General features: G+C 37.6%; 2 protein-coding genes and 3 long non-coding RNA genes across 15 annotated transcripts; 4 read left to right on the top strand and 1 right to left on the bottom strand.

Moving 5' to 3' along the window:
• The first annotated feature begins 6675 nt into the window (after window positions 1-6675).
• On the top strand, window positions 6676-26130 carry LOC116714739 (uncharacterized). The gene is made up of 3 exons (XR_004338118.1): window positions 6676-6687; window positions 9951-9956; window positions 25996-26130. It is a non-coding gene; the product is annotated as an uncharacterized LOC116714739 (long non-coding RNA).
• A 3059-nt stretch (window positions 26131-29189) lies between these two features.
• LOC116714202 (LIM and calponin homology domains-containing protein 1) lies at window positions 29190-101430 on the top strand. 11 transcript variants are annotated; one of them, XM_032554591.1, is made up of 26 exons: window positions 29190-29502; window positions 54428-54498; window positions 58266-58335; window positions 64359-64465; window positions 70196-70226; window positions 73223-73333; window positions 74488-74686; window positions 78770-79028; window positions 86159-86285; window positions 86412-86569; window positions 87370-87844; window positions 90436-90702; window positions 91143-91248; window positions 91365-91462; window positions 91546-91630; window positions 92144-92218; window positions 93298-93326; window positions 94267-94380; window positions 95733-95825; window positions 95988-96152; window positions 96644-96738; window positions 97142-97297; window positions 97722-97814; window positions 98319-98427; window positions 99013-99115; window positions 99638-101430. In XM_032554591.1, the coding sequence occupies exons 1-26, from the start codon at window positions 29401-29403 to the stop codon at window positions 99661-99663; spliced, it is 3324 nt and encodes a 1107-aa protein (XP_032410482.1). In that variant the 5' UTR covers window positions 29190-29400; the 3' UTR covers window positions 99664-101430. The 11 variants fall into 11 exon arrangements, with proteins under 11 accessions (XP_032410482.1, XP_032410481.1, XP_032410485.1 ...); XM_032554590.1 differs by having other exon boundaries at window positions 91525-91630; XM_032554594.1 differs by lacking the exon at window positions 92144-92218.
• A 1141-nt stretch (window positions 101431-102571) lies between these two features.
• phox2bb (paired like homeobox 2Bb) lies at window positions 102572-105987 on the bottom strand. The gene is made up of 3 exons (XM_032554602.1): window positions 105232-105987; window positions 104404-104591; window positions 102572-104150 (listed from the first exon to the last, which is right to left on the bottom strand). Exons 1-3 carry the CDS (start codon window positions 105470-105472, stop codon window positions 103722-103724), a joined length of 858 nt encoding a protein of 285 aa, XP_032410493.1. The 5' UTR covers window positions 105473-105987; the 3' UTR covers window positions 102572-103721.
• On the top strand, window positions 105347-113820 carry LOC116714204 (uncharacterized). The gene is made up of 2 exons (XR_004338022.1): window positions 105347-105448; window positions 110852-113820. It is a non-coding gene; the product is annotated as an uncharacterized LOC116714204 (long non-coding RNA).
• A 2421-nt stretch (window positions 113821-116241) lies between these two features.
• Window positions 116242-135738, top strand: LOC116713957 (uncharacterized). The gene is made up of 4 exons (XR_004337960.1): window positions 116242-118473; window positions 123693-124131; window positions 125067-125221; window positions 135540-135738. It is a non-coding gene; the product is annotated as an uncharacterized LOC116713957 (long non-coding RNA).
• The last annotated feature ends 8441 nt before the right edge of the window (window positions 135739-144179 follow it).

Below are 144179 nucleotides of genomic sequence, written 5' to 3'. Positions count from 1 at the left end.
TTATTTTCACCCTTCAACAAGCTGCAAAATTCTGGGAAATACGTGAAGGATTTATTTGTGTGAAATTTTCGGGCTTGCAAAATTAAAGTTGAACAAAATCCTGTGAGAGAAATGAACATAAATGTGCAGTAGAAGCTCACCAGGTGATTTATGTGTCTTTACGGAACTGGGGGAAAGCACCTCCTCCCAAAACTGCTACCTTTGACCCTGAGCCAGGATTTTACGCGTTATCTTGTCAGGATCCCTGGGAAGCTTTAATACCGTCTTCTGTAGCGTAAATTTTAATGGCAGATGTTTATAGAAGGGAATGTCTTCTTTCTATTCAGCTGGTTTGATGAAATTCAGGTGGTGGAAGCTAACAGCATACGGAAACCCCATTAGAGAGCTTTTAAACTTGATTTGTCTATATGCTATACAAGTACTTTATCACTAGAAAATAGAATCCAAATCTGAATGGATTAGGATGTTTACTGTGGTTTGAGCCTGCAGATGTAGAGGCGAACTCAGAAAAGTGGTCTGACGGGAAAAAAATAAACAGGGTTTCCTTGAAACTGTGTCTGTAATGTGTTTTTAGGTCATTAGTGGTACTTGGAGCACAGTAAAGGTTGAAGGAAATGTTTGTGTCTACACGCAAACAACATGTCGATGCTTAGAAAAACACTGAACATGTTTTTCCCTTTCCAAAGAGTGTCGGATTTTGTGAGCACATTCCTTTGTCATCAACTTACTTTTATATTTATGTTCATTTTGTTGTAATTATGCACAATCTCATAAAAGAAGGAATACTTTTTATTAGATTTTGCATCCTAATAATGTCCGTTTGTGGTTCTTCTGCTGCAGCGGCAGTCAGTGTGGTCCTCTGCTGATGTAGCCCATCTGCTTCAAGGTTTGACATTTTGTTTTAGAAATAGCTTCCTGCATACCTTAGTTAAAACAAGAGCTAATGTAGGAAGGACCAGTCTGCCCATTATTCTCTGAACTCTGACATCAACATGGCATTTCCCTCCACACACCTGCTACTTGTTGGATATTTTCTCCTGTCAGATCATTCTCTGTAAACCTGAGATATGATTGTGTGTGAAAATCTCAGTAGATCAGGAGTTTCTAAAATACTTACACCAGCTAATCTGGCACTAACAGTTATTCCAGTTCTTTGTCTTTCTCTTGGTCAGTTTGAGCTTCAACAAGTTATCCACACCACATCTAGATACCTAAATGAACTAAGTTGCTGCCGTGTGATTGGCTTATTGGTTGCTTATGACAACAAGAAATTCAAAATATGTGCTTGATAAAGTAACCACAAGTGCATATACTGTATAATAGTTACACTGATATTGACCAAACAATTATAGATACACCAACACCTATTAACATCATTCTACTAGCTCAAGAACAATGTCAATGAAAATAATACACATTGACAGCCCTGGGGACATATCAGTTTGACTTTTTGACATTGTTGAAAGAGATTTAAAGATTCTAGTGTCTTTTTAGATGATCAATAAATCTGTTCCATTTCTTAGTACCCTAGATGAGAACCAAGAAAAGATTTGAATGAGAAATTTCTATTCACCGTTGAGCAAAGGCGTACAATTTTAAACAAAGCTCAATATTTTGTATTTGGTGAATTTATTATGCCTATGATGCTGTTATGATCATCAACCTTAGTGACAGGACTTTTATGATACAATCACGATTTTAAAAAGTACAAAATACTAGTGATTGTTTTCTGTTTCTTGAAAGAAAGCAGCTAGATTTTAAATTGGGGAATACATTCTTATCCAGTGACAAAAATATTGCTTGGTGAAATTCAAGAGCTTCACATCTGATGTATGCTGCTTTCAGAGTTACCATTGAGAATCTGTTCATTCATTCATTCATTCATTCATTCATTCATTCATGCTTATGGGTCCCTTTCCATTTTCTCTCATCACAAGTAATGTTTTACTTGTGTTGAGTTGCTGATAGTCACTGAGGGGATTTTAATCCAAAGAAGGAATTTCAGTAAGAATTTTCCATTTGATTTGAATGTAGGTAGAAAAAATTATATTTTTACATCTCTGTTGAATGGATGAACTGTCCTGATTGTGTTTAGTATTTCTAAGAGGATAATATAGGTTTCTTTAAGAACAAGGGTGGAAAAAACAGAACATCACCTGAATAATTTGTATATTTCTAATTAAATATGGAGCATTTAGTTATAAAAAAATAAAAAGCTTTCATTTCAATAAAAGAAATCAACTTTTAATTCAAATAATCAAATTTTAATGTATGGCTGCAGACTCAACATAAATGTTACTTTTCTCTCTGGCTCATTAATGATAAAATGTAATGTCTAGATCACAAAGCTTTTGTGATGTTTTTTGCAATTAACGCACTGTAATCTCAGATGCTGCCCTTGGGAGTCCAATATGCATATGATAAATATTTAAATCCTGCAGTCAACAATCAGCTTGGGAGAGGCAGATTTAGGTAGGAGTTATTTAGCCCATGTCACTCGCCATGAATCTTTTAAATGTGAACCTGCTTACTCCCTCCAAACTAAGCAGGGATCATAAAATGTGTAGATGTGCTTCAGCATACCCGAGCACAATATGTGCTCAGTGAAGGCTAGACAACTTATTTCTGTAGCACTATTCATACACAGTCATTCAAAGGGCTTTGCAGCAAAATAAAGGAATAGTCACACAGAAAATCACTACAAAAACACAAAATACTAACAAAGACAATATTTTAAGGGACAGTATTATTTCATTTTTGAGCTTTACATTATGTTATGATGTTATTCCCTCATCAAAAACATAAACATAGAATTGCCTTGATTCTTTCATGCATGGTTGAGTAATCCTTGAATTTCCCATGGCAACCATTCACCTGTGCAAAACTCTTGGACGGGCTGAGCGCTGCCTGTTTTTTGTTTTTTTTTTATCTTTGGTACTTTGTCTTTTAGTTTTTATACTTGCTGCAACATCAATTGCCCAATTTGGGATCCGAATAAATCTGAATCTGAATCTGAAAGTTCCTCCTCAGAGGTTACATTTTCCAAGCTTCCAAGCTTCTGCCTTACAGATCACCTGTCCCCCACTCAACTCCTTCAGGCTAGCCAGCAGCAATTAGCAAACAGCAAAACATTCTGGTAAATCTTTGGATGGATGTTATATCACTGCTTACCAGACTGGTAAACATAGGTCAATGGACATTTGCAATACTAATACCTAAAGAAAAAATTTATTACATCTTTATTAGTTGTTTTAATTGCAAAATTGACATGAGCGAGTCAGTTATTGAATGACTTTATTGGTCTGCAACATGGCATAGCAAATCATTTTTACACACTTTCAGTTCCAAAATATTCATGAACAACCTTTATCTGCTCACGATGCGCATTTGAGGTTATGGTGACTAAAGCAGTTTCTTTTTTATTTTTAGTAAGTAATAAAAGTCATATGAAACTTAATTTTGTACCTGACAAAAAATAAAGTCATGCAAGTATTATGGTGGAGTATAATTTCTTTTTTGATTACAATAGTTAAACTTAATTAGGCTAAAACAATACACAATGATAATATTGTTTTATTTATAACTTGAAATATGAGGATTAGATCTTGCCTGATTGTACAAAATAATCTAGCGACCTAGTCCACCAAAGAACCAGTGCATTCAGGCAGTCATGTGTATGCATGTGTGTGTTTATCATTCTGTCCCAGTGGGGCTCGTCCTCCAGGCTGCTGCTGCAAATAACCTTGTATTTTTAGTTAGCCCAGCCTGCTTGAATGAACAACGACTGCAATCTGAATCTTTGAAAAGCACAGTTCATAACATTCCTCATCAATATTCTTTCTCACTATTACTTGACCTAAATTTTACCATCTTAAATTATGTACTCTAAAAATACTTAAAGAATACAAATATTTTGCTTACAGAATTTTGCTTAAAATATGTGTGTCTTTCTCTGGATTGATTTAACACAACGGGTTCATATGAACAAACACACTGAGTTAGGCTTTCAATACCCAAATATGGAATAAAGTATATGATGTTCTATATTTATCCTACCACAGGCTGCATTATAAAATAACATCCAATAATAAAATAAAGATATTATCTTGTGTTTTATTTAATCTTATTAGTAGCAGTTTTTCCTTTGTATCTAAACCAAATGAGCTAAACAGAGAGAGCATTTGACTGCAGATACCGTCTTTTAACTTCCCTTCCAACCAACACGTGGAGCATAAGCTTGACGTTACTTGTTTGGGTTGTTGTGGAGGAACTGCAGGGAGACTTAGAAAATCTGAATAACAAACTGTATTCTTTGAATAACATTTTGTCAGCTACATTACTTTAGTGTAGCTGAACTCCATTTGTTTCTAATAACGGTACATAAAATAAAGTGCAAGAACTAATCATCAAAACACCCCTGTCTAAAAAAGGAATGTGCAAAACATGAACTGAATATGTAAGGAAAAACAAGACTTTTGCAATAACTACTTGACTAGCTAATTTAAAGTATTAGTGTGACATTTGTTTTTAGAAGTAGGAGGGCATCTGAATAACTGCTGTTTAGAACTGCAGCATTGCATCTTACTTGACTTGGATGATATATTTACTGCACAACTATATAATTTGCAGTTAACATTCTTGTCTAAAGAACTTATTCTAAACAGTGCACAATCACTGGCAGTCTGAGCTCCACTAGAGAGTGCTTTTCAGTCATTTAGTAGGGTTCCAGTTTGTAGGGTCTTCAAGTTAACACATTCAGACTCAGTTCTTCTGACGCTCTCCAACTTACTGGATAAATTATTATGAGTGTTCACTTTATCAAATTGAATCTGGAGATTTTGGTTTTACTACTTTCCTTTTTATTGGTTATGGTTTCATTTATTGAAAGGACAGTTTAGTGTTCCATACATAAGATCAGCAATTTTTGGCACCTTTAAAATAAATGCTCTCTTCTCTTTTTTTGGTCATGCCAATATAATAAGCATATTTTAGAAGTAAAAGTGGTTAAAATGATAACATGTGTCTACTCCGTTTTAATTTTTCATGTTAAATGTTCATATGATGTTTGTCTTCTATAGATTTCACACTTCCCTTTACAAGAGAGTACTTACAATAAACTGCAACCTATGCACTGAAAACTGCCAGACATCAAGAATTTGATCATGCAGTAGCAATCTCCCTGACTTCCATAAGAGACAAATCGCAAAAATCTTTAAATAAAATATTTACAACCCTTGTGATGTAACTGAAAAGTTTGTTTTCCCACAGGTCCTGCAGAATAAGCTCTGTTTTTCAGTTTTGTGCATGACTTTGTACGGCTTCAGGTTATTATGTTTGGTTCAATAAAACACAACCATGCAAGAGTAAAATACTTCAAAAATGATCTTAGTAGACAGAAAATGATGCCAAGCAGCCTGACTGCTGAGGGCGTGGAGGTATACTTGGAAAAAGTTTCAGTTTTATGCTGACATTAACTGAGGTTGGGCTGAAATTAAGGCATCTACAGTTTCAAACGGACACGGATCACACACGCAACATGCTCCAAATGATTCACCCAGTCAGTTTTATTCTCACTTCCTGCTTGGTTTGCTTACTGCCTATTTCATTTCAAAGGGACAAAACCAGGAAGCCAATTTGAGCATGGAGCAACACCATCTACTTGCTGTAAATAATTTCTCCACCTGATAGTTGGACAGACGTGGATGATATCATATATATATATATATATATATATATATATATATATATATATATATATATATATATATATATATATATATATTCCTTTATTTAATCAGATAAACCCCGTTGAGATCTAGATCTCATTTTCAAGAGGGACCTGAGCAAAAAATTTGCAATAACAACCTGGTTACAAGATAAAAACAATTAATACATATGCACAAGTATACATCTGGTGTGATGCAGTGAGGGGTCGTAGGAGGTTGTTTTCTGTGCAAATACATCTTCTGTAAGTTAGAAGAGAGTCCTGCATGTCAATATTCCAATGATGTTTTAGTAAAACATTATCAGAAAGACACAGACTCATCTTCCCTGGAGTTTTCCGGTGTCCAGATATGATTCATGGTCGCTTTATTGTCACTGTGGCTCTCATTGTTTACCAAACGAGTACAAAAGCACAGCATGAGGCCGGATGCACGCTCAAAAGACATGAAAAGAAGTCAGAACTGACTGTGCAGTGAATGCCATTATCTATGGTTTGAATATTGAGACACACCAAGGCACAACACGGCATCAACAGGACCGTGTTGTGTGTTTTAGCATGCTGTGAGCTGGCTTTTAACACATTTCCAAGGGCAGCTTCTGAAATGTGCTGGAGGAGCCCAGAGATGGTGCACAATATTCTCCATAGGCCTTCAGCTTATGTTCTTTTCTCAGTCACAGGAGAGAGACACAAGAAAAGAAACAGTGGGACAGTGAAATTGGCATGACCTTAAAAACTCCCCACAGACTCAAACTTCCATATGAGCCCAGTGTTGTTTCTGTACACCGTCAGCGGGTATTCTCTTTGGTTATTGACACTTTATTTAGAGGGGAAAAAAGGTTTAAAAGAGATTTTTTTAAAAAGTGGATATAGATCTATTTGCAAATATATTCATGCCATTTGAACATTTACAAATTTGATTATATTCTGACCTGAATAATACAATCAATCAGGTTGTTGGTTTGGTCTGGGACTGGGTGGACTGGGTGAGCTGGACTAAACCAACTTGGTTTGGTCCATAAACAGAGGGACAAAGATTTGAGTTATTCTTAATACAACATACTGTAAGTTTGCAAGTAAAAAAAGGTTGTAATAGGAGATAATAAAACTTATATAAATTTGTCATGCTACAAGGGGTGACCAGATTTTTTTGAGTTGGAAAAATGGGAGAGCAAAAGCTTTTATGCTCCTTCACCTAGAAGCTACATTTGCTCTATTGTTCAGGTACTTCTGCCCTTGCACCAATTTATCTTGAAATACCAGTACAAGCTAGAAGTTTATATTTGAAACTTGACAAAATGTAGAAACTCTTCAGGAGAATTACAATTTTTGCAAGATGCTCTAAATGTATGTCTGACTTTTCAAGCATTGCTCTGCTTTAGAAATGTATGTCCAAACTAAAGAAAAATTTAAAAATGAGTATAATATGATAATAATATTTACATTTTGGAAAAACTGCTACATTCATAGAATAAAAAAACAGTCTCATTCTTTGGAAGTGGAACATGCAAAAATGAGGGATGTCTTTTAAACTTTATCATAGAACTTTGTAGAGATTCATAGACTGGAAGACTAATCCTGGTGTTAAGCTCTTTATGTTCCAACAAAGATGCTAGTTTTATAATTAACAGACTACGGGAGATATGGCTTGCTCTGTTTAATATTCAGTTTTCCTGCAGCTAATTCCAGTTGTCATAGTAACGCATCCTGCTTCATGGTTTGAGTAGTTCAGGAGAAGGTCATCTGTAAAAAATAGATGTAATAAACAGTGTTTAAAGAAATGTAGATACGTCTTATACTTCAACACAGTCAGAAATGATAACATGTGAGCTGACAAGCCAAAAAGTTAAAAGCTGAGGAAGACTGCTTGTCAGTAAAAATGATCAGATCTTGTAAAATGCATCTTAGTCGTAGACTCAGACCTCAGTGTGTTCTATCCAACTGTTTACAGCCTCTGGTGTCATGTTAATATTGATTTTTACTTTGTCTTTGCAGGACTTGCATAAAGGTAATCAGAGCATACTTTCATCCTAAGAGACCTAAAATGTATGTAAATGTGTATACTAGAAACTCTGGCCTGTCACTTTGGATAATATGAGTTACAATAACATATAATTTCACTTTGGAATTAATAAAATATTTTTGAATTTGATTTTAAAACACGTAGTTTTCCTACATTCTGGTGAAGCATGTGGCATTTGATTTAGTTATGAATTACTCTAAAGGGAAATATAAATATTTTTCTTCCATATTGTAATTTATGTTGTAACCCTGCAGGTGTTTCCTGCCTGAGCAAGAGGCTGTTAGCTGCCACTCATTCCTGTATATTATGAGAAACAGCTTCCACAAAAATAGGATAATTCATTGCTGCTTACAATATTGTATTCAATGCTTCTCCTAAATTATTACTGAAGGTAATATTTTATTTAATACATGAAGACAACAAGGACTTCTATTTTTCAAGGTTCTGTATAATGGTTTAGAAAGTTTCCTGGCCTGTCAAATATGCAGTGCATGAGGAAAGTATTCACAGCACTTCACTTTTTCCATATTTGGTTACCTTACAGCCTTATCCCAAACTGTAATTTCCTCAAACTTCTATATGCTGGTCTTTTGCAGAATTATTAAAAATCGAAGAAAAAAAACACATTTACATAAGTATTCACATTATTCTGTAGGAGCATTTGTGTGTAGACTTTAAAGAAAAAGATTAATTTAATACAATTTGGAAAAAGGCTGCAACGGAACAAAATATGGAAAAAGTGAAGCATTGTGAATTACGGATGCAGTGTGTACTGTTTACATATTCAAAGTTTCATCTTGGTCATCAGTGCCTGTCCTATTCTAAATATAAGACAGACACTTACATTTTAGGTTTGCTTGGCAGAAAAGACTCAGTCTCACATTAGTTGATTGTTTCAGGCAGTAATATAACGGGGGATTTGTTTCTTTTGCAGTCATGGATAAAATTAAGCACACAATCAATATGAGGTCTGGACTTTGGCTGAGGCAAGCATCGCCTTTATTCTTTTCTTTTACAGCCATTTGGCAGTAGACCTACTGGTTTGCTATAGATCATTGTCCTACTAATGGCTGATTTTGGTTTGACTCCATAATATTTGTTAATTCTTGTTGAACTTTGTAACTTGATAGTTGTCTGGCCCTATAACTGCAAAACAAGCTCATATCATTATGCCTCTGTCATCTTATTTTTTTTATTTGTTTATGCTGATATGCTTTGTTTGATTACTTCAATATGCTTGTTCTCATCTGCCTGTAGGATGTTGAATAAAATGTCTTGTAATTTACACAAAAGCAATTTGACAGTCATTCTGCCATAGTTTTTTTCATATTTCTTCAGTCTTTTTCCATTTCTCCACTCATAAACTTAAACATTTAACATCAGATGGAGTTTGTGGGTATTATACAGATTGAGCATTTCAGCTTGTGATGAACTTAATGGGCTATGTTGCTTTGAAATTGGCAGAGGTCTTAAACATTTTCCACTTGAAGAAAACACTTTCTCAGGGCAGAGTGATAAACTTCAGGTTGTTTGAACATAAATCTACAATCCTTCCTTGATTGATAACCATTGATTATAACTTCTCAAAGATCACTACTGACATTGACATTATGTTAACACACATGGAGTATATATGAGCTAGACTTATAAACTTCTAAAATTCAAGCTTGTGGAAAAAGCTATATATGAGTTTGATCAATCAATCAGGCCCATTTGATTAGTTGTGCTGGGCTGTTACTCTCCTAGAATCCTATAAACACTCTAAGGGTGAACCTTGCTTTGTCACTGTAATGTAAAATCTGTGCAATTTATGATGCTATGAAGAGTACTTCCTTGAAAAAGAAAAGAGCAAAAGAAGGTATTTGAAGATACAAAAATAGATGATAAATAAGTGACCTTTAAAGCAAGGGAAAATAGCTGAAATTAAAAGTACTTTTACAAAATAAAAATAAAAAATTCAACAGTCATGGAAAAGAACACATTTGTCATTTTGCAGAAGGTTTAATCCATCAAGTGGTTATTAAGGAAAAATAAATATGGCAGTCATCAATCTGACAGAATCTGTGGGGGGAGCAAATGATTAGGGTTATGGAAAATAGAACATCCAATCTCAAAGACTTGGAACAGATAAACAATAATAAATTGTTAAAATGCTCATGGAAAAAAATGTAAAAAGCTGAAATGCCAACAAAGCTTTTTCCATAGATTTTTGTAAAGAGTATTAATAATTTCTAACTCGCTGTTGTTAAGATCTAAAATATTTTTTCCACAATTGTTTCTCTTTTGATATTGTTTTAGTATCTCTTGAGAATTACCTTTCATTTCCTTTCAGAAACAAAGAGGAAATGAGGATTTTAAATAATTTTGTGCATTTGAAGCTCAAGAATTTATGAGTTTGCTAGCATTTTAAACCTGTTTAAACATAAATAAAAGCTTTTTTTCCTTCCTTTTATATTGAATTATGCAGATGTTTGGATCTCAATGGTACATTGAGATTTAGTACCAACTGTGGTCTCCTTCATCTCTGCATCACTGTGCACTCTGGACAGCTTTATATAGAGTACAACTCAGTCATTGATATGAGTTTATTTATAAAACTAACTGGGGTATCTCTCCTTCTTATGCATCCTGTCTTATCAAGGAAAGTGGAAATTACAATCTTAGGTCTATGGATGTTCTGCAATTTGTTGACCCCAAAGTACGAACTCAACTGTGCAAGAAAATTCTTAGATTTTCAGCATCTCATATCTGGAAAAACTTGCAATCTTAGCTTCAATTTCACACCTGCATTACATTTCATGAGCTTAAAAATATAGCAATATCATTTTTACAGCGTGCATATTTTTCCTCTGAGCAAATTGTAATTAGTGCTGCAGTCTTTGCCAGGTCTCACTTGTAAAAGGGATATCTGATCCCAGTGGGACTAAACTGATTAAATGAAGCTTAAATACATATTTATAATGTCAAAATTACCAGCAATAAAATTATGATAGATTCAAAGATAAATTTATGTTGTCTTTTGTTATTTCTGTCAGCTGCAAACTTTCTTATCTTTCACTAAACTCGTGGGTAGGAAACTTATTAAAAGCAACCAGCAGATAGAGCTGCAAAAACAAAGAGCGTTTCCAGTGCTGGTCAACATTAACGCCATTAATGCTGCCCCCACGTTCATCATTATCCCAGAGCAATCTAAAGCTCAATAAAATGCAAATCAAAATTACGGCTGTTCTCACATCAGAAGATTTATACCTTAAAGTGCATCAATCAGTGGGATTCACTGAGATAGAAGGTTATGTTGAAAGAGTGTACAGTAATGGAATACGAAATAGGCAACATTAAATTATATCTGTGCTGCATACAGTTTGATATCAGGTGTTTTAATCAGCTCAGAAGGCTGAATGTGATGGGGGTTTGCTCATATTTAACTTGATTTAATGTAGAACCAGTCTAATTTTTACTCATTAGGAAGGGAATTTATTTCCTTCTCGCATATTCCTCAATAGGAAACAACAAGGGAAGCGCTGACAGCATTTAAGAGCCAATTATTTTCCAAGAATACCATTTAATGAGGATATGGAGAGACTGTTTTTTATGTGTCTCCTTGGGTGTTTATTTTGATTCACCCTGGTGTTGAACTGGGGCTTTTACAAGCACACAACCAATAACCTCAACAACCCCTCTTACAGAGAAATTTTCCCCTGCCTCCTGTGCTTTTTTACACTCACATTTTAATCCAATTCATTACTTTACGAGCCCTCACTACACTCAGCTGTCAGAGGAGACAAAAACCTTACCAAATATGGATGCATTTTTGTTCCCTTGGATCTGTGCTGCCCTCCCCTGGGGGTAATACACCCCCATCTCTCTCTGCACGCACATGCACTGACACCCTCCACCCCTTCATCCCCAACCCATTTAAAAGGGTGAAAAAATGGGGCCGCTTATTGTGTCACCTCTTCCATGGGAGGAAATGGCATTCTGGAAAAATGAAACTGAATGCACCCACAGCTTTTGAAAAAGGTAATTCTCAGTCAAAGGCAATTGGAGATTTACACTAAAATATTTAGAACAGATTCATTAATATTTGAAGTAAACAAGAGTATGGATGGTGGATGAATTTATTTAAATGTAATTTTTGGGGGGTACATTTTTTTACTGTTTTGTAGATACTTTATTTTTCTGTACTTTAGTGCCATCCATCAGTTATTGTACAGTCAATCAGAGGTTGGGTCTTTATTTGTTTAGATTAAACCATTACTTGAATAATTTCAAGTTTCTTCAAACATAATATTTAATATAAATGACACATAATATGAAAAGTTTAGGACCAAGCATAGGACCTTTTACGCCAAAGGTAATATTCACCAATAATATTAGCAGTTGACAACATTGTTGCACTTCAGACATTGTATGACTGTAATTCAGTTTTAATTTTCAATATGTACATCACCAGTTTAACTTGACCTTTGTGATTTACATATTTATTCAGCTAAGTTACATCAGTATTTGGACTGGTCATTATAGTGACAAACTGAAAAGTCAGAGGAGATTAATTTATTTATAAAATGATATACTTAATATGACAGAAAGCTTGAAATAAACAACCCATGTCAATCTGAAAGCAGCATTTGTTTATTTATTTTTTTTACAAAAAGCTTTCTTAACAGTCCTGTCAGTCAGAGTTATTCTGTTCTTTCAGATGTTATTTTTCTGCTGCTACACTGCTACCAATTACCCAGCATGAGTGATGGGCGGCAGTCCAGGGAGCATGGGCATACAGCGGGTCACCGGTGCTGGGGTCTCAATTAACACACACAACCACATATGGGATCAGGCACTGCCCTTATCTCGTATTTATAGAATAACACAGAGACAAACAGTGCATTGTCAAGAGGCAGGACCCTCAAGGTCAGCTGTTGCTACTGCCCGATGTTTGTAGCCAGAGCACAGAGACGAATGTTCAGCTGAGAGCGTCTGCTTGTCTGATTGTTAGGTTTCTTTATTTAGCCGGAAAGCCAACTTGTATTTATTAATTTAAACATGCTGAGCTTGAAATATGTTCTCTTGATAGGGTGCTGGTTATTTAGTCTCTTTTTCATTCTTTAGTCTCCTATTTTTGGCTGTTTCTTCCTTGACTTTTACAGGTACAAATATACGTCCCATGAATACAGGATCTTTCTTACTATTTATGTATCAGTCTACATAAAGAAACATGGTGTTATGACAATAATAAATGTAGGTCTGGTTTGTTCCCAGGTCATAATCTGCCATTTTTCATGAGTTAGTTAGCTTAATTTACTGTGCAATGCTCCAACCAATTTGAGTAAACAACCAGTATTGTTTTTACTGTTTGAAGGAATATGAGACTTTATCTTATGAGCAATCCCCTCCTCCTCACAGGCTTCAGCATAATGAGCTTCTGCCTTTAAAAAATTACAAATGATAACTCATATGCTAATGGCCGTGGCATTTTTGTCTTGCTTCATTATGGAGATTTAATGCAGACAGAGGAGCTTTCAAATCACTTTTTAGGACAACTGAAGCGCAATCAAAGCTTGCATTAGGAGGGTTCGTGAGGTGACTCTTTGTGGGATTCAATTTGCATCTTAAATCTAACAACTGTAACTGCACAAAACACACAGCGTGCATGCAGATTGGTCTAATTAGAGTGTATCCTGTCCTCCTGAGCGTCCGCATATTTTAACGGTGCCTGCACTTGTCAGAAATAGCTCCACAACATATGATAATGTGTGACGATGAAACCAGTATGAAAAACAAGGTCATGCCCTACATTTTACTCATGAAGGTAGAGTACCATGTGATTCTCAATACAGAGCAACTAATAAACAATCCACTACACAACGAGCAGCAACTAGAGGCTCATAGCTACCATGGTATACACTCATATCTGATGTAGGTGCATGGAGGCGCCCAGTTATAGCAGCAACCTCTGCTAAAAAGGTCAGTGTGAGCATCGGTCAGGGCTGTTTTATTAAACACAGAAAGGCTGAACTATCACACAAAACCACAGTAACTCAAATGCAAAATTATTTTTTGTTACTGTCACTTTTAGCTATAAAACACTTACAGAAAGAAGTAATTACAAATAAATAATTACCCATAGTGTCAGTAAATGTTGTGTTTTATATCCTGTTACTACAGATCAGGCTGCAAACTTTGATGATACAGTATATGTTTAGCCTTTCACAACATTTGACCTACACTTTTTGATTGGCATTTACTAATAACAAATTTGAAGTTGAAAGCCTCTAACAATACAATAAAAAAATCATTTTTGTATGTCTATATCTACTTGATTAAAGAGAAGACTGAAAATGGCAGTATTATGATCTTTTACTTTGTGGGACACAAAATACGTAGAAAATCTATTCTGTCTTTAACTTCTGTTGGCAGGTCTGACTTTTCAAAAAAGAAGACAAAGCATTTTCTTGATGAAATGCATCAGGAGGGGAATTATTTTAATTCACAAAAACAAAGAACTGGACAAATGATTAAAATCTTAATAAATTAGGGTGTGTTCCAGAAAGGAGGCTTAACTAGAACTTGCTTAGCCGTAGTTCTTGTGTTGCTACCATTAGAAACCAGTTCTTGTACAAATAAACAGTCTTTTTTTCTGGCATCTGTTCTGTGCTGGAGACAAACTGCTTTCACCTGGAGCTAGAGGTGCGCCTATAGAGCAGAACAGTCAATCAAAAAGTTGTGACTCAAATGTGTCTGAAACTCTGAAGTTAGCTGTGTTCTGTTTAACTTAGGATGAAAAACTGTAAGTAATTGTAATTGTAAAAGAGCAGTTTCAACTATTGGGAAAAAATATCATTGGAACAACATGAACTACAGTTTCTTCCTATTTGTTTTGACAGGGTTTGAATAGATGAATCCACTGCATTCAGCTGTGCTCAAAGCCAATATTTACTTCTGAATCCATGAACGCCATGTAGACTAGGTTCTTAAAAATTTTTATTTCCAATCACATTGGTGAAAATTAATGCTTTTAACTTGTCTTGTTTCTAGGCTGCTTCTACTGCAGGTGATATTTGGCCAAATGCTTGCAGGGATAATGCAATAAATATGATTTTTGCAACAAAAAATGCTGTCTCCATTCACCACAGTCATTTTCATTCTTGGAATGAAACAGAGGGAGTTAAAGTTTAATTGGATGTGATGTTTGTAGATGTATGACGTGTCTCTTAGGTCATGGAAAGCTAAACTGGTTCCAGATAAGAACTGGAAATATAGAGAACAAACTGAACTTTGAGTTGAAGAAGCTGAGTTTAAAGTTTCAGAAAGGCTTACGTCATTAAATTCACTAATCTTAAAGAAACTAAATTTAGAGTGTGTTCAGAGGCCTAACTAATCATCACCACAATACTAATTTATATTTATTTACCATGGCAACGAGTACCAAAAGTCATTAAACAATAGAAGGAGCAGGTTCTCCTTCAGTCTTTTAAAGAAGATTTGGTCATATAACAGGCAGGAGCAGGAAGAGAGAGCAGATTCATGGTGACTTTGAATACATTGCTGCTCTAATTTAACACTTATCCATATTTACAATTTAAGTTAGAGTCTAGATCAATCAAAATCAATCAAATTTTATTTGTACATCACATTTCAGCAGCAAGGCATTTCAAAGTGCTTTACATCATATCAAACACAGAAACACAAAGTCATCAAGTGGTAGATGGTGTCTTGAATAAATTCTATTTCCTTAGATGTAATGCAAAGCAAAAATGGGCCATTAACAAATATAGAAATGAAGTCTATATACATAACACATAATTCACAATTTTAATGCAGTTAATATTTGTTCCAAGCTTATACAAACATAAAGTCCATGGTGAATTGTTGTGTGTGGACATTGTATGTAAATAGCAGAGTCTATTGTCACATTTACATCCTCTCACATTTAGAGGTTCGGCAAAATTAGTTCAAAGGATGACTATTCCCAGTCATAACGAATGCTTTAATGATTTATGATAGTTGGAAATATATCAGGTGTAACTTATGGGTTTATGTTTAAACCTAAGTGTCCTGAAATTTCCTTTGTTGTGTTTTGTGCTGAGGACTAACGGACAGCTTCACCCCAAATTTATTCACTATGCTTTGCAACCTACTGTTACATTTGCATCATGTGCTTCTGTGTTATTCCATCAAAGAACATCAATAAATCTGTGTGGGTTCAGTAAACAGTGCAACACTTTGATTATTGTTATATGGAACACCTGGGGACTCGGGGAGCTCCTCAGTTATTAAAAGCTTCACTACAAACTAACCTCTCTGCTCTCTTGCACAGGCCTGCTGACACTTTGTTTTATTTATTTTACTTGCAAATTACTCTTACATATACATTCCCTACACAGGCAGACCAATGATTTAACTGACTTTTACATCTCATATTAGGAACTTTGACTTATGCGTTATTTTGTTCTTACTTTTCAGCAAGGTCATTAAATACAAACATAAAGGTGAACTGTTGTGTGTGGACATTATGTGTTAGTAGCAGAATCTATTTCTGTTGTACATTTTTCCATAAATCTGTAGTTTGTTCAGATCTCACTTTGTTAATTTCAAAACTACCGCCCTTTTCCAACTGAGCTGTCACAGAGTTTGGCTTTAATGTAAAACTCGGTCTTGAATGTGCTGCAATAAATCCAAAGATGGTCTGACCAGTTTGTGTCATGATGGGGCACCCAGTCCTAGAAACATTTGCAACTATTATGAATATGAAAAATCTTTTTGCCTGTGGAAGAATGATTACCAAATTGTTTGGAATTGGCTTTCAACTCTTCTTGGAGTGAAAAACAGCAGAACATTTTCTCATAAGATCTGCTCAGAGTTTAATAGTACTAAATATTTTAGATTTTTCTTATGCTAACATTTTATTTTTTGTCTATTTTTCTGTAGTTTATTTATGTTGGTAATTGATTGACAATTTATCCTCCCAGTCCCTGTCCCTCTGGTTCTCAATTCCCCTGCCCCTTACAACCGGGGGATCGGAGTGTCAACAGTGCCCATTACAAACCATCTTGATACCAACCCAACCCCATAGCCCCCCTTGCAAATCCTCTACATTTTCTGCTTCCTCTACGTGTTTATGGTGTTTAAGAAGTCAGATTTATGTCTTGCATTTTGTGAGATCAGGTTCTGAAAAGGTTCAAAGCTATTTCATAGTAGCAACAATAGCTCTGTGGGAAATGATAGGAACCTACCTGATAAAGCTTTTGCTCTAGGCCAAGAATTTTCTTTTTTCTTTTTTTTTATTTTTTGTTCATTTTGTTAATTTCAGTAATTTTTGGCCCAATATATTAATCCATTTATCTATAACTGCTTGTTCATGCAGAGTTTTGGGGTGAAAAGACGGGTATACCCTGGACAGGTCTAACCTGGAGAGTCCTTAGATGAAAAAGGAGAACTCCATGCAGAAATATGCTGGTAACACAAGAAAAGAGGTGAATTTGCATGTGATCTTCAGAAATTTGCATTTGTTGCTGCCCTGCAGAGGGTTACTTTTCTCAGTAAAATGCTTAATGCTTCAGATCACCCCCATTGAAAATTTGAGCCACAAATACACAATCACAGACAATTCAACAACCCTGAACTCATATCAATAAACAAAAGCCTGGAAGAGAGCCAGCAGCTCCATTGTGTGAGATTTGATCATCTGTGACCCAAACCATTCTGTTTCCTAATGAAAAGTGCATTTGGACACGAAGGAATTCAGCCTCCCTTCCCATGTTAGCCTCTAAGCTAGCACTTTACACGAGGGAGTAAAGGAATACTTGTTCTCAGATAAAATGAAAACGACCACGGCAATGCATCACATTAGATATTCACAGCAACCATTAGCAGGCAGGCTGAAGGGAGTCTCAGCTGAAATTAGACCCCAGTAAAAAGGCTGGACAGAGGAAATCTCCAGAGATCTGGAAGTGAGTTCATGCCAGCAGGGATTCATAGAAATTGCCTTCATTCCAGTGTGCTGATCAGAAATAAAAAAATAATACAATTTAAATTTCATATTGTGCCATGGTGCTCCAGCTCTGGTGAAAACCTTCTTGATCACATGCTACTTTTTTCTGCTTCAAGGCCTAATATATATATGGCTGCTTCAACAGTAATAGACTCATGGGAAATAAACTCTGTGACTCCATCGCTGTTTCTGCTTCACCGATGGCAGTTTGTTGGAATTACTCTCAATTTTGAAAGAAGGTCATTATGGCCTGCTCTTTTGGGGCAATGCTGGAACATCTGTGGTTTTATTTTCTGGGTATTTTCTTTGCCATGTGCCACATTTAGAGAAATCAGCACTCCCATTATATGGTAACTGCACACTGTTGACTTCACTGCTCTGTTGTAAACCTCAACATTGCTGGAACCTGCCAGTAAACAAACTCACACAGAACTTTTTAGTAATGTCCTTTGAAACAATTTCAGTTACTTTGTTTTGATCAATCAGCCAATCGTAGCCTCATACTGCAGAATTTCCGTCTGCGCCCTGTGGCTTAAATGGACGCCAATTTAAAATGTGTTTATGAGTTACAACTGTTGCAGTTTAGAAATTAGAGCTGACTCCAACATTTACAGTGACCAGAACATCAAAGGCTGCTCATATTTACATTTCTGTGAAACTGAAAAATTAAGAGTGATTTACCTAAAGTGTAATATGGAAAAGTGCCTCATAAACAAATCGACAGGAAAACCCGGAATTGAAAAAACTAAATACTCATCTTAATCAAACTAAATTTACTAATGATTTAATGAAAAAGACAACTACACAAGCAAACTTAACCAAAGCTGCTACATTAAAAATCTGAGCAAAATTGACTCAAATCTTAGATTCTTCAAGAGTTTAAATTAAAAGATTAGTAGTAATATGAGGGAGGGAAATGAAGGTGAAAACTGGGATTCAAACATTTAATCCAAAACTCAATTTGACTTTTTCAAGTATTTTTGGACAATTATTTCATGAACAAATTTCAGTAATAAACAGCCATTGTGGCTGAATAATAATCAGAGCAGTAGTGTAATGCTGGCCAAAACATCTAAGACAAAAAATACTTTTGGACAAAAGAATCTATTGTTTTAAGCTATTATTTTAAAAATAATTATTATTATTTATATTCAACAAGGAAAGAGATCCCTTTAAACAGTAAACTAGGCATGCAATATTTTAATTTGACATAATTTGACAAATTATCATATTTCTTGCAGGAAGAAGATGTGTAAAATATTGTGCCATCAAAATTTCAAAAGTGTTGGTACAAAATGCATCTAGTATGCATTTTTTTAAATAATAAAATATGTTTTCATTATTAGCAGTAAGAGTAGTATGTGGGTTACTCTTTCCTTAAAAACACTTGCTGTATTTAGCCAAGTTTAATAAGTAAGTTAAAAGCAGACTTGGCTACTTTTTAATAAAAGTAACTAGATAGATGTGGTCATAGTTAAAGAGAAAGCAAAAAATTGTAGTTATGAGAAAATAAATACTTTGCGTTGTACCTAATAGTTTCCACTGTAACAAGATTTTAATTTGTTAGCAATAACATTGCTCTGTGCTGGTTGCTAGATTAATATCGTTGTTGAACTACAGTCAGATGCTGCATTTATGGCAGAGCTTACATAGAAAACACCTTTGAAGGAAATGAATCAATTTGGTTTATTTTAACATGTCAAGAAAGAACAAAGTGAAATGATTTGGAGGAATGTAGTTATTGTAGGTGAAATGTCAAATTTAACATGTTCTGTGCATTACATCTCATTATTATTATCTTATTAATGTGTGAACAAAAATAGATTTCACAGGAGCCACTGAAATTGGGTTTTGAATACATAATTTTAACTCTCATTAACAGCAGTTCAAATGCTTAATATTACGCTTCACATTTTCACTAAGGACTGCTTCATTATTGTAGTTTAAATTCTTCACCTCTTTTTATTGTGTGATAATAATTGCTGTTTTTGTCGTTTTAAAAATGGCTGCATCTCCCCACAATTTCCACAATCAGCTCAAACTTTTCAGTGGCCATTCATCTTTTTTCTTGGCTAACTTATTGATCATTGAACTCACATTTCTCCAACTATCTCAACTTTTGGGGTGCATTATGTGTTCAAATCGATATGCCTTCACTCGACTTTAAAAGGTTGATGATGCTGAAACACAATTGATCCATTAATAAAACATTCAGGTTCAGTCTCTAGTAAACAGAAGAATGAACACTCAGGTACATGCATTGATTGGCCTACAAGCTCACACACTGAGTACAAGCACCCAATCTGCCTCTGCTTGAATAATACATCAAAGGTCAATAATAATAAGATGTTTGGTCAATAAAGATTTTATTGGACCAATTGAACTTGTTCCATCTTTTTATTTAGAATATTATTTCTCCATTTTTTCCCCATCTACCTTATTTTTTTTTTTAATGAATTGTTCTTTTCTAACACCAAAATATTTTCACTTTGTTTTTCAATTATAGAAAAAAACAATGGCTTTACTGCAATGTTGACTCAATATGTTGTCACGTTGTCCAATGTCCAAATATCCCCCAGTTTAAACAAAAGGTAGAAAAGCAGTTGTCAGAAACCACATATTCCTGACAACACAGGAGTTCTTCAAGGATATGTGTTTGGTACACTTTTGTACTCTCTGTGTACACCTACAACTTTGTGGCCACTCATGGTTCTAACACTATTGTTAAGTGATGCTGGACATTTTTACAAGCCAAAATGAAATAGAATGCATGGATTAGGTAAAGAGCCTGGTGTCATGATATCAGGAGAAAATGCCTCCAGCTGAACATCTAGAGAGTTAAGCGGTAAGCAACAGCAAGACTGAAAGCCTCTAAACATCAGTGGTTCTCCACTGGAAAAGTGAAGAGTTAGAGCAAGTTTTTGGTAACTTAATTACTATCTTTGTCTTGTTTTAACCCCTTAACTGTCACCCCCCAAATGCTTACTTGTCAGTCAAAGGGTCCATGAGGACAGTGATGTCCTCATGATAGTTAATTAAATACTTTTGCATTTAGACATTTAACAATTAGTAATTAGTGTTTATTCAGCATGGTTTTAGGGACAATATACAGTTTTTAATGTGTAAAACATACTACATTGAAAAACTTGCATGTTAAATAATATTAAATAGAGACAATTTTAGTGAATATGTCTGAATGCTGAAAAACAACATTTTTGCTTTTCTAATCTGAAATGATGCCGAGATGTGGAAAGGAAGCACATCTTTCTTCTCTTTGAGAACAAAAATCTCAAGTATGGGAGGTCTTTTAAACCTGATGCAGGGAGAGTACATTCTGAGAGGCTTTAGCCCTCTTAAGACACCCCATGGTGGGAGGTTTCTCTCAATCTTCTCTCTCTCCACGGGGTAGGAGGAGTGTGTACGGATGCATATCTGTGTGCTGTTTGTGTGTAGGTTGAAGTCTGGGTTAGAGGAGGGTGGTAGTGTCTCTTCACTCTCTTAGATCCTTCCAAGGATTAAGAAGGAACCTCAGTGATTTAATTTTTCAACAGAAAGAGGTCAAACTGATCTTTTGAATCTTACTTTGGATTAAATGAAACTCTACTCTTTTTTTTTGCCTAAGAAAGTTCTCCAAGTTGTGTTCCACAGCAACAAAAAAAAAACATTGCTTGAATAAATGTTTTTCAGCCTGTAGAGTATTTTTAAAACATTTGACATTTAGTGACCAGTGGGTTTTACTTTTAATTATTTCAAATTGAAAATAGGGTTTGTGAATGCAGGTGGGAGACTCTCTGAAATTAAATACCTTGATATGTTATAGGAAAAGAAAGGTTCATTAAGGTGTAATTGAGTCGTCATGGTGCTCCCTAATGCAAGAAAACTACAATAAACTTTTAATTAAAAATTACAGGGACTTTTCAGAGAGCAGCAGACACATATGTCATTAAGCAAAAACAATATTGTGAAAAAGAGAGATTAAAGGTAAACACAGAACTGTTGCACCACCTTGAAAAAAGTGAAGCATGGTTTATATCTGTGCTGGTGTGATGAGCAGGACTAAACTACCACAGGATATCACAGCTACCAAATATAGAAGACTGATGGATCAACAGCAGCCTCCATTCCAGCTGATGAAATATTAGCATCAGGCTTTATTTTTCTGACTGAAACTAAACATGGTTTTAATATACAAATAACTTTAGAGTAACCAAGTGTTCTAGCAGCTACTATACATGCAGTGACAGTAGAAAGTTTATATACACTCATGAATGTGATCAGCTTTGGCTTTCAGGGCTTAACACCTTTCATGAAAACAGAAACAAGAATTGTCTGACCAGTAGAATGTTTTCAAAGCTGTACATTTCAACTTATGTTTGATTTAGATGTCCCTTAGGAAAGTTTTTATTTTTCTGGAGATGGTATCCTTACTGCTAGATTGACTTTATTTAGTCAGCGTTGCATCTACTATTGCAGGCTGTTTTAGCTAACAACGTGCAAATGACATAATTCTGACTGTTGGCAGTGATGATTGGTGTCATTTAAACTGGTTGATATTTTGGCACTGATCCGGCTTTTAAACAACGTCCGAATATTATTTTATTTGGGTTCAATTCCAGAAGCTCAATGATAGTCTTTATTTATCCTCATACAACTTCTGATGTGTATGTTGTTTTTTATTTCCAGTTTTTGATTATAGTTTGATTTAAATGAAACTTAAATACAACTAGATTCTCCAGAAAGAAAGTCATCCCAATCATACATCATAACTAGTTTTGAAAAGGAGAAGACAAGGTTGTGGAATAGCCTCTACAATATACCACACCAAAATTCCCCACCAATAACTATACTGAAAATTTGAAGAGTTTTCAAAAGCATAGCCGTAACAGACATATATGAGTTCTCCCCATTCTCTCAAGAGTAGTGTTGAAATATCCAGCCAGAGTTACTTTACCAGAAAAAATGGTCAGTTTGTCACCAGCAGCCTATGTGTAGCAGCATAACTACAGAACCAAAATGGAAGTTTTAAGCCTAGTCTTAAAAGTAAACAAAGTGACTTATGGACAAAAACTGGGCACTTCTTCATTAGAGGAGCCTTATAACTAAAAGATCTGTCTCCCAACTCCTTTTAGAAACTAGACCACCAACAAACTTGCAGTCTAACAGCAAAGTGCTCTGTTAGGGAAATATGGAACAATCACATTTCTGATATGAGCTGGAGTTTAATGATTTTTAAGGCCTAAGTAGTGTATGGCATGATAGTTCCAATCAAGAGTCCAATGAAGTGGGTTACATGGAAGTAACACCCACACATATCAACAAGCTGTTTCATAGCTGTTTACTGTGGAGTACATGCATAGAGGTTGCTATTCCTGTAGTTTTTTTGTTTTTTGGGGGGGGGGGAATCAACCAAGGAAACAAGCACAGTACAAGTGAGCATAGCAATCTCTGCCCAACTTTCAAAGTTTCCATAAAAGTTTCTGTCTTGTAGAGAATTTATCCCTCAGCCAGAACTTCCTGGCAGAGCACAGTGGGGTGTTTGGGGTGAGAAGGCTGAGCCTTTGTGCAGAGAGTTCAAGGACAGGAGAGCATAACCCTTTTACAAGTTTGATTTATAATTGCGATTGAAAGCTGTGTTTACATCCGTTCTGCAGTCTCTACAGCAAACACTGCAGTTCACAGCCTGCTAAAAGAGAAGCCAGAAAATTGAAGCCATTAAAAATGTATCTTTTTATGCTGCGTGAAGGTGGAGGAAGGGCCGAAGGTTGGCATGGTCACAAAGCATGGTGTTTACATCTGGCTGTACAGCGGTGTGTACAGTAATACTCTCACAGAAGGCTAAGGAAATGTTAAATCACTTCTGACAGCTGAGAAATTCCTCCCATCTCTGCTCTGAGACTGCTGTAAGAAGTTCAGAGACTTTCTTTGATGAGAGGCTGCAGGCTAATGAGTAATCACTTGGTGGAGACATGATTATTGTGCTGTGAGTGTTTTTAAATGCCTGCTTGTAAAAACAAACCATTACGTATTTGTTCATCAATTTGTCACAGCTAAATAGAATAAACAAGCACACTAAATGAAAGTCAATCCACCTTTTCTGTTAGTATACAAGGTGAATGCAAGCAGAAATTAGCTACTTCATTAATAATATGTTATTATTTACAAAGTCAAATACAGCTTAAATGCATCATAAACTTCTACTAATACCACATCTTTGTGATTGCATCAAAAGCATAACATTAATGAACATGCACATTCTTAATGTGAACATATCCAAATGGAAAGTATAGCTAAACTTATAGGCTGCATGTTGGAGAGTGTATGGCATGACATGGAGTTAGCATGTTCTTCCTGCGAGTGCGTGGGTTATCTCTGGGTACTCTGGCTTCCTCCCACTGTCCAAAAACATGATGTCAGGTACTTTGCCTTTCGCCCATTTACCACTGGAGATACGCACCAGCCTCCCCACAATTGTACAAGAACTAGTGGGTGTAGATAACAGATGGATGGATGTATTATCACGTAAATGCAGAGATAATCATGTGCTCTGTCTGAGTTTACCTTTTTGTCTTAATTGTCTTTAATTTGAGTAAGACATGTCAGAACATGCATAACTGTAACTTTAGCATAAACCATACCAGAAGCCAGAAATATCCTAAGTTTATGCCTGTATTTTCTGGATTTTTTTTTAACTTAGCAAGTTTAAATAAGCGGCTGGAGGTTCATGAAGAGACTACTAGTAATGATGCATCAAAGACTTGTTTTATTGAGGCATCCAAAGTAATTGGTGTCTGATTTTATGAGATATTTTCCAGTTTTCTGTGTATAGAAATGTTTGCATTCTCAGTGCTGCATTTTTTCCGATCTTTCTATCAGATCTTTCATGTTAAATGGAATAAACAGGGTAAATTTGTACACTTTCTACATTTTATTTGGAAGCATTTGAGCATATCATGTACAAAGTTTTTTTGTTGTTTTTTTTTCTTTCTTTTTTTTAATCAGAAGGACTCTTTCCAGTCTTAGTTGAAAACCTCTGGAAAGAGATTTTGCAATGTGAGAAATTTCTCTCTAGTTATGTGCTTTTATTTAAAACATCCTAACAGTAAACACCATCATAAGCCTAATTTAGAACCTCCTCTGTGGGAAAACAACATGGATGTGTTTTAAATATCTAAGAGGGAATGAAAATAATGAATGCAAAGAGTGCCATCTAGTGTACCATGATATATTATTATTATTTTCCATTCATATGAGTCTCAATAATATATCTTGCATCTACCTAATCATCAGTATTTATTTCAGAGCTGTCCTACTCATTATAATCATACAGTACATTGAAAATGTAACATCACATCCACATTTTAATAGCAGCACATATTTTCCTAGTTTCCTGGTTGTCTCCCTAAGAGTTATTGGTTGAACCTGAAACATTTTATTGGGCATAAAAACCAATTTTGTAGACAAAATGCACAACTTTTGAATACGAATGGGTGAACCATGCTTTGTGGTAAATGAACAACATTGTACTGATTTTAAATATTAACACAATTAACATCTAAAAAATGTTCTCCTGGTTTACTTTTATGTTAGAATAAAAAAGAATGTGCATCAGATTTGTCAATATGTAGTTCATGTCTGTTATAAAACAAATTTTCCTTTTGGATACAGATTTTTTTATTTAAATTTAAAATTAACTTATATTTCCCTTTTTTGCTCTTTTTAAAAATTATTCTAAGAAAATCATTCAGATCGTTTTCTTCTTCGTCTTCTTCTATCGTATTTATGGAAAAATAGTTTGTAAAAAGACTAAAATTAAGCAAAATGACGAAATAAGCAGCATTCTGTTGGTCAAATTGCAGTTTTTCTCCGCATTCACATAAGAAAGGAAGAGAAACCGTCATTGTTTATGGCAGGGGTGCCCAAAGTCGGACCTCAAGGATCCGGCATCCTGCGTGTTTTAGTTCTCTCCCTGGTTTAACGCACCTGGATCAAATGGTGGCCTAAAAAGAATACTGACATGCTGAAAAGGTTGTTGGTACTACCAGTGAGAGAACTTAAACGTGGAGGATGCCGGCCCTCGAGGACCGACTTTGGGCACCCCTGGTTTAAGGTATCCAGGATGCAGAATCCATAGAAACGGAAGAGAAGGAGGAAGACTTCCTGCTGTCTCTTTTTCTGTACTGCTGCATATTTCCACAAGATGTCAGCAGAGATCCGCAACATCTTACTAACTAAAACCGGATTCTTTCCTGTGGAGTAATGAAGCCTGCGACAGACTGTCTACCTGTCCAGGGTGAACCCGCCTCTCGCCCGGAACGTCAGCCGGAGATAGGCAGCAGCACCCCTCCAGACCCCTCTAAGAGACAAGGGTGTACAGAAAATGGATGGATGGATGGATGGATGGAGGGATGGATGGATGGATGGATGGATCCTCAACTGTGACCAGATCCTGCTGTACTTCTGTAATTCAGAGCAGAGCAAAGAACTATATTACAAACGATGTTTTTGTCTCAGTTATATAAGAACACGGACACTTTAAAAAAAATAGACAAGTTTCCCTTGTTTCTTTCTATCTATCTATCTATCTATCTATCTATCTATCTATCTATCTATCTATCTATCTATCTATCTATCTATCTATCTATCTATCTATCTATCTATCTATCTATCTATCTATCTATCTATCTATCTATCTATCTATTAAGGGAGAGTTGTAGGCTTATTATCAAGCTGGTTCATGTTGGAATTAGTCAATATTCATAATTTACATCTTTAAAATATAGCACTATGAGGACACAATTGAAACACCCTGAAACAAGAAGTGTTAAAGATTCCTTATGTACTGGGTAACTGATTATCCATCCTTGCAGGGTCACAGGTGTCAGTGGGGGAGAGGTATGGTTCTCCCTGGACAGGTCAACAGTCCATCACAGGGCAGCATAAATGCACAGGAAAAATAACCACTCACACACACCTGAAGACCAACTAGTCATGAGTTTTGGCCCGTGGGAAGCGGCCGGAGGCAACCCACACATACACAGGGAAAACATGCAAACTACATGTAGAAACACCTCACTCTGGAATTTGAACCAAGGACTTTCTTGCTTGCATATTATTTAAGATTTTTTAAAATGATGTCACCAGAAAGACAAAAGTATGGTTATGTGTGAATTCTCATATTTTAAAGACTAAAATAGAAAAGAAATAAAATAAATAAAGAACCTAATTACAAAACAGGCCACTCCTATGGAAAGTTGGTCTAGCACATGTTAAAATAAAATAAAATTTTATACATATATATATATAATTTTTCTACTATATATATATATATATATATATATATATATATATATATATAGCTTCCTAACTATAACCAACCTCTTTGACTCCTTCCAGTCTGGTTTTCGTGCTCACCACAGCACAGAGACCGCCCTCATAAAAGTGTTCAATGACATCCATATAAATACGGACTGTGGCAGAACCACAGTGCTGGTTCTGTTGGACCTCAGTGCAGCTTTTGACACTGTTGACCATGACATATTACTGAATCGACTGGAGAGTTGGGTCGGACTCTCCGGTCCAGTGCTTAACTGGTTTGAATCCTACATAAAGAACAGGGATTTCTTTGTTTCAATTGAAAACTTTTCATCAAAGAGGTCAAAGGTCACATGTGGGGTACCCCAAGGTTCAATCCTTTTATTCAATATTTATATGCTCCCACTAGCTCAGGTTATAACAGGAAATAATATTAGCTACCATAACTATACAGATGACACACAGCTCTACATTACGATGTCACCAGGTGACTCAGAGCCCATCCAATCACTAAACAGATGCTTAGAACAGATAAATGTGTGGATGTGCCAAAACTTTCTCCAGTTGAACAGAAACAAAACTGAAGTTATTATTTTTGGACCTACAGAGGAACGATCTAGAGTCAATGCACAGCTTCAGTTATTACAACTGAAAACCAGCGATCAGGCCCGAAACCTGGGAGTAGTGATGGACTCTGACCTGAACCTCCAGAGCCACATAAAGACAGTTACAAAGTCGGCCTTCTATCACCTGAAGAACATTTCCAGGATTAAAGGACTAATGTCTCAGCAAGATCTAGAGAAACTCATCCATGCGTTCATCTTCAGTCGTATTGATTATTGCAACAGCGTCTTCACAGGTCTGTCCAACAAATCAATCAAACAGCTGCAGCTGATCCAGAATGCTGCTGCTCGCGTTCTCACTAACACCAGGAAGATAGAGCACATAACACCAGTTTTAAAGTCCCTCCACTGGCTCCCTGTAGCTCAAAGAATAGACTTTAAAATACTGTTAGTTTATAAATCACTGAACGGCTTAGCACCACAATACATTAAAGATCTGCTGTTGTTGTATGAACCCTCCAGACCTCTCAGGTCTTCCAGTTCTGGTTCTGCTCTGCATCCCCAGAACCAGAACCAAACGAGGAGAAGCAGCTTTCAGCATCTATGCACCACAAATTTGGAACAAACTTCCAGAAAACTGTAAAACAGCTGAAACACTGACTTCTTTTAAATCTCAACTAAAAACCCACCTGTTTAGAATTGTATTTGAAATGTAATCAATTACAAATTTATGGATGGAACTTGACTTAATGCTTTGTTTTGATTATTGATTCTATATTGCATTGTGTTTCTGTGTTTGTAATGATGTAAAGCACTTTGAAATGCCTTGCTGCTGAAATGTGCTATACAAATAAAATTTGATTGATTGATATATATATATATATATATATATATATATATATAGTAGCAAAATATGCAAAAGCTCATTACAAATAGATGCATTGCACTGTATTCTATTTATGTGTATTGCAGTATGTAATTGGAAGAGTTAGATATTTTTATACACAAATCTTTCTTTTCAAACTATTTAGGCAATAAATGTGGATCATTGTGTCAATTCTCTTACTTAATTGTAAATGTCAGGATTGAAACCTTTGCTCTAAATCAGTGAGATCCCTCCTGTGCTTTTTGCCCCACATGTGAAAGTGGGTGTGTGATCCCTAGCGTGCTGCTGCCCTCATTGGCTGCCGGTGGAGCGGCGCTGCTGTGTGTATTTTGGACCGTTGGAGCGATACTGCGGTGTGCGAGTCTTAAACTACCATCAAGTGAACGGAAAACAGCAACATTAAAACCGGAAGTTAGTCTTTACAAAAATAAGAGCACGCATTAAAGCCTCTGACGAACAAGCGAAGCGAAAACTTCCCCTCCCAACTTCGCTAACTGTTTTAAAATGTCTCCAAATGCTACAAAAGTGAACTAAAATGTTGTAAGTGTGGAGAGTTTTAGCTCTGTTTTTCATCCTTCTGCTGATCCAATATATTTTCAAGGAGTCTGTCTGCAAGCTACCTTTATTGTGACAGGCTTCAAGCCTCAGTTCTGTAGATAAATACGTGCAACTTGACGCTGCAAACACTCTAGCAGGAGCGACTCTGTGGAGTGCACAAACTGGTTCGTTTGCCTGGCCGCCGGTGCTGCTGCTGCTGCTGCTGCTGCTGCTGGAACATCTACAGCGACAACGGAGGGAAACTGGAACACTGACGCGGCTCTTCACTCATTTCGGAGGAATATCGCGGCTTTTGCACCTTTTCTGTAAGGCGTTCATACTTAAAGAGAAGAGCCAAGTCCTTCGTCCATGGCCAGTCCGGTTACAGACCTTGGACAGTCTCATCAGCATCAACCTGTGCCGGAGTCGGCCGCCGACTCTGCGTTTCTGGAGGCTCAGAAATGGATCGAGGTGAGTTCAAAAACTCGAGTGCTGAATCACCTCATCAGAACCTGCTTCCTTTAAGCGCAGGTGTTTGTTGATATAGCATGGCCTTTATGTAGCCTCCTGTTTAAAGTGCACTTTATTTTATTGTTTCTTCACCTGTTGAAATAAGAAATACATTTCCCAAAAAATACTATGCAGGTTCATTGTAGCTGCATGCATCATCTAAATCCTAACTTTTACCCTTTAAACATAACCTGAATATAACACTAATCGTAAAGGAACAGTTTCAGTTATTTTGTCCAGGCCCTCCTCAAATTTGCAGAACGGGCTTGCTGTTGTACAGTGGCTGTTTAAAGTGACCCGGTGCGTGTTTGGCTGAAAACAATGAATGCATCATGTGGAATGGATTTTTGCCCCATTGCAGGCCCAGTCAACAATAATCACACACAAGCGAGGTTTTGTTCAGGGAGAATTTCAATCATGACACTTGTCAGTCTCCATTTCGTTTAAGTTTGTCATCATCCTGCTTTCAGCTGACTGACAACTGCTTCATGATTTTCACTTTACTTATTTTTTTATAATTAAAATGGAAACATTTTGATTTGGAATAGTGGAGATCTCCTTACCCTGTGGCATAAAATGTTTGACTGTCTTGGATTGTACCTGATGTTCATCTGTTCATTTTTTTTAGCTATTAATGCACATGCCAAGGGAAAATCTATGGCTTGTTGCTAGAATGCCATTTTTTCTGATCATTTCTGGCTTTCTTGAAGGTCTGATCAGCCAATTCTGATTTTAACAGATTCCAGTTATTTTAAGGAATAAAACATATAATTGTGACAAATGATCCCCAAGTTTCTTAAAAGATGTAATAGTTATGAATCCAACAGAAAAAAAATAAATAAAAAATTACAAGCTTATCCCCAAATGCAATAAAGCATATGTCCCCTTCACTGTTGGCTGCCTGGTGCATCTCTATTCCATATTTCTAATATTGATATTTTTATACTCTCACAACACACCATGTTATCTGCATTAAAAAGACACAGATAAAAGTGTCAGGCGCCTTTGTAGGCCTATTTAGCAGCTCCAAACTCCTCAGAGGGCCATGTCACATCTTTAAAAAGCCACCACTGACCTAGAATTCATGAGGCTGAGAGCAGATCAGTGGAAGTGAACTGAAACTGCATTTTTGTTGTTCTCCTCTCAGCTTTCTCCCTTGGGATCTGACTTCATTATCCCCACACACCAGTTGACAGTCACTCATTCCTGACTGAATCTAAGCACAAAGTTTCAGTCAACATCCAGTAATATACCAACTGCTGCACCAGTATAATGTCAGCACCTGATGCAAGAGGTTATGCCAGCAGTTTCCCCAGTTTGAGATTTATTGTCAAAGACAAATCAAACAATAGAAAACAGTTGAGTCTGGCATGTTTGGATGTGTATCTTCTCAGCAGTTCGTTGAGGATGAAGCTAACTTTCGTTTTATGAAAGGTGTTTTGCTCACAGTTTCAATTTTTGCTCAAATGGTGCAGACTTGACTAAGGAAGACATGCACAATTACTTCCTAAAGCCATTTTGGAGTTAGTTCATGCCAAACATAATTAGGCTGACTTCTTTTTTCCCCTTACATGGGTCACCTTTTACTTATTTTGTTTTGGCAGGTGAAAATAATTTAAAACCTGCCATTTATCATCTAACCACACAGACCCCTGCATCTGCTTTCAAAGCCAGATTCATGCCTCGCTGTTTGCCTGTCCTGGTGGTCTCACCATGGTTAAATCTTGAGCTAATTCAATGCTTCAGCTGTGGGTTGTGCGTCAATTGAAGTAAAGCTGTGGCAGTCAAAGGGCTTGTCATGAACTACCGGGATGCATCTTGCGAGGATTAGATGCAAAAGTAATTTTTCACAGATGTTTGATGAACTCAATGATGAGAGGTTGACACAAACTTTATTTTTGTAGCAAAATTATTACAGTTCCTCTAAAATTACAAACAACCAGTGGTGGATATTGCCAACTCAAAAGTTACTTTAGAGAAATCTAAGCATGATTAACATTTTCTCACATAGTGAGAAAAACACTGCCAATGGAGACATGCCCTTATTGGCTAGAAATGAACCAGACATTAATTGGCTAGAGTGAGACTTAACCATTGATAAAGGGGTTTGAATGCAGCCTTGCTCCAACACACCTGAATCAAGCTGTTATTCAGCTCTGCAGAGGCCCGGTAATGAGCCATTCATTCCATAGATGGAAGAACTGAATTTGGGCATCCCTAATACATAGGATAAGAATAAAGAAGTTAAGCTCTTTCAGTGACTTTATACTGGAAATACAGACAAACTTAAACCTAGAATCGCTTGACCAGTTCTAACTTCCATGGATGGGGCACATTGTGATTGCAAAATTATAACCAGAGCAATTTTAAAACTTGTTCTTGGTCTGTTGTGGTCAGTAGCTATCAAACATGGTCCAAAGCAGGAGCAGTGAACAGGCGACAGGGCCATGGGTGACTGAGCCTTACTAATGAAGGAGTGAAGACTGGTCTGTGGTCCAGTCCAGGAGTTGAACTACTATGGCTGAATTTACTGAGGTGTTACACAGTGCATTACATTTGGACCTGCATAGCTAAAGGCCAGTCAAAGAGCCTATGCTGACTCTTGTTCACCGCAGAAAACCCTAATAATGGGCGCGTGAACACCAAAACTGCACCAGGAAGCAGTGGAGGGACGGCTTGGTCTCACTAAATACATTTTCTTTTAAACTTGTTTGATGGCTAGGTGCCTTGTTTACTTGGGAACAAATGGGACCATGAAAGGATACACCATGGGAAGATGACAAGAAAGTAGAGACACTGTGATGCTTTGGCCAATCTTGGGCTGGGAAACCCTGGACATCTGCCATCCATGTGGGTGTTATTTTGACACTTCCCACCATCAAGTATTGTTGCATACTGCGTACACCCTTGGAAACAGTACTCCCTAATGGCTGTGACCTCTTTAAGAGCAATAATACTCCCTGCTACAAAGCAAGAATAGTTCAGGAATAGTATAAGCAGCACAACAATAAATATGAGGCATTAACTTGGAGTTGAAGTTCCCACAATCCCAATGAGTCTTGCAACTTACATGACATGACGGTTCTGCTAACATGTTGGCGCTGAAAACTAAGCGCACCTTCTGGGGCCTGGTGGAGTCCTTGTGTCAAAGGTTCAGGGGTGTCTTTTTAGCAAAGGGGTAGCTAACACATTATTAGACAGATGGTCATAATGTAATGAAAATGTTATGTTTGAAAATAATAATTATCGTGTTGAAATGACAAACTAGTCATGTAAAATATTCCTCAGCTACAACTGCCAGACAAAAGGCATCCAGCAGCATTCTTTGGAACAATCCAGAACTGCAGTGAAGCATTGACACCTGCAATTATTAAGTCTTTGATGGGTGCTTCTTCACACTCTCAACCCTCTCTAATGATGGTGCTTAAGTTCCTCTGAACTTCAGAGGAGTCTGGCTGGCCCTTTGATGAGAGCAGAAGCCCCCAGTTGGTTAGGTTGAATGATTTGTGTCGAACAGCCATGGGGCGTTTTGCTTGAACAGAAACCTGATGAAACTGCCTTATTTGTCTTCTTTTCTCTGAAGCATCTCAGTAGTTTGATGAATTGGCTTTTCTCTAACTGGTAGTTTAGGACAGTTCTGCCTCTAACAGAATCATGTGAAATTATAACAAATGACAGGTTGTGTAATTTCAACAGTTGTATAGTTTTGCCTGAGCTGAAGACAAATTTATTGCAAAACAGGCAGCTAGAATTATTAGAAACAAATTAGAACAAGCAAAAATGCAAATTATGTAACCTTATCTAATCCAAAACCTATACTGAACTGAAGCCCCAGAAATCAAGCCATTTTTTTTACTGGCAGCTTGATTACTGTTGGTACTTTTAGGTTTAAGCTGAAAAATTTTGTTCAAAATTTGATTACTCAGTCTGTTAATTTTGTTTGTTCAAATAGCTTTCAAACATGAGTTTGAGTGATTACAAAGTGAAATGATTTTAGTCGTAATGCAGGATCAGCAAGGTGAAAACTGTCTGGATTAGTTTGTTTGTTGGCTCTGTGCTCTAACACATTCTAGTCTAAACAAGGTTTCTTGGCACAATGTTTTTTTCTCCTGAGCATGTGTGAGCGTGTTGGGTGTCCCTTTTCTTACCAAGTAAAAACACATCTGGAAATTTTGGAATAATATAAAGATGCCTGAATGGAAAAGTGAATGGAGAAGTCTCGACATGCCAATGTCTCAGATCTCAGCAGACAGGTCAGGCATATTACAGAGATTCTCTTCAATGTTTATATTACCATGTATACTATATTTAGACTTACTGCTAGCATAAACCCAATTATGACATACACTGATGGGGGGAAAAAAGGTTGAATATGAAAATAAGATGTGTACATTTTTCTAGTCTTGGATTATACATCTATGCATTTTTATTGCCCTGTTACAGGATTTCATGTCACCTGTTTAAACTCCAATTTGCTGCTTCCTGATCCATGCCTTTGGCTAAATAATTGTTGCTCTTTGTTAATGGATTTTGATCCAGTCTTTTGTTTTGGATCAGGTTGCTTGTTTCTGTCACAGGATCTGGCAACAGCTCTGGCACAGTCTGTGCAAAACAGGATGAGTGCTGGCAAAAAGAGCACATCCTTCTGGAGCAAAGGGGAAACCTGAATAACTCTCAGTATGATGATGGATGTGCATATAAATAATCAACTTCTGCTAACACCATAATCTAAAGTGGATTAGGTGAACTCACTACTTGACATTTGCATGCTTTCAAGCAACTCATATCCACTAAAGATTTCTAAACATATTCTTCTTTTAAAAACTATTCAAAATTATGCTTAGATATTTTTGTCCGATTTGCTTTTAGGAGCATTTTTATTTTCTCTACACTTCTAAAACGCTCTTTAAAATTCTTAGTGAATTTTAAAGAATTCTTATAAAAAGTTTTATCTACACTCACCACTGATTGAACCATCAAAACCTCAAAAATTTGACCTTTTTTCAATCAGTGAATGTACTAAACTAAACACTACCAGGCTGCAAGTCAAAGCTTTACAGAAACTGGAAATTGGCCTTAAAATTTCAATCACTGCATCTTTAGTAATTGTTTTTTATTTAACTGAAATTCTCTGAGGGCTTTGTGAAAGACACCATTTAAGGTCTTTATTTTTTTTAAGTTAAACATTTTTCTAGTGGAATAAATTAAAGGAATTCACCATTACTTTTTTTCTATGGAAAAGAAGAGGAGCCCAGATGGAGGGATGTCAGAGAAGGCGGACCATGATGCATGGTTGTTTACCAAGGCTGCCGTCCACACTGTGTTTAGTCTTCGTTGTTGACTCACACAAACTGTTCCCTGTGAGATGTAAAAGAATGCAGATATTTTACTGGTCAGCTTGATAAGGTACTTTTTATGTTCAAGTGTACACTTCAGTAACATTTTTAATTCATTATAATTAACCGGCTCTTGAGCTGTAATTAGAGTTCTTTGTTGTTCAGGATGTTGTTTCTTTGAGCAGAGGTCAGTCTCGAAAAGCATAAAGTCTTGAACATATTTATTTGGTTTGTTTATGAACTTATGTAAACAAAAATCTTGCAATCTACTTTAACATAAGATTTTCACCAATTTGCCCTCATTGTTGTAGTTAGTTAAATGATTTATTTCAGTTTAACAAACATCTGTAATTACTCTGTCTGTGTTTAGTTACGACCTGCTGCATGATATCATTTGCAGTTTAGGTTCTTTGTAATTTCATCCTACAGAATGGACCGTAATGTTAAGGGTTGAGCTTTCTTGGCAGTTGCCGTTGGAGTACTTGGGCTGCATTGCTATGACTACAATCTGTTGAAGAATGTAATTTTAGAAGGAAGTGTCGGTCTGAGAAGGATTTAGGCCACTTGAAGGATGTTCCATTCATCACTTAGTGCTCTTATGAGGTTTAGACCCAGGATGTACAAAAGACATCCCTATCTTTACTACCATGATTTATGAAATCAGGGTGTGCATAGCTTTTGTGCTCGCTAAAGTATTTAATCATCCATTTTTAGTGTTTTTTAATGCTGTTGTTGTTTAAGGTAGCACTTTCTTATTTTCAGAACTGCAATGTTTGATTTAAAATCAGATTAAAGAAAAACTGTGTAGAATTCCAACATTTGAAACATAAGATTTAAGAACAAAATTCCAAATGTTTAGTCTGTCAGTAGTGTCATTTTTCCAATGATAACAGAGAGCAAAGGGCAGGAATTTGCATCTTTGAGTCTACATTAACACAAACCAGACATGGACTCTGTTGAAGACCTGAGCTAGCAGTTAATTATTGTCATTTCCTAAAATGTGGTTCTTTAAGCAGCTATAAAGCATCATGGAATTTGAGAAAATTAACTCAAGAATTGTTAGTTTAAATTTTTCTTCCAATGCATAATGTTTATTCTAACCCTAACCCTAACCCTACCCCTGACTTATAATAATGTAGTGTGAGCTGAAGGGTTGGTCATTGGAGAAATGTGATTTTTTTTTTTGTCTTAAGTGTTGTGCAGCTCAAATAAACCTGTGAAAGTTACAGATGAAAGTTAATTCTGTGACGATCACTGAGTCACAGATGCAAATTCCTGCCCTCCACTCATTAAGAATCTGTCAATCTTTTCAAGTTGTGTTGCAAATAACTGCTGTGTTGACACAGTTGAATTAGTGAAAATGGTACCACTGAGGAAACGTGTTTGAAAGATATTATCAACTTTTAACTGCAAGTACTAAACCAGATCTTGTGTTAGAACTCCTTTTACACTGGTTGTAAAAGACAGAATTAAGAACCACTGGCAGAGAGCCACTTGGTGTAGCATTATTTCTTCTTTAGAAACCGTTTCCTTCTAAATTTATGTACTGGAACACAGTGCAGGGAGATTTACTGGTTAGACATAACATTATGACCACTCACAGATAGTCATTTGCACTGATTATCTTTCTGGCAACTATATCCTGTGATATATTAGGCAGCAAGTGGACATTTTCCTCCAGAGTTGATCTGTTAGAAGCAGGAAAAAAATCTGCAATTGTAATGATTTCCGCAAGTTTGATCAGGGCAAAATTATGATAGTAGTTTGTAGCTTGAGCTACACCCTTTTTATTTTTAATTGTAGATTTCAACACAAATTACGTACATCGAATGGTTTGTTCCATGGTTAGCCTTATGTTGTTGAGGGTTTTGGTTTGTCCTCGTCTGTAAGGAGAATCACTTTCTTTAATTGTCTGCTTTTGTTTTGTGGCTTTTTGCTCCTGTGAAGCGTCTGAGTGCAAGTTTGAAATCAACATTTGCAAATATTCTCACTCAGCTCACAAATCAAATGCAAATTAATGTTTGACCTTTTCACCCCTTTCATTTGACTTCTTTTTGGTAGTTTATGGGAACCAGTAAAACTGCTCTTTCCAGGCCTTGTTTAGCTTATGAAAAATGGGGTCACATGTACATGTTAGTCATATTTATCACTTCTTAAATTGATCAAAACAGCAGATTTAAATTTCTTTCTGTAAGTAATTTAATAATTTAACATTTTAAATCAAAGGTAAAGATCTCTTGGCCTCATCGTGTTAGATGCAAACAAATGAATGCTTTTTATGTATGTCAGTCTATTTCAGTGGATTAAATGCTTCTGAATAAAGTGCAAAACTGAAATTAGTTGTGCAGTATGATTTTAGATTTATGTGAAAATATTACTTTGAATGCATTTTTAATAATGCTTATCTAGCTCATGTTGATTCAGTGACATTTTAATGGCAGTAATTGGTAAACCAGTGAAGCATTGCCTCATTTTAAAAGTTGGTAAGGATGACGTTTGTTCTACCTGTAGCTGATTTGTTTAGTGATGTGTTCTCGAGGAGCCTCCAGATAAAGCAGTGAATTGAATGGTTGCTGTTCATGTTCAGTAGAAGCAATGTGGATGTTTTAAAGCTCTATCTGTCTGACAGAAGGATGATGTTCATGTGAAACAGGAAGGTTGATCTTTTCTGGTGACATCTACAGGTTCTTCATTTCACAACCAAATTTATTTAAATGAGGTGGTTGCTGGACTTGGTGACAACAGCGTTACTCAGTTATTCTCATTCTCATCACAACTTAGACAACAGTATTTTGTTTAAGTTGTGTATTTTGACAGTATTGACCACATTAGACGTCACATTTTGTAAGGATGTTTAAAAAGCCTTAATATTTTATTGATTCCAGTAGCGATCGAAGTGGCAAAAAATAGAAGGCTAAGAAAATTTGTCTTTAATAAGATGACAAGTGGCACAATTCCTCTTAAAATATCTATTAAATAAATAAAACTAAACATTTTTGTTTTATGTATATCTTCCTTTTTATATTTGTCAGACTTTCTGTGGCATTTTAGTAATCCAGTATTTTGGGTGATGAACAGAGGATGGCACATGACGCACACTTTTCTTTCAGCCATCTGGAACTTTTTCTTATTATATTTTTCTACTCAATTCAAATACAAATCTGGTGGAATCTACCGATTTTTCTCTCTTTACACTCCAGATGTCTGAAGCTAAATCTTTGCGTACTTGTATCAGGTTTCTGTTATGGCAGATTGATTTTCCTCCTAATTCTCTCCTTGATGCCACCAAGGCATGACCAAATTAAAAAAGTAAAAAAGAAAGAAGATCAATTCAAATTTTAAATGCCTGTGAAGAACACAACCCACCCAGCATGTCATCTGCTCACTGTTTCTCTTTGTGTCTGTGGGTACGCCTCAGAGTGTGTGTCTCCTGCCTGATGTCTGAAGTCTGTCTGTGACAAGGTGAACAGAGTCATCTTGTTCAACTGCTGTGTGTGTGTGTGTGTGTGTGTTCATGCTCTGAAAGAGAAAGCTTTCAACAAGAAAGATTAAAGCAGGGTAGCATTCAAACTGTGTTGCAGCACTCACACATGCACACGCACACACAGTGCTGTGTTAAAGAGAGGCAGCCGGCCGTGTGCCAGGCTGCACAGTCATTCTCTGCAGGAAAGCTGTTGGGTAGGGTTGTTACTTAGCATGCTTAGAGGTAAATCTAATAAAAGGGTCACCCTGAGAATAAACTGATAGGCGACAGCACATAAAGTGCCTTAGTGTTAGGCTTTGATCTTTTAAGCCTAAAAACATTGAAAAAAAAAGCCTTCTGAAAATAGCTATTAATACAAGAGGGACATTTTGGCTTTTTTATTACTTATTTATTAAATAAGTAGCCACATGGCAATGTCAAAATCCTCGATGAATTAAACAGGAAGTGCTTTTATTTTGAAGAACCCAAAGTGCTTTGGCAATGAAGCTATCTAAACAGAGATAGAATAAAGAAGCAAGTTAAGTTTTGAAATTATCCACATTAATTTAATGGTGATTTCAGTTTGTGGTGATTTTTATATTGCTACAGCAGGCATACGGGTTGTTATAATTAACAACCCGTGGAAGCTTAATTAACTTCAGATCTGTAACATTCCTAGTTAACAAGTCAAATGCAACTTTAAACAAAAGAATATGCACATCTCTGACAGGCGTGGTCTGTGGTTGACAACTTTAAATAAAAACACCAACTCTGAAGTTGCCATTAACTCCTTTTACTAGCTTGTACTGTTAAGAAGTATTACAGGAAGTCCTAAGGAAGCGCATAATAACAACTATAACAGCTGCATTATAGTTGTTATAACTATAGAGAGAATCATTTACTTCTCCTTCTCCCATGAAATTGGACAAGAAAATATTTGTTCATTAGTCATGAAATGACTCGTTAGAACAGGGGTGCCCAAGGGCCGGCATCCTGCCTGTTTTAGTTTTCTCCCTGGTTTGACGCACCTGGATCAAATGATGGCTCCTTAGAAGGCCTAAGAAGAACACTGACATGCTGAAAAGGTTGTTGGTACTACCAGGGAGAGAACTAAAACATGCAGGGTGCCGGCCTTTGAGGACCGACTTTGGGCACCACTGGTTTAGAAGGTGAGCCTAAGTCAGCTTTAAATTCGATGTTATGGTGGCTCCATTATGTTCATTGCTAAGGTCTGCTATTATGTAAATGCATGTAGTACAAGAACATGTTTAAGCATTCATAAAATAGAATTAGCATTAACAATGACAATATTTTCACTGGATATTGCAGGAGAGACTCACACTAGCTGAACACATTAAAAGTTACATACTGCAGTTAAGACATTAACTCCTCATGCCTTTACACCAAAACCTCACTTCAAAAATACAGAACCAACTCCTTATTAATGACTTTCACAGGTTTTAAGTACAGTTAGTATTATGTAAATATGCTTTTTTACCTGAAACCTAAATCGGCTTGCTTCTTTGTTTTCACCAGTGCCAAAAGTTGGTTGAAATTCGACCTGCTTGAGTTACAGCAGGTCGAAAATGACTTGAACTCAAGTCATTTTTTAGGCTTTAGTGGGAACACAAAAGCTAAGGAACAAGAAAAACCTAATTTATCTGTCTTTGTAAATGGAATTGGAGAAATCACCACTATTCTCTTAAAGGAAAACAAAGCTGATTAAAAGCAGTTTTATAGTAAAGCTATTCATGCCTTCTTCTTGTTATTTACTGGCTTTCTTACTTTTGACAGGAAAAGTAGAGCCTCTGGAGCTGTTTTGAGTTGTTCCTTTGAACACACTACAGAGGAAAAGTGTTTACGTTCTAGTTGAACGCCCAGCTTCTATTTAATTAAACAGGAGCCACAAATCAACAGTGAGCCAGAAATATGTGCAGGTTACACAAGCCATGTTGCTCTACGTCACTTGTCTTGTAATCTGCCAAAACTATTGATTGTCCTCATTTACAAGCAGGGTGGTCACATTGCCTGCCTCTGATTTAATTCAGGATTTATGCATTCCTGTATGGACTCTGACATTTTGTATACAGGTCAGTTTAGAAACCATAATTAAACCTTTGCAAATGTGCAACAACTCTTGTAGTTGTTATGAAAAGATTTTATGCAGATGTACCCTTGCTATTAGCTTAAAGTCATTGCATTAGGTGTTATTCTGAAACCTTCCTCTATCCTGAGGTGTATGAAGCTTTTAACAGCAGATAAATGGGACCTTTTGAGGGAAAAGGCAGTGACTGATGTTTCATCACCATCCAGGGGATGTTTCTAATTAGGTCATGCAGGATGAGCTGGTTTTTTAGTTTTCTAAGCCGGCGCTCTGGGGAGCTGGACTCTTTCTGACTGCCGAGGGAGTAAGTGAAACTTGACTGACAGTCATAAAGCTGTAATGTGAGAATTGTTTAAGAAACACAGCAGCTTTTGTCAGAATATTGGCTGTATTACAAGTGAGTGAAAAAAGCAGAAACATAACATGTCTCTTGTGGTTACAGATCTTGAAAATCTATCCTTCCCACCCATTCCCTGAATACATTTCAGATTGTTGTTGTTATACAACTGTAACAACAATCTTGGCAAAAGTTGAAAGTGACAGGCTAGTGATAGAAGTTCAGAGGGGTTAGTTAAAACCTAGAGATCTCAAAAACTGAACATTTGGAGTTGTTATAAAAATGGTTTATATTAAGTACTTTGGTGTTTTATTTCGAGTTAAATAATCAGGTCATTTACATGACTCTGGAGAACTTGACTGCATGCTGAGGAGGTAATTCAGCTATTAGCTTCAGGTGTGTTGGATCATTGACACACTTTAATGCTGCAGGAAAACAGCCTTTGATGATTTGAGGGCCCCTGTCTTTTCCCGACTTGAAAGCTCTATGCAGACTCTCCATGCCTCCTTCTCTGTTTTTAGTACTTTTCCATGACAGAGTTATAGCACCACTTGCAGGCCTGGAATAGTTACAACAGCATTAAAGCTCGTTTTCATTGTCTTCGTGTAGAAGTCTTTTCTTTTACAGATTGTATGTTCAGAGAAATCTTGTAGGAACAACATAAATAATGGGTATTTTAGGGACAACGGTTTTCATCCAGATCAGTCTTTTCTGTTTGTTGGTTGTTGAAACTAAAAGCTAAAGTAGCAGGCCGTCTTTTTGAATCGGATAGGTTTAGATGACTCAGGTTTGCCATGAATGGAAGCTTTTTGAACTGAGTGGGATTGCTTTCATTGTTGTTCACACAGTGTGTCATACACATTACTCTGTGCCCACTGGGTCTAACATTCCTACAACCCCCTAGTCCTCATCCCATTCAGACACCAGCGCACACACATGCACTCTCACACATGAATACTGGCTTCGCCCCATTAACAATGTGTGCAGCCATCAGACTCTGGGAAGTGACACAACCGTACCAACACTTGCCTGAACTTCCCTGCATGATGACAAAATATACATACACTTGTTTTATATTAATGCAGGCAGATGGTATCTCTTATCAAAGGATCAGATGAAAGAAAGTTTTATCTGATCCTTTTTCACTTTATCTTGAAATGGCATAAATAATATTATACCAAAATAAAAACATCCATGCATCTGTGTCATGAATGAAAAAGAGGAGAAAGAGGTTTAAACTTTACTATAATATTTGCCAGATATGCACTTCCTGCTTTCATGTTTTGTTTTGGTAAGGACATGAAGGATTTACAAAATGCATCGTGTTTACTGTCTTTGCTGACCAATTTGACTATAATGAAGAAATGTAAACAAATGTAGAATTTTACACAGTGAACACTGTCAAATTTAGATTTTTGCCAATATTCACGTTTCACAAGCAATATGTCCATTCTTTATTGAAAATACTATTTTCTTTTCTATCTCACTGTACATGCATTTTAATGCTGGAATTTTTCCCACATTTGACTTATTTTCCACATTTAAGTAGTTCTTGCTCTCCTTTTTAATATGTGTCTGTGCATAAAATCAGTCAAAACCGTGCAGCCAACCAGCACTGGATTTGATCAGGTCTATATCTAGTTTGTATCTTTATAATCCGGCTTTAAATAAGCTTAAAGAAGAAGTCAGTATCAGGTTGTTGTAACAGAAGTGGATCTATATTTCCGTTTTTAAAATCTATGAAGCTACTAATGCTCTGATAATATCTTCTTTTCTGATCTTTAAAGTTGCTTCATTGTACATTGAATTCAGATTTGCTGCTTGAAAGGTTTTTCTGCACTCAGGTATGCGTAAGCTCCATTAAAAGTGAAGAGGATAAAAGCTTCTTTTAAAAGGCAGAAGTATGACTTGGACAGTAGAAGTCCTGTTCTCTGGAACTGCAGAAGGTCAGGCTGTGTGGAGCGGCAGCAGCAGGCAGAGGTCTCCTCAGGCTCCTTCAGAGCTGGTTCACTGCCAGCCCTGCAATTTAGGAAGCTTGTATGTTGAATACTGGCAGCAGTTTAACTTTGGCAGACCATTTAACATTTCACATTGATGGACTAAATGCTGTCTAAAGGTGCTCTATTTTGTTCTTTCTTTGGTTTTTCCTTGATATCATCTGCATAAACTAGTACTTAATCACAGCAGATAAGAATATTAAAAGAGTAGGCCTTGAGTAGCAGTAATGATGAGTAATAATGAGGCCATATAACACAAACCTATCAATCATTCAAGGGAATAGAGGCCCAAGTTATAAATCAGTATTACATCTAGATTCAAAAGACAAGTTAGAAAAATGTGTTTTGAAGTTACAGTTTATTAGAAACTTCTCAGCATCCTTGTGTCATGTCTTTGCCAGCAGCCATTTTTTGCATTCATGAACATGCATATACAAATTACTCTTTTGAATCACCATATAAGTGTGGAGAAACTATTTTGTATTAGCCAAACTCTGATTTGATAGTTTTTCTACATTTTAATCAAGACAAAGAATACTTGGGTATAAACCTGAAAATTGTTTCTTTTCTAACATGCTAATATGTTATTGATTCTGAATACATCCATTAATTTGCCTTTAAGCAGACTCAAGTAAGATAGGTGAATATTAGCTTATGTGTACTTGAAAACAAAGTCCAAAATGTGAAACTGCTCTAAGTAACGGCCCTAAAAAACAAAGCTTGCTCAGAAATTGCTAATGGCATTTTCATTAATACCAGATATTTAAAGCATGAGGCTTCTTTATTATATTACATAATTTTGAGAAAGGCTGTCAACAAAAGACTGTCAACGAAATACGAACAGGGGACATTTTGTTTAATAGTTGTACATTTGAGGGCTATCATCCTCATCCACTTCTGGAGTTTTAGATAATCACTAATCCTGACTGTTAATCTTAGCCCAAATTAAAACCCCAACAACATTATGCTGTATCACTAAAACTGTCACATGCCCAACAAATACCACGTTGCCAACATCTCCCGAAACGCAGAGGCAAACAAAAGGGCAATAAATATTGTTGATTAATGTCAGTCCTGTTTTATTTATCAGACCGGTACTGAACATGTTTAGCATTGGTCGGTACCGATATTAATGCCATTATATTGTGCATCCCTAGAAATGCATTTGAGAAACAAGTTTTGTTTGTTCATTGAGTTAAGCTGTTACCTGAAATGCATAAAACCTTAAATGTCTACACACAGCAACAGGTTTTTTTTTTTTTATTTGTATTTTTTTTTTTACCCCTCCAGGGGGCCTTTTGTGGGCTCTAGTGTCCCTTATGTGATAGTGGGGTGACAGGAAACAGGGAAGGAGAGGGGGGAAGACAAGCGGCAAATGTCGTCGGGTCCGGGAGTCGAACCCGCGACGGCCGCGTCGAGGACTCAAGGCCTCCAAATACGGGTCGCGCTACGCCCTACGCCACCACGGCACGCCCCACAGCAACAGTTTTTGTTGGCACTCTCAAGAAACCTGAGAATACCTAGAACTCATTAATGTTCTAAGCTTTGTAGCAATGTAAACGATTCATCTCTATTGTCTGAAATGGTTATATCGTATTTTGACTGCAGTTATCTTCTGAAAAGCTTACAAAGTGATAACTCAACACAAAACAGACTATTCAGTGCATGTAAACTGTTGTTTGTCTGAAATATTTAGGCTTAACATTCCAAAGCTTGAATGTGTTTTTAGGAATGCTCAGTCCTGTTAAATTCATTGTGTTGACGAAACCAAGTTGTAGACTTTTTAATGTTGATTTCTACTGGACAGAATTGCCTTAAATGTCCAAATTAGATTAAAATCTGTTGTAATAACCTGAATAATGCCCTGTTTTGATGTTGCTGTTGACAGAGAATGTCAGTGAAACTCCTGATAAGACCTGCTGAGGACAAAGTTTTGCGAGGATATGAAGAAAGAGCATGTAAGAACATGCAGACGGGGAAGAAAAGAATTTTTTCATGCTGACAGATTAGGGGGCTTGATTTGTTTTGACTTGTGTACGGACCTGGCTCTCTGAAATTGACAGTATAGAAAGGAATTTCATTTCTGTCATTTTTTTCTGATGTTTTTAATAAACATCCAGGATCTGTTGCCAGGATACTGTTGTGAGCATTGTGCCACTTGTGAATAAACTCCAAATCCAACTTTTAATACCAAGGAAGAAATTTCAAGTCAACACATTTTTACTACAATTACTCTATTCTGAGCCTGGATCATTCCCAGGTTCCTAGTGTAGCTTAAAAATACAAGACGAAGAAGTGAGAGCAAGAGACAAAAACAACAGAGTAGGCAAGTTATTTGAAATTGCATATAGACTCAGTATTTTCATCACTTGATCAAGGTTTAAAACCAAATATGGGTTTAAATATGAGCTCCTTATCATGTTCTTTCAGCAAATTGCTTCCACACCCTAATGATCGCCTGGTGGCAAAGGCAAAGTGTTTTTTTTTTTGTTTTGTTTTTACACCTCTGAATGTGGCAGAGGGACAAAAACAAGGCCTGTTGCAACACTCTGTCGCTGTAGAGATTGGTCATACTAAGACAGTCATTTTAAAGTTCTTAAAGATCCTGAATTGACAGAAAAGTCAAGTGAACCTGAAAACATTCACATGCACTTCATAAATCCAACAGTCTATCTGTGAAGACTCAGGCTGATCCTGAGCCCAAAGAAGACGCCTACTGATGCTGACTGTGTCAATTACTGTTGGACCATGTCTGCAATAGAAGGGCTTAAAGAAAAAAAAAGCTCCTCTCAAAGTGAAACCCGACTGTTTCAGGCATTTATCAAAAGTTGGAAGAAAGTTTATTTTCTGACAAAAAAAAAAAAAAAAAAATGGTCAATGTCATGATGGCCTCTGACGATATTAACATGGCAGATCAAACGGGAGATGTTTCTAAGCAGCACAGTAGCAGAGGTTGATCTGGGAGCATTTTCCTTCAAAAGAACAGTAGACCCTCAGGTTATGCACGACTCGGTGGTAATATTGCAGCAATTACCGTCTTGACTATAGGTATTTGTCTATACAACAAGACAACCATGCAGGTCATCCAGGAAAATAACGTCTCTCTTTTGAATCATCCTGCATGTTCACTTTTGCAGATGGATGGCTAGGGAGGTTTTAAAAACTGGTTGTCATGTCGTGACCATAGCTGTCCTTGATGATGATGATAGTTTCACCATATGGAGCAACACTCCCATATGTCTACTGGAAAAGATTGCAACACTCAGGTGATGTGATGAGCAACTGTAAATCCAAGTATTTTACACAATATCTTTGTAGTCACCTACTGCGTAAAGGCAATTACAGCAATTGTCACTCAAGCCAATTTGGAAACTGTTGGGATTAAAACCCAGCTCAGCCATATATTTGTTCTAGGCTAACCCACGACTAGGCCTTCATTAAACAGGTTAATACTGCCAATGAGCTGTGGACCAGGTCAACATGAGGGTGCCCTCTTGTCTGTCAGAGTTTGACTACACTCCTTGTGTGACCACTGGGTAGATGTTGTTTTGTGCGTCAGGAAAACTGTAGCTGGCAGGATATTGGAGACTAGGGGAAGCACATTGAAAAGCCCAGCTGCTTAAGTAGCTTAGCTCAAAGAACCAGTGTCGACATCAAGAATCTTTGTTTCCTATCCGGGTTCTTGGAGAGCTTGTCTCTAAAATCCTGTCGGGTATGAGAGAAATGCTGAAGTTGTGCTTTTCTGTGGACTCCATGAGTTGGTCAGTGTGTATTTCTTACATTGTTGCATCTGCTTACTGTCTTTTTAAGGAGCAAGGTGAACATCTGGTTCATGTTAAAATAGTAATAAAAGTATAACTATTGCAGTGGTTCTAGTAAAGGTGTTAATGCACTGGAATGAAAATTAGAGAACCCAACTGAGACTGCCAACTGTCATGAAATCATGATAAATAAATGAGAAGTTGTGATTTTTTTTTATAATAAAAATCAACAAAAAGAGCAAAAATAAAGTTTTTATACCACTGCTTAAAATACCTAATATGCACATTTGTTTGTCTGCCACTTTGCTTTCTGAAGTAACATTTACAATCGGACTAAAGTTAGCTATTCCTTTCTTTGATATATTAATGTCTTTTTTTCATTACCAGAAAAATTCCCAAATAGGTTTATACACTTTCTTTAGCAAGGAAAAGATAGACTTCCCAAGTTTAGTCAGAATAAACGGCTGACTGACAGTTTGCACTGGTTTTTCACATTTTGTCAATTAAAATTACAGTGGAACGGGTTCTAGCGGGTTTTCCTGGAGGATTGCTCTGTATTTACCTCCATCCATCTTCTAGAGGTGTACATTAAAATCATGGCTCAGTTGGTATTCGGATTCTAAAGTCACAGCAGTAAACAAAGAATTCTTGTCATTTTTTAAAATTATATTTTATTATGGTATAAAACAGTGTTCCAGTCTTCAGGGACCTCTACATGTTTTAGGCATTTCCTTTCTCCCACACACCTGACCTGAATAAGTGGGTGATTAAGAGGCTTCTGCAGCACTTGATGACATACAGAGCAGGTCATGCAATCACTTCAATCAGATGTTCTGGAACAGAGACACAACTAAAATATGCAAGGCAGCAACCCCCGATGACTGGAATTGAGAAACTCTGATCTAAAACTTAAAAATGTGAAAAGTATAGAACTGACTGGAGAAGTCATTGAAGTTTTTTTTCCAATGAATATAGACGTATGAGCAGGTGTACCCACTGCCTGGATAGATAGACACATAGCTAGATAGATTATACAATAATATAACAACTTGAAAACAAAATGTTTTAAATCAAACTGTGCCCATATTTGAGAATGAACGTTGTTTAAATCTGTTTGGAGTTGCGTTGGTATTTTGACAACCTAGAACACCAATTGTACCTGAACTCTCCACAGCAGCTGTTGGGAAAATCCCTGTTCATCAAGGGGATTCCTCCCACTTGCATTTTAGAATATGTACAGAGTTTAGGCTTATTGGATACTACAGAAAGTATTTTGGTCATCAACTTATTTTTCTCCAGTACCAGTGACCTTTACTTTCCACCTGAACTTTTTTCAAGTGAGTAATTCAGTCCAGAGCAAGCTTATTGCTTTTAGAAAAAGGATTCAGCTCACTTTTTCCCTTTATATTGCAGTATGAGAAACTTAATGTTCCCAACTAGAATTTAGTGATAGCTAGGCATCCTCCCTGCTTTGTTTTTGTTATCACTTTCTAAAGTGGGACTACAAAATGTTGCATTCTGTTCAGGTAGAAAGCAAATCTGTAATCATTTGCATACCAGACTGACAGGATAGTACCAGCTATTTTTGGTATGAATACATAAATAGCTGGTAGGCCCTGACCATCTACCATTTTGGATTTTATTCGATAAATCACTACGTTTGACACAACAGATAGCTTTCAGAATTTTTGCAAATAGCTATCTGAAAAATTGGTGGGTATTAAAAATGAGTTGTGATTCACAAGCGGAAAACAAGGTTGGTCCTCTGTAATAATTTATCAAAATTCTCCCTGGCAACTGCCTGCCTAATCTCAAACCAGGAAGCCCCTCCTTTGTCCTTTATGCCCCAAGATGTCAATCCACGGGGGTAAAATGTTGGAAGGAAAGGTGGTAGCAGAGAACGGCACCAATGGAGACTTGGAGTGGAGTTAATCCACAACAAAAACATTGTTCCACCTTCGAAATCAGGATGTAAACGGGACAGAAAGGCTGGAAAGCTGACATTTAGCTGAGGGCTAGTCCATGTCAGTCACAGGAAATTTGTCTTGTTCAATCACCGGAGCTTATCAAAAGTAAAAGAGAAGGAAAGGGATAAAAAAAGGAGCTGGGTTTTGGAATTCAGGCAATTTAAGCTCCAAGGAAAACAGATTTGTAAGAGGGAGCAGCCTCTTCTGATGAAATGCCAGGTTTTTGCTATCGATGTATGTTATAGGTCTTTAAGTAAAAGCCAGTTCTTATTTCACAAAGTTAGAAACTCCATTTTAATTTAAATTTACTGCTGGGCTGTTGTTTCTGAATGCCCACACTGTTCTTACCCACAGCCTACTAGCTACATAACACCAGTGAGTGAGACGGAGGACAAATGGCACAGTCTAGCATGGGAGTGTGTGGTAGACATGTTAAGTCTTCAAGGACTACATGTGATAAAAATCACAAGCAATAAAACATGAGCCTGTTTTTTTATGTTCATATAGAACAGTGTTATAACATTGCTTGAATCTACATGCAGAAACTGCAAATTATCTGCAGTTTTATTTAAAAAATCTTGAAGTTAAGTTCAGAACCTACGTTTGGAAATGTCTTCCTGGCTCCAAGTGATGTTTCCTTAAACATCGGAGAGTAAAACTGAGTTAAGCGTCCATGGGGTCTCTATATTTTCTCCTTATATTGAAAATCTAATCAGTATGTTCCTTTTGACAGATGGACTCATCTCCAGAGACAGATGTGTGACACCAAAAACACCATAAGAAAACATTTTCCTGCAGTTTGTCGCTGATCACAGACCAGTGGTCACAGAACTCTGGAGGCCAGAATATGCCTGACCATATGCCTGACCATTACTTTATTATTATGTGGTGATAATTTTATTGCTGATTATAACTGTGTTTGAATATTTATTTTTACTGCAAACGTCTGCTGACAACTGAACCGTAAATACAGCAATGAAATCAGTGTGTGTTGCTGAGTAGGAGAAATTCATGACTAATCGGGGCTTGTGTAAGGTTTCCCACGCCAGCTGACTCTCACAGGATTCACTGTGTGCCTGGGAACATTTGTGCTTTTCTGGTAAAAATGAGACGGTGACAGCAGAAAGATGAATTTGTTTGTGTTTCTTAATACATGAAAGCAAGTTGATGTTTTTGAAGCAGAAATAAATGTACTTTTTGTTCTCCAAAATACAGAACAGATTTCAGTGTTGCTGTAAACTTTTTTTATGGGGTGTAAACTCCTAGATAACAAAACTTTTATTGAGCCTTTCTGTTCTTAATAACCCTAAAAAAATTCTTTCATTTACAGAAGCGTTCAGCGTGTACACATTCCTATTAAAATGTGATGTTCTCTAATGCCTGTCAGCATTTAATAGTGCAGCCTTGGTCTTGCCATCTTTTGATGGTCTAGCTTCGGACTCAACCAGATTTGTACTCTGTCTTGTCCACATCTGTGGAAATTCTCCACATAACAATAATGGCTGCTGCTTGCTTGGCATGATTGGCACATTCTAATTTATCCGTTAATCCTTTAGAAAAGTATTTTATAACTGTTCCCACACATTTTTTTATGTTGTCTTATGTTAGAAAATTATGTAATACTTTGTAGCTGGATACCGAATGATTAATTTAGATCTTTTCTTTTGATGATGATTGTTTTTCTTGCACTTCATGGTGGTCTTTCAAGATGAGAGCTGATATAATCCATTAAAACAGGAGCTCTTTAAGGCAGGTTAGACCTAAATTCTCTTCTGTCATCAAGTAGGTTTAGATGCATCAGAATTCATTGTCTTCCTCTGGGATTAGTCTGTCACAGCCCAGTGATGATTCCACTATCTAATACTATGGTGATTACATTAGATAAACCTCTCATACATGTGATGATCCCTGTATCCCAGTTCACCTTTGTTCACTTTCTCTGGCCTGAGGAGTGAGCCTTTATTTGGACTCAGCGTGTCTCACGGTTTCAGAAGTTCACATGCTGCCTTTAAAGTCATCCATCTTGTATCCTGCCTAAAAGAAAACATGCTGACAAAAATGGCTGTATTGAATGATTAAGTACTTGCTTTATGTGTGGTCCATTGGGGGTCTATTAATTTTTTGCGAGTCACTGTGTGTGTGAACGTTCATCTTCAACAATCTGTACAGAAGAAGCTGGTGATTTTAGTACCAAAATAATTCAGCAGGCATAATCAGAAAATCTCTGGCAACTCGAGAAAACCTTGGAGTAAGAAAAAATTTACAAGTAATTTTGCCTTACAGACACACATTTTATATTTTCAGTAGTGGTTGTAAAAGCTGGTAGGAGACTGTTTTCTCAGGGAGAACCCAGCAAGAGTTAATTTTAACCTGAAATGTACTGTTTCTACTCACTGACTCCAGTTGTCTTTGAGGTCTGTTCTGCTGACTTCAGGCACTTTATTAGGCACAACTTTTCAATTGTTGCTCAACAACCAGTCACATGACAGCAATACATTTAGGCATCTAGGTAACTTGGTAAAGTATAAACTGAGCATGAGATTGGGAAAGGGAGGAATTTAAATGACTTGAAGTCATTAAAGAAGTCATTAAAAACCACTGATCAACTGTGATTTTCATCCATACTTGTCTATTAGATTAACAGTATAACCCCTAAAAAGAGAAAGTATGCAATGAGTGGCAGTTGGACAAAAAAGTCTGATTCAACCAGATAACCATTTATTAAAACCAATAATGAGTGGCATACTTTCAGTGTACAGATGTGATTTAGTTAAATTTAGTCATGCTAACCTTAAAACTAAACCAAAAATCAAATCTCAAACCATTTTAAGCAAGAAGATTACCTTTGTAAAGATGTTTCTGGTTGAATATGTAGACAACTCAGTCCAGGACCTCGACTCACCAATTTCTCATTGCCCTTCCCTTTTCAGATGGTAGAAATCTGAGGACTCCATTGCTTCCATGAAGGACCCCCACAGGGGTGGCAGTGGTGACAGCTTGAGAAAAGGTCCAGATGACTGATTGTAGGCAGATACCACTCCTGACCTGTGGCTGAACTCATTGGAAGTCTAAGTGTTGAGTGGGTCCCCTCTAACGCTCCGTCACAGGGACCACTCATGCAGACCCTCTGATCTGACTCGATGATGCTTGTGAATATGTAACATATTTATATTTAGTTCTGTGCCACAAAATGTTTCTGGTAATGAAAGCAATAGAAAGTTTGTTTCTGGAATAAAACACTGGATGTCTCTTATCATAAAGTCAGAGAGCTGTTGTATTTCACCCCTCTGCTCATTTTATCAGCTTTGTGTCCCACGTTAGCAGGCTGGACTCCCTTGTCTTTGTTTTGTTTCTTAGAATCAGAAGCTTTCACAGTTCCAGCTCTTGCCAAGATGAATTAACAAGATTATTGGCTGCTGGCCAGAGGATGTGTTTATGTGCGTTCTGTGACTTGTGCGTGCTTTGTTGGATTATGCAATACACTTAACTTGTTGGGCTTTAAAGCAGAATGCTTTCGACTTCAAAGCAGGCATGTGGATTCAGAGCAGGCATGGTGCGAGAAACCAGGCCTGTGGGGTTGAGAGCGTGTTTCTGTTTATGTTTAACAGCCTTTAGGCTTAGAGTGTCAGATCTGCAAAAGGCCTAGCCTTGAAGTAACTAGTGTTTTCATTCCCCATGTCAAGGAATCCCAGCCATTCTGAATGCTTATTGGTGTCTAATTTGGTTTAGGTAGCTGTAAAGTTCTGGGTTTCTCAGGTTACTTCTGTGTGTTTTCATTGAATGGTCGTCATAATCAAAGGAATGTACTGTAGTAATCTGTTTCAGACTGGGAGCGAGCACTGGGACAGTCATGAACTCTGTGGCTATTCAACAGAAAACTCTTTGATATTGTTATATTGATTGAATGAACTCTGTTGCATTTTATTTTTTCTTGACATCCTTCCAGCAAAGACAATTGGGAATCTCTGTCAGATACAAACCAACTGTAGAGGAGACTCTCAACATAAAAATTCCTTTCAAGTGTCTGTTTTGTGATCTATATTTTATCAAAGTGATCCGAATCAGAAAACCTCCTAGGGAAACTGGATTTGACAAAATCTAAGTTCTGCAAAGATTATTTGTGTTTTCCTAAATCAGCAGAGCTTTCATTTCCTTGCGAATGCCAGAGCGAAAGGAATCGCTGCTTCATAAGAAGGACTTTGGTCTAGACATGAAGGTTTCCCAAAGGGAAGGAAGTGAATAGGTGGAAAACAAAGCCAGGGAGAGTTATGTGATTGTTTGTGAAACAATGTGAGCGACATTCCACTGAAAACGACAAAAGCAACACATTCCTCTTTTTAATTGTATTCCCTCGTATGATCCGGCTTCACGGTCAGATCCAGACTTTTCCAGCTCTGGATTCGTCCCTCCATTCAGAAATTTGATGTAAAAAACATTTTTTTAAATTGTTGCTGATACCATCACAGCTGCCATTGTGTTGCTTTCTTTATGTTTGATTTTATTTTATAATCAGACAAATATTCCAACTGTCAGTTCTTTATCACCTCTTTTAGGAAGTAGTCCTGAGGCTGATTTTGATTTAAAGGTGCAATACCTCATTCTTACATTTTTTTTAACATATCTGTTAAAACTGTCATTATGTCCTGATAGTATAATATATAATCTTACTGGGAGCGGTGTATTTCTGCAGATGGCAGTAATACACTGCAGGGAGAAGCCAGAAGAGCTATTTTTTTTTTTTCAGATCGTCTCATATCATACTGTCAGAAACTAATAACATAATTTTTTGTATTAAAATTTTAGTCATATTTTATGTTTGGGTACATTGGTGTTCATTGAGAATCAGTCTACAGTCATTATCACACTAATCTTTAGATATTTTATACACTCATATCCCAAACTGGAACAACTGATCTACAGTCTAATTATTTTTCTACTTAACCTAAATAAGATGCTTTGGACATTTTCTCTGTTTCAGGAGTGGCTTAACACAAGGACAAATAAACAACAAATATGGCGTTTGTTATAGATTCAGGGTCCATCTTTGGCCCTACTCCGTGTCACACAGCAGTCTATTTCGATTGTGGCCCCTCCTGAATCCACAGAGACCCAAAAACCTGATAAAAGCACTCGGCCAGATACAAGTCTGCACTCTTCCCACAGCTGTGTAAATTAATGTAAAATAAGCACTCAGGAAATTTAATCTTGTAATTGTTTTGGCTTCCTTAGAATTGGAAGGAGTCTCCTCTTTTCATGCAGAATAAATGGATCTTAAATGAGACTGGCCATGGATGTCATTCAACAACACATTCTTTGGAGCATGCCCCATCTTTTCAGTATGTTTACCTTTTCTCTAAAAATGCTTGAGTTCACGTTAGACTTAAAAATCATTCATGAAACGTTCAATCACACCAGATAAACGTTTTATGTTCTGAGGGGGAAAAAGACTGCCACAGTTTAAATTGGATACTGAAGAAAAGCAGTTTGCTAAAAGACTTTGTTCAACAAATAAACATATGTTTTCACATAGTCATGCCTTATGATCAGTTGTCAGGAAACTCTCATAGACTGACTTCGTTTCGGATGGTCTGAGCCTCTATTAACCGATAAATCCTCTGTCACAACACATTAGCCCGCCGCAGCCATTTGGTCAGGATGATTGCAGCTTATGTCAAGCTTGTTAGTGTTTAGAGCTGCTACACTGGAGGGGGACGTGATATACAACTGTTGTGTTTGTGCTCATGTCCAAGCCATTCTCAGATTTTCCGGTAAGGATGAAGATGTGAGGAGAAAAATTGCAGCTCTTGTTTTGTAGTTTTCTGACAGGCCATGTGTCTAGTGTTCACACCGTGAACCTGGAATGATCTGCAGCTCTTTTGGTGTTATAATTGAGTGACTCACTGCTGTTGTTCAATCTGTAGGCTGCGACTGGACGGTGCTTTGGTGACAAAGATTTCCGAGGACGTTTGGAGAACGGGATTCTGCTGTGCGAGTAAGTTTTTCCTGCATTTGTTTAGCTCTGTATATAAATATGATAATTATGACTATTTCTTTTTGTCTTATTTCTATCTTCAACATAAGTCAGTGAGAAACATCTAGTTTATTTGCTAGCCATTCGTGGACCCCACCTTATCAATATGTTTTTTAGATCTCTGCCATATTTTGTTTTCTCTATCATTTTGTACAAATGTGCATCGAGTTTTCAAAAAGTAGGCTAAATTGACCTTGAGTGGAGCTGTACAGTGTCACAGTTGTTGCCACTGTTTCCTTCCAGCAAGAAAGTCCTGAGTTTGAATCACAGGCTGGGGTCTTCTCCCTGTACATGCCTGAGCCCACTGTGGGTACTCCGCCCCCCCAACCAGTTCAAAACATGACTTAGTTTAGTTACTATGAATTATTTAGCAGAATTGCAGGAGGAGCTTAATTAACTTTCAAACATAACTGACTATGGGGAAGACAATAGCATTAATGCATGACTCTTCACTGCCCATTGACATCCACTGCAGCTACCTTCACACAACTATTTTTGATATGACTCATTGATTATTGGATGCATCGGATACCGGCTTTTGAAAATCAGTCACATTAAAATGTTTGGTCTTCAATGGCAAACATCTCTGTTTTTGTGGTGCTGAAGGTCGGCCCCAGCCTTCTGTTTTTTTTCCTCACTATTGCACAGAGCCGTAACCTGAGGCTTTAGGGTTTATGACACCGGAACACAGTTATCTGGACGCTGCAGCTCAAGGACCTTCAAGTATAACTTCCTCCTGGAGATTTACCAAAACAACTAAGTTTGAAAGTTATGACTGAACTCATTTCAGTTTTTTTACAGTAGATCCCAACATCACATTTGTCAGCAACATAAGTTCACCGTGGAAAGGATATTAAACATTACAGTTGCATTTTTGCATAAAGTTAATGATGTTTGTCTTTAAAAACTAATTAATTAAGCTACGGTGTTGTTTTATGAATGTTGCAAAAATGTACAATTTTCCATATTGTTTTTAAAGATGTTAAAAAGTGCAACAATGTTGTACTCCACACTTGCTTGATGTATTGTTTGGGTGACAGTTTTGAATGTTTGAACTATTGGTTATCGGTGTATATTGATAATGTAATTTTATGTTGAGGTGAATAAACACTGCTACGATTTCCAAATACTTTTTGTAGATGCTAATACTTTATGTAGTATGGGACCTGCCAGCATTGGTTTATTTATTTATTTTTTTAAATGCAGGTAGATACAGTAACAAAGGCTTTTTATGAGGGACATTTTTATCCCAAACAATCTTTTTTGGAGTAGAGGTATTGTTGTAATTATTATCAGCCAGTTTTCTTATCTACACACCTACACAGCATTCATAGAGTACAGAAACATCCTCCTCCTGCTGTTACTTCAAAGTTATTTTTAGAAGTGAACAAACCAGCAGGAAATCTCTAACTGGAGTAAGAACACGTTTTGGGCTAAAGGAATGAGAGCTCACTAAAAGAGTAAATTACAGTTCCTATAAGAAGTATTCACCCCATGGATGTTTTACACTTTTCAAATATATCTATAGCAAGATTTGACCTTCTTGTTCAAGTTTTCTGTACTAAAATACCCCTTAAATATCAAAGTAAAACTGATTTCAAGAAAGCAGTTACAATTAAATGAAAATATTAATAATAAATGGTTGCACATTGATCCCCTTTTAAAGTCACTGGCATAATTCAGCAGAGGTCCAGGGAATTGGTGCTTGTAGTCTCACCCTGAGTGGAATGGAGGTCAGCTGAGTGCAGTGATTGTGTCTCAAGTGACTGTATAATAAAGACACCAGAATCTGGAATGTCACAGGTTTTATGTTTAGTATTTTACTTGTCATTTTGACATTAAATGTTTGTTTTTTTTAATTTACTTATTAGGTCAATCGCCCCTCCCTCCTTCCCTTCTGTATTTTATTACTTATGATTGATTTGTAAAAAAAAAAAAGTAAAAGGGGAAAACATCCAGAGGATGCTATACAGGCACTGTATGGTACTTTTTCTCATATTGACTGCTGGAATGTGGTCGGCATCACAGGTCCGCTGATACTTAATACTGTGTAACCAGGAGAGGGGGCTTTCCCTTTACAAGGAAGGGTCATTACAGAGCTTCCTCTGATGAAAACAGACACAAAAGTTGAAATATAAGACAGGGAGGGAGAGCCGGGACTGTAAAGCTGTTTCTTCATGGATGTTAGGAATGTACTATAGTTTGCCCCAGAGAAAAGATTGCTTCTTGTGTGATGAGAGATTGCAAAAAAAAAGAAAAAGAAAGATTACCCTCTGCATTTATGTAAGTCACTGTGGTACAAAATATATGCTATCCACCATTGGCTTCCCACCACAGTCCAAAAGCATGACTGTTAGGTTTAAATCCCCCTTAGGTATGAATCTGTGTGTGTGTGGTTGTTTGTCCCGTGTGTGTTTGTTTTGCTCTGTGATGGACTGGTGACCTGTCCAGGGTGTAGCCCGTCTCTCACCCGATCACAACTGGATATAGATCAGGAACACTGTAAGGATGAGCAGGTATAGACCATGGAGGGATGGATGGTAGACATGAACAAGTTAGTGTGTAATCACAGAGTGAAAAGAAAATGAAACTGGATTTTTACATTATCACAAGTGCAAACCTCCTTAGACAGAACTGCCTAGCTATGATTTAAACATAGATCAAAAGTCGAATGCTTCAGATTAATGCATGTTTGTGTTAGAATGGCCCAGTCAAATTTAACTTCAAAATCTCACACTTTGACAAAGATTTGGTGAAAATGTTAATTTCCGAGATGTTCATACCTAAACCTGTCAGATGTTCCTGAAAAGACTGTAGCTGTGACTGGAGTGAAAGGTGGTTCACAAAGTCTTGTCACAGGAAACAGCATGTGCGCTCCACACCTTTCAGATTTGTGTTTGTAAAATATTTTAAAATCCATGTATACTTTCCCTTCTACTTTATAACTATTCTTCACTGTATGTTGGTCTTTTACATAAAATTTTGCTAAAATTTACAGGAAAAAGTTCAAGTAGAGTGAATATTTTTTCGAAGAATTATAACTGTACAGGTATATTTTCTTCTGCTGTCTGACATTTTTCTGTTACAAAAGCTCAAGAAAACTCAATAGTCTTGTTATAATGCAACATTGGACACATTGGGTTTAAAGCAACATCCTCTATCTTGATTTATGCCAGTATTTTTAATTAACAAACACCCTTGAATAGATTTAACTAACAAATTGTAAAGTCTAGTATTCCTTTTTTATCTGGTCACTATATGCAGCCTGAGCTCATTTATGGAAGAAAATAGCTGTATTTCCTCAAAACACTTCTAAGTTATGTCTGATTCTAAACGTGTTGGAGTTTGAAATTATTTTGTGGTGTGGTAACCAAAGTTGGATAAACGTATGTTCCCACTAAGGAACATCTGTACCTTTTTAAAACGTATGGTAGTCAGAGTTCAAATTTTACAACAGTTTTATGAGTTTGACCTTCTTAATCCACTAAGTTCAAAGGTGAAAAGGAGAAGCTCAAAGACAGTTGTCTGATTTAGGGTCTTTATCTTTATCAATCTTCAAGAAAGCGCTAAGAGGCTTTGAGGTTGTTTGCACAGATTCTTTGTTCTCAACATTTGAGCTTTTAATCACAACTTGCTATCAGCTCCTGTTTCAAGTTAGGATTCTGTTTTTCTCTAAATTCACTTGAAGACCCGCATTGATTACTTTGTATTTTTTTTCTTTTCATGAGGTTACTGAGCTCCATTAGACCTGGCTTGGTAAAGAAAATTAACCGACTGCCAACACCAATAGCTGGCCTGGTAAGTTCTTCTCTTTTATATTCAAATTTACAGCCTGTCAACATGAACTTAGAACAACCTCTGGGCATGCCTGCATGTTTTCCCATACTTCTGGTAGCTATTTGTCATCTTCATCATAAATCCTAAATATGTGTAAGCCCTCATTTTCTACTTCTGTTTCTTTAATATAATCTCCAATAGTTGGTTGTCTAAAGGTAAGATTTTCTATAACCTGTCATCATATTATATCATGTTAAGAAAGCGCAAAATGTTTTTTGTGACTGGGTTAAAAGGATTTGTATGGCTGTTTTGTACAACAGATTGAATAAAAGTCAACACACTCCTGCTAAAATGTGAGGTTTTTGTAGTGTACAAAACTGAGACCAAAATGAATCATTTCAAAATGTGTTTTCTACTTCAGTGTCACATATATTTTGTATTATTCAACTGTAAATGCACACATGTAAAAATGAAATAGCTGCTATAACTTGGTTGCATGAGTTGAATACTCTTAAACTAATAATTTTGAAACAATTTTTATTTCAGTTTCTTGAGAACATGCTGTACCTACCAAGAGTTATGCATAATCTGATTAAGCATTAATAAACATTTTTTCATTTTCAATCTTTTACGTAAATCCATCATTTACATATTTTCATTAAATTTGAAAACATACTAAAATTCTCAGCATTAGATATGCAAGAGCTGCACAATATGTGACAAATTTAAAACAATATTTCTGTAAACAATGATGTTAATGATGTTACCTAGGCAGTATGGACATATCTCTGTACCATTCACAATATACAAATAGACAGAAGTATTTTTCAAGAGAAACTAACTCAAACCATCGCATAATATACTGACGACCTCTAGGTAACATGCAAACATAGTTTAAGCTCTCTGTGTCGTTTCATGCTGTATCGTGAAGGGATGAGGTTGAAAAATGATGCATGTTTGTCTATTTTTGAAGCATTGCAAAGTGAATCACTGGCTTCAAAAGGAGTTGCATCTTAAGCTACCAGAAGTGCAGTAAGCTTTAAATTACAAATACCTGCAGGTGAATGATGTCAGGTTCCGTCTGATGACAGAAAATACATCTAGTCATGCATGACAGCAAATCCTCATTCAGAAAGTTCTTCACTAAATCAGACTATCAATAAACATCCTGTCTACTAACAACCTGGATCAATACATCAGTTTATAAAAAGCTCTGTCTCCCAGTATTTACACTGCCCTTATTTAACCAGAATACCTCTTTCATTCTAGATTTGAGAAAAGTTTCTTTTTTCAGAAATATGAATATTACATGTTGTTATCTGTGGTTGCTCTGGTTTCTCTGAGGAATTCTCAGTTTGAGTCTCTCTTTGAATGAAAGCTTGTGAATTGAAATATATCTCAACCCTGATAGTTTTCAGCTGAGTCTAGTCAAATACAGTAGAGTTCTTTCATTACGACCTATGACCTTGATTTGAATGAAGCAGCCATTCAAGACTGACGCTCGCATATAAACAGAGACTAAGAAAGTTGATAGCATGGGAGCTCAACTTGCACTTTATTTTAAATTCCTGCTTTTACTTTTAAAGAGATACCAAGAGTTGCTTTCAAGAAAATTGTAAGTTAGTTTTTACTAATCTGACGTCTAAATGCAGTTCAGAATGGAGGATCTCATATCTAGCTTTAATTTCTTTTACTGAATCAAAAGATTCCAAAACATGATTTTAAACCATGGTAATCATGATTATCTTCAGATTCAAGTGAAAAATTAATTATTTCTTTTCCATGTAACATTTTTACTCTTTCAAATCAACATGGATGAAATTTGGACCACAACTCTTTACATTACTACATTAGTATAAACAGATTTCTTCAGGTTTTGCCTCAGTGTTTAAGTCAGGCTGAGGCCTGGACTTTGATTGAACCTTTGCAACACCGTGGTTTTTCCTTTTTCAGCCCTTCACTTTTATGTTTGCTACAGTGTTTAAAATCATTGTCATACAGATGGTGCAACTGTTCCAAGATGTAGCAGTCAGATAGATCTTACACTTTACGCATATATGGAGGAGTTTACTTTCGACTCATTGATTGAAAGGGGGCCATGTCCTTTGGCTGCAAACCTCAAGCATGCTTCTAGGTGTTACTATAAAGCATTTTTATGGTTTTGATATGCATAAAATATTTTATTCCAGAATTCTTGCATTCAGGTATATCCCCACCTGAATAAAAGGTATAGTTTTATTCTTTTCTTTTAGGAAGACGAGGTTTCTCCTTCTTTTAATCGGGCCAGAATTGTTCAGTGTTTTTTTTGTTGTTGTTTTTTATCATCATCCTGTCATAACATTTTACAGTTAGCATGCTAACTCCGGCCTTTAGAGTTTATCATGTAGGTACTTGATATGGAGGATTCCCAGTTTGACATCAAGGTGAATTTGCTGGGCAAATGCAGATCAATGAAATGTAGCAATATCTTGCAATATTGTTTTAATTCTTAGAAACACTGATTTTCAATGTAATGGAGTAAAAAATGAAATATTGTCAATGAAGTTAGATCAAAATGTTTGTAACTCACATTTAAGGGTTGTTTGTTGAATTTGTCAGGATTTAAAGTGAGGCATTGTAATTAGAAAATATTAGTACTTAGAACTTAGAGATCCATGGCTGCTTCCAACATGTTCAGGGTGAGTGGATATATCTTCTTGTCTAAGTTGCTGCCAGTGAGTCTTTTCTGGATTTTCACAAGCAGTACTTTATGATGCACTCTATCTTAAAGTTAAAAATTACTAAAATTAGAAAAACAATCACTTATCAGTGCAGGAAATTTGGGTGTAGGTGTGCTTTGCTTTGCAAGACAATCCTTTATATTATTCTCATAGTGGGTGGGAGGTTTTCTGCCTACCCAAGGAAGTTCAACACAGAGTCTGAATTAATCAAGATTACTGACTCTTATATAACATGTAAAGTTATTCTGATCATTTTATTTTGTTAAATGCATCTTTTTTAAAATATATTGTTATATCTGAAGCACAAATCACTGAAGCATAAAACAACATTACAAAGAAAACATCCAATCATTTACAGTAGTTGACTACACAATTACAAGACCAGAAAAACAGGAATTAACCATTAGTAATTGGCCCAAAGGGACAATAAACAATCTACTGGAAAGACATGTTTACAGAAGTAATTTGACATAAAAAGTAATGTTAAAAGAACCCAACACCTCCGAGGGTTTTTTATGTCTGAACAATGGGTCCCTTTATTCTCTCTGAATTTCATAATTCTGTTGCTTTTGCACACTTTTCTCCTTTGTCTTGGCTGTGATTATAGAGGTGAGAAACACATAAACAAGGAGTTTGCTGTTATCTGCCCCATCGTAATAAAACACAGCCCTCCCCCCTTCCTCTTCCTGTTTGGAGACTAATGGGAAAGTAAGTCTCTGTGGGGTTTAGACAGTTTTGTAATTAGAACAATCACCTCCTGGCTTTGGCAGTTTGACCTCTGTGACCGCGGTGGCTGTTTCCAACCTACTATGAATTCTCTTGTGTTTTTCAGTGTAAATAGACATTTCAGCGAAGAATCCCCTTCCAAGATAATGAGCCGTAATTCTCATTTTCAAAAAGCATTTCTTGCCAGTCATGTAGATCATTTAAAGCTGGTATTTTTACAATAATGATTCAAATGGTAAGAGCAGTTTTAAATTCCAGCTAACCTGATTTTTATTAAAAATGTGTGCTTCTTGGAGCGCAGTGGTGGTGCAGTGGGTAAAGCGTGAGACCCATGTACAGAGGCCTCTGTCCTCGACTCGCTGCCACAGGTTCGAGTCACGGCCCATTGACCCATTGGCCTTCTCCTTCTCTCATAATCCACTTTCCTATCAATCTACTGTGAAATAAAGGGGAATAAAGCCAAAAATACCTATAAAAAATGTAGGCTTCTTTAATATCTGGAGATTATCTGTTTTTCAGAGTGTGATGCATCAAGATGAAGTTTCTCTCACTTAGTTGTAAAATGTTTAACATGTTTGAAACAATGCTTTTTTCTGACAAGAACTATTAGAATTGAGCATTAGATGCCTTGCTTTATTTTATGTTTTGTTTTGGAACATTTTCCTTTATTTTGATGCTTTTTTAAATTATATTTGATGCTCTTATTACATTGGTTTGTTAAGAAGCCTGTCTCATTGCCTGTCAGAAACAAACTTCTTGGTTCATTTGAAATTATTTTGCTTTCTGCCAGGCCTAATAATCTTAAATTATGTGGTGTGCCATTTTGCTATACAGGAAGTCTGACTTGGTTTCCATTATGTTACTATATTGTTTGAGTTCTGCTGACTTTTCTTAAGGTTATTTTGTTTTTTGACTGATTAACCAAAACGTTTTGCTGACCTTCAACCTTACAGTCTTTCTAAAAACATATCTGCGTGGGTAGACGCCCAATTTCCTGCCTCCTGTCTTACAAAACACCCAGCTCACACAGGGGCCCATAATTTTTTGCAATTTGTTGCTTTGTCACTTGATACTGTCTGATTTTGTTATCTCTAAGCCCAGTGACCCCTGATATGCAGATCAGAGGTCATTGTTGATCTTACTTTCTGGCAGAGAATTTGTTTGCCATGTTAAAAACTTCAAACTGCCTGTTGAAAGTGAAGTAAACTGAAGATTTCTGTCAATATGTTTAAAAAAAACTTGCAAAGGCATGTTTTCATAATGATTCAATGGATTTATTTATTTTGTTTACATTTGTCTTTCGTGCAAGGTAAGGAAAAGCTTAACAGCTTTATTCAACCAGCTGATTGACAGTGTGTAGCAACAGGTGGGGGAAGGGCACATGCATTAGGAGAAAACCGGTTACTCCAACATTTCTGTGGCATTTGATTAAAAGGACTTGAAACCAACAGAGAAGGATGATGGATGTGCTGAGACTCTTAAAAAAAAAAAAAAAAAATTGTTTGTGGTGCAGTTGAGCCCAGCTTTGGCTTTCTGAAGTTAAACTGGTTGAAGAAACTGCTGAGTCCTTTTGCGGAGAGATGTGGGTGGGTGCGTGTGTGTGCGTGTGTGTCAATCTGTGGGTTGGGTTCCCCCATCAGGAGAGCACAGATGGCCCCGTCCCAAAAACACAGGAAGCTGCAGGGTGGGTTTGGAGGCAATGTTTTGCTCCAAGTGCAAAAGGACCGTGAGAACAAGTGTTTTCTATGCTGTGCTTATGTTTGCAGCCATGCCAGTGTAGAAAACTAAAACAAATATCCTTTTGCTCAAAGTTTTGCTGCAAATCCCAAAGGGTGCACTTAGAGCCACTTTTTCATATGACATAAATAATCTCATGTCATATATGAATATGATCATATAAGACGGAAATGGGGTTTAGGACAGTTAAGGTGAAGAGGAAATGGTGACACCCTGAGAGGGAAAGAGAGGGAAGGGCTTTAGTTGCAGCCCTCTGAAACAAACACAAAGAGAGCGTTAGCAAGAGAGAGGGGGAGAACCTGGGAACATGAGAGAACTTGACTCAGGTTGCATCCAACAAAGACATTGTCAGAGCATACACAGGGGAAGAGCGAAGGACTGCAGCAATCGGGGCAGAGTGAAATCTAAGCAATGGAGGAGAGGAATGACCAGTGAGAAAAGGAGGGCCTGATGACAGATTATACGGTTGAAAATATTTTTCTCAAACCAGAAGCTGAAGAGTGAAAGTTGGTGGAATCTAAAATTGATGTCCAAAACTTGGGCATAAAACCTGGTGGTGTCACCTTTCATTCCACAGGTAAACAGATTTTCATTCTAACCAGAGACAGATGGCTTGTTTGGTTTAAAGATGCAGAAAACTTCAGATTTTTATCATAACTCTGATGTTAAACTTATCTGACTGGCCTGAAAGCTCAAAAAGCTTTTTCATGTATTTATGCACAGGAAATGCTAATAATGACCCAATTGCAGACATGAGCTACTCTTGAACATTGCAGTTTATTTTTATTACTAAGACAGACTATTTTGGGTAGTTATTGCATGCTCTGATTTTAAGCTGCCGTTTGTTTCCTTTCTGCACAGGACAACCTGAGTGTTTTTCTGCGAGGCTGTGAGGAGTTGGGACTTAAAGGCTCGCAGCTGTTTGACCCAGGAGACCTGCAGGACACATCCACACGTCCTGCTGCCAAGTAAGACTCAAAGCTTCACTGTTATCTTTCCTGCTAGGTCCTACAATTTCTACAATTTTTGTTACAGAGCCAGAGTCTTTAACTAATGCACTTCTAGATTTAATGCTACTTTCAGTTTATAGGAAATGTATTTATCAGAAGAATTTTATGCCAGTCGTCTTTACTTTTTATAACTTGATCAAAGTTTCTAGGCACTTCTGTTTAGCAATCTTTGATCTTTTTGTTTCAGAATAGGTAAGCACATAAAATATCTCCAAAGCTTATTGTTTGATTAATCCGGACCAGTCTAAATAACAGGTTTTTTATGCTACCTGCATGACAAAAGGTTATTTGGGGAACATGACTGAAATTTACTGTTCAAAACACATGAAGATGTAAAATTTGATGAATGCCATTTAGAATTGACCTGAAACTACGTACTTTGGTCAAATTAGACTATGATTGAGTTTTTCAGCAACAGTATTTGTTTCACATCAAATCATATGTGCAACAATGGATAAATATATGAAAAAGAATCTGTGATGCTGTGAGGTTGTTTGTCTTTCAAAGGCCTGAGAGCCATGGTAAAATGCAAGGCGTCACGGATCTCTGCAGTACCGGAAGATTTTAAATAAACATCTGATGGCCTCTTCCAGGAAACTCTGAATGAGGCATCACTGGATTTTTCAGCAGCATAAGGATCAAAAACAGATAGCCAGTTCAACAATAAGTGTTGTGCAAAGCTTAAACTCCAGAGATGCAAATAATTCTTCCACCAGTGATTTTCACAACATAATTATTTTTTTGTATAATAATTAATTAATGTGTTAATATAATAGAAATTAAAAGGTGTTTTGACTATCTTACTGCAACAAAACAATTTCATCTTAAATTTTTATACGTCTTTGCCAGGGATGCCAACAAATGTGTCTGTAGCAGAAAATGAGTTGAGATCATAGAATAAATGTTTTGACGTCCTAATTGGCCGAACCTTTGACCTTTACCTCAAATGTCCTCTGATACTGAGATGCGTGGTTACTCTTCCATGCTTTCAGGTTATGTTTGAAACTTTTCACAAAATCTCTAGAGGACTGTATGAACTCTGGGGTCAAATATTGACTGCAATTTTAAACTTCTGTCTCTAATCTAGCATAAAAAGATGATTCATATGCCCGGTAGTTACTTTTGTCCAAGTGGAAATGAAATTTCCACTTGGACAAGTTTATTTCCAAGTGGAAATAAAATTTCCATTATTCATTTCCCATAAAAATAAAATTTCCACTTGGAAATTGTATTTCTGACCATCAACCACTGGAAATAGCACAGGGTCACTGGAACAATGACACTTCAGTTTCCTCTCTGGTCCAACTTAATGCTACAGACTTCCATTTTTTTTTTTTTTTTTTTTTTAGTTTTACAGAATTGATAAATTAGCCAGGCATAAGGATGCTTATTCCCAGAACGAGTCCTCCTGTGTAGACGGTGTTCCTGAAGTTTTCTAAAGAACAAATCTTACTTGGATTTTATTGGCTTTGCATACCCAGGTTGAGTTCCTCTCAGCTGCAGCTAACAAGAGACTACCATATCTTGTCTTGCCATCAACATTTTTAAGCGCATTTTGAAGCATCGCATTAGGAAAGGCTGATGAAATAGCAAAATTCAAAATAACTTCCTCAATTTTGCAAAAAATATTAATACACTCACTTGAAGTGGTTTTTGGCTTTCTATAGAAGAGTTAATGAGCCGAAGGTAAGATGGATGTGCATGCGCTCATTTTAAAAGTTTGTGTGTTTTAAAACTCACACAAACTTGAATTTATCAAACAGGGTTGCTTCACACAGAGACAAACTTTTTCTATAACCACAAACTGTGGAGTTATTTATAAGGAAAAATGTAATAATTTAGTTTTATCTTGAATTATTTTTGGAAAAGCAACTAGAACTTTCTGACTTTGGATCTCTGCTGACTGTATTTTGTGCTCACGCTCACTTGATTGCAGCAAAATCTGATTTTCCAATACGGCAGTAAGCAGTTGCAGCCGTTCAAACTGAAAATGAGCCAGTTCAGGTCACAAGCTGCGATATCAATAAATCATAGATATAGGAATAGTTTCTGTTGTTGCTGTTAAATGTGGAATGAGTTATCTATTTTATTCAGCTTTCTACAGACTGAAGGCCACAGAGCACTTCAGCTGTATGTCAACAGAAAGCTTTTGTTAAACACTGATTGTGCTTTTCTTTCCCCGTCTCGTGCTGTCAGTCAGTCTGCATTAGAAAATCATGCAGTTCACAGCAACATAAATTAGTAAATGACAGTGAATGGAAGTTTGGACAAGCTTGCACTGCCTGTCAATGCAGAAACAATGGCTTGTCTGTTTGACACAACTGGTCTCTGTCAACGTACAACAAAAGGCTTTGCATCACTCACTCAGCCATGACTCCTGCTTTGTTGCTTGGTAACAAAACCAAGTACATGTTATGGTTTATACATGTGTTGTAAGTGTTTGTGTGAATGTGCAGGTGTCTCTCAGTGTGCTTGGCATGCTCTGTTCTGATGCTAAATGTGTTTAACAGGGTTTCATTCACAGAAGGGCTTAGGAAGCTGCTTCTGCAGATCAGATGAGAGGATAAGTGCTAATCTTAGCTGGTGTCGGGAGCAGCTGCTTTAGGGATTCTGTCAGGATGAGGGAATCTCTGTATGTGTAGAAACTAATGTTTACATAGGTTTTATAGCAAAACATGTTTGTAAAGTCACTTTTTTCATTATTTGAAGATATTTACATCCATATGGATGTAACAATCCATTATTTGTCAGTTTGTATTTTACCAATACTATTAAAATGAATAACTCATATTTTTACTTTACACATTTACTTTACACATTTTCTAAACAAACTTATTTCATATAGAATTATACTAATAAATAACAATAGTAAATTCTGATTTGAAATCAGACCTCATGTGCTTTTACTTTTATATAAACTAATAGGGTCTTGATTAGAATTGATAGATTTATCTTTTTGAGAGTTGCTGCATATTTGTGTGAGTAAAGAACCTCTTGTTAGCTGCAGCTGAAAGGCACTAAACCTGGGTATGCAAAGCTAGTCAAATCCAAGTGAGATTAGGAAACTTCAGGAACATTCTGGGGGACTCATTCTGGAAATAAGCATCCTTTTGCCTGGCTAATTTATCAATTCTGTTAAACTTTAAAAAATAAACAATGGAAGTCTGCAGCATTAAGTCAGATCTGATAGGAAACTGAGGTGTCATTGTTCCAGTGACCCTGTGCTATTTCCAGTGGTTATGTAACCCTGTGTTGTTCAGGATGCTGTTTTCTTGTCCTTCAGTGACAGGAGACACACTGCTTCACTGAGGAATCTGAGCTGAAATTTACTCTTCTGTAAAAAGAAGTTTGATCAAAGAACTGGAAAGACAGATTCTGGTCTTTCCAGAACCTGTACATATGACACCATACAGACATATTTACAGAATAAAACACGATAAACTCTGGATTAAATCTTTCAGTCAGCTTTTAAAAACCAAATAGCTTTGATTAAACATTGATATAAAGTTTTCCACAGCAACCATCTTTATAATTTTGTATGCATAAAGGATTCAAAGTCTTGAAGGAATTCCAATTCTGAGAAATAAATAGAATAAAAATTAAAAACATTACCAATTTCAGACTTTCTTTTTTGTTTCATGTTTTACAGTAGGATTTATAAAAAAATGTTTGTAGCAACCAACATATTTTCACTATGAATTTAAATTAACATTTTTTTGTTTAATCCACGTTAATGGTCCCATGTTTAAACATGTAGCTTTAGGTTTTGTATACGGAGAACCCACAGTGGCCGTGTGTCAGATACAAATTATAACAAATACTCTAAACATATTAACAGTAAATATTTGAGCCAAGCCATATAAAAGGCCAGGAGCAGATGCAGCAGAAAATGTCAGTCTTGGAAATTATTCATGATTGTGTGAACATGTAGTGTGTAAAATGTACAAAATGTGTGAATATTCTTATTAATTCTCTAATAGATCACATCTTATTAATTTACACCTAACTGAAAAAAGTAATTCACCAAATTTCTTTTAAATGTCTTTTAAACACATTTGGATGCATGGTAAAATGTGCTTAAAGATAAAAATGACATACATAAAGTATTGCTTGCCTTTTTAATAAAAAAACAAAAAACAAAGGGAAATTAAAAACTCCGTAAAATCCCTGACTGACAGGTTAAAAGGGACGTAATGTAACAGACGTATTTAACTGTAGCCTCCATGTGAGCTCTTGTGGAATGTGAATTATTGGTGCATCATCTGAGTAATGGCAGAGAAAAAGCAGCTTGTCCTCATCTGTTCAACTGACAGAGAACCAGGTTGAACAAAAGAAGAAGTGTTTATGGATCATTCCCTGCAGCTACTTCTCTTTCTTCCTCACCTTCAATCTCACTATTTGTTTTTTTGGTCTCTGGGAAACTCAAATACCTGCTATTTAGGTGTCAGTTACCTGCTGAGTGAGTTTGACCCTGGAGCCTACTTAGAAACATACTCATAATGTAGGAATTTGGTTATATTACTGCAACCCAGTATTCATCCTTAAAGTTATGGTTTGCTTTTTTTTTTTTTAACCTCAAGCAAGAAATCAATCTGTCTTCTGTAATTTCTTTACCCTTTGTAACTTGTGCACCTTTATTATTTTATGTATGTTGTTGCAACTATTCATGTGTTGCAACAACACACAAAAACATACATTTTGTAAAATGTTAATTGTGGAAAAATTGCAATAAAATCTTAAAATTTATAATTTTCAATAGTTTATTATTTATTGTGTTTGTCTTCATGTGGCATAATATAAAGATAACTGAAATGTTTGGGGAAATATGAAAGACGCTTTTAGTGTTTTTAGTAGGGCTGCCCTGACAGAGCTGATATTTAACTCTAATACTGATCAAACTCATTTAAGACATGAGCCGATACCAAGTTCCAGTTCAATACTGTGTTAAAGTTTTTATTAAATAATATATCAAAATTATTTTAAACTTGGAAACAAGTTGGAAGCTTTAACATGTAGTAGAATTGATCCGTGTCGTTCAGGATGCTGAATATTGCATTTTTTTTCCTGTTATCTCCTGAATGTCTTGCTGTCGAATGCTCAAAATAATGAAATAAGTAAATGTGAGTTTCTTCTCTCAGCACCAGTGTCTCAACTGAAAAATATTGTCAGTATCACTTCGTAGAGCTTATGTATGATAAATTCACTGATCAAAAAAGAGATTTTTCAGCCATTCAACAGAGTTAAAGTAAGGCTCATTAATTAATTAAAAATTAGTCAGTATACCAAACAATTAAAATCAACCTAGATTAATGTTTGATCTTTTTACAGATAGAAAATTTTAGCACATTTAACAAAGAAGAGATTTTCTGCATATTTGAAGTTTTTTTTCACTTAACCTAAAGTCTAACAAGGACATCTGGCTGACTTAGAGAAAAGTATTTCCTGGAGGTAAATGACTAATGTGAGGCATTCTTGTTCACTATTGGGCTGATCAAGCTGAAAACAATCTGATTCTGATCATTAGCAATTTATCTGAGTGTTTATCTATTATTTCACACTTATTGATTAAAACTGAAAAACAAACCCTGCTGAGTAAAAGGAGAAGTAACAGTACTAGTACATTAGTCCTGCCTGAAATCTGTGCAACCTATATTCCAATGTCTAACACATCTCTGTCTTTTTCTCCAGGGGAAGCGACTGCAGCCGAAGGCTCAAAAATGTAAGTGTTGCCATTGGATTAGATTGTAGTAATTTGTTTGTGAGCTAAATGCATGATTGGTTTTGAAATCGGTATTTTGACACACTGTCTGTTTGGACTGCTGTGACTACCTTTGTTTCCATCTTCCTTTTCTGTTGAGTCTAATTAGTCTTGTTCAATTTCATGGAGCTACTATCTGTGTTGTTAGAAAACATTTCTCTCCTGCAGAAACAGGATTTTATTAACCTTACTTTCTGTGTTTATTATCTGCTCCAACGTAGCTCTCTTTCTTTCTTTTTTTTTTTTAAATGGCACTTTAAGAAGCAGAAGGTGCTGTGCTAGCCCTGCCCACTCTGCAGTCGGAGCAGTTCCACTCGTTCTCCGTCCCTTCACTCTCTCTGTGATGCTGATGTGCACTGAGCAAGTTCATGTGTGTGGCATTGCAGAGCTCACCTCTCCTGCTGGCTCATTTAGCTGACTAAACACATTGAGTCTCTGCTGTGTTAGCCAGCATTTACAGCTGCAGAGGAAATGATTCTCAAATTGCCAGTCGGTGATGCTTTAGCTGGGATCTGCTTGTGTGACGTGCACTGTGGATTTGCCTTGCACGCTGAAGACTGAGGACTAGGATTGGACAGCGGCTGTCTCTGCAGCGCATCAAATATTAAGAGGTGAAGAACCTGCTGTGAGAAAAATCTGCTGATGTGGCCATAAAGCTGTTTAGCAAACAGATTTGATGTTACGTTGAAAAGAGGCTCCCTGGAGGAGTGGAATATCGCTGTAATTGTTATGTGCTTGTTAAGCAGGAGAAGATGTGAACAGCCAATGAAGCGTTTTTTGTTTCTTTGTATTGGAAACCACACTTAGTGTTGGTTAAAACATAAGTACTCATGTGAATAGTTGTTCACATCCTAGTTATTTTTTTGTTTTTGTTTTTTGGTGCTTGGCGACCGTATCTTTCCACTAGATCCTCGTTGACAGGCCATATGTCACAGCAGACAGCTGCTGAAACTGATGAGGTAAAGTAAGTGTGACACACGTCTCTCTCTCTGAGGCCTCTTGTTGATTTTGCTGCCACTCAAAACTCCACTGACTCGTTTTAAACAATTGTTTCCTTTCACCTGGTGTTTCTCAGTCGAAGTCGAAGTTTTGGTTTGACACAGTTGTCAGCTTGTTGGTTTGGTGTTTCTTGTGTAAATAGTGCTGGGACAGACATACGATGCTTTTCACTATGTTTTGTATTTGGGATCAATGTGGATCTATTTAGAGCTCAATAGTGAGCATGTGGAACACATTTGGTGGCGACCTACATTCACTGGAGATGTGCCCATTATGCTGGTGACACTGGAGTGCTCCACTTTGCTGCTAAGAGCTACATGATGCTTGTGATAAGGTTGAAAGGTCATTGCTTCTCACAAGTTTTCCTTTTCTGTTCTGTTCAGGCTTTTAGCTTATGATAGTTGGGTAGATAATGAAATTCACTACCAAAATTGAGAAATGTATAAAGTGAATGAAAATAAATCAGAACAGCAGCCAATAATGCAGCCAAAAGTCATCAAAGACTTATTGTGAAACCAACCTGCTGAACTGGTGCAAAACACATCCAAGATAGAAATCAGTGGTATTATTGACTCCTACCCCAATTTGAGTTCCTAAATCAGAAGATTTGAGACCTTTCAGACTGGCACCCTATGGAGAGATTTAAAAGTTCTGTCATTAGCCTAGGGAAACATCGAACTCCATTGGGATAGGTGTAATATTCACTGTTCCTCTTGCTAATGAGAATTTGTAATAAAAAATGTTTTTATAAAAATCACTGTTCATGTGGCAGTAGCTTATCTAGATGAGATGCCATTCTCCATATGGTTCTCACCTCCTCTTTTTTCCTGTTTGTGTGACTACAAAAGTTTCTTGTTTCATTTTCAATCGTGCTTTTTATTTGCTTAAAAAATGGTTTGTTTATTATTCTTTCAATATTAAAATATCATGATACTGTTAAAGACAGCAATTTCTGAGTAGCACTGTTTTTTTGTTGTTGTTTTTTCTTAGCAGGGCCAGAATTTATTGTGCAGTTTTATGGAAATGATCACCAAAAACAAGATTTAAAAAATATCACTTCTTAAACTTTTAATTAGTTCATTTACAAATATTATGTTCTCCATGAGTGCCACTAAGTACTTCTGACCTGTTACTCAAAATAAAGAAGCCATTGCATTTAAAGTTCACTCAGGATTATAGCAAGTGACTCGTTTGGCGTCATGCTTCCCTCTGATCAGCAGGCCCAACCCTTTGCTTGTCCTCTCTGTGTATTTGAATGGGAAAAGCTGTTTACATTGACGGTGCAACTGCAATTACCACATTAAGCCTGGCTGAGCCTTCTTATCAAAGCTGTCCCTGTGGAGTGCAGGTTGACATGGACACTGTAAATATAGCTGGAATCACCCTCCCAACGGTGCTAAAGGTGCAGCTCTGTGTGATGTCAGCCTCAGTCTGTACATTCTGTATTTTACACTTTAAGCTGACTGCAAAGAAACTTCCGATGAGTGCCGTAAGCTTTGTTTCCTCTTTCACACTCAGTGGAACCTTGGATCATTGGGTTGCAAATGGTCCAACTAAATAGCAGAGTAATCCAGCTGCTTGTTTTGTAATGTTTCTGTAGTCTGAGAGGCAAAACTGACCCAATAATTTATTCAGTAAATCACAGTCGCCAATTAAAAGGTCAGTATATGAGTCAGAGAGCAGTGTGTGACTTACCTGAACTGCTGAAATAATGTGTTTGTTGATCATTTTAACAAATCTACAGTGGAAAAATTTTAACTATTTATATTACCAGAATATTGGAAGTAAATACATTTGACTCATTTGATATCTGCCAAGAGGAGAGCATTGAAAGCTCTGTTGGTTTGATCAGGCATATCAATCTGTTGTATTGTATGTTTGTTCCATGTTTACCATTATCCCAACAAACCAAATGTCACTTGAGTTTTGTGATCATTTTATCCATTTCTGCCCCGCAGGTTTTAATCACCATCTACTGGCTGGGTTGTGCTGCCAACAGCTGCACCTCCTACAACGGGCCCACGCTGGACCTAAAAGAGTTTGAGGGCTTGCTGTCACAAATGCGAAAGGTCTTTAAAGTTATATTTTAATGAAAAATTCTGTTTTCAGTATTTTATTACATAGATATATTGTTTATCTCAGTATGAGAAATTTTACTTCTAACCAGTATGGCCAGAAACGAGACACAAACAGTCTCTGCTTTGTCACTTGATTTAGAAATCAGTAAGGGAATGTTTTTGAACGTCTTGATGTCAGGAAATATTTGAGAAATGATCTCAGAGAGATGATAGGATCATCCACCTGAGGTCCAGTCATGACCTTCATGAACTAGATTCCCGTGGAAATCCTGCTGTTGCTGTCCAGAAGGACAGAGTAATGTTGGAACTGGTTTTACAAATCTTTCTGTGACAATCATTCATAGCCATGATGTCACCCTGCACAAAATTTCTTCCACATTGTCACATCATTTTACTGTCTTATTAAACAGATAAAGTACTGCCAAGTCAGGAGAATTAGCTTACCAGATGTTCATATGTTGCATATGGACAAAACGAAACCTTTTTTTCCAATAAATAAAATACTGGAATAACAGGGGAGTACAATAAAACTGCAAAAACCATTTATTTCTAATTGGCAACACATTATACTCAGTGTTTCCATTATTTATTAAAGCTGAGTGAAAAGCCTGAAGCAGGTGAATCTGACTGCACCAGAAGGAAAGAAGCCCTTATATTCCTGGTCATTCTTATATGACCAAAACAAATAAAGAATATGTCACTGTCAAAAACAATTCCCACCCACTGTGGAACATTCAAGAATACAGAGATTTATGCAAGGCTGGAGAAGCTATAGCAAAGTGTTATGAGGTCAGGAAAAGGAAGCCATTTGGTTGACAGGAAAGGTCTTTCTCCACCTTCCATTAGTACCAAAGACACATTTCAGCTGTCAGCAGAAAAAGGGGAAGGTCACTAAGGTGTAGAGAGAGTAATGAGAAAGGATGTAGGCAGAAGATAATGAGGATATTTTGAAAAGGTTGTTGACTAAACAGATGTGGGAGGACTGTGGAGTTTCCTGAGAGATTTCAAAGTCTAAAGTGCAACATTTAGATGCTGGATTTCTTTCAATAAATTGGATTAAATTATATTTGTTTCACCCTTTTTTTAGTTCACATTTTAGAAACCAAAAAATCTGATTGTGTTTTTCCTATTTCCTCATAATGTAGGAGGCAGAGGCGGCAGAAAGTCCTCAACGCAGCATTCGGGACAGTGGTTACATCGACTGCTGGGACTCTGAACGCAGTGACTCGCTCTCCCCGCCACGCCACGGACGCGAAGATTCATTCGACAGCCTGGACTCCTTCGGCTCGCGCTCGCAACAGACTCCGTCGCCGGATGTCCTGGTCCCACGCGGCAGCAGTGATGGTAGGATATCATCCATCTCTCTTTGTTTAGAATTGTTGCATACAATGAACCACTGATACGCTGGCGGGCTATGGACCACAGCGTAACCCCACTAGCTATTGTAATGAAAAGCTAAAATATGTCAATACTTGAGATCCCCTTTAAAAATGCTTAGAACTTCTTATATTAAACTCAAAATATACCCAAAAATGTTTTAATATTAATAGTGGAATCTGTCTTTGCACTACTGCAGAAGCTAAGTCTTCCTTATCTCCTCTTATGGGGCAAAAAGCAAAAATATATATGGGGGCAAATACTTGTATGTATGTGGCACTTAGCAACCCAAACGTCAAAGAAGCTTTTATTATTTTTGCTGAAATTACACAATGTGTTAGAAAGTTCTTCAGGTTTTTATGATGCCAAACTTAACCACCTGCTGCAGCTAACAGCTGTTCACTGCTACACTGTTTGTTAATTAGTGCCTTTTAAAGTTTAATAGCAGCTTATAAAAGCCTGCAGTAGTCGTCATGACGTTATTTCCATTGCTAAACTGCATGATTGATAATTCAGAGCAACACTTACCATCCTGTTTGTTTCTGCTTCTGGAAAGAGCAAAGGGAAATCCTGCTATCAGACTCTAGTTCTCTAAATGTGCCGTACTTGTTGATAAGTTTAACTTAAAAAAATAAAAATACACACCATTTCCATCAAGTAAAGAAAAAGAATAGGAGGTTTGTAGTCTTACAAATTTAAAGGCAAAAAATGACACACCGAAATCCTTAATCAATATGAGAGATGACTTTTTTATCCTGTTAGGTTGCTGCAGTAAATCTCATTGCTAGAATGCCCTGAAGAATTATCTCAAGGATTTTACTGCACAAGTTTCTTCTAATCAATTTTTCTGAGCATGAACCTCAAGGTGATTTCTTATTCTGTCAAGCATATTCCCCAACACCAGAGTTTAAAAATTTTGTGATAACTTATGACGTACAAGGAAGCAGAATTTGTCCCTGAAAAACTTTATGAAATTACTTTACCTAGTTAGAGCTGTGTAACAGATATTAGAATGCTGGGTGTATTTTATCAAAAAATTTATATGTTGGTGTTAATATTTTTATTAACACACAAATCTTCAAAAATGTAGACATGATTGAATAAAAAACTATCAAAGTGACTAGAAGAAGAGAAGCATATATCTGTGATCACCAAGTTGCATGAAACCTTGGCTCACACTGTGAACAAATGCATCCATTTACCAACATCCAGACAAACGTGCCAGGTTTTCCTACCGTGATCTTCAGACAAAGCCCAAATTGACTTCACTCTGAGTAACTGGGGGACAGATGAAAGAGTTTAGTTCATTCTTTGAATGAAATTCAATATTGGCAACATGGTTTTGTCTCTGCCAACTTTGATACAGCTCTAATACATGAGACTGTCTTGGGGAGCTTGCATAATACAGTTTTTATCTAATTCCCTCATATTGATCATAGAAAATCTATTCAGTTAAGCAATTAAACCTTATGCTCTGAATAAATATTTAAAATCTGAAAAACAAAGATTTGATCCCTGGTTACATTATATTTAATATTTGTGCATATTTCTGAATGCAGAGTTTTTCACTCTTGTTAAAATGGTCAATTTGTTAAGTGTTACATAACGGAAATGGATATTAATACCCAATTTTTGGCTGCTATAAATGCAGCTCATACCACAGACAAAATTAATAACTGGAATCATTTAATTCCACATCATCGGTCTTAGTTGTGGAAAGTTCCATCACTCTTTATCTGTGGACTTTCCATCATTTCAGTTGCTGTACTTAACACACTGCACCCCTTTACTTTTTTGTGGGAGTTGGTAGATGATGTTTGTAATCTGGTACAGTATAGCACTGACACATGAAATATTTTCCCTCAAGCCTCAATGTTACCATATCTACAGAGAACACATCATCCCATGAAAACATATGTTACTCCTTAAAGGTGGATTTACATGGATGAAAGGGACACTCATGTTTCCTATTGATTTGTTAGGAGTCATAACCAAATCATCCACAGTTGGAAGTGTGGATATCTAAAGGCCTTTTTGGTTGGAGCTTCATCTGTTTCAGACCAGAACTTTTCACAACTATAATGTGACGTTTATTTCCACTAACAGAAAGGGCTGCTTCCATATGTTTCTGATTAGAAATAAAGGCCTATTTTGTGGTTCAAATCTGGTTGAAAGTTTTGTGTTTATAGTTAAGAAATGTTTACATTGAGTCATAGCTCACAGTCTGAGCACAGCAGCACTCAAAGTGAAGAGACAGTGGCTCAAGTTTGTCTAAGCTGATCCACAGGTATCCATTTTACACTACTAATTGATTGGAAAAGTTTTCAAAATAAATGAACAAATGAAAGAGGAACCTACTGGTATGCCAGGAGTAAATTACTGGAATTACACATGTGACTGTTTCTAAGAACCTGATTTTCATTCCTCTCCTCTGTGTATTATTAGAGGATCGAATTAGGACGTATTGCGGAGGAATTTACCCCACACATTAGGGAAAGTCCATGAGCAGTGCACTTCTGCAAAGCCAGGTGTTGAGAACAACATTAAAGACCCTGAAGTGGGTTCAAACTGTGAAATGGAGACAAATTGGCATCCAGAGTAAAATCCTGCACACTCTAGGCTAAAATGTCGCAAGCTGTTCAATGTTAATTTAGTAATGATTTATGTTACTGTCTTTGTTTCATAAACACAGCCTATCAGCCTGTTTGGGTTTGACTGATGCTCAGTCGATGGAATGCATTGAATTTTATAACACTGTAAGATTGCTGTAAGGCTCATAACGTTTAGGAACTGAAGACTATAATCTGTAGATTTAAAGAAAAGGTTTTCAGACATCTGCCATGAGGCTCATCAATTACAAGTCTCTTCTTAAAATAATTTTACACCTTTGTTTTTCCCCCCCTTTGCTCTGTTATCCTTGTCAATGACTCAGCTAGCTGTTTCTTACAGTTTACAAGATACCTAAATTAAACAAGACCTAGAAATGTTTTACTGTATCTGAATTAAATTATATAGGTAAAAAGTCTTTATCAAGCAAGGTCTTCATATACTGTTTTAATCATATTACAGTTAGTCTATTTTCTGTGATAGACTAACATAAAGTAGCATTGGTTGATTAATTTCTTTTGTTTGGTTTTGTAAAAAAAAAAATCAGAAAAATTTGTAATTATTTTTTTTATTTAGTTGCACTGATTAAAAACACTGCAGAATCTATATATAAGATGATTTTGGGGTCTCATATCTACTCATATCTAGAGAATAGAAATGGTTAGAAATACTTGCCTTTTTTGCTGGACTAAAAAGATTAGGTCAGAAAAAAAAAATTCCAAGTCTTGCTTTAGATTCTCATCTGAATTTGGGTATGGACTTGGACTGGTCCATTCTAACATCTGAACCGTTCCATGGCAGCTCTGGCTGTAAAGTTTGGTCTGCTGGGAGTTGACCTTCTACCCTTCAAAGTTTTTATTAACATTAGTTTTGACAAGCTGACAAGTAAATTTTCTTTAATGTAACACGACAAAATGTGAACAAGTTCATAAGATATGAAGTCTTTTATAAGAACGCCAAGCTTAAAACAGGTTAACTGTTAAGATTATACTGCAAAATAACAATGATGATGAAGACAATCTGTTATGAATTTAAATATCTGATTCAGTAATGCATTTTTTCCGTTAATTTCCTTGTAATTATAGTTTGCAGCTCTTCATTGCATAAGGATAATGGGAATCAGCCTTCAAGAGTTTTGTAACTCTGCTGAATCATCTCCTCAGTTTGTTTTTCTCTGGCCTTTCAGTCTGATGTCTGCTGAAGCATGAAAAAAAGTTCTCCAAACTGGAAGAAATATGTCCCTCACCTTTACATCTCTTCCGTTCCGAGAAAATAAAAATCTTTTAATTTGCTAGTCTCCGAAAATTAGATTAAATCCCGATTAAGTGAACAACTACTTTCTGTGTGAAGATAAATGAAGTAGAATGGCCAGTATTTTCCACAATGATTATCATTATATAACTCTAATAAAAATCTTCTTTGCACCTCTTTGGCTCACCCTAGGCCGCGGCAGTGACTCAGAGTCCGACGGCACCCCTAACAGGAAGATGCCGGACCTGCACAAGGACGACATGTTGGCGCGGCGGACCTCAGTCACTGAGTTGCGCACCGCCATGCCTTTCAACCAGTACCTCCCCAACAGGAGCAACCAGAGTGGATATGTGCCGGCACCGCTTCGCAAGAAGAATAATGAAAAGGAGGAGGGAGGCCACAAGAGCTGGAGTACCGCTACATCACCTGTAGGGGGAGGCAGACCCTGTAGGTGAGTCACGAAATGATGAAAAGAAAAGGTTAAAATAAACCGATGAAAAATAACTCTTTCATTGATACTCTTGTTTGTTTAGTTTAATTATTTTAATTTAATGAGGTGCACTTATAAATATAAATAATCAAAATATGAGTTGGAGTAGATGCAGCTAAAATAAACAGGAGTAAAACTTTGTTTTTTAGATTTGGATCAGACACTGTGTGTCAATGTGCATATTTCTGGTATGAAACCTTTTAGCCACTGATTATTTTTCTCCGTCCGTCTCATATTGTTCTGATGGGTGTGGCTGATGGAGGCCAGATGTGTGTTTTCATTGGCTGCTCAGCTCTGAAGGGCTTATTGGGTATATATTTGTATGGCATGTTAACGCCAGGGAGAGAAATGTTCAGACTTATAATCAAAAGTTTTACATTTCTGCTTGCTCAGTAAATTCTTTCACATTTTTCTCTTTACTAACTATTGTGTCTGTATGTGCTATCACTGCAGAGGTTGACTGAACTGACTTCAATCACGTTAGTTTTATTAAGAGATAAATTGCAGATAATTAAATCAAAGCCACTTTGTTTTATAATTAGTCTTCCACATTGTTTCGGTTTCCATCATCACTCATTGTTTGCTGCTAATTTTTTTTTTGTTTGTTTTTTCAACTTATGTGGCCTCAAAACTGTGCATTAAATATTTTTTCCTTTCATGTTTTACCTCTTGTCTTTTCCTGCCTTTAATTTTTCACGTGTGCTTTCATGTCTTGTGATCATCATACCATAATCCTCCTCATGTCACCAATTTTCCTCCAACCTGATTATGTGCTCCTGATTTTTCCTCTGTGTGGGGTAAATTATATAATAGTACAAATGGAGTCCCTGTTTTAGTACTCCCACTTAGAGAGTCCCTCAGCCCTTCTCCCTCCCCAGTCATCGAGTCACAGATACAGGAGAGCGAGAGTAAAAACGAAGAGGAGGAGAAGGAGGAAAAGCTGAAGGTCTTCTCGCCTTGCATTAATATCCATGCTGTGGGAATAAGGAGGAGCAGCGAGCCTCCCAGAGACACCATAACTCAGACGAAGGTCGTCTCTGAGCAAAGGTCAAATTCCATGTCCAACTTCCCTTTTCTAGACAGGATTCAAATAAGTGTCTCCTATAAATCTCTTACGGAGTTGTTGTTTCTTATATCTTCTGAGAAAGAAATAGTCTTACATCAGGGGTGCCCAAGTCGGTCCTCAAGGGCCGGCATCCTGCATGTTTTAGTTCTCTCCCTGGGGGTAGTAACAATCTTTTCAGCATGTCAGTGTTCTTCTTAGTCCTTCTAATTAGCCATCATTGGATCCAGGTGCGTTAAAACAGGGAGAGAAACATGCAGGATGCTGGCCCTTGAGGACCCACTTTGGGAATCCCTGTCATACATAGTCTCTCAGTTCTCTCAGAAAATTTGGTTCTGTTTGGAGAATTATCCTTTCTCTAGCTAGGTTCTTGATGCATGAGGTTGATGAAGAGTCAGTGAATTGAATTTATGAATTCCATTTATTAATACCAAAATACAGCTGGTCCATTTGTTCATGCTATTCTTATGGGTTAACAGAGCAAAATGGCACCAAACAACAGTTTGTAATTCCCTTTGTTAGCCTCTATCTAAGATACACCCTAAAGAGAGTGTTCTCTAGTGTGTCATTTTTTTAGCTTTAGCTTTGCACACGTGACCTAAGTGAATACATGGATGTGTATATGAGCATGCAAATAGCTAAAAGAGATAGAGGAAAACACAGAATTATTATTTATTCTCAACAGTTCTACAATTATTTAAAAGTAATCACAAGAATTTTCCTTCTGTTTGAATTTGCATTTATTCATTCAGTAGTTTTCAGAACCACCTTCAGCAGAATTAACTTAAAGGTGTCTTCATTGGAATCACATATTTATGGAGGCAGTCTGGGTCACAACTCTTTCCAATATGACTTACTTTCCTAACAAGTCAAGTTTATTTTATTGTACATTTCTGCAACAATACACTTAGAGTGCTTTACATAATAAAACACAACAAACAAACAAAAAAAGAAACATTACATTACAGTGACATAATAAACAGAAGTTATAAAATGTTTAATCCAGACTAGAATTAGTCAATGTTTCAGTTGTTGATCAAAGACACCTCTAAGCAAATGAAGTTTTAGCTTCGATATGAAGGAACTCAGTGTTTTAGCAGTTCTACAGTTTTCTAGAAGTTTGTTCCAGACTAAAAAAGCATAAAACTGTAAGTAAGTTTGTAAATTAAGGAATAATAAGTGCTCAAATTGCATGCAAGTTCATTTGATTGCATATTATTTTCTGAAAACTTCTTACTACCAACTACTTCCTATGAGAGGAAAGATTAGCAAACCTGATGGAAATGATATTCATCCATCATGTGAAAGATTTTGGTTCAATCAACTGTTTATTTCAACTGAGTATTATCTTAATAGTGTCAGTTTCTTTCCATCTGAATATCTCTCCTCCCTTCATTTTAATTGTCAGCAGATGCCACATTTTCTGAAATTATGTTCAAGGTTATTCATAAACATAACAATGAATGGTTCTCATCCTTAGAAAACAGTTCCAACTTTACAGCTGGTGCTTTAATCCGACCCTTTTACACTTTGGCACTGTAATTATCAGATGAGATTTTACACCATCGCTCCTTTTCAACAGCTTAACTGTAAGCTAACAAGGCTCTGTGCACATTCAAAGCTGGTTAAGACACACCGTCCTGAATTGCCTTTCCTTTATTGAACCAGAATAAGTGTGCACCCAGAGGCCATAAATTATACTTCAAGTTTTAAGTAACAAGGGGAGCCTTATCAATTGTCAAGGCTCAATGCTGGTTTTTATATTTCAGTTCTCATCATTTCTTGCTTGTTCTAGAATTGGCAGTATTATTTCTTGAAAATTACATTTTAAGCCTTAGGTTATATCATAATCCAGCCTTATCCTCTGTTTTTGTAGTTTTTTCCTAGAAAATTCAACATTTCATTCAGTCCTGTCGGTTTGTTATTGTGAGTTATATTCCCCATTTTCCCTTTTGTTTTCTTCAATTTGGCACAGTTGTTATGGCTTTGGTTGATTCTCAACATTTTAAGAATGTGTATTTTGCAAGGGTCCTGCAGGTTTCAAGGATTTTATGCAAAGCTCCTACATGAAGCTCTTGGCATAGATATTAACATTTGAACATGTTTAGTTTCACAGCAGATTTAAAGTCTTCATTTAATTTTTGTTGCTTTCTTTTCTTGTCACTCATGGTTTTACCAAACGTAGTTGAATTGAAAATGGTTTCATATTACTTAAACTTTTTCACACTTTGCCTTTTTACAATAACAATTTTAAATGTAATTTTGTTGGTATTTTACATATTTGACCAACACAAAATAGTGCATAATTGTCAAGTGTAAGGATCATTTTGCATAATTTAAATTTTTTTCTTTTAAAAAGTACAAATCAGAAAAGTGAGCTATTCATATGAACTCTGACATCCAGAAATATCATCCATAGTAACAAATTTTGCTTTAGGAATTGTAAATTAATTTCAGTATAAATGCAGCAGACACATGGTGGTGGCAGCATCATCCTGTAAGAAATTTTTATTAGTAAAAATTCAGCTGTTCACAATCATTGGGAAGACAAATGGAGTTAAACACAGGACAATCAAGGCACAGGTTTTCCTTCCTTAAAACATATAGCCAGATCTACAATGGAATGGTCTAGTCAAAGTCCATACCTTTATCCCGTTCAGAATCAGTGGCAAGACTTGAAAATTTAAGTTCATGGATGTTCCCCATCCAATCGTATGGTGCTCAAGTTATTTTAAGAGGAAGACTGAGCTGAAAGTTCAGGTTGTAGATATCCTAAGGTGGTAGAGACAAATCCCAAAATATATGCAACAGTAGCTAAAGGTGTTCTTTCTGTATTGGCTCAGGAGGGGCTGCAATGTTGCAAAGCGTGAAAAGGTTTGGAGTCGATGTAAATGTGTTTTCAGGGCAAGTGTTGGTAATAAATTTTTCAAGAATCAAAAGAAAATATTTCCCCTGTACATTCCACTAGATTAGTTTTAATCTCTTCATTAAAACAACCATCAAAGAAACATGTGTGCACGTTTAAACAACGGGCCATACACGCAAAACTGTCCCGCATGTGTGCACGTATCAAAACATACTCAAAAACAGCCTGCACATGTGACCCGCCCTCAGGATGTGAGGAAATGAGGTCTTCTTCCGTCCCTGACCCCGAGCAGATTGGGACTGAAGTCCGTTCTTCTCCCTGCCAGCAGCTGGCCATTTTCTCTCTGCACGCTGTAAAAACTACCAGCAAAGCAGCTGTTCACAAAGTGGTGACAAAACAATAAAAAGACTTGAAGCGTTTTTGGGTTTGGCTGTTTTTGCACCCAGTTGCTCTAAACAGATCTGTTAGCATGCCGCGTCTCCTCTGATTTATGACCTCACAACCGTTCCACATTCAGGCTGCTCCAGAGGAATGTTGTCTGATTATATAGGGAGATACTAGGCAGCGAAGCGCTTCAGTTTGCTTTGCTTTCTGCAGTATTCCAGCTCGCTCGTGTTCAGAGGAACTCTTCCAGTACTTGGCAGCTTTGTCACCCAGCTCTACCAGCCGTGTTGGGAAACGTCCGACCGCGACAGACCAGGAGGATGCGGGATGTGCAGGTGCAGATGAAGATGATAAACGGGCCTGTCGAATGCTGACCTCACCCAAATACACTTCCTCTGAGTTCCTTCCTGTGCCCACTGCCGTGGCAACCACTTTAGCAGGTGCAGGAGCAACCGATGCAGGCGGATTGAAGGGAAGGAGTGACAGAGAAGAAGCAAAGGAAGAGAAATCTTGTTTGGGTCGTAGCCTTCCAGCAACGTGAGCCGAGTCATTTTATCAAACTCTGATGCTTTGGGCTCCAACTCCTTGATTTGCCTTTTACCTGAGGGATCTGTCAGTTCGATGATCCTGGAGCGCAATCTCTGTCAGCATGATGTTGACCTCAGTGTGCACTGCTTTGACTGGATGATGATCTAAATAGTGCATGATATTATCTGCATAAACCAGGATTAAAAATGCTGTTCTAAATGATTAAATGTTCACACAAAGCATGGAAATGTGAAAATAAATTCCAATTTCCTTGCTTTTTTTGCTTAAAGAAGCAGACAAGGATACTGCTGTTTTGTTTTTTTGAGGTCATCCAATTGGGGAACTAATTGTTTGGTTCATTTATTGTGCATTGAGACACATGGAACTATTTTGAGACATGTTACAGGTAGATGTCCTACCAAAATCTTTTGGTAGATTGATATTTTTCTGGAGTATACCATGTGGTAAACAGATGCTGCAGAAAACAGTCTGGGTTTGGTTTTGAGATTACTCTCTAAATTTAGTTTCCCCTGACCACAAGCCACACTTTCTTTCACACCATTCCAACATAACAGCAGCAGCTGCAGTTAAAAAAGAGAAGAGAGAAACTTTATGGTTATACTCGAGTTCATAAGTAGTCACTTTAATCAGCTGCTCGTTCTGATTAAAGATGCATGAGTTTTCTTTAGTTAGCTTCTCTTTGCGAAATGCACCTTTTCTTGCTCTTTGTTTTGTTTTGGTTTGCAGTGCTGCAATTCTATTTGTATGTTGGATAACACTGCCCTCTTGTGTTTGGTTTATATTTTTAATATAAGATAATTTACCAAACAAACCATTACATAATCCTCCTTTTTCTAAATTGGAACATTATCATCTGTTACCTGTCATTTAACACTCAGACATTTAATTTTCTGTATATTTGCATGAGAAAATATTTCTTTCTTGAGTGTTGTGTTCATTGGTCATTGTTGTCTTTTCATGCTCTCTATGTTTTCAGCCACTCTGATAATTTATCAGATGATCCACAGTAAGTTGCATTTTCAACATTCGAATGCTTCCAGTTTGCGACTCATTCCACTTTTCATTTATTGCCAGAATTGGATTTTTGTTTTGTAGGAGGTGGTTTTTTTTCTTCGTTTTCTTCATGCATTTTGAGTCTTACTGATTGTACTTTAACTCTTTCCACACATTCTTTCAGATGTTATTGGGGAAAGTAACTCTGGATCCCTTATCAGACACAGATTCTTATTCTTGTACATATTTATTCATTGTAATTCAATTTTTCCCTTCTGTCCTATCATAAAAAGGTCTAGATTACTAGACTGTGCAAACATTTGTACCCTTACCTGGATTGAAAAAAAATTATCACGATATTTAGAGATACATTAAGCAGAATTTGGATGCAGCAATATAAAAAATTGTTTTCCTATAATCAACAGCTCGTAATGTTTATTTTCCTATTCGCATGCAGCAGAACTCCCGTGTGCCGTTTTTCCTTTGCACTTTCTGGGGATGAGGGTTAAGAGGTTGTATAAACTAGTTAAAATGCTTCATTGTGTCTGAGAAAAGAGTTACTGTTAAACAGAGTTTTACTGCTTGAAAATTGAGACAATAAGACAAAAGCATTTACCATTATGGTGACAATAATTTAGCTTATTTGAATGAGGTAGAACTAAACTTGTAGAGCCAGTAAAGTTTAGGCTACTTCAGATTGTTTCACTTCAATCACAAATTGTAACTTCAAACTGTAAGTTTACTGTTTGGACTAAATCAGTCTGGAGTGTAAAAATGTTTTGCTGTGATTAAAAATGATGACCATATGCATTCTCTTGTGGCCTGTGATCCATGTTTTGCTTTGGAACGGACTTGGCTCAATCCTTGTGCTTCAGCCAGTTGCATGTCTTGCCTTCTGCTGCTGGATTCAGAAACGTTATTTTAAGATGAAAGTTTATAAAACAAAAACTTTTTGCTATGAGTTAAAGAATCAGCACAAATGTTTGGTTCTATAAAAGAAGGCTGGCTTTCCTTTACTTTGGCTGCTCCTGTTTTGAGGGTTGCAAAGGCAAATACATGCTAACATTGTAGACTTGAACAGAAAATAAGGTGAAAAAAACCCTTCAAAATTTCCAGATGAAACTAAAAAAAACAACTGAATTCTGCAACTGTTGATTAGTTTCTGAATAAAACAATGTCATTACATAATACTGAAGCCATGTTCCTCCATTTTGCATGTTTCACCTTCTCCTTTAGGAGTCTGAGTATGATCGACATGCGTGGTGAAAACGAGGGCATCTTGCAGCCGCACAGTCACATTCGTCATGAACTGATGCACAACCAGTACAACAGAATAAAAGAAGATGAGAATCACTGGCAGGACGTAAATGCATTAATCTCCTCTCTTTTCACTACTTGGTCTGCAAGTTAGCAGAAATATCTGTTCCTTCAAGCTGCGGGGCATGTTGTATCTGATCTGTATTTCTTTTTTTTCTTTTTTTTTTGTCAGGACCTGGCCCGATGGAAAAGTAGGAGGAGGAGTGTCTCTCAGGATCTGATCAAAAAAGAGGAGGAGAGGAAAATGATGGAGCGACTGATGTCAGGAGACAGCTGCATCTCTCAAAGAAGAAAAAGCATCAAAACCTACAGAGAAATTGTGGAGGACAAGTAGGTGATGTCCACAACACATTGAACACTTTGGTATCCGAACAAAATCAGTTACCAAAGTGATCAACACATCCATATGTGAAAAACCTTTCATGTACTGTAATATGTGCTTCACACATCCAGGTGAATTTGACTTAAAATCACTTAAAAACCAACATAAATAAAGATATTTATTATTAACTGTCAAAAGGCTTAAAGCTGCAGTTTATGACTTTTCTTAAAAACAGTCACATATTTGTTAAAACCGTCACTATGTAGTGAGGGTGTAATATGAAACGGATAATCTGTGAAAAAAATCTATCACCTCCACCTCCTCCCTGAATTGCTGTCTGAAGAAATGCAACAAAACAACCAATCAGAGCCAAGAGGAGGGTCTTAGCGTTGTCAATCATTCTCATGTACTCACTGCTCAATGTGCTAACGGCTGAGAAACAGCCTACCTTTCCAGGAAAACCACCGTCATCAGTGACCATGCTGACTTGCCTTAGCATTCCCGTCAGGTTCTGCTATCAGGAAGAAACTGCAGCCTCTGCTACACGGAGGGTGATTGACAGCAATAAGACCATACTCCTGTTTTTTTCTAATGGGGACTGAGAGAAGGCAGATGAACTTTTTTTTTTTTTTTACATTGATCATCTGTCACATACCAAACTGTCACAACATAGAAATATGTAAAAAAAAAAAAAAAAGCTGTCCATAGCAAGTAAAGAAAATGAAGACAATAATATGAACGATGTTTGTTTTGACTCCAAATGACTGAATTTATTTTAGTCAGCCTGAAAATGTCTGCCTGTTGTCAGGGAGCGGCGTGAGGAGGAGCTGCGGGAGATGTACCGGAAAGCCAGAACTCCAGAGGAGGCGTCGGCCATCCTCCAGCGCTACGCCCAGCGTTTCTCCATCAGCGAGGCCGTCCTGGAGCGCCTGCAGCTGCCCAAGCTTCTGGACCGCAGCTTGTCGGCCGACCCCTCCTTTCCCAACTCGCCCTTCTCCCTCTCACTCTCCTCCTCCCCCACGACTCCAGACCCTTTTGACGAGGCGCCCGACGGGCCACTGAGGTACCTGCGGCAGCAATCTGCGCCGGCGCCACGGTTTACGTCCACACTGGAGGCGCAGATTGAAGAGTTTCCCAAAGACTCGAGCTCACACCAGCGGCCTCAGATCCGCTCTCGCTCTTCTGAACCACCGTCCACCCGGGCCCTGTCACCCAAGCCTTTGCTGACACCAAAGCCTTACTTTCAGCCCCGACCGTCGACTGATGAAAAATGGAATAGCAAGGTGAGACAGGATGTGTGAGTTACTTACATATTTAAGGTTACATTTAAATGAACCTTTAAAAAAATGTAACTACTGCTTTCAGACTATTCATTGACCTCTCTTAAACTGTTTAAATTATTTTCAAAATGGTGATAAAGCTCTGATAAAATGTAAATATTCAATTAGGAGAACTATGATCAGGGTGCAGTTGCCTTTGAAAGTCTACACATTATATTAATAGGTGTTTGTGAGTTAAAAACTGAGGCTATGATTTATAATTTTAAATTTTTGTACACAACCAATGTGTGTTAACTCCCGTTCAGCTCAACTAAATATTTTTTGGAATGAAAAGAAAATCCTGAAAGTATTAAGGTAACAGATTTGTTTGTATTCCAGTTGAATTGTACAGAACAATTCAACTTCAATACACAATAAGACTGCAACAAATGATTGATTATTCTATCAATTATTCTGAAAATTAAGTGGTTAAATGTAAAGTCTGAAGAATGTATCAACTTTTTTTTTATCCGATTAGTCTTTTCTCTATATTACAATTACTTTATGCAAGTAAACAAATACTTCCATTCCTGTTTTTAAATAAGAAAATAAATACTGTATGGCCAAAAAAGGAATAACAATCTACCTTTAACGAAAACCTGATTATTTGTAGCAGAAGATGCAAAAAAAAAAAAATGCTTCTAGCATCAACATGTGAAAAACTAAACTCTTTCTGCTTGAATTAGCATCAACACAGAGTAAGGCTGATCTGGTGATTATTTTTTGGGATAACTGGTTAATAATTGGATAGCATAATGTGCTTGGTTGATTTGATGTTTTTTGCTAAATTTGAACACGGTGAAGCTCAAACTACCACTTGTGGAGTTCTGGGTAGAACATATTTACAGATAAAGGTGTTTCTGTTTTTATTTTGAATGCAAAATATGTGTATTTTTTTGTAAAGTCTTGGCTAAATTACTTCTCTGAGTGTATTGTTTAAGCGAATGGCCTTTTTGTTAACGATTAATCAACTGCTATATTAGTTAATGATTATTAATATTTTGCATCATAAAAAAATCTGGCATTTTCACATTAGTGGGTAAACTTTAGATGAGCCACTGTATTCTGGAAGTATTGTTGCTCTTCTTCCCTTGGGAGATCTCTTAACATTTACATGACAATGTCACAGAACCACCATTGTGATGAGTGACTGGTGTGTATGAAAACCGAAAACCTCCCCTCACTTTAGAAGTGTGTAATGTTCCAATTTCACCCCTAAAGGGATCCATTCCCCTTTCTTCTGGCAAAAAATGAGCAAAAGGAATATTTAAAATGAGCTCTTGCAATGTGAAGTGGTGTAAAGGGAGATGCAAGGTATTACCAGATCCAAATGCAGCAGAGCACTTTTTCTGGAATTTCTTGTCAGGAGTCCCATCTTGAATGGAGCCCTCTGTTCGCTATTGACTTAAGAAGTTGACAAGTAGGACCTCTCTCAATGTGAAGTGGGCTCCCGGTGGACAATGAGTGCCCACACTGGCTGTAAGGACAGGGATGAGGAGGTGGAGGAAGAGGGGGCCGACTGAGAGGCTGCATTCAGCCGACTCCGGCACCGTGTCTTAAGTTACCGCTCACTGGAGCTCCTCACACATATATTAGTGCTTCTTTGTAGCAGAGGCCAGCAGGGTGTTTTCAGCAGATGAACAGGCAATAACTAACAGAAGCAAGGTTCATAATGAGAAGGAATGAGGGATTTTAGACTTTAATTATTTACATTTTTTATTTGTCATGAATTGATGATTTTTTTAGCTGTGAAAATTCAGCCAACAGAAAAATGCACTGTGCTAAAAAGTAATCATTCCTTTAACTTTTTCAGATTCTGCCTTTTTTTAAATCACAAACTTAAACCTATTTAATTGGGATTTTATGTGACTTAAAAACATTCTGTGACTGTTAATTGTGAAATAGAAGAAAAGCTGTAAAAACTTTTTACAAGTAGAAATCTTAAAAGTGAGTAAAACCGACTTTACTCTGTCGACTCTAATTCAAATCCAGTTTGACCAACTATGATGAGAAGACAGCTAATTTGTAAATGGATTCCACCTGTGTGTGATCTAATCTTAGATGAATTCTAGGAATTCCTCAGAGACATGGTTCTCCACCTGAGAAGCAGTCAAGAGCCCCATGGTAACTCTGGTGGAGGTAAATAAATTCCAGTCGTGGAAGTAAAACATTTAGAAACTGTAAAAATAGTTAAGATCAAACTTTATTCATGTCTTCATGCTGCAAAGGGTGACTGTGTGAAGTGGTGACTAAAATAAAAACGCATCTCACTTTTCAGATTTTTATTTGTAAACAGTTTCTAAAACAATGAATGATTTTTTCCTTCCACTTAATTTTCCTGTACTTTGTATTTGTCTAGTGCATAAAATCCCAATAAAATACATGGTTGTTTGTGGTTGTAATGTGACAAAATCTAACAAAAAGACCAAGGAGTAGGAAAATGTTTGCAAAGTACTACATAGTAAGTAAAATTAAATCTGATGCCTCACATCCAATATAGTTTTATGGTCATAATAAGTAGAAATTATCCTTAACTCTGTGCTGTTGCTATGCAGGCGGACGGTTTGCTACGAGTAAACGGCGACATCAGAAATGATGCCAGTTCCATGAAGTCGGAGAGCAAAGAAAGGGACTCCCCTCCCCTGTTCCAGGCGTCTCCAGATGCCCCCCCATCAGACGCTTCACCCGCTCTCAGTCCGCCCTCCTCCCCCGAAAGAGGAAGTCCAGTGTTAACAAAAACCAGCCGCAGACAGAGCAACATGGAGGCAGCCTCAGTCACTGAGGGTTCGCCCACTCCCACTCGGCCTACTTCTCTTCCTGAGGTCAGATTCAGGATGTTTATGATTTACATTCATACACCATCTAATAAAGTTACTTTGGAAGCATTAGCAGACATCTAAGTTATGTCAAACAGTTTGCTGTGGTGGAAAGAATGATTTGTTGAATCCAGTGAGCCTTTGTAAGCTCAAACGTGCTGCATCAGTTCAGTTTCTATGGAAACGGGCTCTGTTGGTACAAAACACTAAATCTCACAGCATTCCTGCAAAGACATGCTTTTGATTTGAGACCTTAGGTTATTATTATAGCTATTACATTTATTTAATTTTCTTGTTCCATCTTTGGAACTTTGCCCAATAATTCTTGGCATCTCACTGTTTTGGTTGGAACTCTAGAAAGCAACAATTTCCTCCTTCACTACAGGAATGTCAGTCTGCTGACTCAGTCTTTCATCCAGACAGTAAACCATCTGTGACCATTGCAGGAGCTAAAGCAGCCAGAGGACAGCTTTGTGGAGACGGAAGGCCCTAAAGATGCTTCTCAACAGGAAGAAAAATCAACTACTGCAGCTCAGAAAGCGCCACCTGCAGGTCTTGGCAACACACTAAAATGCTGATGCCCTAATTAGCATGCTTTTGGTTTATAGCCTATTTTTCTTTGTGTGTAAAGTTATGATCTCTAGAATTTAGTTTGTATTGTCCTCCAGAATCTAAATCGGAGAAGACTGAACAGTCCACAGGGAACGTACTGCAGATTCTCCCAACTGAGATAAACACACCAAATGACTCGGCCGTAACATCAATGGTAAGAGAAATTCAGTGGCCATTATGCCAGAAGTCATCCAGTCATTGTAAACCATCTTGTAGGTAAGAGTTTCCTCCTGTCAGGAGTCTTTTGAGGGAGCGGAGACGGCACCGAGTCCAGCTGCACCCGTATCGCTCGGACATAACCCCCTGAGGGAAACGTCATCAGGTGAATTCATGTCCTGAAGTCCAAACATAGTCAGCAGCTTCTTTTCCATCCCTCCCTATATTCTAAGTTTGATTATCATGTCAGTTTTGTTCGCTGTTTTTCTTTTAGCTTTTCAGCACTTTCTGCTTACATAAGATAAAATGACTGATCACAACCTATTGTAGTCACTTCTTAGTTGTATACAGATTTTAATCCATATCAATAGGACACTTTAAAGCATTTTAAAAACAAAACGTTCAGAGATCTGTTTTGAGCCAACTGAAATATATTGAAAAAATAAATCACACGTCCTAATACCAAGAGTCTACTTATTACCAACTAAAATTCTACTAAACCCACCACATAAGTAAACATACAGAACTTTTCCCTGGTTTGACTTAAAGTCTCAGGTTGTCTGCTTCAGCTCCTGATTTTCACATCTATCCTATCCCTCATTATTTCCTTCCCTGTTTTCCTTCTCTCCCACATTCCCTGTTTTTCCTCCATCCACATATTTTTACCATTTTGCTGTAGAGTTTGAAATCAGTGTCAAGTCCCCGCAGTCCTCCAGCAACCCTAAGTCACGCTGGGAGTTCTTCGCTCCACCAGGTAAACCTCTGTGTTGGTGGAGGTCTCCTTACCGCGCTAACATGCTGCTGTACACGTTTCCCTCATCCTTTTACCTTCTGAGGTATCTTTGAAGCTTTCTGTTTGAACTGCTTTTGCATATTACTGAATATGCTTCTAGTTGATCAGACAGATCAGCTGATAACCAGCTTTTGACAGTATTCTGTTGGGTGTTCATTACTGGTTTCTCCACAAAAACCAGCAGCATCTGACTTGTATTAAACAAGCTAACAGTATGATCACACCTACATTGAACCATGTACGAGGATCAAGTCTGAGTGCGGAATTCGTGCAGACCTCATCCTGACAGGAAAACATTGAATTAATGTCATTTTTAATTACAGAAGAATATTCTCAAACTGCAAAATTTAGAAACGTCTTTCATTTGAGTATTTTTTTTTTCCAGTGAGGAATATTTTATAAAATTTGTTTTGTTTGTTTTGGTGCCATAAGCCACAAGTTAGGGATGCCTAAATTGTTAGGCATCTTAAATGGTTTCCACAAAATAAGTGTAACTAAAGCATTTCTATAACTTATATATACATTTTTATTTTTTTTTTTGCTTTTGTGATCTATTGTCCGTTTCTGTTATCAGTATTAAATACGATGGAGGATCAGTGATTATATGTGTCTGTTTCTTTGTCAAAGACACCTGGAACCTTAGAATAATGAGAAAAAGTTGTAATTACTGGCAAGAACGTCCTCCAGACAAAAATATCTTCCATCTTCCATGACCCTCTTGTTTTCCATACCCATGTCCCATATAATTCCTGGGTGGCATCTAATATTTTGTAAATAATAATAACTATATTTTGTGTAGGTGCATTCCTCTGGTTTAAAAATGAATTTATTTTTAGGCTCTGATCCAAATATTTCGGGATTACCAACAAGGATAACATAAGCAATATTACATAATTTGTAGTCTTATAAAAATCATGTATTGCTTTCATAATATATCTTCTTTTTGTTTTCACCCCAATATGATGTTTTGTAAACTTCTGTCCCATCACTTTGTATCGAGAATATTACTTGATTTTTTTATTTGTTCCTTTTGTTAACAGAAGCTGCAGAGAAAGATCTACATGGAAATGTGAGTAACTGGTTTGCTGAGCTCTCATATTGCTTCTCTTCAGGCCTGATACTTTGTGCTAGAGAGATCTGAATGCTGCAGTTTTAGTAGAAACAGTGATTTGACTCGACTTGCTAATGCTGCTACTCTAGTACAGAGATTTGGAAGATTATTAGTCCTTTGATTAGGCTTCTTTATGGAGAAAAGACCATTTATAATATTGTGTCACATTTTTTGATAATAGTTTTTTGGTAATAAAGTTGTTTATAAACGCTTCATGTGAATATGAAGTGAATGCATAAATGTTATCAGTTTATTTTTATTCCCATGTTTGCGCCGTTCGTTTCTGCAGCCTCTGTGTTGAACTTGTATGGTTTCACCAAACATTTTATTTCTGCCTTTAATTCAAACTACAGTTATAAACAGTCAAGCAGATGATAAACCTTCTCCAAAAATCTAAACCTAAATAAAACTTTTGTTACTTAATTTTCCTTAAACAAAGCAGCCCCATCATACTATATAATGATGCAAATGTCAACATTTTCTTTCTTTTTTTATCATGCCCGTTTTTTGCTCATTTTTAGCTTAGCCGTTGGTTGTTGTCGCACTGAATGGTACTGAGCTAATTACTGAAGATCACTCGGAGCTGTTGATGTAGCATGCCATATGAGGATGCTGCAGTTGATGGCTGAGACTGCTTTTTCCTATTTTATTCACCTCCAGCTCTCTTTCTCTGTCTTCTCTCTCCTTAGTAGGCGTCCTTTGGCTAGCAATGGAGTAGTGCTGTTGTGGTAGACCAAATATTTCTGTCTCCTCCCTTCTCCTTTCTTTTTTTCTGTGGTGGATGTGTGTGTACATCGGGGTCTATGTGAATGGGTTATGTGTGGACATCGATGTGTGCATGTATCTGTCGTGTGTTTGTGCATGTTGACCTGTGTGTATACGTATGTGGGCCTATCAGGTGTCAGTCCCGGTGTTGGCCAAGGCCAGGCGGGAAGACCGCTGGTCTTGGGACCCGGATGAGGAGCGAAAGCGTCAGGAAAGGTGGCAGCAAGAGCAGGAGCGCATGCTGCAGGTACATGGCAACCATGCAGGGAAAAGCATGGCGCATGAGTGTGCAAGGCCAGACTTAGTTTGTCATGGAGCTTGATAGACAGAGCACAGCACCAACAGTGAGTCTGAGGTGTAGGACGTGTTTATCTCAGGTTTTCTGTCCCGTCTGGAAATATGTAGAGTTTGATTTCAGTATCTTACAGGTTTGAGTAAGAAAAGCAGAAAAATAAGCAAATGCAAAGTAAATGAGAGAATGTTGTATCTAACTCTCCCAGTTATTAAATTTAGATAACTGGAATCAGACCAACAGAGTGAGTTTAGTTTCATCAGACTTGCTTTATCATGTTTGGACAAACCCACAGAATCCACTCAGAAGCAATTTAGCCAGTTGTTTAGAGCATCTTTTTGTCTGGGATGGTTTATTTATCACGGTACTCATCTAATGCACAATCACAGAAGGACTAACTGCACTTCATTGCTTTTTGCCTCCCTGACATATTTTTGTTAATATTAAGCAAATCTCAACTCCCCTATGCTCACTTGAACCACTAGATGGCGAGCTTGCACAGTGGAAGAAGCCCTGCTCTGGTCGTCTTCCATCACCGTCTCCATCTCATGCAAACACAAAGGCAGGGTGTTTGTCCAACGTGGCTGCTGTTGTTGCTGCCCCGGTCCCTCTCTCCCTCCTCAGCCAATGAGCATCTGTAGTCTGCACATGTTTAGACGTTTAAAGGAGTGAGGTCTGTTACTGACAGCGTTCACCTGAGACCTGAAAACAGATTACACTCCTTTCTGGTTGTTTGTGAGGATATCTGCTCAAACGGACGAATGCCTGACGCATCAGTGTGCTCTCCACCTCCTCACTGTGTTTCGTCTTTGTGCTCCAGTCTTACTCCATTATAAATGTTGATAATTCCTCTAACTCTCTGGGGTTCCTTCACACATTCGATTTGTCTTTTCGGGCAATTTTGCCTAAAATTATGAAAAATATAAAGCAGGTTTTCAAAAAATAATTGTGAAGGAACTCTGTGCTTATCAGCTTCTGCATGCTTTGGTATTGTCTGTTTTCTGCTGGGCTTTTGCTGCATTCTGATCTTTCATTTGATGCTTAACAGGCACATATCTAAGTGAAGAAAATAAAAATGCAGGCTTAAAGTTTTTTTTTTCTGTCGTATTAATTTCCTTATTTTATGGTTAGAAAATCAGTAGTTTTAGAAAACTAAAAATGAAACGTTTTTAAAAGTGAAGGCTGTGCCAGCTAGCTGTGCACATCTTTTCTGTTTTTCGGCCCAAACATCCACCTGCACAAAGTTCAGTTTTTCACTATACCTTGGCTCTCTGCTGTATGTCATGTGTCTGTTGCCATGGTGACAGGAAAAATACCAGCGTGAGCAGGAGAAACTGAAGGAGGAGTGGGAAAAAGCACAGAGGGAGGTGGCGGAGGAGGAGAGGAAGTATCATGAGGAGGTGTGTGGGGGTGTGCATGGGTGTGTGTTTGTGTGTGTACACATGCATTAGCTGGATTGTTACAGCATACTAACTGTATATTTCTGTGGCCATTTTAGATCTATAAACCAACCTACTGTGTTTATGTCAGTGTTTGGTTTGGGATTTTCTCCTTCCCAACAGGAGTGTCGGATACTGGAGGAGACTGTGATGCCTCTGACGCCCCGCTCCTCAGCACTGCCCTCCCCCAGCCGAGGGGGGCTCTCCTCCACCTCCGAGCCACAGGACACGATTGTGCGTTCGCTGGCAGATTGGGAACGAAAACAGGAGCTACTGGAGAGACAGTCTGTGAGGGACTTATTCATTATGTTTTGTGGATTTTCTGTTTTGTTTGTCCCATGTCCCTGTACAAATACTTTTTATTTCTTTCAGTTAAAACTACAAACCTTAATGTATTTTATTATGAATTTGTTACAGACTAACACAAAGTAGCACATGAAATAAAAGGAAGAGGTGATTTACCTCAATGGACTTGCAGATGTCATTGTAGGACAAAGTGGTTCTACAACAGATTGACTCAAAGGCTCTGAATAAAAATGCATGACACACTTTTGAGATTTGAGAACCATGTATCATTTTCCTTCTATTTTATAATTATGTATTACTTTGTCTTGGTTTGTGATAAAGAATCCAAGATTATGTTGCAGATAGTTAATATGAGACTTTAAGCACTAGAGCTAAAACTATTAAAACTATTCTAGTTTAGTGATTGAAATGTATAGACATAAACTCTCAGAAGTTATGTTAGCTAATCAAATATCTGCTGTTTTATGATTCAGAGAGGAAGTACAGAGAGTGCAGACTGGAAAAGGAAAGAAAATGACAGAACCAGTGACATCAGCACTGCTGACGACAGCATGAAGACCGGCAGAAGGTTGGTGAACCGAGACTCAAAGTAGCCAACAGTGTGGCTCAGGTGGCTGACTGATGATTTTGTTCAGCGAGTTGTTCCAATTGACCTTTGATGTTAATCTGTCTTTATTTACTTCACTCATGCATTCCTAAGTCTTAAAACATTTTCCATGAATTTATTTATATGGAAATGCTTTCATTTTTATTAGCAAGAAGATTCATGTGTTTTAATCTGAATTTTCTTTGTATTCAAAACATGTTTAAGTCAAAACATTCAAGATTTATTCCTAAATATTAGGAGCCAATTCATTCTATTTGTGTCATAAAGTCCAGATTTTGACATTATTTTGGGCAAGGCTTTGAACATAAATAGAGATGAGGTTCTTTGATCAAAGTTTTTGTGTTTTTCTTTCTTCCTCTATCAGCTTGGTGAGCCAGAACAGCAGTCAGGCAGAGAGACTTGGTCACAGTGTTCACAACGGCCAAAAGCTTCCTCCTACGTCCCCCAAATGTTCAACTCCACCCAAGAAGCAATCAGGGCCTGAAGGCACCAGAACCAGCCGGCCTGCTGGAGAACGAAGGTGTGTAAATGTTTGAGAGAGAGAAGAAATAAAGAGCTTGATTCAGTTTTATTAATCCATCATTTAATGTTTCTTAAACATTGTTTCTGTTTTAAGAAATTGCCTCCTTTTCAATTTAAAGGAGCCACTGTTGCAACCAAAAACGGCCAGCAGGTGGCATCTGCTGCCTGTATTTCCCTCCATGAATGTCCTTCACATAAATAATCCATTGCATTTCATGAAAGTGTTTAGAAAACATTTTTAGACAAGTCAAGTTTTATAAAAACATAAAAAATGTTGTATCTAAATGAAAATGTGCAGTCAAATCTTCTAAAACTGTTTCTTGTGTCTGTGGTTTGGATTGGTCGTGGTCTGTCTGTGTCGTCCAATCACGTTGCTGTTTCTGGGAGCCATCTTCATGTTGCATGTTGCTGTCCATTTCCAGGTGCGGCCCCACTGATAATAATGTAAGAAGCTCATCAAAGCCCCTCGCAGCATGTCCATCAGCACCAGACACATTTCCCCCACCGCCCAACAGGTACTGCAGCACAGAAAGCCCACCAAGACCAGGAGGATGGGCACTGCTTGTTTCTGCATTGTCATTTTCTGCTTTACTCCCCACCCCCACCTTTATTTTCCTCCACCCATCTCATGCCATGTAGCACTGCAGCAGCAACCCTGCAGTCTGCCTGAAATTTTAAATAGACAGAGTGAACAGTCAAGCCAAGGATTTCTTTTTCGTTTGTTTTTTTTTTTTTTTCCCATTTGAAACAATAATGTCAAGAAAATTATTGTATTATATTTTGTTTATTTTGAGGAGATTCATAAACATTGCAGGAGAAATTCTAGTTTTCAAATCTATTTGAATTTCTAGGCTTTGATGAGGTTTCAAATGAAAAAAAACACACAGATTAGGAAAAGGAAGGACAATGGTGGTAATTTAATCACAGGTAAAGGATTTGGGCAGTACATAGAACAAACAGACTGTTTTTGGATGTTGGTTTGAAGAAAATCTTAACCGTGTCTCTTCTCCCTTTTGTAGGTCTGTCAGTGGGAAGAAGCTGTGCTCCAGCTGTAGTCAGCCTCTGGGGAAGGGAGCAGCCATGATCATAGAGACTCTCAGCCTCTACTTCCACATCCAGTGCTTTAAGGTTGGTTGGCTCACAAGCTGCACTTTATCTCCACAAGGTTTATTCACTGTAACAGATTCAGACCTCTCTGTTTTCTACTAGCAAAAGCTTGAATATCAAATGAGTAGAGTTAAAGAAGATGATTTAGATACAGTTTCTGCACAGTGCCTTACAAAATTATTCATATACTTTGAACTTTTTCAAATTTTGTCACATTTCTACTTAAAACATTAGTGTATTTTTGGTGAGGGTTTACGAGACACGCCAATACCTTCCTAATAGTGTGGCAAGCTTTTGTAGTCAATGAAATTGAGTCACTAAAGTAGTAAACAGATTTGATTTGATTTGAATCGCAGCCGTTTTGTGAAGAAATGTAAATATCTGGGTTGAACTGTAAAGAATTGTTTTAGGAAAACCTGTCAGAAGCTGAAAAAGACTTGAAACTGGGTTGGAGGTTCACCTTCTGCAGGACAAGGTGTTTGGACATGCTGCCAGAGCAACAATGGATTAAAGTTTTCCAGAACTGTGATGGAGTTTTTTATCTTAATGTATTAATAAATGAATAAACTATATTTGCTGTCTTCTCCTTGCTTGTCTCTTTGTTAGTGTGGGGTGTGTAAAGGACAGTTAGGTGACACAACCACGGGGACAGACGTCCGGATCAGAAACGGACTCCTCAATTGCAACCAATGTTACATTCGTTCCCGCTGTAAGTTTCCAAACATTCTCTCTATCTCCATCTCTTGTTTATTTTTTTTTTAATTTATTTTTTGTTTTTTTTAATCTGCAGTTTCTACTTATCCACCTAAAATATTATTCAAATGAACCATCTTCATGGCCTATAGCCCTTATATGGGTTCCAGAATAAAAAGTTCTGTTAAAGTTTAACAAAAGGATACACACTGTGAACTGCTGTATATACTGTATGTTAATTCTGGTTCATAGATTTAGTGTTTTAAAGGAAACTGATTCTGTTTCTCTCTAAAACGTTTAAATCAGAAGAATCTCTAAAATTTAAATGCTGTGACCCTGGTGAGACACAAGTGCTTTATTAAAAAATCTCCTCGGTGTCCCTTTAATAAAAGCAAGTCAGACTCAGTGAAGCATCAGAAGGAAGTCTGAAAGGAGATGACAAAATTAATTTTGTTGGAAAATTAACATTTTTATTCCTTTTTAAAAACTTCTGCTCGTTAAAATTATTGGTTTCTTTTTCCTTGTCTTTTCTCTGAAGCGGCCGGACAGCCGACCACATTGTGACGCTCGAGTGAAAAGCACAAGGTTTACAGAAGAAAGCCTCATTCTCATTTTAACCTGATTATCCACCAATCACGTCCTGCGCAGCCTGTTGGGATGTATGCTTCCTCTGCTGCTCTGTGACCACCGAAGATGCATCATATGGGCCAAATAGACATCTGGGAACTGTTGAATGTTTAAAACAAGAACATATATTCTCTGTGCTCATGTCATCTGGTACGTGAGTGAATTCTGGATTCAATTTATCCTCGTCTTTCCATAAAACATGTTTCATCATGCAGTGAGTTTGTTTTAAGGCGGCAGCCATATTGGAAAAAAACCCACATTGAACACACTGAGAGAAATCTGACCACTTTTCATACTGGGAAAAATCACAAAAATACGATGCAATCTGTTTCAGATTAAAGATTGATGTTGTTCCAAGGGATACAAATCGAAGTTGGAGGGCAGAAAAGGAGATCAGCTAGCTCATTCTGAATTTTCTGAAGGTATAAACACTATTTTTCCCCTTCAGGTAAATAATATTTGAATTTATATGGTAAATTACAAAAGTACATTGAAGCTATGAATAAACCTTTAGAAACACATAAAATATACAAAAGTAAATATTTTTTCACCCTTGACTGTCATATAAAAGCTTTTGTTTCTGTAAAGAATGTAATTAAATTCTAATATAACGCTATAGAGCAATTTGGGCTTATTTTAAAGGCAATAATGTGAGTTGTGAGCTATTTGGTTGCAGCAGATTGTTCCGTATGCAGTCTGTCTGGTTGTATAGCCAACAGTTTAATGTGCCTTAGGAAGTGGAAATGATGTAGGAAGCAAAGCACCAGATGTATGGTGTCTTATTTCGGCACTATTTTCATTTCGTGACAAGTGATTTGGTCAAATTTAAAGTTGGATAGTGCAGAAAAGCAAACTCCATCCCTCCGTCAGCCTCTTAATCACTGCTGTTTATTTTCATACAAACATATTCAATTTCATCATCTCCCTTTGATTGCCCTGTGATCTGTAATGGCGAATGACAAAAGAAAAAACATTTGTTACACAATATGCTGTGTTCTCCGTACTGCGGGGCAAATATGGGTTTCATTTTGAATGTTTGTGATATTTAATGTGTAAGAATCAGGCTTATTTTGGTCATGTCTCAACTGTATAGTTCATTTATGCGCCTGAAAAAAACATAAACATCTGTTGTATTTGAAACATCTATCATCAGCAGAGGTAATATGAAGACATACCAGCAGCAGCTGCACCTGTGCAATGTTTGGTTGGTTTAAAACTAAAGACCTGTCCTGCCAGCTGCACATTTAGGACTCTTGCTAAGAGCTTGGTTATATGTTGTGGGTGTGTTGAAAAAAATGCATGAGTAAGCATAAAACCAACTGATTTGCTGTATGAAAGTAAAGCAGCCTAAACTTCCTTGTGCTGAACAGGCTTCACCTTCGGGGTCATCTCTTACTTTTTCTGATCTGCAGTATTTTAGGATCATTTTCCAGCTGTTGTATTTTTATTTTTTAATCCTCATTTAGCTGATGAGTAAATCAAAGACGAGTCTTTTATAGCCGTATCTTTGAGTCTGAGCTCCTCTCCCAGAGGGTTTTAACAGAACAGTAGGGAATGGAAACCTTTTTGCATCTGTACTGTATTTATTGTATAATATTCACCTTGAACACTATTCGGAATATAGTTTCATTTGATGTTTAAATGCAATGGCATTTATTATTACATTACTGTATGTTTATAAATAAATATTATAAATCAAAGATATATTTCTTTCCTTTTATTGCAAAACAAGTGGCACATTTGGAAAGTCCTGGAAAATGTAAGAATAAGTCGTTGCTCATATTTGCTGGAAAATTAAAGTCCGATTTTTTATTTTATTTTTTTTCGTGGCATCAGTGTTGAAAATACAAATCCTTCCACATCATCTCTTTCCATATATGATTCTAAATAGTGCAAAAACCTAATGACCAACTGAACAAAATGCATACATTTAGTTTTGAGGTATAGTAAATGTAGAATGATTCTGCAGAAAATGTGGTTAATGCTTGGGAATAATTCAACAATAATATTTGTTCTCAATTTAATATTAATATTGTTGAAATATTAAATCAACAATAATATTTGTTCTCAATTTAATATTAAAGATAGCAATTTCATATAATTGTCATCTTAATAAAAATGACAATTATAAAAGGGCATTAATTTTTATTATTTTGTATCAATTGCCTTAAAAAGTGTATGACTTTTGGTAATTTATTCACTTTTTATTTACTGTGTTAAAACAGAATTTAGTAAACTTTTTTTTATTGAACTAAATCAATCTTACTATGATTTTTTGTTTTGTTTTCATTTTTTTTTTTACTTCTTTCCTTTTTACTAAGCAGACCAAATTATTTGTTTTTGTTTGTTTTGTTTTTTTTAAGGTTGCGTTGTTTTATTTAGCCTATTTTTACTTGTCTGGTTATTTGGTCGTTTCTTGATTTTCATGAACTATTTATTTTATGTTTTGTTTGTCATGATTCTGTTATTATTTTCCTTAACAATTACTAGTAATAATTCGTCTAAAAAAGAACATTGCCGGTATGCTTTGTTTTAAATACATTTTTTTATTTATCTACTCTTCGAGGTGTAAAAAAGTCAAAGTTGATGAAACAGAATCGCTTGCCAAGTGAAAATCGTATTTTGTTTTGTTTGTTTTGGGGGAGTAAAGATGTGGTTGTTTGGTTATTATTAAAGAATATTTGGGGCCTGAATGAATTAGAAACCGCGCCGGAACTGTCCGTGGTGCTGAAATCGACGGCCTTTTTAAACCACCGGGATGAGATTTACAATCCCAGTTCATCTATATAGACATGAAGAATAATGGTTGCTTCTTGAACTTCTTTAAAAAATGACAAAAGCAAGCTTGAACTATTATTTTTTTTTATCATCAACAATCATTTCAATGGTACACCTTGAAAACTATGTGCACATGTAGAAATATTTCCTTCTTAAATATAAGCATTCATTACCTACATATAAATAACTTTCAGATCCTGGACAAAACATGTTACATAATGCTCACAAAATGGGAGAAAAATCATTTTAAACCAGACAAAAAGACAACATGCAAATTATATAGAAATAAATACAATGTCTGCATCCATCCCCCCTTTTTTAATACCCAAAATAAATTCTTCCGAGGGAATTTTAGTAAAACATCAAAAAGACTTGTATGGTCGATCTACGAGGGAATATGGCCTATGGTTCAACTATAAGAGACAAGAATACGTAATAACACTATACAGTTTGAGCCACAAAACACTGCCGTAGAAAGACACACAAAACATAGATTTCCTGTCTGAGGTGAACATTGCAGTAGTTTGTGCCTTTTTTAATATCGAGGAAATAAGTGTGTTTGTAGCGACAATTTAAAGAAACTAAACTCTCTGCAGCCCTAAGAAACAAAAAATACCGCAGTTTCCACACAGCTGGCTGTGTATGGAGGGAAGAAAAAAAGCGCGTCGGTGGATGGTTGTGTCAGAGCGTCGTCAGTCATGGCTATCAGGCGCCTCTGTCCCCAACAGAAGCAGCTGATGAACTCTCCCTCTGAATGGGATTTAATGAGGCTCCTTTGCTTTCTGATGGCACCGCGCGTTTCCAGTGTGCCAACCTTCGTTTATTCCCCACAGTGAGAACAAAAATAAACATCTGAACAAGTCATTTGCTCCAACATCCTTTTTTCTAAAACTAAATTAAAGTGAGGTGTGACGCCGTTCTATATTTTTAGTGAGAGTAAATTGCCCATTTCGCTGTTTTGTATGTAAATAGCTCTGAGACTTGACTAGGAGAAGGTGGTAGCAGTTCACCCAACTTGCTTTAGTCTCAATGTGAAAGTGTGACTTGTCAAGATGGATATTTTACAGGAAAATTGTTGACCACAAGGAAAAGCGCAAGGTAAAAATAAAATAACCATATTCAACTGTTATTCTATCTGCTTTTTATTGTCCTCCAGTCTGTGTTGGGCGATTGCTTTTCAGTCTCCAGAGAACTCTGCTCGGGTTTTCTAAGTTTCATTAGAACATGCTGGTCTTTACTAGTGTCGCTTTAGCTCCGTTCTGTCTTTGCAAAGACGACAGTACGCTGGCGAATGGCCCGCCCAACGAGTCCGGGATGGATGTGATGGTCCCGGGTGCGGCGGCCCAGCCTTGGCTCGGTGCCGTCACTCCCATGCCAGTGGATACGGAGGTCTTCACTTGGTCCACCTGTCCGTTCCCGGTGGTGTTGACCTGGCCCGCGGTGGGGCTCGGTCCGCCGCAGTTGGAAGTGGGAACCGGGTTCGGCCCCGGTCCTCCCGTGCTGTCTGGGTCGGTAGTTTTGGTGTCTTTACTGTCTTCGTCTCTGGAGTCGGACTTCTTCCCGGAACTGGACTTGGCGGCTGCTGCGGCCGCTGCAGCTGCGCGCTCCTGCTTGCGGAATTTCGCGCGACGATTTTGGAACCACACCTGGAAAAACGTTCAAAAGGTTTATACCACATACACAACATTTAAATCATATGTATGTTTAATTTTTTAATAGTTGTGATACAAGCAATATAAAAATTTAAGTTGGATAATCTTGCGGCTGTTTGCGTCAATATTAGTAAAATAAAATGTGCAAGCTTTGTATCTAATTATTTACTTGAAAATGATGAGGTGAATCGTACGTAAAGGCAGCCGCCAGCGGTGGGCGCCTGTTGAACTGTGGGGGTTTTCGTACCTGCACTCTGGCTTCAGTCAGATCGATCTTGAGTGCCAGCTCCTCTCTGGTGTAGATGTCCGGGTAGTGCGTCTCTGCAAAAACCCGCTCCAGCTCCTTTAGCTGCGCGCTGGTGAACGTAGTCCGGATGCGCCTCTGCTTCCTCTTTTCGTTCAGCCCACCATGATCGGTGAATAGTTTGTAGGGAACTGTAAACCAAAAGGAAATGTCAAGGTTGACACATTTTATCCGCTCAGTAAAAAGGGAACGTGATTGTTTAAGTGTGATGCTGTCAAATGGAAGTAAATTGAAATTTGGTTATTTTGTGTAAAATGCGGTTCCGCACGCTGAGTTGGAGCTTCCAGTTAAATCGTGTATTTGATTACCTTTGAATTAGATCAGAATTGATAACACTGCTGACCTGTGAAGCGGCTAATTGTAAAATTAATTGTTGCTCCTCAGATTGAGGCTTCTGTTTGAAAACTTGTCATAATGTTGCCGTCCGCCTCGCTTGTTGCTACTGTAACTCCAATTTGGTGTCAATAATGAGCTTTAGTCTTTGGTTATCTAATTATTTTCGAAGCTTTATGTCTCATCGCAAAGTAAATAAATTATGCCTATCATTTTGGCAGCTTAAGATAATTCTGTTGGCGGTTTTGGGTGTGACTGGGATAGTATAACCCCATAACCGAATTACCTCTTGCCTGCAATCGCTTCTAACGTGATAAATTCTTTCATTTGTGTAAGCAAATTTCGTTTGGTAAATACTAAACACATTTCCATTTTCAAATGCAATCAAGGCGTCCTATAATACACCAGGTTGAGGCTGCGGAGCTCGCTGCTGCTTACCTGCGGCATACGGGCTGCTCTGGTGATCCCGCAGGGTCCCCAGACTGCAGGACCCCGGCGTTAGGGAAGGACAGCCGGAGGTGGCCCCGAAAGTGGTCCTGATGGGATTGTACTGGAAGCCGCTCGTCTGACTGCACGAACTGAAGTCCGCGTAGGCCGATGCCAAGCTCGACGTGTCCATCCCGGCCATACATGACTCGTAGGCAGAGGAATTTAGGTAAGAATACTCCATTTTATACATTTGAGAAAGCTCGGTTGCGGTTGAAAGCTGCACTTCCCTGGGAAAAAAAAAGTCAAACAGAGGCACCCAAAAATGGGTCTGAAATGAAAAAAAAAAAAAAAACAAATAAAAAATCAAAATGAGGAAACGCGCGGTCTGAGTTTGATGACTTGTTTGGTTTGGACTGTTTAGAAGAAGGCTGGACGGTGAGTAGATGTTCACTGCTCAGCGCCTGCTCCAAAACTGGCCTCCTTTATACGAACCTAGCCCTGTTTTATGAAAAGCCCCCTAAGAGCCGCCTAGCCCGAGGTCTCTAGAGCATATAGTCCTCATAATAAACTTGGCTCTTTCCGCTTGGACAATAGCAAAGCGTTTGGTCTTATTGCTAGCGCTTTTTTACATGACAATAACTCATCAGTCTATTGGGCTGGCACTGGGGGCCCGGGCTGTCCAACCTCCCTATCATTGATCCCCTGCATCTCTAATTAGAATTTAATACCACGCCATTACGCAGCCCTCCACCACCGCCGCCGCCGCCCACCTCCTCCACCCATCCACCCCACTCCTCTCCAACCAACATCTTGCCCTTTAATTCAATCACACCACTTGGAAATAATGAAAGTTGGGTGACGATTCTCCCTGATCCAATTTTCTCCAAGCTTTTAAGCCTTTTAAGCGACCGTATACCTTGGGCAGGATTTCACAGAGTATTCCCACTCTGCCTCTTCTTTCTGTCCGTATGCTCCGACATTTTTTTTCCTGCTGTTTCTGCCTCTGATCTTCTGCACTGAAGCGGTAAAACATGTCAATTTTTATCCAGTAAAATGACCTATTTTTACGCACAAGGATCCGTTTCAAGTGCACTTGATAATAATGCAATCATTGCGCAAAAGAAGCGGATGTAACAAGCAAATATGCACTCGTGATTTTTTTTTCTTCCCATATTGACATTTTTTTATTTATTTATTTTTTATTTTGCTCTGCTTGAGAGTCTGGCTTTAACTCTGAAGGTGCAGTTAAGTGACTCGTACCTTGTCAAATTCTTCAAATGAAAATATCCATTTTATGACGAAAATAAAAAAAACAAAAAACAAAATATTTAAATTTCATGAAGTTAATTTAAAGAAATAAAAAAATGAACACATTTACATTCTATTTGATAACTTTCCATTTTTGCTAACGTAGGCCTCCTCCTTTGCCGTCTCTGCTGCAGAATCAAATCGTGCCGGGTGTGTTTTCTATGTTTCAAATGACTTTATAATTCTCTTTATTACTTTCATTATTCCGTTTATTTGGCAAATAACATCTTTGTAATGAAAGTAACGAACTGGCGCGGCAGTCATCGGACCTCTCAGGCTCCCAATATTGGCTGAGTGGTTAATTCGGTTTGTGTAATAAGGTGAACCGCTTTGTATGGCGCTTACACACACTGTGTTTCTTCTTCTTCTTTTTCCTCCCATTTCAATTCATTGGATCGAGTTCAAGTCCTTCTTGTCGAGGCTCCGTGTTTTCCCTCCAAATTATCTGTACACAAAAAAAGGCGCAACAGTAATTATGGCACATCAATCTAATTTTGCAAATGGTTATTTGGTGCCTAAACGCGTTCATCTGGTGGTGTGTGTTGATTGGAATATGACTGTAATATTGTTATAATAATCCTAGGGGGATTGAGAGCATGCATTTTACAGCAGGTGAGTTTGGTGTCAGTCTGGACAGTGGATATTAAACACGTTTGTCTCTCTGCCTGTTCAGTTTTACAGGATTATTATAGATTCTTTTTCTTTCTGAACCGCCTCAGTCTTTATTTTACCCGACTTTATCGCAGTATTGATTGTGTTTTATCACCAAAAGAAATGTGTTGCTGCTATTAAAAACGTTGGCCGTTTGCAGGTAAAATGTATGTTTTAACGAGTCTGTGAGTAAAATCTACATTTTAGCATCTAAAAAAATGACATACATTCCACATTTTAGAATTGTAGTTTCCTGGAATGTTAAACTTTTATTAGAATATAACTAGATCGGACGTGCTTCCATATAAACACGTATTTTGCTCCCATAATACATGGATTTCCCGTCAGTTATTTGTGTCTCTCCAACTGCTGACACCTTGCAGTGTGTTTCTGTCTCCTATTTATTCTTTACTGACACAACCCCGTCCCTATTATGTAAATGCTTTCTTTTTTATCTTCTTTATTCGCTCTGCACACGAGCTGGGACCCAAAAGTTGTACCAAATGGTTAATTTGATTATTGAAACCAAAGAGCCAAATGGTTCACCGTCCTCCCTCCACGCGTCTGGCAGCTAGAAAAGAAACCATCTCTGGGAATTAATCTAATAACGCTCAAAGAAACGAGAAGTCTTTTCTGATATTTCGCCGAGGCAAATACAATTATAGCTTTTAGCCATCGGTTTCTTTCACTGAGGCCGCTCTTTATTCCTGCGCTCTATAGCCCGGTCCCCTCCACCAGAGTCCACCAGCTATTGAAACGCCCCTTCTTTTATAGTTTCAACATCTTTTAATTCTATCAACTGGTTCTGGTGAGACGAAAGGCCGCAGACTCCATTCTGATGTCGGAATATTGAATTCAAAATCTCGCACGCTGAAGTCTGAGTTTCTTTACATGATTTCAAGTCTTTTTGCAAAATGTCATATGGGGGTTTTATCCAGATGCGCATTGGAGCGTTGCATGTAGTGATTTACAGTAACATAATAGCTCTGTAAGTGAAATAAAGCGGTAATTAAAGTGTAATTATATAGCTTTAACTATATAGCTTTACCTAAATAAATCAAGAAAATGGGATGTGTGCAAGACCCTAAGTTCCCTTGGCAAGTGCCGAACAATAGCCGGGATGCAGGAGGAACTCCTCTCCATTTAGTGCGCACTATCGTTGCTCAGCAATATAGGAATGCGGGTCGACAGGAGGAACAAAAAGAGGAACAAAATGCCATTGTCTGCGGATGGATTGGATGGATCCACTCCCCTGAAAAGGCAAAGGAACAGAAGAGGATAAAGAGAGGGAGAGAGATGGGAGGGTCCTGCTGTCACATTTCACCTACAACGTCTCACTCCTTCGCCCGAGGAAATGCCGGCCTTATCAAAGCAGTTATTAATAAGGCCGCGTGTTGCAGGGGAGGGGCTCTGGGGCAAATAAAAAATTCATTTTAGGGACACTCTCATGGCGATTTAGTCTGATGTCTCAATTTGACGGAACAGAAAAATATCCAGCATAAAAGAAAAATCAGAGGTGAGATAAAATCACCGCAGATTATTACATTTCAATAAGTTCCATCCGGAAAAGTTAAAGCATTCCTTCACCGCAGTTATATACTTTTCGGATTAAATTTTTGTCGATTGACGCATTTTCAGATATGAATAAAAGAAACTAACGTGTTCCAGGCTGGTGCGTAAAAAGCGCTTTGCGTTTCCAACCGCACAGATGGAAAGTGACATCTGGAGAAGAGACGAAATTAAATTAGGAACTGGTGTCTTCCACCAGTGTCTGCAGAGGAGAAAAGAAAATGTGCAGCACAAAGAAAGAGAGGGGTTTGCTTTGCATGGCGCAGCCTCTGTCACATTTGTTCTGTATTTTTTTGCGCGTTTTTATCTGTTGCGTATTCTTTCTGACATAAATTGTTGCGCTGATTGCGTCAAATAGAAATGTAGAGATAATATTCACCTGTTCTGCAAAGAAATGTTTTTTCTCTTCTCTTTGAGAACATATAAATTTGTGGTTTCAGCCCACAGTTTAATGTTAAGTATCTTAATGACACTTCTCAGCAGTGATGGATGAAAATCGTCGATTTCGAACCAGCTCATAACGTGCTGGTTATCAGACTGGAAAGATGGGTGGAACTGACTGTTACTGTGCTTAAACTACTCAGACTGTGTAATTTTGCAGTTATAATTTTGAGTAAATGACGATCAAGGGCGGGGTTCCTCAAGGCCCCATTCCCAAACCCCTTTTTTTTCAATTCATTTGAGTTATTTTTATATATTTAAATGAAACATTTATAAATAGCAAATGTTATATCAAGTCACTTTGCCAGACGGACAGATCCCATTCATAGAAATATATTTTAAAATCAGCACCATGCAATGCAATGATTGTGTTACCAACAGCGTCAAATTCAGTTTATAAAACAAATAAACTTCATATATCTAAGGAAGTTCACTCGACTCCATCAAGATATTACTTTTACAGGAATTATAATAATCCTGAGCAATAGTGGCAATTCTAGTTCAGCTCATGGAGGACTGTGTTTTCTATCTTACATGCTGATGACACACAGTTTTACACAAATCCCAGGAAGACACTATGTGATGTCCACACAGTCAGCAGATTTATCAGAATCTTATCAAATCTATGGCAAAAAAGACAAACAACATAATTGGTTTTGGCCCAAAAGGTGCAAGTTTGAGGATCTACATTGAACTAGCCTAAACGCATAACAGAAACTTTGGACTCAAACCAATATTCACAAAAAGCCTATTTGTAAATCACCCTACTCCATATTAAAAACTATCATAACCTATTTCTCTGTCCTAGTTAGAATGCAATTTATTTAGGTAATGTTTCATATTTGGTAGGTCACAGTAGAGGTGTTTTTGTTCTCTTTAATTAAAATGAATCAGGCAGCTGCAGCTCACCTGAAAGAGTTCTGACCAACACCAGGACTATAGATCCTATTCCACCAGATTTAAAATCATATCCATGGTCTTTCATAGTTTTTTCCATTAGGGCCAAATTTTATTTTGCTCATTCATATGTATCATGTTTTAGCTCCAATTATAACTAAAATTAATAATATGCGTGGTGGATTTAGATTTAAAGTAATCTTTTAATTTGATAATCATGTTTCTTCAGTAATATGAGGTTTTTCTGGAGCAGCCCATCCAGATTTCTGAGTTGAATCAAACAGAAACTCTGTGGAGGAAGCTAAAGATTAGGGTGGTTGCAAGGAGGACTCCCAACCTCCAAGGCTTGAAGCTCATCACCAAAGTTATATCATTAGATATCAATAAAAACATGCAAAATACTATTTTGTTGACTGCTGTAATGTCACCAAATGCGTTATTCGCTGTCCTTTGAAAAATACCTGTTCCATTTCCTATCAAAAACAAATTTATTGGTTGATTAAAATATTTTTTAATCTAGGTGAATAATATAAGTATGCACTGTTTTATTTTTTGTTTTCACTGTTTCTGTCTTTTTATCTGATTCTTAAACATCACATTTATTATATTTATTTATTGTCTCTATGTGCAAGTCTGTGCATCTGTTCCTTTATTTTTCTGCAAAACACTTGCTGTTCAATTAAAGTTGCCCTGCCTTTAGAGGTATCTATCGTGTGTAATAATGTTCTTTTGCTCTGCAGTAATGCGTGCCACTGTCTTCCAGATGTTGCAGCCAGTTCCTGGAGAGCCCGGCTCGTCCCTCCTGGCCTCATCGGCCCCTCCGAGTCTTTATCTGCGCTTCCCGAGTGACCAAGAGACCAGCCAGCGGATTAACATAAAAATCTTATTCCGGGGGATAAGATTAGGAAACATATTACCCTCTAACGCGGCCTTGGCACGAGCGAGAGCCAGGCAAGGAATCAATTACTAAATTACTCCAACCTCTAAGTCGACATTAACGCAGAGAAATGCCATCGACCGCTTCTGAAATAAGATTTCGCTAAGATGCGATCATTAAATCTCTTGCCAGTGTTCAAGAATTTGATTCATAAAATCGTCTGAAATGAGATGGAATTAAATTCTTATCGGGGCTCTTGTCATCGTTTCATCCCGCGCTGTTTAACGGTGGTCAATGGCCTTCATGAGATTTTCCCTGTAAATAAACTTAGTAATCGAATCCGCCTCTCCGCGACACATTGTTTGGTTGTTATTAATTTATTGCAGCCGAGCAGGGCGGTGGGGTGGAGAGAAGCAGGCCAGGAGGCTGCCGGCTGAGAGCCTGGCTGCGGGTTCTCTCTGAAGGTTTCAGATCACACGAACAGCGAAGCATTGTGGGTTTGGACTCCGTTTGGCTGCAACAAGCTTTGAGAGGAAGGGGTGACTGAAACATCTGTCATTTTTTTCTGCATTTCACCCCTAGTGGGGTCAAAGCATATTTTATTTAGCATAGTCCACTGGCATTACCCCCCCTATCCTCTCTCCGCACCCACCCCGACATTAGCAGTTGACAATTATTATCCCCAACCCCATAAATCAGATGCGTGACCCGTTATTATTGTTGAATTGAATAGCTGTTGGGGAAGTGAGGGTCAGTGTCATTAACTTGCCTCCACAGCCACCCCACACACACACACCACCCTCGGGCCCCCTGAAGGCATTTGGCCCTCTATACAAGGACCTGCTGGCTAATAATGCCGTGTGGCCTGCCCAGAAGCTTAATCACACATGCATTAAGGGGAAGACAGCGGGCCTTTGTGCACACGTAGGTTTACTGGAATTAAGCGATTAATGGTCATCTCAGCGGCAGGCGACGACGCAGCGCACAGAGCACGACGCAGCGCTGTTTTACGGCAAAAAACGTGAAAAAGGGTTGGACAAAGAGAAGAAGTAAAGGAAGGAAGGAGATGAGATGCAATTACAGTAGTCCGTGTCCCCCAATCCATCATGCAACGTCAAGGTCATTGTGTATTGTATTGATTATGATACAAGGCTTTGTGATGTTTATTACACCCCTCCTGCTTCCATATAATAATATGCAAAAATGCCGCATGTAAACACCTGCTATCAATTTCTAAAGCTGCTAATTTGCCTCGCCTCGTGGTTCCTCCTTTCTCTCCCAGTTTCATATTCCTCACTTGTGTTATGACTGAACACGTGGCCGCGCATTAAACTGTTTTGCCTGCAGCCTCCATCTGCATAAACCATCAGGCAGCTCATATGAATTATGATTTCCATATAGTCAAAAAGGGGAGGGGTGACCCAATGAGAGCCAACAACAGGGCTTCTCAAATATATTGTTTCTTATACAAATGAGATGTCAGAGCCGTTAATTAACTTATCAGTGACGCACTGGGTTAACTGGGAATAGAGGGTGATGTAACAATGCTAATTTAATAGTATTAGAAAAGTTGAATTTATATCTGAAGGGAAAATATATACAAAAAATAGCTATAACAAATATTTTGTGAAGCATTTCGACATCATTCACCTGCCCACACAGGTGTTGGGAGTCAAGTCTCCTCCTCAGGTTCACCTGGGAGTTTATGGATGTACCAGAAAACTTTCAGTCTTTCTTTTATAGATTACTGATTTCCTAATAGTTTTACTTTTTAAATGTTTGATTTGCAGGAGTCAGTGAGGCTGATCTGCAGTAAGTAAAGTGAACAAGTTTGTAAGAAACTATTCCAAATCTAATCCATTTGCTGTTTTTTATTGCTATTTTCCTCAAACTTCTATTTTATTTTTATACTTTGTCTGGAGAATTTACTTCCAACATGACTTATATTACTTAATTCTAGAACCACCAGTCATACTTTGGAAACCATAATGATACAGAATTAATTTAGACTTTGGGATTTTTATTCTTACACTTGTGGGATGAATGAATGGATAAAACATGCAATGTGTGCACCAGTTGGGCAGTATGTTGCTTTAGGCTGTTTTCTGCTGGTAAAAATGAAATCCTGTCATTCTTTTGGATCTTTTCATGAAAACGACCAACAGAATCTTTCATCTTTAATTTGGGATTTTGCACAGTTCCTCCTCAGCAGAAACAACCTGAACCTTCTGAGCTGCATGCTAGACAAGGAATGCAAACTCTTGAATTTTATGTTCATCCTTTTGTCATTGGTCTTCTAAAGAACAGCTATCTATATTGACAGTGGAGGGTAAATTATATTGCCATGACCACCACCCAATGGCAGAGCTTGTTGATCAATCAAACCTAATTTGATTGGATGGAAGTCTTAAAGAACAGCCAGATGGGAGCTATCAGAGCGGGTCTGTCCACTGATTCACTTCCTGTTCCCAGAAGGCGTTTTCTGGGCTCTGAAGGATGATGGTGCACCACAGAGCCGGATGAGACAGATTCCGTGTTCTGGATCAAATCAATACGTGTGAACAGTAACTAAATGCAAAGCCATCATTTCTTTATTTACCTTTTGCAACTGTTTTTCCTGAGGATTTTGACTGAGGACTGCACCTGATGCAATAATTTTTGTATTTTTCAGATTTTCAATAATCATTGAAATTGATGACGACCCTAATCCTGTGTGAGATTTCTCTGTGTCCCCAGAATCAAATCACTAACTTGTCTTTGCTTTTTTAGGTACACTGTGGTTGGGATTATTGACTTGTTGAGCAAATAAAACGTTATTTCCTTTAATACAAATTTATCTTTTAAAGATCTATGTCGGATATTGGTAGCAATCTTTGACTGTGACTACACACAACTGGGGGGCAAAAGGGGCTAACACGGAAAGTAAATATTAAATAAATATTTTTCTTACAATTTATTTTTTCAACTGATTAATTGATTTTGAATTACTTGCTTTCTGGTAGTGAATTTTTAAGGCAGAAATATTGTATCACTAGTTACAGCAGTCTTATTTCAATCAAATGGCTAAAGTCAAATTAATACTGTCAAAGTTATAACATGAATGTGGTGTAGTGCACATGAACAGCTGAGATTTGACCTTTCTGAACTGTTTTCATTGATGTTCCCTTTAAATGTCCTTTCAGGATTTTCAAATAAGCTCTTATTCTGCACAGGTGGTGTCCTGAGATTTCATGAGTAGCATATGACCTCATCAGTTGTTTTGCTCAAAAAGTTTTGTCTGAATGACTGTGTCAAAGTCTTTTTGCTTTGAGAATTTTTCTCTGAATCTGCTTTTCAAAAATTTATCTGATGTTTTGGGATTTTTTTTATTAGCTGTTCAATATGGCATCATCTCCCATCAAACTACAAGATTCTAAGATTGTGACTAGTCAAGTTTTGAAGACCTAATTGTGGTAAGTATTTTTTCTTGGATGATATGCAATGCTACATTTCTCTATTTGTGTGTAAGGTCCCTTCAAAATATTGTTTTCCTCCGCATGTAACCCACGTGTACATGCATTGTAACATTCAATGTTACAATGCATTCAATTGTAATTCAGAGAAATTCAATACATTTAGATTAAATAGCTTAAAATTCTCCTGTTTAATAGTCAAGAAAATGGTCACAACTATTTGATCGGTAACGTTTCTCCTGACCGACAGGATTCAGTTCTCCACCATTTTTAGCACACGTGACCCATGTCAGATTCTTATGACAGGTACATTAATGAGCCTATGAGAGAGAGACTGTTGCAGAGTGCAGGGAGCTAAGACACTGGAAAAGTAAGGATTATAAAACCATCATGGTAACACTTTATTTGACGGGTTGTGAATAAGACTGTCATGACACCGTCATAAACATGACATAACACCTGTCATAAACATGAGTAAGTCTTCATGAATATTTATGACTGTTGTCATAAAGTGTCATTTGGTAAATCATGACACTTTTAATACAAAGTTGACATTATTGAAAATGTCTTTGTTACGACAACTTGACAGAATCATGATCTGACATAAATTTGTTATAAAAGTATTACTGTTTAAACTTTATCTTTAATAACATAAAGCTACATAAATTTTAAAGTTTAATCAGTAATACTTTTATAACAAATTTATATCAGATCATGATTTCTTGGCTAATGTCAAGTTGTCGTAACGAAGACATTTTGAATAATGTTAACTTTGTATTAAAGTGTCATGATTCACCGAATGACACTTTATGACAACAGTCATAAATATTCATGAAGACTTACTCATGTTTATGACGGTGTCATGACAGTCTTATTCACAACCCGTCAAATAAAGTGTTACCACTATCGCTAACAAAACAGAAAAATGCTAAAAGAAAAGCAAACTTAGGAATACATAGAAACCCAAAATGTCACTGATTCTTGACAAAAAAAAACACTGATTTATCAACAGAATTACAACTGACAATAACCTCAATATCACAAGGGACTGTAAAATTACACCCAGCTTTTTAATTCCTTGTAGGATTTTGTCCTCTAATACTGAATGTTTGTATGAGACCATATATTGGAGAAAGAGAAATCAAGTGGTTAAAATATGATGCCAGCAGTCTTGGCTGCCTGAAAGTAGATGGTGCTTCTCTGAGTTTCTGTTCTATATCGTTTCTATGCCATGCATCATCTCTCCTCTGCCTCCCCTGTGGAAGCTTGACGTGACAAATAGCTGGATCTGCACTTTTCTGCAGCAAAACTAACACGCCCCTCATCATCGCCGGGTGCAAATTTGATCAGAACACACCCAGAATCCCCCAGCTGCTTGATGATGAATTGGCATATTAGGAACAATGTTTATGCATCAGGCCACAGCCCCCCTAGAAAATGGCAGTAAATTGCCTCTCAGACAAATCTCTGGTCTGGGATTCCAGGCGATGAATTGCGCCTCCTTCCTGGATCCCGTGTGTTCCAGGAAACTTTGTTGAAGAAGCCAGATGATATCCCTAATCAGTTCAGATTGGATGGTTGTTTACTTTGAAATTAGTGAATTTCTTGAAAACCAGGTTTAGTTTGTTTTCAAAAGCCCCGAATCTGTGTCTGCAAACTTTTGTGTCACTCAACAGGACATGTTATTAAGTTGAGCTTGGCTGAAATGTCTAATTGTCATCTTTAGCTTGGGACATTTGGAAAAATGCGTAAACAAATTACAAAAACTGTTTATCTTCCTGTTACAGTATTGTTTCAGGTGTCAGTTTCCACTGAGAGAGTGAGTTTGTGAAGTCAAGATTTGGACTCAGCTGTTCATATAAATTTCATAGGAATTATCATCAGGGGAAGCTGATCGGCCCAGCCTGGTCCTGGTCCAGACTGAGAACGTCCCAATGAAAACCAATAGCCCTGGGCTCATATAGAGCACCAGCGCGAAGACAGAGGGAACCATAAAAGGAGCAATAAAGCTAATGCGATAGAGAAAATGGCTTTCTGAATAAAGGTGTGATGAAAGCCGTGCCCCTGAAATCTGGGTGTGCAGAGCTCTGCAGAGGTGACAGTCTGATGAAGTTTATATTGGATTTTCTGAGAGTTAAATCAAAGTAACCTTAAAATACCACTACTCTTGTGTTAGATATGAAATTGATTGGCAGTATGTGTTCATAAGCTGAATAACACTGGAGGAACTGGCAATGATGTCGGCCTGTATATGAGTAACAGCACAAAGTTATAGAAACAAGAAGACATGACAAGAATTGGTTAATAGTTGGATGCAGCTAGTAAGTATGTAGGTATGTTAAAGTAAAGCATAAGACACAATAAAACCATATAAAGCACCTGCAACATAATGAACAAGAAAATATACTTTTTTAGGTATTAATTTGAATACATGAAGAGTTTTTCATCTTTCGGGTGAAATTAAACACATACAGTATGAAAGCAGATATGGCTTTCAGTAACAGTGGTCTGAAGATTGTTGTTGCAGTAATGACAACTGGTAGACTCGAGCTGTGATGAAGCCATGAAGCTAAAGGTGCAAATTGCCAGGTAACTCCTATATCAGTAGACAGGCACTGAGCTAGAAACTTAAGAAAACTTGCATGTGGTAAGAATTTGAAAAGGACTTTTTGTTGGAATGCTGCCTGGTGGCTCAAGAATACGAAACAGGGACCATTCATGGGCGTGTTTAGTTTTCCAGGGTTTTTATGTCACAAACTGGGCTCTTCACAGAACTTTTAAAGGCCTTCATGAGTGCCAGTTTGTTTGGTATTGCTCTTAGACATTTCTCTTCACTTTCTACACCTGGTCATACAGAAAACATTTTATTAAACATTTGAACTGCAATCAGTTATATCACCCATTTTTTGTGTTGTGGGTGAACTGTTGTGTTATCCATTAATGCCCAAGTTTGGCATTCCAATATAATGTCATCAGTTTTTAACATGTTTTTACAACTTATAAACAAAAAAGATTATTAAAAGTCTGAATATAACCGCAAAAGAAATGTTAAAAAAGTGATACAGTTGAGAGTAATGACAAAAAACAGACGACCTTCACAACACATAGTATTTTTTGCTTTCACTTACTATAGCAAAACATCATGTCAGTTTGTTTTTATATATAAATTGTATAATGTTTTATGTAGTCCAAGAGAGCTACATTCAGTCATTCACCAATGCATTAACCCGCTAACGGTTGCACGCTACGTTGTAGCCACAGCTATATCATACATTTTCGTGGAAGACACTTTTTTGTCATAATTTCATATCTGGTGGGCATGTGTCCTGTCATTCAGACGGTGTGGAAATCTCGTTCATTGTCCGTTTAAATGCAATCACAAAATGCCCACCAGTTTGCAACCAGCATTCATCCTGCCCCTCTCCATCCCTCTGCTTGTGTTTGCAGGTTTGCATCTGAATCACGGGGCTGGTGGGGGCCCAGCACTCGGCCACGTGGACCAGATTGATGTCATTGTCTCGGCACACTGACCTTTGCTGTAATACCCACGGCAGACATCACAAACTCTCACATCAATTTAGTCCAATTGGATGTGGCATGTCTTGGCTAACTCAATTTGTGGAGAAATGCACCTGTCTCTGCCTTCCCTCCCTATAGATTTGCTAAAGGGAGGGGGGAAGCAGAGAAAGGGAGAGTGAAGGGAGAGCTTTTGGAGTGAGATGCTCCTGGTCTACTCCCCGTCTCCTTCCTCACCCCTAGAAACACTCACCCGTATGCATATAAACACCAACTTCTTTTTTTTTCTCCATCCCTCAGCTCTTTTCCCTCGGCCTTACTTTGCAGATGTACCGTCTCTGCACCAACATACGCCCCAAACAGCCAGTGTTGGTTTGTTTGCCTCTGTGTGTGTTTTCCAAGGTCTGGGGAGAGCGTCTGGGAGGAGCAGAAGGAGAGCCATTAGCCCAGCAGTAATCAGATTAGAGAGACGTTAAAGGGGGATGTGAATTTAAACAGCCAGCAGAGAGAACAAGAGGAAAACTTGGAGGTGTTATTAAGGTTGTTCATTACTCATACGCCCTGAATGTGCATGCTTATGTGCAGCTTATGATAAAGTGTGGCTTGCAAGGTGACTTTTGTATACAGCTTCTACGCATTTGAGAAGTGGAACAGTTTGTTCCCAGAATGTTAGTTTATTGTATTGTAATGTTAAAAAATAGTTGAGCAATGGTTTTCAGTCATTTATAGGTCAGATTTACACTATATATACTGTCATTATTTACTAAACCAACATGGAGCCAAAACTGAAACTAAAATATCTCTACGGAGGGGATTTAGTGTAGATGCAGTGAAGTTTTGGTGTATACTCGGCATGAACAAGGTTAGCTGTTTCTACTCAGGTAATGCATTACATCAGTGTGTGTCCTCAGAGAGAGAGGGGGCTCCATCTGTGTGTTTAAGAGTGTGTGCTTTATGCAAAGTGTTCAAGCTGTCAAAGATGAATAATATGTGTTGGGATCTGAGCATTAGGTAATGAACAGCATGCTGTGAGGTGAAGCATAACACCACCAACCTCCCCCCCCTCCCCCGCTTTGCACACCCATAATGTTTACTTGTAAACACTTTCCTTGTGAGAACTTGCATTTACTCCCCACTGGGTTTATTGAAGATAAAAATCTTACTCGGTACCTAAAAAGTACAGAAACATAGAAAAAAAAACACGCTAAGCGGCTTTTTTGGAAATTCTTGGAGGTAAAAATGTAGATGATGTGTCTACAAGTGAGACTGGAGCCTAAGAAGGGAGGCCCAGACTTTCCTCTGCTAGGCCACTGATAGAACTCTGTGTATAAATGTCCTGTCTGATACAGTACTGTGCAAATTTTAGCCTTACTGTTCACAGTGAAACAAAATGTTTAGATAGGTTGAAAAATAATTCACTGTTTGCTTTTAATCAACACACTCAATCAAAACTATGGTTGAGGGATGGTCAAATGTATGCTCATTTGTGACTGAAACTGTATTATATTAGTTTTTTTTAATACATTGTATTAAAAATGCTCATTGTATTTTAATCCCTGTAGTGCTCATGTCAGCTGATCCAGAGACTATAGCTGGAAATTAGCCTTTTTGGCAAAGCTAGCATATTTACAGTAATGTGTATTAATGTGCACTGTCTTTGTATTTTTTAAACATATAAACAAACATCATCGGTTCAGCAGTGAAAGTTTGATAATACGCTAAACAGGAATCCTTTTCCAACCTGTTCCATTAAGAAATGTCTCTATTTTCATAAAACCACACATGGCTGAAGTCCAGTACTCTGTCTTCAGCAGGATGTGACCAATTTGTGTTGAAGGCACAGACAGTGTCTTTTAACATGACTAACTGCTGTCATCCTTCTGTCTAGGGATGGTAGAGTTTTGAATTTATATTATATTAAATAATAACACCACAGAATTAGAACTGTTTTGTATTTATGTTTGACTTGATAAAATTCCTTTTTGTGCTATAACACTGAAATAAATACAATGATTACACTGTTTTAAGATATTAACTAAAAAAATTTAATTCTTTGAAGTTGGTTGCAAATGAAGTATTGCAGTTTGGGCTTTTTTATTGTCCATAAAGCTGCTTGCAAGTGTTACTAGAAGCCTCTGGTAAATATTTACCAAAGGCCCGTCATATTTTAAATACTCATTTGGCTCAGAGAGAATATGTTGCAACAAAATGTAGCATTAGAACCACTTTGCATAAATTCACAACCCTAATAAGAAGTCTAAGCTAAAAGCTCTCCTTTGGAGATTGAACTGATGTGAGTTTGTGTGCATTTTAATAAAGAAAAGGTCAATATTTCATTTTCATAACATCCGTACTCTTTCAAACCCTTTTCTCTACCCACATGCAATACAGATTTACATCTCATTTAACTATTTTGAAAGACGTTTAAAGCCATGTACAGACATGGAACATACAAAAAACATTTTGAGATAACATTCGGAGGTCTTATAGATTTTGCCTGCAGTGGTATTGACAGGTGAGTCAATAAGCCAGCAGGGTAAAGACAAAGCTAACCTTACTATTCACTTAATATCGACTTGAGTGGAGTCTCCTGGAGATCACAGTGAAAAAAGCAATGCAAGGCAAAATACCAGAAGGCTCTGCATGATGTTCCCGGTGTTCATGTGATGACTGATGAAGGAAGAAGTGTTGCAACATGACTCACAGAGCCACTTTAACACCAGGTGTGTGCATTATAAACTGAGTTGATAGATTTAACTTCAAATGAGCAGTTCTGTGTGCCCTATGTTTACTTTCTAGCATTTTATCTAGAAGTCTCTTTAGTATTTTATAACCTGTAACAGAACCTAAATGTTATCATAGCTCCAGTAAAGGTAAATAAATGATTTACCATTGATCTCCAGCTGAGGTATAATCCAGTAGTAGTAAGAACAGTGGAAAATAATGTGGTGCAGTCTTTCTGTAAACTCATTCAATACACCCATAAAATAGGTGATTTATCTCAAAGTCATGTGGGCTAAAGTTTTCTTTCGATTTTTTTTATTACTTATTCTTTAATTTACATGAACACTTTTATTAAATAATGCCAAATTGCAATAGAACATAAATTCTGGAGAACTCAGGGCTGAGAAGTCACAATCCGGACAGCTACGAAAGTGTGCTATGGCAATTTAAAGATAAAGAATCATAGAGTTATATGTTTCTTGTGTTTAGTTGAAGATGTGGACTCATAGTAATGTATCCACACAGTTTACACATAAATTAAAGGTTTGTGTCTCCTGCTGAACTGTTGACCTTTGGGATTGTTTTGTTGAGCAGTGAGAGATTTGTTTACATCACAAACTCTATTGTTTTTTACTTAGTTTTTTTAATTGTAAACCAACACACTGCATGCGGCACATGGTTTTACAGTGGAATGGAAGTAATGGTTTTAACTTTTGTTTCCAAATGCAGATCTGAAAAGTGTGGTGTGAATTTTTCTTAATTGCCCTATGTTCTGCCACCTTTAAATGAAATCCAGTACATCCAACTGGCTTCAGAGATCACCCAGTTTGTAAACAGACTTCATCTGTGTGTAATATAACCTCAATATGAAACTGTTTTGTGAAAGTGTCAGAAATTTGTTAGGGGACATTAATGAGTAAACAGCTCAAAAACGACTAAGGAAAGCAGATAAGATATAATCTGGAGATTTTAAAATCAAAATTAAGATATAAAATAAGATCACAAGCTCTCAGCCCCTTACAGTGCTCTGTTCAATCCATCAACTATTAATTGTGTGCTCCACAAGTTTGGTATTTATAGAAGACATCATGCAGAGCCAAGGAGAAAGGAAGAAAATTGAGAAAAAAAGTATTTTGGGTTTCTTCAGCAGGAACAGGGAAGTTGAATAGAGTTGATGGAAGGAGCTAAATATACATGGTAACCCTGGAGTATAATTTGTTGGAAGTTGAAAAAGAGTTTAAATAGGGGAGGAAATTCACCTTGAAGCAAAACAATAACAGTAAACATGCAGCCACAAATACAATGCAATGATTTAGTTTAAAGCAGACTCCCCTATAATAACAGCCAACCAAAATCTAAATCCCATTAGAATCTGTGGTAAGACTTGAAAATTAACCTCACAGATGCCCTTTATCCAATCTGATTGACATTGAACTGCTATGCAAAGAACTGGCAAAGAAATGTTGTGCTCCAGATGTAAAAAGTTGGAAGCAACATAAGACATGCAATTGTAATTTCAGTGATAGATGGATCTTCAAGGTTTTAACTCAGAGATCTGAAAAAAAACCCTCAAACTACTGAAAACTGCACTTATTTGTAAAAATGTTGAAAACCAAAAATTATTTTCTTTCCCCTTCACAATTATTTGTTGGTTTATCAGATTATATCCAAATGAAAAATGCAGAAGTATGTGATAATGTGACGAATTGAGATAAATTCAAGACATATGAAGACTTTTCCCCAGTGCTTTTTTAAATAATGATCATAAAACTCAATATTTTTCTCTTTATCTTGAATTAGATTTTTTTTTTACCTAAATACATTAGAATAAATTTTCTGAAATGTCTTCATTCCTGGCTGATTGGTGAAAGTTAATCAGTCAACTGGTATTATTCATCTTAGTTAATCACAGCTCAATTTATCAGGTCCTTTGTTGAACATGTTACTAAAGGAAAATAAATGGATTCTGGGCCAACTGTCCGGCCGCCCTGCTCCAGAGGGCATGAGGTCAACCAAATAAAGAAAAGTTAGCTTAAGCATGAGGAATGTTTTGTGCGTTCAGAAGAAATCCATTTCATAAAAAATATTTTAGAAAATATCATGGTTGTAGTTCATTGAGTAAAATTTCTGATACAGTGCAACTGAAGACAACTATTTGTATTTTCTAAAATCTCAATTTACTTCTCAGAACAGTATAAATCATTTTGCTGTTTATTATATATGAAGAAAAAAGGGAGTATTATTTTTAACAACAATTTAGCCTAAAGTGTAAAACCAACCAGCTGTCATGTTTTATGTTTATAGCAGAAATCTGTAAAAGTTTTGCAAACTGACAAATTGTAAAATGATTCATATTTTCCTGCCAGCTGTTCAGGAGGCCACAGTTTTGTATCAAAAACATTTGGTAAAAATTTCAGCTGAAATCACAAACTGAAAATGATCATTTAGATTTTTAAACTGGCAGTCTGTGCAGAGGTTATCTGCAGTTTGTATTGGATGATTAGATACGATAAGAAGATAAGACAATAATAGAAAAGAGAACATGATCAATAAAATATAGTTTTTTTGTTTTGCTTTGTTTTGCTGGTTTTATGTACTTCACTTATCAGGGAAAATATGATCTACCTTGAATTAATACTGCATTGTAGTGGGAGTACCCCTTAGGGATCTCTGTAGAAGTGGTGAGAGTCAGCACACACATGCATAAAGCTGCAAGGAAAAAAGAATATAATTTCTTAAAGTTTTATCTCTGTCATTTTTAACCTAACATGAGAGAGTGGTCATTAATCCTCCAACTACTGCAGCAGATTCAGTCTTCATCCATATTTCTTTCTCAAAGACAGCGGGAATTCTGGGAAATGTAGTGAATCACCAGCTGAGGTAGACGATGAGAGTTTCCCTCACCTGGAAGAATAAATTACAACCCATTATCACAAAAATTAAATCTACTGAGTGTTAGTTTTGTTTAAAGAGAACAACAGCACGTATGCACAAAGTCATATAAACTATATATTTTTTCTTCCTTTTGTTTCCAGCCAAAGGTCCAATCAGTGACCTATTCGAGCCACATAGCAGTGTGACCCCCGTGCCCCCTCACACCACTGTGGCGACCCGTCCCTTTGCCTCGCTCCCCTCCAGAATGCTGAGGCATCACTGCTCCTGAGCACACAGTCCAGCAGCACCCCCTGACCCTGCGCTGTCCCCCATTATAGAGCAGTCAGAAAGCTTTTAGGGGCTCCGGTAACGCTGAAAGATTGATGGCGTAAAATGGGGAGGAGGAGGGGGGAAGAGCAGGTGGTTAAGAAGAGAATGTCCTGCTTAATGGGTTGCCAGGAATGTAATTCAATAATTATGAAAAGTGACTCAGGAGAGCTGGCTGGATGGATGGATGGCTGGATGGCTGCTGAGGGAGGCGGGGAGCTCGTCCAGTCTTACTGCCTCAACGTCCTCAACATCCTGAAGCGACAGAAACAGGTGAGCAGATTTCTCACTCCCAGTCAGTCTTTACTTGTAAAGAATAGTCAAATACAAACAGTATGTGACCTGCATTATTATCAAAATATGATTTTTATTTTGTAGTGTTGGACTTCCCTGACATAATTTACCTAAAATATAAAAAACTGTTAAATTATTATTTTTTTAAAATCAAAATAACACCACTCATTTAATTGTGTGATGATAAACAATTAACATAGATGCCAAACATTTAGATTAAACTATTTGACGTGTTAACATCAGCTATACAAGAAAGTAAGTACAGGCTGTAAAAGTTCCTTGCAAAAAATAAATGAAAATCTTTACTCAAAGGTGCAAATATCACAAGAAAATATTTATGGATTTGGTTTTCAATCTCACAGAGTCTCAAAATGCAATTCCTGTCCTGTTTGGGATGTCTTTAAAAATTTTATTTTTGTAGATAAAACTTTTATTAAAGCTACTCTAACTCTTATTAATTATAATTAGATTACTAAAAGTTATGACACTGTACATAAAGCATATACCAGAATAAAAATAATAGATTTTTTGTTTTATCTTTAATGTAGTAAATTAATTTTCTCACAAGAATACACTAAGCTGAATGAAAGAGCCATGTAAAGCAGAAATTTATATTCATGGTTTATTAACTGTTATATAAGTGCAAAGTTTAAATGTCTGAGGTGAAAATTGTTATAATTGTCTACAGCTTGGTATTTTTAATATGTTTAGAAAAAGTATAGTAATACAGATAAATAGTGATTTAGTGTGTGTTTCACTTTGTGCTAACCACCAATAATCAATTTTGAAAAGTTGTAAAAGTATCATGTACACGTACACTTTAAGATTAAATTTATGACCAGGTACTGTAGTACTACTTTCCTTCACTGTAATGCACCTTCTAATTGAATTAAGTAATTTACTGTTACTCACAGGAGGACAGCTGATGTGAAACACCAAATTATAGTGGAGTTCATGACTCATCAAAGGACGGGATAAAACCATCCAGGACTTTGAAGATGATTCAGTAGTTCTTTCAGTTTTTTCCTGCTGGCTTACTCTGCTCAGCCACACATTCTTCCATTGTCAGGTGAGTTATCCTCCTCTGAAGAGAAAGATCCTTTTGTGTGCATCATCTCAGATAACATTTTTTGTTTGGAGGTACTTGAGAGAAAACCACTCTGGATATAATAAGATGTAAGATCAGCTGATGTTGGCTTGTGATGTTTTCACTTCAGTTCTTTTAGTGCCTCCTGCCTGCACTTAGTAAAGCACTTTGTAATTGCTGATTTTGAGTGCAGTTTACATTAGATGCTGAAGACATATGCAAGGCTCTTTTTTTTTTCAAACTGAACCCATTAGCCAGTGAAGATGTTAAATCATCTGATACATCTCAGAAAGTTAGCCAGAGAAAGGAGCTGTGGTTTGTTTATAACACATGTTGGAGCATCCAGGCCCTCAGCCTTCTGCTGTCACTCCAGGTCTGATGGCCTTAGCTGTTTTTGTAAAGGTAAACTCTTGACTATCTCTTGAAACTAGCCCTGCAATATTTACAAATATGAGTTAAATAAAAAATTTTTTTAAAACTTTGGGTAGCTACAAATATAGCTTACTACCCTCAAGCCTACACAAAGCTATCTTATCAAAAGAGCTCTACAACAAAATACATGACAAATTTAATAGGTGAATAATTTTCTTAAGACTTCAACATTTGAACTAAGACATTTCATCCAATGTGCTTGAAAAATGTAAAACGTATACACTCAATCAACCTTACATGCATAGGGGAATCTATTTTTCGTCCACCTCTCAAGCCTGGTCATTGTGTAAAGAATGACCAGAGGAAAGGCATTACTGAAAATGTTTCTTTTGGGTAAAATGGCATTTTCCTTTCCACTGTTGCCACCTGTGAACGACTGCTACAAAGTTAGCAATCAACTTTCTACTGTAGCTGCCTGCACTGGATGAGGAGTTGCAGACAAATCAAAGATTTAATTGTATGCATTTACTTGAAGAGAAATGTTTTTCCAGTTAGATTAATAAACAACACTTCACTGTTTAAAAACTAGTATTGGACTGGAATGTATTGAATTTCATTTAGATTTTTTTTCTGTATATTTATGGCTATAAATTAGATATGTTTGTATTAAATTAAATTAAATTAAAAGTGCAGTGGGACAACATTTACTGTAAGCTGGTTATAAATAAATAAACTTAATTAAACTGAATCAAAATCTCAGTAAAACACACAGACGTTTGTGGCTGCAAAGTGAACAAATATGAAAAAGATTCAAGGGATGCAAATACTTTTGCAAAGCGTTGTATATATATTGTCTTTTTTATTTTTAGATTTTGGTCAAACATTTCTTGTCAACATTTGTAGTTTTATTTATATTTGTAATGTAGCCCTCACTTAAGCAATATTAGTAAATAAGTGAGTTTTGGGTTCTTTACTTCAGTATACTCTCTACTATTTAATTTGAATCTCTCTAATGCTTTTGGGTCAATCAGCATTTGAACACTACTACAGTAAATTACACTACACACTGTGTAAAGTGAACTCAGTAACCCTTTTTAATTAGGCAATAATAATAATAAAATAAGGAAATGGCAGGTTTTTGGGTTTCAGGCAAAACAGAGCATTGTTCCAACAGTACAATGAATCTCCATAAACAGTGTAAACACCAGTTATATAACCCACTATTGTAAAAATCTAACCTAATGCCGGCAGAAAATATACTCTATGTTGCAGGCCTGTTCCGATGCTCATGCATGTAGGAATCCCACCGACTCAACAGTTCAGAGCCTCTTCACTCAATGAGCAAAATATTAAAGTACAACTCAGTACCTTGTGGAATCGTGATTTTCCATAGATGAATCCGGGCAATACTTCGTCCTGTGTTCAGATGGACCTTAAAGCGATCCGAAGAAACAGCGGTTCAGGAATGATACAGTTGTGTGGTTTCCATGCGCTCTCCACGTGCTCCACAAATACTGGCCCTCAGTTCCCACGTTGCCAGAGGTACTCTGAGCGACGCGGGCACTCAGAGTGACTATCTGGAGTCCGGGTCTCGTTATCCAGTCCGGTAACGATCTTCTGTAAACCTTTAAGTTCCACTCTAGCAGCGAAACAGCGGCCTACAGTAGTCCATGTTAGCGAACCGCTGGGTTAGCTTCGCTCTAACTCCCGAGTAAATACAGCAGCAAATAAACAAACATACAGTCCAACAGCTTCTCTTTGAAACTCTACTGTGTCCTGCTAACTTGCATACTGTATATTATAACTTCTCCTTACGACAAGTCTCAGCTTACTTACTTCGAAACCAGCTAACTGCTCCTCCTCCGCTATCACCTCTCTCGCTCAACCAACTCTCTGCTCCGCTCTTCTTCGCTGCTTTTTTCTTCTCTTCACACCTGTGCTACCTTCACAGACCGTACTCCCGTAGGAAAATACAATTTTCACTGGCAATTCCCCACAAAGTAAAGATAACTTATTTTAAACAATGCAAACATATTTTTATTAGCTTCATATGAACTTTGAAATGTTACTTGAAACAAAAGGATATAATAAATGAACTTATCCTTGCTATTTATTATCTTATAAATCTTTTATGTTTTTACTATCCAGGTTACACCCTCCCCCCACTAAATGTCTGGTGTCCTCAACAGACTACCAAAGAACTACAAAAACTTCAAGAATAGGATGAACCTAAATAGAATACCCTAGGGGTGTTAATCTTTACCTATAGTAATGACAACCCCTCGATGGATAATAGTAATAGGCTGATCACTAGCTTTCCCTGGCTCATCATAGGTTAATCGAACCACTGGTTTAATCTGTCTCTTTGGCCTTAATTTAGGAGTGTCGTACAACTGATTACGAGTTTGTGGTTTTGGAGTTTTGACAGATGGGCCGACTCTGGAATTCAAATCACGTTCTGGGGCAGAATCTTGTTCATCTTCTCCATATTGGTCAGGCTCCTCATGAAAATCCTTCACTGAATTTGCCTCAGACTCACTGCCCTGAATGGATCCGCTATCCTCCAGTTGCAGTTCCTCATCACTGCTATCCGTAGCATCTTTTTCATCAGCAACATTGTCCTGTTCATTCCCACTGGCCTCTTGTGCAGCTGCTTCAAATCTGATAGTGTGTCTCAATCCTTCTTTCACTCTGTCACGAGTGTAGTAGCGTTTTTGAGGCTCATAGTACTCATATTCTGAGGCCGAATCAGACTCCAAGGATAGCTGAGGTTCAGACACAACTGTAGTCTGCTTTGGTGTCTTGATTTTTGCTTTCTGTCTATTCGAACAATGCCGGCCCTCTGCAGGGGTGGGCAATCTCACTTGTTGGTCAATAGGAAGGATGTGATCTCTGTGGATTGTTTTCAGATGACCACTTCCGTTCTCTTTCTTCAGTTGGTAGACAGGAAGATTGGGCATTTTCCCAACAACCTGATAAGGTATAGGACTCCATCTTGTTTGCAACTTATGCTTCCCTTTTAGACCCCAGTTCTTTAGCAAGACTCTGTCTCCTACTTCTACAGTCTGGAAACCAACTTTTCTGTCATAAGCCGTTTTATTCTTTTGATGGACTTTGTCTGCTGTCTCGGACGCAAGCTTATAGGCTTGATGAAGGTCTTCCTTTAACTTCGACACATAGTGCGAGTGACTCTCATCAGCTTTGTCAGTTGTCGTCTCAAAGCACAAGTCTACTGGCAATCTGGCTTCACGACCAAACATTAAAAAATAGGGTGAAAACCCAGTTGCATCACACCTGGTACTGTTGTATGCATGGACCAAATAAGGAACATGCTGGCTCCACTGACGTTTCTTTTCGGTGCTTAGAGTACCCAACATCGAAAGCAATGTTCGATTGAACCGTTCTGGCTGAGGGTCTCCTTGCGGATGGTATGGGGTAGTCCGTGATTTTCGTATCCCCATAGTCTTCAGTAAGTCTTTAATCAGGCGACTCTCAAAGTCTCGTCCCTGATCAGAATGGATACGAGCTGGTAAACCATAGTGGACGAAAAACTTATCCACTAAGGTTTTGGCCACTGTTCGAGATGTCTGATTCTTGGTTGGGAACGCCTGGGCATAACGTGTAAAGTGGTCGGTGACCACTAAAACATTGCTCATCCCTCTTGAATCAGTCTCCATCGAGAGAAAATCAATGCACACAAGATCCAATGGACCACTACTGGAGATCTGGTGAAGTGGTGCAGCTTTCTGGGCAGGAGTCTTGCGTGTTATGCATTCACCACATCTTTTGATATGTTGCTCAATGTCTTGACTCATTCTTGGCCAGTAGAACCTCTGACGGAGTAAATCCAAAGTTCTCTCTATGCCTAGGTGTCCTGAGTCATTGTGCACTGATCTCAATACAACATCATGGAAGATCTTTGGCAGGACTAACTGATGAATCTCCCCACCTGAGTGACGCTTGGTGATGCGATAAAGCAGACCATCTTTCAGTATGGTCAATTTGTCTTTCTCTCTTTTCAGAAGCAACAGCTCTGGACTGGTGCCAGACCACTGATTAAGCGTAACTGCCTGGACAGCTGGACCAATGACTGAGTCATCTTTTTGCGCCTGAACAAGATCAGCTTTTGAAACATGTTCTAGAGACTGCAATTCCATTCTCAGTGGGAATGCATATATGTCTGGTATGCATTCTGGGGAAGCTCCAGTTTGGTCTACACATCTGGTTGAACACTCTGGGTTTTCTGATACCTGCAGCCTCCTGCAGATGGATTTAACAGCTGCCTCAGGTATAGTCTCCCATTCGGTGTCATCAACAAAGTTCCTGGAGAGGATGTCCGCATCTATGTTGTGCTTGCCTGGACGATAAAGAACATCAAAGTCGTACGTAGACAAAGCAGCCAACCATCTATGTCCCACTGCATTGAGTTTGGCAGTGGACAGAACATAAGTCAAGGGGTTATTGTCAGTACGTACTGAGAAGCGCGCCCCATAGAGGTAGTCATGGAAGCGATCCACCACCGCCCACTTTAATGACAGAAACTCAAGCTGATGTATAGGGTACCGCTTCTCAGACTGACTTAGTTTCCTGCTGGCAAAGGCAACTGGCCTTAGTTCCCCTTCTTGTAGCTGGTATAGTACAGCCCCCAGTCCCTTGAAGCTAGCATCCACATGGAGCTCATAGGGCTTTGTAGGATCAGCGAAGGCTAGTACTGGTGCATGTGTTAGGCAATGGATAATCTGATGAAAAGCTTGTTTGCAGCAGTCATCCCACCGTTCTCCAAAGGGTTCCGACTCTTTCAGGTAGGACTTATTGAGGTCTGGACTCTTTTTCTTGCTCTTTTGTGTTGGAGCATAGCCTTTAGTCAGTTCAGTGAGGGGTCTCATAATCGCTGCATAGTTAGCAATAAATCTCCTATAGTATCCACAGAAGCCTAAAAAGGATCTTAGAGACTTTAGGTCATGAGGCTGAGGCCAGGCGGTCACTGCCTCAATCTTCTGTGGATCAGGAGAGACACCCTCAGCAGACACAATGTGCCCAAGGTATTTCACCTGCGGTAGACAAAATTGGCATTTGTCCAGGGAGAGCTTCAATCCGGCTTCCCCAAGACGATCCAGGACTTTAATGAGTCGCTCCTCGTGTTCCTCCAGCGACTTTCCAAAAACAATCAAGTCATCCAAGTATACAAGGACCTGAAGGAGGTTCATATCTCCCACTGTTTTTTCCATTAGTCGCTGGAAAGTCGCAGGCGCTCCTGTTATTCCTTGTGGCATTCTCTCAAATTGGAAGAAGCCCAGTGGACAGATAAATGCCGTCTTCTCCTTATCCTCTTCTGCCATGGGAATTTGGTAGTATCCACTACGCAGGTCAAGCACTGAAAACCATTTACTGCCAGACAGAGAATCCAGGGCTTCATCAATGCAAGGGGTTGTGTATTGGTCCGGAACTGTCCGACTATTAAGGAGTCTGTAATCTATGCACATCCGTATTGTTCCGTTTTTCTTTCTAACTATAACAATCGGGGAAGCATAGGGGCTTCGAGACTCTCTAATGATGCCAGCACAGAGCAACTCTTGCAGATGTTTTCTTACATCCTCGATGTCTGCAGGTGTAAGTCGACGGGATCTTTGACGAAACGGCCTTGTGTCGACCAGACGGATGGTGTGCTCAACATTCTTTGCAAGGCCCACATCCCATTCATTAGCCGAGAAGACATGGGGGCGTTCTGCTAGTTTCTGTTTCAGCCGGTCTTTCCATTCCTCAGGCACAGGCGAGTCACCAAAATCAATCCGGTCGCTGTCAAACACTGCCCTTTCCTGTTTCTGGCAAGGCACAGAAATGACACTTTCAGTGCGGTAAATATGACCCATAATGGTTCCGATGGGAATAATGGTCTCCCTGGCAGACTGGTTCTCGACCAAAATCCTAAAGTTGTTAACTTGTACAGCATGTGAAGGCACCACCATAGGTTGCAACAAGACATCACCTGGCAAAGGAGCTAACGGAGAGGAATCAACCATCAAGATCTCCTTGCCCAGTGCCTGCTGAAAATGTACCTTGCAGGTTATCTGCACCTCTTTCCCTGGGGGTAAGGACAATGGACTAGACCCCTGCCAAATCACACAACCAACCTGGTCATCTTGGGAGCCCAGGGTGATAGAGTGTGTGGGTATATTTGCAGTTTCACCGTAAACTTGGATGCCCAGAGTTCTAGTGATGTCCCGCCCCTCTTTCCTGCATTCCTGTACCAAATTACGGACATGGCTGGTGTTGGTACCAACAATGACAGGAATCTGCTCTTCCTTTGGGCTTGGACAGATGAGAGCAAGAACCGGCACTGTATGTCTGACACCTGTTATTTCAGCAGGATACTCAATGTCCACCACAGCATACCCGAGGTAGGGGTAACTGACATTGGACTCACTTAAACCCCAAAGGTCTAGGCCAGTGACTGGGTGCATTGGGACAGAGGACAAATGGGTGTTGTACCAGGACTCAAATATTATGGTGACCTGTGATCCACTGTCGAATAAGGCCTCACAGGTCTGTCCGTTCACCTTGAGTGGTACAATGCTGGGTGGTCCAATCAGTCCTTCAGGGATTCCAGCCGGAGTGGGAGAAGTCAGAAGACCCTGCTTAACATTGCAATTGGTGTCAGTGGTATTATTCGATGAAGCAGCTGGATTTTCTTTCATTGCTCGGATAGTCTGAATGAGCTTTCTGATTACTTTGTTCTGATTTTCAGGATTTTGACACTTTGCCACAAAATGCCCTTTCTCTCCACAACGGTAACAGAATTGTTCCTCCAGAGATGGTCTGTTCCGATTGGGAGTTCTTGTTGTTGATGTAGCCTCCACTGCTGCCACCGAAGTAAGATGTACTGAGGGTTCTGGAGCAGTACCTTTCTGGGCTACCTTGTTCTGCAGTCTTCTGACTTGTTTCTTCAATGCAGCCAGTTCTTGGGTATCACTGCATTCACCGGACTGCACTGGGGATACCCTTTTCTCTTTAGCATCAGGGGACTTAGATATGCAGGTGGCAAACTTAGTCTTGAGCTCTTTAATTTCAGCTTTGAGATTTTGTAATTCTGTTTGCTCTGTTTCAGAATGTTTTGTTTGCACACGATGGACAGATGAATTAAGTTTCCTCCTCGATGCCTCATACTCTTCCTCTATGCGGATCTCACTTAAGAGCTGGAGGAAAGTTGGGGGTGAGGACTTTTTCTCTCTCAGACGCAGCTGAATTAACATGAGGTCGGAAACAACGGCTCCTCTTAGAAGTTGCTCTAGGCGTGCTTTGTCTTTGCTATAGCTTGTTAATCCTCCTCTCTGGACAACTTTAGTGAGGGACCTCTCCAAGCGCCTTAGGAAATCAGACAGCTTTTCACCTGGTTGCTGCTGCATTAATCTGAATGCAAAATAAAGATCATCTCCAGATTCAGCACTGCCAAATGCACTTTCCAATGCCTCCAAATATTCATCAGGACCTGCTTCAGGGTTCGACTCACGAACGGATTTAGCAATCTCTAACGCGGGTCCCTTTAAGCTTTCCATCAGCCTGCGCCTTTTCTCCTTGTCAGTGCAGTCACTTTCCTCTACCATGAGCCATGCCTGTTCCAACCAGTGGTCAAACGGCTCCTCACTGGGAGGGATTGGCAGGTTTCCTGAGAACAGCCTCAATCGCCGATAACCACCTTCAGCTTGTGGTTTACGTGTCTTCTCCAACAGATCGCCCACCGCTTGCAATATAGACTCAGTAGAATTTACAGGGGGATCAGAGTTGCGCTGTGGTTGAGCAGGGCTGGAAAATAAGCTTTGTATATCTTCCATAGTCTTTCCCTCAGTGTCCAGGAGACTTCTCACCCTCTGAGCGAAATCATTAGAAGCTGCACTTTCATCAAGAGTGACTATCGGCCATCTTTGACCACTGTCCGGCTCCAGCACTTCTGTTGGTGCATTCTCTCGAGGTATATTTTCTCTGCATTCACAGAGCACCATACGGCAGTTCAAGGAGGTGTGAAACTGACGGCCCCTGACTCTGACTCGCCCCAAGCATTTAATAGTCTCTAATGTTTCTTCTATCTTGGCTATCTCCACTTCTTCTGGAACCATTACCAAGAGAGCATTAGCTTCTTTCAAACCTTCACCCCGACACCACCTTTTCAGTTCCGCAGTTAGCCCAGAGCAATCTGCCATACTTCAAACCACAGTAATGAAAAATGTGAACTAGCTACTTTAAATCAAAATTTTTTTTTTTTTTTTACAGTGTTGCTTGTTCAACGCTTTTAAAAAGACCCAAAAGATCCCAGCGGTGCCTCCAATTTATGTAGCCCTCACTTAAGCAATATTAGTAAATAAGTGAGTTTTGGGTTCTTTACTTCAGTATACTCTCTACTATTTAATTTGAATCTCTCTAATGCTTTTGGGTCAATCAGCATTTGAACACTACTACAGTAAATTACACTACACACTGTGTAAAGTGAACTCAGTAACCCTTTTTAATTAGGCAATAATAATAATAAAATAAGGAAATGGCAGGTTTTTGGGTTTCAGGCAAAACAGAGCATTGTTCCAACAGTACAATGAATCTCCATAAACAGTGTAAACACCAGTTATATAACCCACTATTGTAAAAATCTAACCTAATGCCGGCAGAAAATATACTCTATGTTGCAGGCCTGTTCCGATGCTCATGCATGTAGGAATCCCACCGACTCAACAGTTCAGAGCCTCTTCACTCAATGAGCAAAATATTAAAGTACAACTCAGTACCTTGTGGAATCGTGATTTTCCATAGATGAATCCGGGCAATACTTCGTCCTGTGTTCAGATGGACCTTAAAGCGATCCGAAGAAACAGCGGTTCAGGAATGATACAGTTGTGTGGTTTCCATGCGCTCTCCACGTGCTCCACAAATACTGGCCCTCAGTTCCCACGTTGCCAGAGGTACTCTGAGCGACGCGGGCACTCAGAGTGACTATCTGGAGTCCGGGTCTCGTTATCCAGTCCGGTAACGATCTTCTGTAAACCTTTAAGTTCCACTCTAGCAGCGAAACAGCGGCCTACAGTAGTCCATGTTAGCGAACCGCTGGGTTAGCTTCGCTCTAACTCCCGAGTAAATACAGCAGCAAATAAACAAACATACAGTCCAACAGCTTCTCTTTGAAACTCTACTGTGTCCTGCTAACTTGCATACTGTATATTATAACTTCTCCTTACGACAAGTCTCAGCTTACTTACTTCGAAACCAGCTAACTGCTCCTCCTCCGCTATCACCTCTCTCGCTCAACCAACTCTCTGCTCCGCTCTTCTTCGCTGCTTTTTTCTTCTCTTCACACCTGTGCTACCTTCACAGACCGTACTCCCGTAGGAAAATACAATTTTCACTGGCAATTCCCCACAAAGTAAAGATAACTTATTTTAAACAATGCAAACATATTTTTATTAGCTTCATATGAACTTTGAAATGTTACTTGAAACAAAAGGATATAATAAATGAACTTATCCTTGCTATTTATTATCTTATAAATCTTTTATGTTTTTACTATCCAGGTTACAGTAACTATTCTGAGACTAATTTCTTTACCAACTTGGAACATGGCCTCAATGCAAACTGCAGGAACTTTGGAGTTAAAATTGTCAAAGTTCACATTCTGGTAACATTTACAAGCAAAATGTTATATCTCAATGACAATATTTGCACAGGTTTCCTTCAGTTTTTCTAGTTCTAGTTTTCTTGCCTCTTTCTGTATGTTTTTGCTCATTGGCCACTATGAACTGTTGCTGATTCTACATTACTTTTTGGTCTCATTAGATGTTGAAAGATTTCCTTGGCTGGCATGTCTATAGTGCTTTTCTAAATTTAGGAAAGTGTTAATGCAATATTCCAAAGCACAAAAACAAATGTTCTCGTTTTTTATTGTTTGCAGGGCTTCTGTTGATGTTTTCTTCAACTGTATACTTCCTCCTTTCCTCATTTCAGTATGTACCCACTTACTTACCACATTTACCAGACACACAATAAAGTGTCTACTGTGGAAGAGCAGTGTTTTACAGTTTTGATGTGATTTGCAAAGTGTAGCATATACATCTGACCCTGGCATGTCAATAAAGCCCTTCTCCAGTTGGTGAAAGTCTTTTATTCTACTCCTGCTCATCTTTCATCTGCTGTATTACATCCCTCCTCTCTCTACCCAGGGTCTACTTTTGCTCTGTGTCTTCTTCCTTTTGTTCTCCAAGATGTATTGATAATTTCCAGCAAAAATACGATTTCGGGTTATTCTACAGAGCTAAAAATCTAATAGCAGTGTCCTCAATTGAATTGTGCTTTACCGAAGTGGAGAACAATAAACAGGGAGGAGGGCTCCACTTCCAGACGCTCAACATGAGATTATTGTTCAAAAGAGATCTGATGCGATTACAGGAAGCAATAGATGATAATTACATCAGAACATGACTTTTCCTCAGCGAACACTTATATTCATCTGGGTTATGCATTGGCCCAAAACTGAAATGTGGCAATGCACGAGATGACATGCCCCAGACGCTGTCGTCAAGAAGGGAGGTGTGTGAAGTCAGTGCGCGGTCATGGGACCATCTCTGATGTTTGAAAGACTTCTGTTTCTAAAATGGTCCGACTGTAACATAGAAATCCACTCAGCCCTAACATAAACCATAAAATCTAAGTCCTCAACTCTTCCTTTCTAAGCTTACTGTCCTTTTTTCCTTTATTTTTTCCCAAAACTGACTTTTGTATGTTTGTTGGACATAAGGCTGATACACAAAAAATAAAATCTGTTTCTCACCTGGTCTGTATGTATAATTAGACACACAAAACCTCAAGCAAACAGAATATCACATATTCAAACAGAATATCGCATATTCATAAATGCATTATGGTTGCATTTATTCAAACATAATGCAAATACAGAAATTAGTAGTGTGTGAAGTGGCTATATGTTGACAATTAAATGCTTGGGTTAGCTCACTAGCAGCAAAGGCAACTAGCTCCACAGAAATTTGTCAAAATATCTGCTCCTGTGCCATACAGATTGCTGTTAACACAATGACAGAAAGAAATTATATCAGCAATTATGTTGGAGAAGTAAGTGATGTGGCACTTAGATTTGGGAAATACTGTAAGGCCAAACTGGTTTGGTGTCAATTATTGAACTAATTGAATGGTTTTATCATAAGAATCTCCCCAGGAGTTGACCTTGCAGCAGACTCACCCCAAGCTCCAAGCATGTTCAGAGAAATTGCAGAAACCCAGATGTTCCATCTCTGTCTCACAATTAATAAAATTTCAAATTCATGACCATATCTTGGAAAATGTCTATACAATCATGGCTAGGAGGAGGGGTTTGACAAGTAAGACTCTTCTCTCATGAAAGAATATGGCGTCATGTATTAGGGTTGCACCATTATATTGGAATAAATCGCAGTACAACAAACCCCTTTGTAATACTGTAAATTTGTATGAATGTACTTCATACAAATTTAAATTCAGAAATACTTTATTAATCCCAAAGGGAAATTAAATGTCATTGTAGCTCATTAATTCAAATTCTTCAAAGAGTTATTGAAGATGGTGATGGCTGTTGGCAAGAAAGATTTCTTGTAGCGTTCTGTATTCCGACACTCCGCCTTCAGCACGTCATCACAACAATACTCTGTCATTATGCAGTTTACAACCATACTTAGGAGTGTTGTACTGATTATGTTTGTAGGCTAAACTCAGTATATGTGCACTTACACCAGGAATCAAAATGTAAATTTCAAATAAAGTATATCCTAAAAAATTGTAGGGAAATATCTGAAGCATGAACATCTAGGTCACCTGATGTCAGAGTTTTAGACTGACACCAATAAATGGCTAACATGTAGCTTACAAGACACAGGCAATTTTTTTCTCTCAGCGGATTTATAATTTCACAGACCTATGTTGTTCCTAAAAGTGGCCTCAGAAAGAGAATTAATTGTTGATTATGTTCAACACACACCTGCTGGCTAATTCATGCTTGCAAGAGTTGGTTGCCAGAGATCCCAGCATAGTTAAAACCTGTAGTTGAACAGGGATGGCATGGTTCCAGCAGGTTGGTCTTTCCAGTACTGGAGCCAGTTTTGCATGGAGATCCAAGAGCAATACTGAATCTAAATTGGGATATTAAACAGTAATGATGGGATTTCATGGGTCATAGGTGATCCTTGAAAACATGTTCCTTCTTGATTCTTCCATTTGCAAGGTTTTTCATTCATCTGATGAAAAACCTTGCTTCCATCAAGCAGCATTATGCAGGAGTGTCACCATGGTATTTAAATGTTTACTGCAATCAGTCTGATTGCCACACACGTTGTCATATTTATGTGTTAATCTGTGGTACACATCACACTGTTGATTACCTTCGGAGTGGAATGTGATGGTAGAAAAACTCTAATGAAATGTTGTGCAGACATTTATTTTAGATTTCAGTTGGCTTTCAGACCTTTTTAATGTAAACAGTACTTTTCTAAGTAATATTTTTTAAGTAACATTTTAGTTTAACCTCCTGAGACCCGGGCTTTTGTTTGATGTGCATTTTTTATGTCTCCTTACTATTTGGGATTAGTATGACCTAATTTTAGTTGAAATTAAATTTTAGCTTTCTATGTGCTCTTGAACTATGTCAAAACCAATGCCCTCATATGAGGACAATGGGTCTGTTTTTGCATATACATTTTCTCCTTGTCATTTGGGATTATAAGGACCCAATTAGCCTAAAAATGAAATTTTAGCTTTCTACAATAAGTGGTTATCTCAAAACCCAATGTCCTCAGACGATGACATTGGGTCTATCTGTGTGACGATAAGACCATTCAATCAATGTTATTATTTACATCTGTGTTTACAAAAATGTAATGTCCTCATATGAGGATGCAGGGTCTCAGGAGGCTAAATGTTTTAGGGGTTGAAATGAATATTCCTCAGATGCCAGGGGTACACATCCGCTTCATACTTATCTAAAATGTGTTTATCTGGTCTTATGGACCTTTGCCTTGGAGACTATTTCTGTGTGTCTGTAGTTGTCCTGTTAAATCTTAATGCTGCTTTTAACACAGTTGATCACAATATTCTCTAAGAAAGGCTTGAACTGCTGTAGGGACCAAGGGAACGTCATGTAAGGCTTAAATCCAGTTTAACAGATCAGATTCCAGTTTGTTCATGCAAATGATAAATATTCATCACACTTCAGGTTTAGTCATGGAGTAACATATTTTACAAAATAAAAAACTGAAAAGTGTAGTTATTATTTATTGTATCTAAAATCTCTAACTGCTTCAACAGTTAACATTACTCTGCTACCCAACTCTAATAGTCAGTGTACCAAAAGAGGGGCTTACCATATTTATGCGGCTAGTTGATCCCAAACATGGAAAAAAGTTATATTTTTAAATAAACAACGTTTTAAAACCCTTAATTAAACAAAAATTGTTGCATTTTTACAACTTTATTGCAGCTGTAAACTTTATATGGAGCAGATTAATAAAGTGCTGAGTTATTTTTTGTAAGGCGCTCTGTTATGAATTTTCTCTTTACTCTGGCTCTTTCAGACCCTCAGTGAATCGACCGCACAGTCGCTGAGTTTGAAACATGGAAATAAATCGCAAAACAAACAAAAAAACAAAGTTGAAGCAATGACCCTGAGCATTTGCCAGACTTTGCTGTTTGGTGAAAAACGAGCGGTGGTGAGGGCCAGGCGGTGAAAGATGGCCGCTTTTACAAGGCAAGACAATGCAAAAGAAAAATAACTAAACTGGCCAACTTTGATGGCCCCTGAATATATTGGGCACTCTGCCTTGTCTGCGTTTATGTGTGTGTGTTGTGTGCGCGAGCCTGTAGCAGCGGGTGGGGGGCCGAAGGGTTAAGTAGGATAGAAGGCACCCATACTTCAGATTGGCAGCAAGCTGCCGCAAGGATAATCTAATCAGGGGATGCAATTCAATTAGCCAAGGTTCTCTGGGGCCATAGAGCCAGGCAGCCAGTGGCAGTGCTGCAGCTCAGGGAGCCACTGCCTCCTCAGCTGACACCCCAAAGCTTGCTTCTCCCGGGGCCCTCGGCCGATCCGCATGAATGTAGATGAAATTTGAAATATGAAAATATCTAATAATTTATGGAAGTTGTCAGGAACAGCGAACCAAGCTGCTGCAGCTGCTCCAGGTTGAGAAGAGTGGGGGAAGGAAGGGTGTTACCTTTCTGTGGAAGTAAAATTGCTTCACAGCTGCTGTTGCTGTGTGAATAATACTGTTGTAACATTATAGAGCCATTGAATTGTGACATCATGAGGCCCTGCTGCACTCCAGGTTTTTCTCTGCAAAAATGCACTGCTGGTATATTAAAGTGAAATGTGATACTTTAAGAAATATTATGAAGTGAACGTAAAGAACTGAGACACAAAAATTATGTTCATATGGGTATACATTAGCACACTAAGAAATGATGGATTCATTTCCATATAAATACCAGGAAAAATGGGAATCATCTTAATAATTGCATATTTAACAAAGTAAGCAAATGCTTAATCCTAAAAATCATTCAATAAAAAAGGCAGATTAATTGGAACAAGTTTTATGTCTTCATGCAGCTTTTAACATGTTCAATCGAACAGTAGTCAGTTTTTTTTGTAATATCAAGTAACACATATTTTAATTGAGATTAAGCTAAAGTCTCTTCAAATTTGAAATAAAACTCCATTTCGTCTTCACTATACAAACTCCCCTAATAAGGATGTTGAGGATGGTACAGCTACAAAAACATTTTAGTTAGCATGCATCACTCTCTTCTGAGGATCTTTGCACAAGCAAACGTTTACTGAGGAATAAGGCTGGTGTTGACTCTCTTACTTTGTTTTAATATACCTTGTTGATAATTTAGCTTACAACATATTTTCTTTGCAGTTCCAGTTTAGAAAGCTGAAGAAAGAGTTTAAAATCATTTTAATAAAATCATACATAAACTCCAGTGGATCCTAGTTATCAAACAGTACAATAAACAGTATATTATTTTTTAGTACAAATTAGTATTAAAGAAAATGTGTTTTATCCTTTTGACCTTTCAACCTTTCATGGAACGTATATAGTTTGGAAATTTTCTGAGTCATTTTGAAATAATTATTACTCTTCAGAATGTACACATGGCGACCATTAATGACAGCCAAAATAACCTTGCTAATTGCGAATATAAGATACTTAAAACTCCATGTTAATCGTTACAACTTGCTTTGCAGACATTTTCTCTCCTCTATTTAATCTGTGTCACAGGGCTGTGACATGCAGCTTTGCAGAAACATATAAGAACCTGATGAGAGCTAGAGCAGAGTGGGAAGGGTGAAGGAGGAGTAGCAGGAGGAGAGGGAGGTAGAATAAAAAAGATGGAGAGAGAACCTGAACAGCAGAGAGAGAAGCTCTTAGACAGATTATTGCTCATTAGACGCTGTCTTGCACCATACCATTATGTCAGGAGGAATCCTTTTTCATTTGCACAAATTTGCCTGGAATTTTTCTTATTTAGCTCAGCCTCCATTATCAGAGCTGGAAATCAGATTAGCCTATGATTATTCTCTGGCTCGCTTGCCAACATTTCCCCGTGTGGCCAACGCCAGTGGCTTGGGCTTGTCTTGGCCTTTTGTTAACCTCTGCCCACCAACAACGCACAGCTGTAATTGGGAGTAATAGCTCCAACTGAGAATACACTGTAATGGATGTGTTCACACTGCAGATAACCATGTTCCCACCTCATTTAATGAGACAATATTATGGATGCAAAATTAATCTGCATATGGAGATATGAACCATGGTTTACATGCATTTTTTAATTGATACATTAAAGACAAAATTGGCCTTTTGATCAAAATAAAACATCTAATTACGTTTATATACACAAAACATCAATACGTTCATATATAATGATGGAGAGATTGAACGTTTTATAATGACTTTTAATGTATTGCGTCAATGATCATGGCTGACTGCAATCATTACCTTTCAAATACATGTAATATGAATATGAAATAAAAAAAACATTTAATAGACCAATGGGCAGTGAACAAAAGGAAAATTCAAAGTTCTTTATTAAAATGTGACAAGGATGATCACAAATTTTCTTATTTATCCAATTATTTATTTTAAAAAATCCCTAAGTTAAAGGATTTCTTGCCTGCTTAGAAGAACAGTGTACCTTTTGACCAAAACAACCAGATTTATGATTGAAGGGGTAAAACATTAGTGGCAGCACAGTGGCAACGTTCTTAACACTGTTGTCCCAAGAAAATAATGGATTCAATTTATGGCCATCCATTGCAGAGTCAATAATGGATGTCGCCATCTATGGAATGACTTTAAAGTTGCTGAGCAATGGGAGCCGACAGTATCATCACAAGATCATAACAAAACGAAGGAAGCTAAGAAATAAAAGCACAAGTAATAGCTTGCTTGCTTTAGCCATGGTTTGCGTCCAGATTTACCACAACTGGCATCTTCTACAGAATTATGCATAAAATTGTGCATAAAATGTAAAAGTGAACTAACTTTTTCTGAAAGTTAGTTAACTTCTGAACGTTCTGAATGCAGATGCTTTGAACCTGATTTAGAATCACAAATGAAAGAGGCACAGATCAGTTTTTCGGAGGGACTGAAAAGATCAGAATTGGACTCCTATGAAAAATAAATGGATTTGGGTTTAATTGCCTGCTGTGTAAACATAGCCAAAATCTTCTTTTTAAAAACAAAGTAATCAATAGATGCTGCAAATTGAGCCGCTTCAAAGTGTAATCTACAAACAGACAGGCTAATCATGGCAGGTGTAAGGACAAATGTCTTGTGGGTTTGGTTATTAGAAACAAAGGTCAGTGAGTATTTAAACTCATCTGGTTAAAATAGGAATGTTTGGATAGAAAATTGAATGCAAATGGATTTCCAGACAAAGATCAATAAGAATTCAGATGAGCCTGTTAAAGTTGGTGTCATCAGTATCAAAATTCAACAAGTGTGTTTTTTAACTAATAACACTTTAAATTAGCTCTTAAGACGGATTTGAATATTATAATAGTTTATTTGAACAAATCAGGGTGTAACTGCATTTGTCAACATCAAACATCACTGAACCTTCCAGACGAAGAGAACAGGTGCAGTGGTTTCCCATTGCTAAATAATTACTCCAATTAGGCAATTAAAATCAAGTCCAAAATCAAGTTATAGATACCCCATGAATGAACACCCTCACTAATCACAAATCAATAAAGACAAACGTGACTGTTGAGCTTTCATTAATCTGTTGCTTTTAAACTGCTCACACTGATTTGGTGTCTTTAATTGGCTGTAAAGCAATAAGATGCAATTTGTTGCTAGTTAGTAAGATTTAGGTTCATTAGTGAATAGTATGAGTCATTGATTTATATCATGAAATGATTATAAAACTTAACAAGAGACAATGAGGCTGAATGCCACACAGCTTTTAGTTGTTCCTGAACAAGCATGTCAGTCACTGCCATCGCACTATAAACACAGATCTATGTTCATCCTTCTCACTTTAATAAGATCTGTTTCTGCATTTCATTTTTTTATCGCCACTGCTTGATCTGGACATCAGATCATCTACCTGGAGCTGTCTGTCTAGATAAACATCTTTGCTTTGAGTCTAAGACAACAACAACAACAATAATAATAATAATAATAATAATAATAATAATAATTAAATATATTACAATTGTTTACTGTAACGTATTTATTCAAAGTCTTCTATTATCATTAAGTGTATTGCGTATTTTTATTGCTATATTGAATTCTTCAACTTATTTTTTGACATATTGGCTTATTGAATCTTGAGAAGCAGTTATCTTTTCAAACACCTTTGTCAAACAGTGTTGCATTTTCTAAAGCTTAATTTCCAGTCTTTTAGTTTTTCATGAAGCTTCTTTTTTAACACATTTCGTTTCAAACTCCTAGTGTGGACAAAGTTATTTTGATAGATCAGACCCGAGTACACGCCTCCCTACATCAGCAGCTGTTCATTAGAGCTGGGTATTACATTCTTCAGAGCGCACATCTTTGATGACCTCACCTCCTCTTGAACATAACTTGGATCTGCCAGGCCAAGCAGACATTGCACTTTCAGAAGAGCCTGAAACCAACTGTTCTCTCTAGCTCCATCATTCTCACATGAATCTATAGAGCTGTGGTGAAGAAAGGTTTGACCAAGTGAAACATGGTACTCCAGCTCCAAAGCAGATGTGAAGCCCCTGCAGAAGACAGTGAAGGGAGCTAAAAAAAATCTTTGGATTGTCCCAGTCTTCCATAGGGATCTGGCTCTGGTTATTATGAAACAATAAGTCGTTCAGATTTTTGTTAAGCCTCTCATAACCATTTTGTTGTCAGCATAAAAGTCAACACCTGCAATGAAATAAAATCAGCTTGTTAAACCATCCATCCATTATCCCTACTATGTGGGGATGCTAGTGCCTATCTCCAGCAGTCAACGGGTGAGATGTGGGGTCACCCTGGACAGGTCGCCAGTCCATGGCATGTTAAACCATTTG

The sequence above is a fragment of the Xiphophorus hellerii genome, chromosome 23, assembly GCF_003331165.1.
Source record: "Xiphophorus hellerii strain 12219 chromosome 23, Xiphophorus_hellerii-4.1, whole genome shotgun sequence".
Classification (NCBI taxonomy): Eukaryota; Metazoa; Chordata; class Actinopteri; order Cyprinodontiformes; family Poeciliidae; genus Xiphophorus; species Xiphophorus hellerii.
Note: the sequence above shows the minus strand (reverse complement) of the source record. Positions and strands in the feature narration are given on the sequence as shown.

Excerpts from the sequence above, each read along its gene's own strand:
- LOC116714202 (XM_032554590.1), top strand. The coding sequence starts at position 29,401 with ATGGCCAGTCCGGTTACAGACCTTGGACAGTCTCATCAGCATCAACCT. Across the intron at positions 91,463-91,524 it reads ACTCGGCCGTAACATCAATG|GTAAGAGTTTCCTCCTGTCA; the intron begins GTAAGAGAAATT and ends ACCATCTTGTAG. Across the intron at positions 91,631-92,143 it reads CCTGAGGGAAACGTCATCAG|AGTTTGAAATCAGTGTCAAG; the intron begins GTGAATTCATGT and ends ATTTTGCTGTAG.
- phox2bb (XM_032554602.1), bottom strand. The coding sequence starts at position 105,472 with ATGTATAAAATGGAGTATTCTTACCTAAATTCCTCTGCCTACGAGTCA. Across the intron at positions 104,592-105,231 it reads GAGCAGCCCGTATGCCGCAG|TTCCCTACAAACTATTCACC; the intron begins GTAAGCAGCAGC and ends TTTGGTTTACAG. Across the intron at positions 104,151-104,403 it reads TGACTGAAGCCAGAGTGCAG|GTGTGGTTCCAAAATCGTCG; the intron begins GTACGAAAACCC and ends ACGTTTTTCCAG.